At 41.4% G+C, this 112478-nt stretch overlaps 5 protein-coding genes across 8 annotated transcripts; 4 read left to right on the forward strand and 1 right to left on the reverse strand.

The window, feature by feature from the left end:
- Positions 1-6350: 6350 nt before the first annotated feature.
- Positions 6351-36709, forward strand: LOC111224681 (prickle-like protein 1). Of its 2 annotated transcripts, none has more exons than XM_022749262.1 (8): positions 6351-6598; positions 28918-29115; positions 30061-30174; positions 31814-31951; positions 34041-34244; positions 34334-34520; positions 34648-35634; positions 35734-36709. In XM_022749262.1, the coding sequence occupies exons 2-8, from the start codon at positions 28930-28932 to the stop codon at positions 36693-36695; spliced, it is 2778 nt and encodes a 925-aa protein (XP_022604983.1). In that variant the 5' UTR covers positions 6351-6598; positions 28918-28929; the 3' UTR covers positions 36696-36709. The 2 variants fall into 2 exon arrangements, with proteins under 2 accessions (XP_022604983.1, XP_022604982.1); XM_022749261.1 differs by lacking the exon at positions 6351-6598 and adding an exon at positions 24469-24815.
- A 1709-nt stretch (positions 36710-38418) lies between these two features.
- Positions 38419-56859, reverse strand: pphln1 (periphilin 1). Of its 3 annotated transcripts, none has more exons than XM_022749264.1 (12): positions 56824-56859; positions 56208-56255; positions 55786-55850; positions 55130-55345; positions 53064-53125; positions 51392-51508; positions 50606-50778; positions 50328-50414; positions 48091-48146; positions 44168-44305; positions 38607-38833; positions 38419-38508 (listed from the first exon to the last, which is right to left on the reverse strand). In XM_022749264.1, coding segments are annotated over exons 2-11 (1098 nt in total). In that variant the 5' UTR covers positions 56209-56255; positions 56824-56859; the 3' UTR covers positions 38419-38508; positions 38607-38650. The 3 variants fall into 3 exon arrangements, with proteins under 3 accessions (XP_022604985.1, XP_022604984.1, XP_022604986.1); XM_022749263.1 differs by having other exon boundaries at positions 50600-50778; XM_022749265.1 differs by lacking the exon at positions 50328-50414 and having other exon boundaries at positions 50600-50778.
- Positions 56860-56922: 63 nt separating this feature from the next.
- Positions 56923-59030, forward strand: zcrb1 (zinc finger CCHC-type and RNA binding motif containing 1). Its single transcript, XM_022749679.1, has 8 exons — positions 56923-57032; positions 57202-57302; positions 57393-57421; positions 57592-57703; positions 57800-57907; positions 58097-58206; positions 58288-58366; positions 58665-59030. Exons 2-8 carry the CDS (start codon positions 57219-57221, stop codon positions 58815-58817), a joined length of 675 nt encoding a protein of 224 aa, XP_022605400.1. The 5' UTR covers positions 56923-57032; positions 57202-57218; the 3' UTR covers positions 58818-59030.
- Positions 59031-60327: 1297 nt separating this feature from the next.
- Positions 60328-72932, forward strand: LOC111224919 (YY1-associated factor 2-like). Its single transcript, XM_022749617.1, has 4 exons — positions 60328-60461; positions 60865-60990; positions 71359-71514; positions 71706-72932. Exons 1-4 carry the CDS (start codon positions 60436-60438, stop codon positions 71959-71961), a joined length of 564 nt encoding a protein of 187 aa, XP_022605338.1. The 5' UTR covers positions 60328-60435; the 3' UTR covers positions 71962-72932.
- Positions 72933-76239: 3307 nt separating this feature from the next.
- On the forward strand, positions 76240-86374 carry LOC111224822 (glucoside xylosyltransferase 1-like). The gene is made up of 7 exons (XM_022749486.1): positions 76240-76533; positions 77905-78115; positions 78241-78372; positions 78564-78815; positions 79033-79156; positions 79342-79514; positions 84340-86374. Exons 1-7 carry the CDS (start codon positions 76331-76333, stop codon positions 84499-84501), a joined length of 1257 nt encoding a protein of 418 aa, XP_022605207.1. The 5' UTR covers positions 76240-76330; the 3' UTR covers positions 84502-86374.
- The last annotated feature ends 26104 nt before the right edge of the window (positions 86375-112478 follow it).

The following is a 112478-nucleotide window of genomic DNA, read 5'->3' on the forward strand; positions in this document are numbered from 1 at the left end:
AATTATTAGGCATTAATAGTCCTAACAGTGTCCAGACTATAATGACAAAATTGCCATTAATATATCAAAAGATGGCGGGATAGTGGTGTATGCATAATCTTATCTGAAACAGCTGACACAATTGAGATTGGATAGCCTAACATAGATTTCTTGTCATTATTTGCATCTGTAGTAAAATATAATATAAGTTGTTAACACTTAGGAAACCTACTCTGATAATACATTTACTTTCTTATATTTAAAGTTATGTACATTCATTGACTCTTAGTATTTGGACATTGTTTACAAATGATGACAATAATGACTGTGTATAATATTTCACGCACTGTGTATCTGATTGGCCTGTCACCATTAAAGTTTACTGACACCGTTGACAAAGGTAAACCTCATTAGCAACAACTGAGAATTCCATCACGCACTGTGAAGGCCCAAACCCTAAATCTTGAGTTACAGGACGACCAACACTGATGCTGCTGAGTTTGGGATTTCACTGTCTTACAGTATTCAGCCCTGAGGGGGAAACTCCACTCCAGAGACACAGTAAGGTGTTACATTGCAGTTGTGCATGCAGATGAGGTCGGTCCGTCTAAAAATGACCCTCTTTGGATTAATACAGATGTTTGAGTTAAGGGTCTGGATTGTGGATCTTCTGGTACCCAATCAGTGGAATGGGCAGAAATGTGCACTATAGTAGTAAAACCGACAGTTTTGATGGAAAGGTTTCATCCCCATTATCAAACTTTCATGTCAAGGCGGTCTTATTCGTATTTCCCAAAATCACAAATTTGCCTCACAGGGCAAAAGGAAGTAATACACTAAGAATAAAAGCATCATCCAGATGTCTAAAATATGAAAGCAATTATAGGCACAACAGAATGCTTCTTGCTCATCAGTAATAAATGTTAACAATCCAGGTCTTTTTCTGTTCTACCAAACGATTTATCCAATGAAATACCAATCCAAAACCAGATGTTTTAATACCAAACTCAAAGGTTTAATTTATTTGCATTAAAACATTGCAGACTTTGCAATTCAGACATATTTGACACGCCCTTTTCGCAGCCTTTCTTAAGGGCTGCCATTAAATCCTTTATGTAAGTCGAGTATGGGTCCTTTGGCCAGACGGAGATTGACATGTCCAGTAATTGTGTTCAGGAGTGGGGACGCAGCAGGAAGCCACAAGCAGCGACGTGGCGACTTCCATCTACTTGACTTGAGCCTAATGACCACCTGACCTAATATGGTCAAACACTCAAGAGTTAAACAGCTAGGCTCTCAGGGGTTCAAGTGCCTGACAAAGTGCTCAGGTATGCCAGCTATGGTAGCTTAACTGCTGGAGGTCTTGCGCAGGTTGGAGGTAGCACGCCGGAAGTGAAGTGTGTCTTTAGCCTAATTAGGGCATTTTGAGAGGTATCACCATAGATGTTGTTTTGTGTGGAGGGACTTGAGCAACGAACAGCACATCCACTTAGTGGGATTAACATTTAACTAGTGCTCACTCGCTGTCACACACCTGTCTAAAAAAACACCACACCAGTGAGTCAGGAAGCTGTGTGTATCTGCATGTGTGTGTGCGTGTGAGTGTCCCTGTAGGGGGGCACCGACTGTTGATTTACTTCATTCAACAATTACCACTCAGAGGTGGCAGGAATTCCAGAAATGAGGAAAGACTGTGTTCCAGTCCATTCACTCAGAGCCTTTCCTCTCATAAAAATACCTGAATTAGTTTAATTAGTTGGCTAAGCCTCTCTTGTGTCATACCTCATCTCACCCTGCAAGGTCCACTTGTCATTCTCAGTTACATATTCCTCTTTAAAATGACTTATGTTGTGCATGCTAATAGTGATTAGTTGCTGACCTTAGTTACACTTGGATAGGACACTCGGCTAAAGAGTGATGAAGATGTTTTGTTTGTTAAAATGTTAGTTTATTTTTAGTTTAGTTTAAAAGACATTTTGTGAAATATGTTTTTCTTTTTCATTTGGCCAAGAGTTAGATGAGAAAATTGATTTTACTCTTATGTCAGTAAATATGAAGCAGCAGACAAGAGCTGATTAGCTCAGATTAGCATAAAAACTGGAAGCAAGGAGAAACAGCTAGCCTAATTCTGTTAATCACAAAATCCAACTACCAGCACCTCTGATGAACACTTTACAGCATGTTTAATCCATACAAAATCCATTGACACCTTTTATTCAGCATGTATAACCCCAACAAATACACCAGTGTGCAAATCTAAGCTAACAGGCAGCTGGCTGCAGCTTCATATTCAGCCAGTCCCAACTGTTACAGTAAGCTAGCTAGAAACACTTTAGCTAGCTACAACCCATGGCCTTGGAGCTCACAATAACTTAATTTCTCTCAGCTCTCTCTGTTATTGCTCTGCCCTCTCTCCTTTCTCCTCGTGTATCAAGAAGATTCGTAATGCCTCGGGATTCAAGTTTTCAGCTCTCACGGATGCATCTTCACATCACTTCACATCAATTGGTTTTCTTTGTTTTTTCCTAGTCTGTCGACATTTGTTTAAGTGACAATTGAATCCATGATTTATTGTGACTGTTGAAAAAAAAGTCATTTCTCCATTCCAGAAACAAAAACAAGTTTATGCATGTGGTTGCAACAGAATTTGAAAAATGGATGACTGTGTAGCTACTGGAGAGCCTTCCAGTAAGTAACCAAACTTTCCCTGACTCAAGTGAGCTGATGCATCTGATGACGGTGCAGTGGTAATAATGAACCCCACCCCCACCTCCCCAACCGCCCATTCGGCCTGTGGTAACGAGATGACACAGCTAGATAGACAAATGACAGGGGGAGAAAGACAACATAGATTACAGGTAGATAAATGTGATGAGTGACAGTGACTAACCAAACATGATTGTAGCTATTGTGAACGGGTTTTCCAAAAAACTATGGCAACGCAAAAAAAAAAGAAAAAAAGAAAGATGTATTACAAGGGAAAAAGAAGCTCTGCCCTGAGTTTATTTTTAGTGAGACAGTTCGAAGGGAGAGGCTGATTCAGTTCACTGTCTCCTCCAGATGATGTTTTGTGGACAACTCGGGCCATTACGAAACACAGCCCAGGCTCCCACAGCTTGATTGACAGTTTTCCTTTAGGCCAAATCTGGAACCACTTACCTCATTCTTACAGAGGGGGTTGGAGGTTTTGGAGCTGGGTTATACAAGGTCAAAGAAAGAAGGGGCCCGGTGGGTCACAACCAGGAGAGGAAGCAGACTTTTTCTGCATATTGCTTAATGATATCAAACTATTTTACCAGCTAGCTAAATTTTAGCCAGCATCCCAGGTATCTAGTGCCAGATATCTGGATTCACAGCACTTGGCTTATGGCTATTTGGAGGTTTCCAGCTGGTTGAGGCCCAGACACAACTCATCTCCTCTGTCTGACATAGTTTCACAGGGTTAAATGTCACTTAAATGCAGAAATTCATTAGTCACGTTAACGACACGGTGTGAGGTTATCCAGTGTTTTTAATGAGCAGATATCACCTTTCAGACCAGTCCTGAAATCATATGCCACATTTTTTAGTTTCACTCTCACTGCTGTCAGATATACTACCCTGGACCAAGTTAACATTTCCACATTAAACTTAATGACCAATCATGAGCAGAGAAGCTAAATCATTATTTCATTTTCCCAAATCCAATAAATATGACAAATATCTGGGATAACTAACCAGGCCACTGCAGGACAGATGAGCCTGGTATAGATCAGATGAGATGCCTTTCAAACAACCAAATACGCTGATAGGAAGATAACCTCTGCATGCAGTGGTTTGCTATTCATTGCTCATGACATCCAAGCTGTCGTCACAAAGCGCGTGGTCCCACATCAATCTGGATTGCTTTCAAAGCAGTGTTCCATAAAGAAAAGAGAAGAGAAGGAGAAAAGACAGAGATAAAAGACAGGATCAGAGATGTACAACGTGCTGCGCCCGGCTCTGACACTTTCATCAGCCGCGCTGTGTTTCCACGCAGCAGAAGGTGACAGGGGCAGGATTTACTGACCCAGAGGCCCCTTTTGTGCTCTCCACGCTGCGCTGATCCTCGCTTCCTCTCTGGCTGCATGTGTAGGCCTATAGGCTTACCTTTTATACCCCTCTCCCTCTTTCTGTGTCTGCTGTAAATAGGCTTAATGTTACAGATGTCTGTGTGCGAGCACAAAGAGCCGAGGCGAAGCACAGAGACCGGCTCTATTCTGCGTCGAGGCGAAGGGAACAGGTGGAAAGAGAGCAATTGGGACATAGAAGATGATCAGATTTCCCATTAAAAAAGTTCAGCAGCTATGTGTGGTTTTTCAGGTGTGTAGTTGCGTATGTGTGTGTGTGTGTGATGTGGCGCACAGCAGGTGAACTGAGTGGAGAGAATCGCTGCTCAGTTACAGAGCTGAGTCTTAAGCTGTTTTGCACATTTTCTACGCACAAATGAAATATTTGTTTACATCTGTTGCCATGGCTCTAGCAGCCATACCGCTGCTCACTTTCACTGTTTGGAGATCTATGAATTGAGGCTTATTCTACTGCTGACTTCCAGAGTGAGTGCCGCTGGATAAGAGCGAAGCTAAAAGACTAAAATGTTAAATGTAAGTTGTAAATCAAGCTGTCAGATGCTGTCAGAGCAGCAGCCAGCAGGGTGAACAAGGGCGTCCATGGGTCCCCACGCTGTGTGGGCTGACTGACTCGCTGGCAGAGACAATAAGCCATACTGTTTGACCTGCTCTCTCTGTCACACTGCCAGGTTCACGGACATTCAAGCGGCTCTCTTCGCTCCCCTGACTCCACAGCTGAGACTGAAAAATTCAATCCAAACACTCTGCTCCACAAATCAGACATCTGCTGCATTTTGAAAACATATATTTCTTGATTTTCTTCATCCCTGTGTCCAAAAGAGTTACACTTTTGACAGCCATGAACGAAATAATGGCACTTTTGTGATGCTTTTTTCATTAAACGATGACACCGACACTGGCCTTGTAATAGGTTATGAGCCTGCTTCTGACCATCTAACCACTGAGTTCTAGGTCAGTTAGTTAATACTTCAACTGATGCTCTTAGTGAATATGATGGATTTGCTGAGGATATAAATCAGTGTTTCTCAGCCTCTTCCTGTCATGCTCTTCTTTTGGAAGCAAACACTCTGGCACCAGCCCCCATGTAAAAAAAACAATCAATTTTTCAAAAACAAAAATTGCACTAACAGTGTGGAAATCAGCAACAAAACAAGCCAAACTGAGTGAAATGTTGTCAGAGCCACCATAGATTTCAGACATAAAAGACACAAAGCTTTCCAGCCGCATAGACAGTGAAACCAAGAACAAGACGGACAAGTTTTAAACTTTCCAACTGCTGGGAGGTCAGTGTTTCAGTAAGTCTGCGCCACAGGGTAAAACATGAAATTTCTTCTTGGGTTCACTGGTGAAGAAGTGAATCCTTTTTCAACAGAGTGGGACAAACCTATTTTAAAACCTCCATCTGTCCATAATGCAGCTACACAGCCCCACCTGAGCTGCCCAGGCTGATGATGATGAAGCTGTCGATGAAGATACAACTCTTGTCATTCACTCTCCAGGAAAACAGCAGGTGAGCATCTGACACTTGCTCCCTTGTATATTGACTAATGGCCCATTGGTGTCTGCAAGTAAATGAAGCCACTTTGGGTAATTGAAATACTTGACATATAGGCTATATGGTTTCATATACCAGACAGGGCCTGGAATAACACAGTGTACAGTAAATAACACCACACCACACATCATGACCTTGGGTCAGTTTTGAGTTTCAGGAGGTTACCGTGTGGCGCACGCATGGAGTAAGAGAATATACGGTATGTCATACATGCCATAGATAGGGTAAACCGGTATGTTCACCCGCCACCTCCATAACCGTCATAAATCAGATGAAATGGTCCTCGGAAAACGTAAATTGAGAAAGAGGTGAACCCAAAAGGACGTTTTATTACATAATTGCTGGTGTATTTTCTCTATGGTGGTGGATGATGAGTTTACAGTGACCTCATCATACTTCATGGTATTTTTAACACAAAGATTCTGACGAGCTCCTCCTATCTTATGGGGAAAAAAATATGCTCCAAGAACATATCAGTAAACAAATGGCATGGATGCAGGCTGTAGAGTATAATGTCCCGGAAAGTGAGAAGGAGAGGGAGGCCTGTGTGTGTGTGTGTGTGTGTGTGTGTGTGTGTGTGTGTGTGTGTGTGGAGGAGGGTGTGTGTGGGGGGGGGGGGGGGGGGATTCATGTTTAAGCCAATAGGCGCAGAGCAGAGCTAATGTCATTTCTCAACGCTTTAACCTGGTGCCAGAGCTGCGCAGCGCTCAGCCCTGGTGAGCGTCCCTCGATCTCTCTCTCTCTCTCTCTCTCTCTCTCTCGCTCTCTCTCTCTCTCCCTCTGTCCATGATCATGCACTGAAAGACTACATCCACTCAGCTGATTCAGGACTGGAAACCGTCACAGAGTTGCGTTCGCTGTGTTGCAGCCAGCCCGGATGCCTCCACAGTCGTGATTATATCTTGATAAACGGAATATTCAACCCGACCCCGGACAAAGTTGTTGCATCTGAGAGGTGAGTGTGAAGGCTTCGGGCTCAGATTCATTCAGTCGTCTAAATGTTGCAACCCTCTTGCTATTTAATTTACTTACAGAGAGCTGTGTGTATGAATGAAAGCAGGAGTTTGCATTAAATGTGTGATTATGAAAAAAAACAAAAAAACAACAACTGTAGGTCAAGTGTAGAGAGGCTTGTTCGCCTTGATCTTCATGCTTCGGCAAATATGGAAATGATTTGTCCCTCCATTACTTCATGGCCAGACACACGGGACGAGAAGAAAAGAGTTGAGTTGAGTCTGTGACACATTTTCCCTGAAGAAGGACTGAGAAAAAAAAAGTGAATCTGTGGCTGTGGGGGGGGCTCTGTGTGTGTGTGTGTGTGTGTGTGTGTGTGTGTGTGTGTGTGTGTGTGTGTGTGTGTGTGGGAGGGGGAGACTGAGGGGCTTGGAAAGTGTATGTGTGTGCGTAAAAGACGCACTTTAATGGAGGGGTTTGCGTTTTGGTTTCCAGATGTGTGGACTCAGCTGTTGCTTGTCACTCAGGTGGTCTCTCTCTCTCTCGCTCTCACTGTCCCCCTCTCTTTTCTCCTCGCTTTAACGAGCTCGCTCAGCTTCTTTTCTTGAACCCCTCGGAGTCGCATCAGTGTTGACAGACCACAGCCCATATCCGCAGAAACAGTGCGAAGTGAAGCCACATCTCTTCAGCCACACACACACACACACACACACACACACACACACACACACACACACACACACACACACAGGTTGACCAAGGACGGCGTTTCCCCAATGATCAGTCATGCCTCAGACTTTAAATCTACTTTTAAAACAGGTGTAAGAAAAAAAGTTTAACTTTAACTTTAAGTTTTAGTCTTTTTCAATACAAATATATAGTTTCAAGATTTCTTTGAGTGTTTTTCTTCATGTAGGTTCAGTCATATGATTATGAGTCCTATAATGACGTGTTAAGATGGACTTTCACAGTGCAGCCTGATCTGTATTGAAGCCAGTGGTGGCACCTAGTGGTTGGGGAGCTTGGTGAAGATGCTGCAGTGAGAGCTGCAGGCCTTTGGATCTGGCTGTTTTTGCATTTGTGTGAATGCTACACTCTAGTTTTTTTCCTTCTCATCTCTAAGCTCCATTTCATGTTTTTTTTGTTGTTGCTGTGATTGAACAAGCCGCCCATATGAGTGTTAGTGGAGTAAACCCAGTCTTAAAATTTGAATGAAACTTGTTTGCGACATTTCTGTAGCTTAAATTCAAAATCTTAATATTAGGGATGTTTTAGGAAGTTTTGAACTACACTATGCCGTGTAGGTTCGGCCACTGCAAGTGACTGCTGTGTAGTTAGCTGATCCAGGATCAGAGCAGCCAGGGATCAGGTGACTGAGGTGTATTCCACCTCTGTGGGGGGCCAATCAGCCAGACTATGCTACACTTTGCTGGGGGTTATACATGCTGCAATGCTAAGCCTTTGTTAATGAGTATGTATCTGTGTGTGTGTGTGTGTGTGTGTGTGTGTGTGTGTGTGTGTGTGTGTGTGTGTGTGAGTGTGTGTGTCCTTGCCTGTGTGTGGTACTGGGTGCAACTGCTTATAGATATCTGCATGTCTGTTACTTTGCTTGTTACATGCTCACACATGTGTTTTTATGTGTATCTGCATTTCTGACGGTGGTCATGTGTTCATGGATGTGTGTGTGTGTGTGTGTGTGTGTGTGTGTGTGTGTGTGTGTGTGTGTGTGTGTGTGTGTGAGAGAGAGAGAGAGAGAGAGAGAGAGAGAGAGAGAGATAGGTGTTTGGTCTCAGGAGTTAAGCTGCTGTTAATTGGTCAGCCATTTGGACCACATGGGAGAGTCAAATCAGCCAGTAGCAGAAATGATCGGCATGTTTGACTTCTATGGAACATAACACTGACTCTGTGCTGTTAATGGATGCTGAACAGCGTCTCGAATCTGTATAATTTATATAAGTAATGCTATCATCCAGAGTAACCTATGTGCAACAGAGGGATTCATTTAAAGAAATGTATCAGTTTTTTTTTTTTTTTCAATTTTATTTTGTTGTTGAAAGATAGTGAGAAAATTGAAACCAATCTTGTGTCTGTGCATTCGCATTAACTCTAGAGTTAGCAGCCGGTTAGCCTAGCTCAGCATGAATACTGGCATCAGGGGGGAAAAAAAAACAATTAGAGGTGTTTGTGTTCTTATAACAGTAAGGCTTGATGGTTTCTGCGAATAACAAAGGCAAGCCAAGGTGAAAAGGTTGATTTGTGTTTAAACATGTCAGAGCGAGGAGAAAAATACTTGAGCAGAGGAGGATGTGAATCAGAGGGGAGGATGTGAAGCAGGTCTTGAAGAGATGACCTTTCACAGGTGTCAGAGATAGACAGAGGATGACTGGACATGTGACGGACTGGAGTAGACGGATTATGAATGCATACTTGACTTTTTTTTTTTTTTTCTTTCATCTCGTTTTCTAAATTCCCCACTGACATTTTGTTTAGGGGACGATTTCTAAACTGACAGACTTATTTTTCAGCATCTTTAGATTAGAAACATGGGGCTTCGTCCCACAGCTCTTCGTTTTTCTCATGTGCAACCCAGATTCTCATTCTCCAGCGGGGTATGAGTGCCAGAGAGGAAATCCAGCCTGGAGATTGTTTTGATATTGTTGGACACTCTCCTGGAAAACCTTTTTTTGCTCAGCGACCGATGGTGTTCTGGATTTAGAGCCACTGGCTCCTTGGCTTAAACACCTCATCTGATCACAGCAGTAAAACCATTTGAAGACCGCAAAAAATGAGTTGTGTTTTACCTCTTTTTGTTTGAGAATTCAATTCCATAAAGGAGATTAACAGTATTCAAAACAACACGAGGATAAATTCTGCAACGTTTTAATGGAGAGCTTAAATCTTCGGTTATTTTAATTTAACAGCTTTTGCCCCCCCCCCAATGACGAATATATGGTGTTTTACAGCAGTTTCTCATATTTACAGTGCATAATTTTATAAGCACAAACTAATAGTGTATAGCCTGCACTTTGGATGGTTTGCTGCTGGCTGACTCTGGTACAGGGGGGATCGTGGAGAAGTATTCACAGATTTCTTGTGTCCCAGTGTTTGAGTTGGAGCACAGATTGACATTAGATTAAATAAATGGAACCAATAAGAAACATAAACATGAATGTGAAGTTTCTGTGTGTGTGTGTGTGTGTGTGTGTGTGTGTGTGTGTGTGTGTGTGTATGTGTGTGTGAGAGGGAGAGAGAGAGCTTCATCTATTAGTAAGTCAACACTGTTCTTTCTGTGCGTTTCTGTCAGCCTAATACCTCAGACCAACATGTGTACACACAGGCGAGGTTTGTGCTGTCATACTGGAATTAATCGAGTGTGGGGTTGTGTAAATTATTCCAAACCTCAGAAAACACACCCTCATACACACACACACATATATATATATATATATGTACACACACACATTTGCTTGCCAAGCAGCTATCCCCTGTAGTTGTGTGTGAAGGGCCGAACACTGAACAGCAGAAACAGAACAGTGAACAATGAAAAACAGACATTTCAAGGTAAATGCTCTGAATGTTAGAGAGGAACCACGCAGTTCTACCAGCTGACAGATGCATCTTCACTTCTGCAGTGGGAGATTATATGCAAATAGTGCTGGAACCAACCTTTATTAATCATACTTGTCTCTATTCCATGTAATTCTATATTTATTTTTTGGACGCAGTTTAACAAAACAAGACGTCTAAACAAAACTAAAGATGTCAGCTAGGATTCTGAGCAGCCGTGATGGGCCTTTTTTTCACATTTTAAAGAGTTTATAATTAATCAAGAGATTAATTCATGAGGAAAATAACAATCAGTTGAAGCCCTAAGTGCAAATGGTTTTTGCTTTTTCTCTACATGGCATGGAAAACTATATTCCGTGTCATGCCCTTCATGTTAGAAGGAAATATTGTACTGTAAATGGTGAAAGAGAAGCGTATGTGTAGGTTTACAGTCGCCACAAACCATTGCTACAGCGAGGAGGTGAAGGATGCAGTGTGTGAAAGCGTGCGCGGGGGTTGGGACGGCACTCCTTGATCTAGACGCTAATCGTGATCCTTGTGCTCATTGAGTGGTTTCAGACCAAACCCTGCAGGCCGCACTGGCTCCACAACCTGGTATTATGGTCAGCTTGTGGGGAAGAGTAAGTAATCCAGGGCTTATGACACTGAGTAATGGACTCTGCGAGGGAGTTACACTCTTTTCTGTGTTAAAACTTGCAGCTGAAATAAAGTTGCCCGCAGCGCCTGCGAAGCGACGCAAAAGCTTGAGATGTTGTTGGGAGTTCCTGACTCGTGCCTGCGAGTGAGAGTCGATTTGGCACCAACTTAATTACCTATACACACAGCTCTATTTGATGATGATTAAAGCCATTCACACACACAGATGTACATATACACACACACACACACACACCTGCCCAGACACTGTCAGTCGCCAGTCGCGGTGGTTATGGAGACATTAAAGGTGATGATTATTAGATGATAATAATTAAAAGGCTTTAAAGCTCAAGTAAAGGTAAACAGTATAGATAGCAGCACAGTCTCATATAGGAAGGCAGGATCGCTGCGCTACAACCACGTAATTATTCCCAGTCAAATGACCACCCTGAGGCAGAACACAAATGATAGCTTTCAGTTTTGTTTTTGATTGGGAAAAACATTAAAGGTCTCCATAACAGATTCTGGTTTGCTGGGTGCTACATCCCTCACACAGTATTGCTGTTGTGATGTGGAAAACCTCCCGGTCCCAGTCCGGGTGATCGTTTTTTCACCGTTTGATGTTTGGTGGTTTCAGGTTTTTACTTGAGTTTAAGGACCACCCGTCACCATGGTACCGAAAATTGATCTTTCTGTTGTTTGTGAAAAGCTGACAATTTTGGGAGGTACACAGTTTACACGCAGTGGTGAAATTGTGGAGCCCAGAAAGTGTGATCAAAACATAGTCTTTCGCATCAAAGCATATAAACTTGCAGATGTTTGCATCATTTTTTGGGCATGAATATAAAGCAGTGGTTCTCCAACTTTATCACACAAAGGACCCCTCAAACTGACATATAGTAGACCACCAACCCCAATTTGGTAAGATTTTTTCCCAGGGTCCTCCATCTGATAAGATTTTAGCTTTTAGAAAGTGTTACTTATGGATGAAATTATAATGAAAATTATCACCCTTTTTGCTGGGAACCCCCTCAAGGATCCCTTGGGTTCCCTGGACCCACTGATATAAAGTATATTATGGATAATAATTGCAGGAAGCCGTTATTGGGCCACCATTAGATTACAAAATAGCTAAATTTAAAGTGCAGAGCCATGTCAAAAACATCATAATCAGAATTGTTCCTAAATATTCCAAAATGGATGTACAGGGAAACTTTCTATCTGTGAGTCTGGGATCAGTGTTAGGGTGCGTACATCAGGAAAACATGACTGAACTTCAGCCTTCCCTTCTTAAATTGGTCTCATGTGGTCTAACATGTTGGACGGGGTGTTCCTGAGGCTAACATGAGCTCCTGAGCAGAACGTCTCAACTCAGGCCCTAATCAGGGACAGTCTGCTCCTTTCCTTTCCTTTGCTCACGTCCCCTCTCTTTCACCACTTCACCTCTGTTCCAATATGCATGAAGCCTCAGATGGCACGGGATGTTCGCACGAATCCGTGTGTCTCCGGTTTCTCCGCGGGCTAATCACCGACAGTCTGCTTCGAAAATAAATAAATAAATAAATAAAAACAGAAGCAGATGAGGTAGAGAGGAATTTTTAAGCTTTGCGACAAATGTAGGTTGCACAATCGCAGGAAGAAATCTCTATAAATTTCCATAAACCTTTGGCTGTTGGGTGGTCGTCTATCTCTTCAGAGGGTCTCTGGGGATGCGTCCTATCTGTCACTGTATCTGTGGGTAGCCTCACACCATCCCAGAGGAATACCAGTCTCTTAAGCCATCCAGAGGGGAAATTGCTGCATCCAATCTGATGCCACCCGGAGTCAGGAAATGGCCTGTTGTGATAAATACTTTATAAGTGTGGGTGGGGAAAATTACAGGATTTTCACCAAATTTGCCAAAAGCTGCACATTTGCTTTTACTTGAGCACTTTCAGGAGTCCTGCTTAAAGTACAAAATGCTCATTAAAGCTGCAATAATCAATATTTGTTAGGGTAACAATGGATCAAAAGACTGTATAATGTGAAAGGGGTCAGGCAGGGGTCTCCGAAGTTCTTTTTTTTAAATTAATTTTAGCGTCTTTTAGCTGGTTGTTTCGGTTGACTGTCACTGCTCTCATATTGTTTATCGCCACGGCAGGCAGAGGTTTTCAGCTACCTGCTCAGCGCCATACAGGAGACAATGTGAGACCCAAAACACAGCGTAAAGAAGAATGAGTGTTGAACTTATATTTGCCAGGTGGCTGAAATACACAACTCAAAATGAACGCTGATGTTGCTACGTATCTATTGGATGAGTAAATAGGTTGTTAATGTTCCAGATATCAGCTTAAAAAGGTGATAATATGTCAGTTTTGAGTTCACAGCTACTTTCTGCTGCTCCCCCCCCCCAAAAAAAAAAATCTGTTATTGCTTGTTATTGTTATTTGTTCATGCACAAACCATACCAGACATTTCTGGATGTCAAGTGCTCCTTAAAGTGAAAACTGCACTTTCTTACAAGTAGGTATACTGTCTTCTTATATAACCTCTCCCTCCTTAAACAAGTCCCTGACTGCCTTTGTGCTCTATGGCAAGCAATCAAGCAGCAGTGTATCCTTCAGCTAGGACAATTTCAGACTGTAACAGATATGCACCCGTAGTGGTTAGATGATGAAAGCTTGGGGCTTCCCAAGTGCTCTTTGCAAAACTAATACAAACAGTGATTTGACTGATGTCTGGGTTTCGGCGCTGTGAGACCCATCCGTTCCTCTTTTTTTTTTTTTTTGCCTGTGAAAGGGAGCTTAAATTGCCACTTGCATTAATGAGGTGGTAAATAAATGTCTTTTGTGTTTATACTAATGACCTCAAAAACCAGACAGTAAACTGGGGGCTAAGGCGTTCATTATCTCAAACCAGCCACCCGTGAAATCCAACATGTGCGGGCTTGTTTATGTGTGTGCGCGCGTACTGCGTATGTATCCGTGCACATATGCATATGTTTTTATTTATTCAATACTTCACATATGTCTGTTGGAGTGTGTGAATGAGTGTGTGTGTGTGTGTGTGTGTGTGTGTGTGTGTGTGTGTGTGTGTGTGTGTGTGTGTGTGTGTGTGTGTGTGTGTTCCCTTCAGAGAGGACTCTCAGGAATCCCCCTCCGGGACATTCAGACATCTGGTTGCGGATGGACAGCTTATATCTCCAAGTAATATGTCCAGTTAAGCCCCCGGGAGCCGCCGCTGTGCACATCATTACAACCCTCCTCCGGCTTTTCTTGGGACATCACTGAAACCCTATCGTTTGGTTCTGAGGGGTACAAATATGCTGTATTTCCTTTTATACTACTTCCTCCCCGGTCCGTCTCCCATCTGTTGCAGATTAGTCTTCAGTGTATGTTTAGAGAGCTGAGCCCGTCGCCAAGCAGGACTGATAGTAAACCCAGAAGGTTTTAGTCAGAACTGTCAGGTAGGTCTGACTTAACACAGAGGCCAACTGAGGATATGGCTGGCTGAGAAGAGAGACAAGGAGGGAGACAGGCAGCGAGAGGGTGAGACAGGCTCCAAAATTACACAGCCAGGCCACCAAACGGTTCGTCTGTTTACCCATGAACCTCAGGCCCGCTACTCGAGGGTCAGTGTGGAATGCCAACAGCGGCTGCCTGGCCAAATTCAACCGCAGTCCCTGGGAGAAGAGGCAAGGGGGGTGGGGTGGGGGTAGGGGGGCAAACACTCCGCAAAATGGCCAGTCACGCCACTTTCCCTGTGATAGTGAGTTTATTTAAGCACAGAGCTCAAGGCGACTTTCATATAACACATAGCCTCAATATCTGTCGCCCCCGTGGCATCCAAACCCGCCACCAAAATGTTAGCGTCGCCGTGCCGAGCTGAGCTGATATCACTCAGCTGTTCTGTTATCTGTCTCTTTTTTGAAATCTCCTTCGCTCTCAATCACTGGCTCAGTAACCCATATAAAGCTAAACAAAAAAAAAAAAAAGCGCCTTGGGAATGTGATGTGGAACTAAAGGCTATATGGTTTCACACACACACACCCTTCTTCGACACTGTGCTGCCTTGAGAACTATGCCAGCCCATGTAGGCCAAACTGTATCCAGAGTGTGACAAAGTGCCTGAGGCTACGAACTTGGTCAGACCCGCCGTTCCCAGCTCTTGTTGTGTTTCCAGTGCTAAATTATGGGAAAGTGAGGGTACTGGTTGTGTAATACACAGCCAGTTCATGTGTGTGTGTGAGTGTATGTGTGTATAAGCGTGTGTTTGTCTGTTCCGCTTGACTGATGCGACATCCCTCCAGGGTCCTGTTATTAAGCTTCTGTGTATACAACCCCAATCCCTGGCCTACATTTATCTCCTATACAATATTCATGGGGGATTTACACACACACACACACACACACACACACACACACACACACACAAACATTACTACAATAACATAACAGCTTTCCCATATTCAATGTGATGCAACGCTCCCACTTGTCTTGCGTGATATGTCATCATATTTAGCTGTTTTTACATTTGTCTCTCTCTCTCTCTCTCTCTCTCTCTCTCTGTTTACAACAGGAGATGCTTACTTCTAGTTTGAGCTCATTAAAAGTCTTTAATTTATCTGTTTCTTTTGGCTGAAACATGGCACGCTGTAAATCAGCCTCATGGATGCCTATTGTAGATTGATAGAGGGTCTTCACGGAGTGGCAGTAACAGTGCTGCTTCAGGCCAGTAAAAAAAAAAAAAAAACAACAACAACAAAAGAAAACATGTTTATTTCTAATGGAAGCAGCTGGAGTACATTGCTTTTATTTTTCTCTTCACAAGAACAAGAGAAACAAGTTTCTTATCTTTTAACATAGTCTTTTGGAACTACATGTGTGGCCAAGTAAGAGTGTATTTGCGACCTTTTCTTAAAAGAGCAGCTGGAATATTTCACCGTATGTCTTTTATTTCAGTTATTACAGATTGTGGGCCTTACAATCAGTGGCCTGATCATGACCCCCGTGCTTAGATCACTATTCAAGTGAAGCAAAACTGCAGTGATTCGTACATTGTGCCCGTCAACAAGAACAAGACAATCTGGTTCTTGACATTTTTTCATTTTTTTTTTTCCATCACTCCCCTCTGTTCCAGCCCTCCAGTTATAAATATCTGCCTGTTCTTTATCTTCTCTCAAAGATCATTTTGAACCTCACTTTATATGTGAGTGAGTGTGATCGCAGCAGCCTGGGATTTTATTAAGACACTTCAAACACAAACACACACACACACACACACACACACACACACACACACTCCTTTCACAGTGGCGGTTGCAGTGACCTCTGGTTTTTATTAAAGAAGGAATGCATCACTTAACAATATCAAATTAGTGTTGGATGGGATGCACAAGACTCCCTTTTCTCTCCCTTCTCTCTCTCTCTCTCTCTCACGCACACACACACACACACACACACACACACACACACACACACACACACACACACAGTACTGACAATAGGATTCTATTGTTTCCAAGTATGTATTACAGTTTTGTGGTGGTGTTTCTCACTTATATTCCAGTTCCTTGCTGAAGTGTTAAGACGATGTGAAAGTACAGTCCTATCTCATGCAAATTCCTGGTATTATAAAGCTCCTTCACACTGTGGTGGGCTGGAGAGGGAGTCGGTTTACTGTAGCTGCCAGTTTAGCTCATCGGTGAGAGCAAGACTGTGTAGGCTCACTTGTGCCTGGCAAAACGTAACCAAAAACAAAAATCAAATCCTTGAATGTGCTGTGCAAAAATATAAACAGTGGGAAGAACACTATGCACACTGGATGTTGCTCACAGCGTCTGTTGTTTATTCTCAACACCACATTGCAGAGGAATTCTGGCCTGAAGAAGAGTGTGTGCCTTGAAATCTCACCTGTTGCAGTATTAATAATAAATAAATACAAAATCTACACCTGAGGAGCACTGCAGCTTCTAATCCTACCAAATTAATTTGTTTTGGTGACACTCAGACAGGGGATAATGATCGATTAATTAAAGAATTACAAGAGTTTGCCTTTTTGTTGGAGATACATGCCAACAAATATTGTAATAATGCAAGGATACATGTCTCCAGCATAACTGAAGTTGTTTTTCCACAGAGGCTAATAGTCTGATGAAAGAGTTTGTATCCACCCGGATACTTTGGCTTGGCAAGGCATTTTAGCCTTCAGGGACCTCTGAGACTTTTACGTCAGACTCAGGTAATGACAAGTATTAAGCAGTTTAAATGAGGTTGACTCTGCCAAATCATGCAAAATAATGATAATAATGAATAACGTACCTCTACACATGTGGGACGGAAGGTTCAGTACTGTTTTTGACAACTATTTAGCCCTGAAACAGCATAATTCCTCAACAGACTCTAATCAGCCTGTGAGTAGTGAATGGATTTACAGAAAATCCACTTGAATGTCAGAATAATTGGCTACATATGCAGGGATATAGGCTGGACAAAACGCATGATAAAGATTGACAGATACACATGCAAGGCTGAACAGTAGCTGCATTGAAGTAGCAATTATAGTCATTTTGCAATGATTTATCCAAAATGAGATACCTACTATTTTGGAAAAGAATGAATAGAGAATTTAATAGCAACTGTTGGATGTAAGCTGATGACTGGAGTCTAGCTCTAGTTTCCAAACTCAAACCCAGACAGCTTTCTTGATCTTGTGAGAACGAGGATACAGGCTCCATCTATCCACATTAAATCCCAGGTAAAGTTCATCAAGTTTGCGGTAACGTTTTACCTTGCGTTTCGATAAAGAAGATAAAACGACAAGACTAAGAGTCTACAGCCAGGCTAGCAGCTATGTGAGGTTTTATGTTGGCACAGCAGTGCTTTGAGCTAATAGCTAACATCAGCATGCTAGCATACTCACAATAAAAACGTTAACATGCTAATATGTTGCAGGCATTCCTATGTTCACCTTGTTACTCTAACATGTTAGCATGCTAACAGTTGCTAATTAGTGCTAAATGTACAGCTTGATGAATGTTAGTCATCTTGCAGGCACTGCACTTTCCAATTCATTTAGTAGATGATGAGATATTTCACCAGAAAAAAGAACATTTTCACCTGATGGTGGCGCTAGATGAAAAGGCAGAAGATCACAAAGACCACAAAGTCAGTAGGAATCATCTCCACCAATCCATCCAATAGTTGTCAAGATATTTTAGTCTGGACCAAAGTGATGGACAGACCGACCAACATTGCCATTCCCAAAACTCAACATCAAAAATGCCCTCTCCACATTTTCCTTCAAAATGGTAAAAGTAGAGTTCTGAGTTTCTCCACCCAGTCTCTACCAAAGCTCCCATCCCAGTTACTTGACAATTTCCTGCATTTTATAGCACTTTTATTGCTGCTCCTATTGTCCCAAAGGTGTGTAGGTAACACCCTGCAGTGGTTAACAGATCTCAGCTGAGGATTTTATGACTAGGAACTTAAATCACACTCTCGCCTGGGAGTGTCAGGGAATATTAACACTGAACTGGTGAGACCACAGAGCAACACTTCCACAGATCTGATAGAGCAGCAGCGAGTCGAGCTGGCCGGCCTTGTTGGTGATGGCTAAAGATCCATTTCCTGGTGTGAAAGGCTGCTGAGAGGCGTCTGTCAGTATGAATGGGGCTGAATGGTGGAATCATAATGGATGTGAATTGAGACGTGGAACTGGGGTCTTTTTGTGAAGCAAATATGTGTGTCAGCTGGTTTGTCACCCACTGTGCATATGGCCTATGTAAGTGGGACATTGCTTATTAAAAGCAGAGACAGATACAATCAGGCTACAGATATGCCCTTATTTGTGGATTGGATTTGTCTTGTGGGTGTTGGTGTTGTTATATTAACAACAAATTAGCTCACATGACACAGGGTCATACAGAAGACTAAAAATTCAAAATAATCTTAGATGTAGTCACGGAGGGCAATCTTCAGTAGAAAATCAAGTTTCACTTTCAGAGTTTAAAATGCCCCCATGGTGATTTATTTGTCTGGGCTTGTCAGCTTTGGCAACAGTGTAACTTGTTGTGTTAAGAACGTTTTCAGGATTTTTTCTTGTAGCTATCACTGTTTTCAATCAGTGAGTAGAATGTAGTTGAATTTCTTGCTTAAGGCATCAGTGTACTTCAAACGAAGCGCTCAACAGATAGTCATACAGTGTATGACCCCCAAAATTGGTTTATACATCTGATGATTTTTGCTTCTTTCAAAAAGCAACAGCCTGACGAGTGCAGCCACTTCATGCAGTGATTGGCCAGATGTTATTCATTATTTATTCAACTTATTCTGTCACATTTCTTGCGTACAAACGAGTACAAAACTGTGAATGCCCTTGGGGAAAGACTGTCCAAAAGTGTGCACCCTCATTACCCCTATTTGTAGGATTCATCATGTCTCCTCCTTCTCAGCAAATGCAGACTATGGGATTTGACACAGTGGTGGAAGAAGGAGGCAAAAATGTTCACCTGGTGCTTTGTTGTATTGTGGTTGCCAGTCAGATGCAATGCAGTGGTGCAACAGTGAACTTGTAGCAAAAAAACATCCAACACTAGGCCCCTGACTGTGGGGCTCTAGCTCCTGTTGCCCTGCAGGGCCCAAGCTGCACTCTCGAGAGGACTGCCTCTACCCTGGCTTTATACCAGAAGCCCCTCCTATGAGACAAACCACAGGTAATTGTAATCAATCAACCAATATACAGAACATTTACATCTAAATACATTTCTGTGCACATCTCTCAACCTATCCTAATACATTAATATCATGACTGCTTACTCATAGATTTACTTTGGCCCTAAAAGAGCATTTCTGAATTACTTAACAAAACAACCACTCAGCACTAGTTTAGAGATGGTACATTCCGGTTCCCCACCCTCTACTAAAGCCCTTGGATCCTGCCACTTCCTGTTTGACATTTGGACCAGGGAGCTCTGCATGCACCTGGTAACAGATGGGTGAACACAGACAAACCCCTTGGTGTAACCCAAGACTATTTCAATAAATGACTGTAGAGTTAAAGTATGTGTTTCTTGTTGGTACATCTTCAACTGGTTGTGACGCCTATCCATCTCTATAACCTGGCAAGATAAAATGACTTAACTGTTACCACTAGCTTACTATGTTAAAGCTAATGCTAATGCTAATGTACATGTACTTGTAGACTGGCAATGACATATTAAACACTGGTGAAAGTAGTGCAACATTGATGCTAGCCTAACACAACACACACAGCAACAGTCCTATGTGCCGGCCAGATGGAATTGCAGCTTTTTTTAACCCTCTTATTATGAAGCATGGGGTAACCCTGCAACACAGACATTTTGCTCTGCCTTCAAGTGTTGCCATTAGGAAACCTAAGCATTGCCATTAGACGTGGTCAGATGATTTTCCGTGCATACTTGTTTGTTTCGAGCATACCCCAGCCTTTAAAGGTGGTGAGACAGGGAACATGGCTGTTGATGGTGATATCACAGAATAACATCTTCACTGTGTCACTGTATGCCATCCCATTTGTAGTAATTTCAGTCTACACCCATGTTTCCTACAAATTATGTTTGAGTGCTGATCATTTTCACACACCCTTACCTTTCGCGGAATAACACGAACATGGATCAACACTGAAAGTCACCATTGAAGGATAGTAACTGTACTGAAAATATGTCAACTTCTTTAGGAGTAGGAGATTTATTTGCACAATTTTGCATATTTCATCATCAATTTGCACTTTATGCTACTTTAGCATCAGGAATTTGTCTCCATGCTCTGTTTGAGTTTGGCTTTTTATGACAAACTGTCCTGCAACAAGTCGAGACATGTCAGTGTCCTTGTTGATTTCTGTTTTGAACAACCAGAGGGATGTTTCCCCTGATATTTGCATTCTAAGGGATCAGTTAAACCCCTTCTTGCCCCCTGGGGATGAAACGCATGCAGGGCTGGTCGTCGAGTCCAGGTGTGAATGACTGTTAGAAATGAAAATGAAGCACAACGCTGCTGGAGAAGAGAGCATGTCAGCTCAGCACAATAGAGGTTAAGCAAAGGACAAATTACAAGTTGAGTTCTGTTCCAAAAGATAGGTGAAATGTGCAGCCAGAAATTAGTAAGTGTGCCGTGTGTGTGTGTGAGAGGGAGAGAGAGAAAGAGAGAGTGTGTGTGTGTGTTCAGGCAGCGTGTAGTCTAGACTTGGTCTTGGATTTCAAGTACAGAAAAGGCCACTAGATCTTGTCTGAACCCCAGTCCAAAGCTTCTGCCATGGAAAGAAAACTCTGCTGAAAAAGTCCTTTGAGAGACTTGATCCAAAGGTTTCAGTCCAATTTACTTCTGAAATCACTGAGTTTAGGGTTAGACCAATATTTCTGGGCTGTATATTGTCCTTTCATTTAATACTGGATCCATGAAATCAGATTCATGCTTCATTTCAAGGCAGGGTGTTTTCTTGTCCTGGATCAGTAGTGGGTGGATCAATCAGTCTCATACAGCTGCTGTGAAATGTGAAGCTGCCAGTGAAGTGACAGAAGTTTGGATAACACGGAGTACTTCCCATTTTTCCAACATTAAAAACGTCATATTTAAAGCAGCTCCAGCTGTTGGGGAAACTGTGCATTTGTTCACATGCGCTGTGTGTGTAGAGGACTAGGGTTAAAGGTCACTGCATAAACCCTCCATTACTTAGTTGGTGCTCATCAGCCTCAGACATGTGAATGAGACCAGAGCATCATCCATTCAGCACATGTCCAGTGGCTTGGCAGTGCTGATACATGATGTCTTTGCCTTATAATGGTGAAGATCCATTAATAACCCTTGCTTATATTGTGAAAGGAGGAAGCTGCAGGATAATCTCATCACATCCTGATGTTATCTTGAAGGCAATCTGGAGGTTCTTTCCCATGTTGTGACAGAAACTTCTGGTCTTCTTAGAAGTAAAAAAAAACCCTTTTCCATTATGTTCTTTTGCTCTGAAAGATAAACAAACGGACACCTTCAACACTAAAAAGACTTTCAGAAGTTTTTTGCTCCGTCACACCCTCTGTTTTTTACTGAGAGGAAGCCGAGGAGACAGCAAGGTCATCCGTCCTCTTGTGTTTTTTTTCAAAAGAACCATGGGTCCTTGGCGACAAGCCCAGGCCCAGTCTGAAGGGCCAATATCTGCCTATTGTCTGGGGTAAAGCCACTCATCCTCGGACGTGTCCTCCATTCCTCGCCCACTCATTGTCTGTTTTTGTTATTTGAATTAAGTACTTGTCTGTCACAGACATCCCTCTACCTGAAATAAGATTTCCAGAGCTTTCGAAATGTGTATCCAGATAAATATCAGGAAACTCAATGCACATCTTTTGGAGGGTTAAACACTTGCAGAGCGGTGCCAAGGCTGCTGGAAAACTTGAGAGCTTTTCTGAAAGGTTTACCCTCCGACTGGACTGCCAAGCTTCCCTCCCTCTCCTCTGTCTCAATTTCAAATATGTGTCAGCATGCCAGGAAAGAAGGAAAGCACATAGACTATCTCATCTCTATGCACAAGAGAGCATCTCTCCGTCTATCTCACTCTTCTGCGCTACTTAGCTCGCGGAGTCGTTTCTCATTTGTAACAGGTAATTTGGCATGTGACAAACAGCTCTGTTGCCCTCTGTGCAAGTCACTTTGTGGGGTTGTCAGGGGAGAGAGCGTCTTTGTCTGTGGGACAATTGAGCAAACTCATTTGTCATTTTTGACTCTTTAAATGAAGCCATTGCGGCTTTTCAGGCTTTCACAAAGACTGACGATGCACAACTTGTCCAAATAAATCACATCAGACTTCCACTAAAGTATCAAGTGGATTTTCACTATTTCGTCCACTGTTTTGTCTGCAGATTCTTTTTCTGCACAGGTTTCCTGCACTTTTTTTTTCATGAACAATAAATGCAACTTTTCACATTTTGTAATTAATAATACAGGCGTCAGCTTTTTCACAAGGTCCACGTCTCATTATGGAACAAAACTCTTCATTTTTAGCTCTACTGGATTGTCATGAGTTTCCTGAAGTGGAGTGCTCACAATACACGCATGACAATAACGTCTTTGTCACTGGCTAAAGTGAGAGATGAGGGCAGGGGACCCCTCTCCTCGCACTCATTCAGATCTCCAAAATAGGAAGGGGGGTGGGGGGGGTGGCGGCAGCATCAGTGACGGGGTGAGCAAACAGGTCCCCTGCGTGAGAATTTCCTGAGATGGATGAGGTTGACTCAGGAGGAAGCATAGTCAATATTTAACCAGAAGAACACCAACAAGACATGGGGAGTCGGATTTTGGAAAGAAAAATGATTTGCTGCTTTGAAATGATCCATTGCCTCCGGCATCGGGAATCCAGTTTGTTCAAGTTTTAATATGTTGGCAAACAAAGACTTAAACCTGCACAGTATTTTTATATTAACAATGGATCACATGACTACTTGTATGTGAAAACGATCGCTCACAGTAATGAACCCACAGAGAATTATCAACCTAGCTCAACTTTATAGAAGCTTTTTAGCATCTTTTAGCTCATTGTTTTGGTTTTCTGACCTGTAACTATTGTTTTGGGTCTCAGTAGCATAATTTTCAGCTGCAGCACGCAGCTGTTCTCAGAGAAAACCACCAGCAAACAGCAGACAGACAAAGTTAGTAACAAGCTGGTGAATATAGCCAAGCTTCCCCAGGAGGTGGTGGAGAGCAAAACAGAGCTAAAAGGAGAGTAAAGGTGAACACGAACATGACAAATAGCTCACAGTATCAGCTCAAAGTGATAATACTGTATGCCAGTGTTGTGTTTATAGCTGCTTTCTGCCCCAAAGTGCCTAAAAAAAGCTGTTGTCACAAGTTTGAGTAAGCTAATGTCCTTTATAAAAAAAAAAGGGAGAAGTCACTCTGGTTGCTCAGCAATGACTCATCAGTCGTTTTGTAAAATGAGGTTTCATTTTCATCAAATAGCACTTATGATTAAACCCCTTAAGTGCTCTGATTTTTTTCCCAAAATGTGTGCACAAATGATCAGTGTTGTTGAGATAATGAAGCAGCTGGGCAAGAACATTTGCGTTTAACCGCCACGGAACCTAATTAACAGCCGAGTACAAATTATTGTGACATTAGTAGAGCAAATGACACGAGATGCAGCAGACTGGATGACCTCAGGAACCATTTAATGACAGGGAGAGTGAGAATGTTTAGTTGCTTGTATTATAAATAGACATTTTGTCTTGGTGGGAGATAAAGAGGAGTGGAGTTGATCAGAATTAAACTGGGAATAAAAATAATGACAAATTAATGTATGCTTTTTAAAAAAAAAAAATTTTTTTTTTACACTGCTTCAGAAAAGAATGCTGACAAAAAATCTTGAGGAAGGAAGAATAAGACATAAAAAAGAGAGACAAAGAGAGTGTGAGAGTTGAGTGGACATGTCATCTGGCTCTCAGGAATCCTGCGGCCAGGTCGGGGGACGGAGTGGAGGGCTTGATGTCACTCTGGTGGAGGGAGGGGTAAGATAGGGATAGAGATGGGGGGTGTGTGTGTGTGTGTGTGAGATTGAAGTGCAGGGTGATTTGCTCTGGAGGGGAGGAATGAGGGAGGGGCCGACAAGGCTTGGCTGCCCCCAAGAGAACACTCACACACAGACACTCATCCACTCACTCCCACTCACTCAGAGGGATCACAGACACTCCAGATAGAGACGTCACCTCTCTTGCCCTCCCTCCTTGCTCTTTGGACCTTGGAAATTTTGGATGGCCAAGTGAGTTGCTCCCCAGCTGCGCAGTGAGTGAGAGTCGCGTCTCTCAGACTCCCCTCACCGCGAGTGACTTTCAAAAGGCTGACTTGTCAGGGGGTGGGGGGGAATACATCTCGACTGAGTGGGATCTGGATCTGATTTAGAACGTGGATCCGTTGAGCTCGACGCCGCAGACATGTAGCTGGAGCGCTGCGTGGCCGGGGCATTGTGGAAGTGAATGAGAGCTTTATGTGGAGGTGGAAAGAGAGATGCTTTTCCTGGAGGTAAGAGGAACATGGATGAGTAAACCTGTACATGCAGAAAGACTTTGTTGAATGAGGAGCACTTTTGCAGCTCCACTTTGGAAAATGCTTGCACCTAAGTTCCGCCATTACTTAGATGTGTTGATGAAGAGGTATTGCAGTGGAATTGTGGGAGATTTCCTTGGTTGAAAGCATTGGAAAAGAGTTGAAGAGAATGAATGGCTGAGCTGAGCAGACTGTCTGAGAGGTGATCCTGCATTTGTGTATTGCCCTATTCGTGATGTATATCCAGGTCTTGCATCTTGTGTTCGTGTGCGTAGACAGCAGTGAAGTGAGTGTGTGTGTGTTGTGTGTGTGTGTGTGCAGGTGGTCTCACGCCAGCTGTGTTAAGTCTCCTGTGCACCCCCTGAAACCCATTTGGCCTTAAAATAACACTCTTCAGCAGTCAAAGAGCAATGACCTCGGCCTTTGAACTCCACAATTTAATGGTTTTTCTAAAGTAAATCCCATCATGTTCAAGAAAAATAGACTTTTTAACTGTGTTGTTGGTTCCAATAAGTACTTAATATCTCTAAATCTGCCCCCCTAAATTTGCAGCAGGTAATTAAAGCTGCAACTAATGCACCAGTTTTTAATAAATATCTACTCACTGAGACATATTATACACTTTGGCTCAAACTGTAAAAATCATACTTCTCCATAAAACAGGAAGTATTCCTTCAGTTTACCCTGGGGTTGTATTCATTTGAATTTAACACGTGTTTGACTTGCTAAATCCTCAGTGAAGGAGAGCCTCTTTAAGAAGTGTCAGTTAAGCAGTGGAGGAGCACGCATTTAATCGTTAGCTGGCTGCATCTGGCCGTCTTAACACAGACCCTATGTCTTTGGAAAAAAAAAAAAGAAAAAAAGAAAAGTTTCTTTTTTAACTCCCTGAGCCTCAATCTGTCACATCTCCACTGTGGCTGAAGTTTGGAGGAGGGATAGGTGGACATTTTGTTTTTGACAAAGAAAGCCATTGTGTTATTGCCAAGAGGTGACATGGTGAAATGTGAGTTGCTGTGTATGTTGGCTCAGGAATCTGCAGTCACCTTTTCCCCATAAGCTGTGGGATGAGAGTCCAGAGAGCTGAAGGGCAGAGGAAGACAGCAGTCCTTAAAGGATACCAAACCGGAGCTGGATCGATTAGCCAATTAATCAATCAGTTGACTGAGTATTTGGACAATTGAATAATGATTTTTGTAATTTTTCAAGCAAAAAAGCCAAACATTTCAGCTTCTTTTAAGGGAGGATCTGCTGCTTCACTTTGTCACACAGTAAACTGAGTACCTTTGTGATTTCGAACTATTGGTTGGACAAAACAAGTCCATTAGAATTTGTATCGTCTGAGAAGTTATGAAGGTGACGTTTTTCACTTATTTCGTGGACAAATTGATCATTACAGCTGCAATAACTTGCCCAGATTTGATTTTATTTAGGCACATGCCTTTTTAAACATGTTAAATGGGACATAGTGATGAGGCCCGATGCTGTGGATGTCACACACTGAGCCCACATCTGTCTATTAACAGATGTCATGTATAAATTTAGCTGCAAACCAAACCTGTACCCACGTTATCAGACAAAAAGGAACATTACTACTCCTAAACCGTAAGCTGCACAAAAATGTCTTTGATATGGGTGAACAAAATAATCTCTGAGGAAAAAAAATAGAAACTGGGTTCATCTAATTGCACAGCTTACGGGTCTTAACAAGGTTAGGTGAGATAAAGCAGAACAGGTAAAGAGAAGCTAGTGAGTGATAACATTATCTGTCCTACCATAAAACCTGATAGATTAGTCACTGAAGAACAAAGCAACAGTCAAATACCCTTTTGTCCCGTGATAAGAGCTTTGGTTTGACTTTTAACAGCATTTCTAATCTGTATATTCAGTGTTTTGAGGCCCTGGGCTTCATTCAACTGTATGCTAATCAGAATGCTAATATTTCCCCTCGCTTGTTTCTGGGGGTTGACTACGTGGTGAGGTGTGGGAAGCCTGGAGGGTCAGCTGAGCAGACGGTTGACATTTCTACGAGCGTTTGGATTGTGGGTTTAGTTGCGGCTGACCTTTGACCTCTGGAGGGGGCACAAGCAAGAAAATCATTACTTTAGGGCATCAGTACATTATCGCATTTTCTTATGGCACTAATTTATGACTTAAAAGCGGTGTCAAAGTGCTACTATAAACTTCACCACAGACATAACAAGGATATCAGTTTTTCATTTACAGCTTATTTTATCTGATAAGTGACTGTACAACAATAATTAGGGGGACGGTGGGGTGGGAAAAGAGGGAAGATTATGTATATTTTGTGTCAGATGTTTGGAAGACATTTTATTTAAACCTTTTTCTTGCAAAATTTACTGTATAAAATAATCACATGAAAAACGTGTGTATCTGTTGCGTATTCATCGACAGTGCTAACGGTTTATTTAGTAGCTCTTGGTTCAAAAGTAGAGACTCTAGAGTGCTCGGTAAACAGGCAGCACCATTTGTTATGTTTACCATCATGCTGGAAATTGCTCCTTGCAGTTCTAGTGTGCAATTTGGGTCCCCCACTCCAGTCATGTTCATACAGACCCTCAGTAACTGGCTATCATCTGGAACAAGCATGATTTGAAATGAAAATGCTCTGGATTCAGGTAACAGGCATAATGATTGGTCAATAGAAGCCATTAATGCCTTAATGTCCCTGATAGTGCTGCTTTTCAGACCTGCTTACAGTTTTTTTTAAAAAAAAAAAGGGGGCCTGTGTGAAGTTTCTGACTGTTTTCACCCAAACAAGTTCTATTCTGGTCCAGATTTGCATGTCAAAGAGGCAGAGCTGAGCAGGGCAAATCACAAGTGGCTTTTTCAACACCTTGAGACTAAAGCACTGTTATCAGGCTGAGAAGGCTCTGAAGAACATGGCTGCTGAGATAAGAGGGCTACTGCTGAAGGCGGAAGGCACACAACCACGAGACTGATTAATCCCTATTCATGTAACAGTCCAACTGTTATCATCCTGTAAAGAGGAAGGGGGGAAATAAGCTTGTTTTTAAATGCTGATGAAAGTAGATTCACGCTGCAGACTGAGACAACGAATGCACTAAATCATTTGTAAGATTTTTGTAAGTATTGTCACCGCTTTTTTTTTTTTTTGCATTTTCAAGATCACAGTTGAACATTTATGCAATGGCGACTTCCTGGACGTAGCTGCAAATCTCTGTCCCGGTTACATGTGTTTCACAACGTTCAGTACTTTGCAGCGCAAGGGGATAAGAGCAACAGATGTTTGGTCGGGGAACAGCTGGAAATTCCTGTTGTATCATGTTATGTCAAAGCCTTACAGTCTCAGTTTAAAAGAACTGTCTAAATGTATTTGATGAGGCATTAAATACACAAATCTGTACACTACTCCAAATAATGGGGTCTAAGTAGAAATACATCTTTCAAGCTCCTGTACCCAACAATGTTCTATTCTGTTTCCTAAAATGTGAGATATACCCAATAAGGCAAGAGTCTGGTTGAATGAGTGCACCGTACTGGAAAAAGCCTTGTATAATTTTCCATTATGTATCATCCTAAATTTGTCTGACGTCCCCTTTGAAGGTGGACAAACACTGTTTCGGGCACCTTATCAAGAATGACTTTGTAATGGATAAACAAAGGAAGTATGACATAGAGCCTTAATGGGATGGAAAATAACATAAACATTCTTGAATGTGACTCAAGAGGTTTGAATTGTGAAAGGATGGCAGTGGTATGGAGAGGTTGTCTCTTTCTCCCCCTTTTCCTCTTTTTAAAAGGAACAGTCTGCTCCTCCTATTTTTTTTTTTTTTTCAAGCTGATTTGTAGAACTGCTAAGTCACTGCTGGGATAAAAACAATTATCTTGTTGAGAAATAGAGGATTTAAAAGTAAGTGCAGAGGTATTTACAAAAATCCTAGATCAGCAGTATCCCAGCCAATCAGTGACAAGAAGTGCAGAAGGTAAAAACCAGAGCTTTGGGTATAATTAAGAAAACATATTAAGCAAAAAGCAAAAAAAAAGAAAGGTAGACTTCTGTAAATGTGATTCCTAAATCCTCCCATTTTGTTTACAGCGCTCGTGTGTGATGAATCTGGAGCGCAGCGAGAGAGGGGAGCGTCCTTCACCTCGAGGTGCGGACATGGAAGCTCGTACTGGGGGAAAGATGGGGAAGATATCCGTGGGCTTTCAGAGGAGCTCCACCTCAGATGACGACTCTGGATGTGCACTGGAGGAGTATGCGTGGGTGCCACCGGGACTGAGGCCTGAGCAGGTAGGACCTCAACGCTTTTTCTTTTCTGTATGAGAAGGAAAGGAAAAATTTAAAGTTGTAGGCAGGGTAGAAATGTAAAAACCCAGCACAAAATAACACATTCATTGCACATTACAGTTTGGTGTATCCGGAGGTGGAATTTTCCTTCACAGGATGACACTATAAACCTGTATGCTAACAGCATTAGGGCTTTAGTTCAAATAAGGTTATGCGTGCAGACATTCTCTTGTCTATGCCATTCTAGCGGATTAGCAGTACCACATGCCGAAGCTCAACATCTGGCTATGGATTTGTTTTTCACATTCATTAGCGTTTATTTAAGATACACATGTTCAGATCATCTCAGTTGCAAATGAATGTTGTTTTTTTTTCCACACATTTTTTCATGGGCTGACAAACTGAATGTCTCCTTTCCGTTTCTCCTGTCTGGGGGAATTAGCCTAGGCAAACATTAACATTTCCAGTCCCAGGTCTGGTCCCAGACTCAGGCGCCTGTGACTGGATGGAGATTGACATGTTTCCCCCCACAGTGTCACAAAATAAGAACACACATGGCAGCAGTCCCTCTTGACTGATATCCGTGCTTTCTCTCCTCTCCTCTGGACTTTCCCCTTCCTCCCCTCCTCCCTTCCCCTCAAGCAGACTGATAACACTGTTGACCTCGTGGCTGCAAATGTCTCACTCATTTATGTGGTCTAAAGGAACATACAAGAAAAACTAAATCACAATAAAGAGTCATATTAAACTAAGTTGTAAAATGCTACATCATGAGAATCGGGCCATTTATCCAATACCTGTTTCTTCCTCCATCCACACTGTAAGAAATGTCTTCTTAAGCATTAAATTCAAATTGTGCTTGAAGCAAGTGAACGAAACTACTAGTAGGTTGACAAGATTTCACTGCTCTCTGTCTGCTGAAGTTCATTCATGCGTCTCCATCTGCAGGTCCAGATGTATTTCTCCTGTCTACCAGAGGACAGGGTGCCGTACGTCAACAGCCCCGGAGAAAAGCACAGGATTCGACAGCTCCTCTACCAGCTGCCGCCGCATGACAACGAGGTAGAGATAATGAGATGACAGGGTGTGTGAGAACGGGCGAAAGGGAAGGTCTGCAGCAAAGAGTGACGCAGGAGTTGCTGCTTTTGATCCACATGTGAAAAAAAAAAAAAAAAGACGTCAACACCAACGATATTAGCAACTTACAATCTTTACATAACCACAAAAAGAGCATTAAACAACAAACAAGTGACAATTACAGAATGATACTTAAATGTTAAAACTTTACGTAACAGTAGCACAAGTAAAGTCAAGCCATAAAGTCAGTGAACTGACTACTTATTATCCGTTGTATAGCAACGGCTAGCTAGAGTTAGCTAACATTAGCTAAGTAATGCTGCAGCAGCACAACCCCTGAGTGCTTTGCATTGAGCAATGAATACCACTTTTAATTGTAAGAACAATGTTTTACTTCTTTTTTCATAAGGGACATAGTCCTGCTTATAACAAAGTAAACTCGACTTAGAATCAAACTGAAATGTTTCCGTAGCACAAAGTATAAAACTATACTGAAAGTTGTGGCTCCTGTGGGGGGAAAAACAGGTAATTGGAGAAGTTCTTGTAGTGCTGCTTCTATTTAAAAACATATAACATTAAATTTAATGTATTTGTTAAATGAAAAGCAAGTTTTAAAAAAAGGGCCATATAGTTTTGGTATTTGATATTAGTGTTGGATTCTAATGGCAAGAATGACTTTTAAATGATACCCACCCCCAACAAAACTAAAGCCAGCAGCTGAGTAAAGCTGAGACAATCATGCCAGGTTTTATAGTAAAACTAAAACAATGGACACATTCTCTCAACCGTTTGACAAAAAAAAAAAAGAAAAACCTCCTGTGACAATAAAGCACATGCCAGCGTCTTCTGTATACTAGCTTTATGGTGTGTAAACCAGCACTCCTTTCACATCTGTGTTAATAGAGTTTACATTAGGAGATATGGTGGAGGGGTTATCACCCGAGAGGAGGGACAGGGGGGCTACTGTCTGACGGAGGTGGTCTCTGTATGCACACATGGAAGGTACAATAGGTACACTCGACACACATACAAACACACACACACACACACACACACACAGTGTTTGATAGAGCAGTTTTATGATGTTTGTCGGCAGACCTGGTGGTTGAAGAAACAAACTGCCGGCAGATTCCTTGCGTAACAGTGGTTAGGAGGGATAAGCATTCTCTCTCTCTCTCTCTGTGTGTGTATGTGTGTGTGAAAAGGAGAGACGGCAAGTGTGTGTGTGTGTGTGTAGAGAGTGCTCACACGCCGGCATCGTTTACTGTTGTTTAGAGAACAACTGAGCTGGTTGTTAGGATAGTCTTGGTCTTTTATCTGGGGCCTTCATCACCATCTCTAAACACAGAGGAAGGGTTTGTGTATCACTCACGCCATCCTTTCAACGCAGCCTTGAGGGGAATTGACTTTAATTAAACCCTTTTCCAGCCATATATGGACTTCATGTGATACACTTCCCCAGTGTTGCATGCAAAAGATGAAAGCAGTAATGACTGGATGTTTTTAAGTGCTATTTTGCTTTCTCCTCTTAACTGGCTTCCCCCTTTTAGCCTTACATTGACCCCCCTTGTTCTTTTATTCTGTCAACTCATCTGTCTTTTTTTTTTTTTTTTTTTTAAAACAGGTGCGTTACTGCCACACTCTGACTGAGGAGGAAAAGAGGGAGCTCCACATGTTCAGTGCCCAGAGGAAGAGGGAGGCACTGGGGAGAGGAACACCCAAGATCCTGCCCCGAGCTCTGCAACACACCCGCTGTGAAAACGTAGGTGTCACACATGGATACCCAGGAGCGAACACACACACACACACACACACACACACACATAGACTAAAACCACTTGCGTCATTTAGTGCTCATTCTGCCATAAGGTAAGCTAGGAAACCAACTGGTGGGTCTGAAGTTATTTATATCACAAACAGCTAACACCCACTGTCCAATCTCAACACATGGTACCCCGAGGCACACTCCTGATTGGCTAATGCAATGGTTTTAATCACGGACATAAACGTCCTCATTAAGGCGAGAGAGGAAGCGGGGAAATTGAGGAGGCTCATGCTCAAGCCGAGCAGAGAAGCCAGTTCCTCATGAGGAATCCGGCCAATTTCCTGCCACCAATCTATGGCTCAGCATGACAGACTTCAAAAACTTGCAGGGGTTAATAAGTAATTCTTGTGTAGAGTCTTAAAATTCTACTTTTTCCAAACAAGCCACAGTATGTTGCAGATCATTCCTCATCTATTGGTATAATTACATGCAGGTACATGCTGGTTTGAAGACTTTCTTGAAGGGAGTAAGCAAGTTTCTGTGGACAGGGCAACATGTTTTTGGAGATGTGTGCTATTTTTTCAAACTCATTTTGGGCTTCTTGGAAAAGAGAGACACCTGGACTCCATTTTGACATTCTGCTTTAAGTCATAGTGAGTAATGCACAAACGCAACATGGGAAAGAATCCTAAAATCTGACCTACTTTTGATTTGGTGATGGCGTTTTAAACAAAACGTGCAGTGCCATCCAAGCTGACCTTGATCATATTTCTGAAAAACTTCCTTTAGATGCAACAAAAATAAATATTAGTGTTATATGGCTTCTGGCAAATTCACCCCTGACCAGTGAGTAAACCACATCCTCTTCCAGGCATCCGGTGAAAGCGGGCCGGGCATGTTAATTCCCCCAGACAGGCAGATGAAGCCTGTCACCACTCAAACACAGATGCTAACACAGGGATACAAGGTCACACACCAATGGACACGCACACACATTCTGAAACCACACACTCGCTCATACATACACACGCACACACCTACAAACATGTGCACATTCATACACTCGCGCAAACATTCCACACATACTCATGTTGTCAAAAAGATATATTGTGAAGACATTTACACACGTTCACACACACTTTGTCAGACTCTGGTTTCCTGGTGCCGTAACTCCCAGGGACACACAACACCTTCATATCCAAGGCCCTTGTCTGTCCACCCTGGTAATAATGGTTAACAGCTGGGCATGCTATCCCCTAGCTGCCTGTGGGTGTCTCATAGCTGCGCTGGGTTATATAAAGACTCGTGATTGCACGTTGAGACACGCTTTGATCGCACAATCTCTGTAGAGTCATACGATATTTCGACTCAGGACCAAGGCCAGTGTATTCAGTTGAAGCGTCAAGGACAAAAATGCTGGCCATTTCCTTAGCCACACGAAATTAATAACTGATGACTGTTATACCAAAGTGAAACAGCCACCGATGGAATCAGAGAGAGAAAATTAAGTATTTTTAATTTAGATTGGCGTTTGGCCCATAATCTTTTTTGGTAACATAGTTATGCTGTGTTTTTGAATTTATCCATTCACTTTAAAATTGTTATTGTGCATCTATCCCCATGTTAATATAAAGAGTTCTACTCAGGAAAAGAGTGGGTGGGGTCATCACAAGTGAAATCAAACTGTTTTTGTTGCAGTGAAAAGATAAAATGGCATTGTGCCTGTGTCATCAACTGCGTTTCTGTGATTGTCATCACTGTAGGGTTCACTGATGTGTTTTGAAAGGATCATATTCCTTTTGGCGCATATTTTGAATAGTTATCTCCATAATATCTCTTTGGTTTATGTTGCATTCCTCATGTGTCACAGGCATCAACTGTGTGACATCTATTTTGAAATGTCACTCCCAAATGCGTTTGTCTCAAGGTAGCATACTTATCACCAGATTTAGATTACATACTCGATGATGAATGTGCTCTACCCATTTGAATCCCCACTCTTCATTGTAGCCCATTGCAATTGGTGCAACAAGATACCTGAAATATAAATCTCACAGATCATCTGTTGTTTGTGTCTGATTGTCAGTGTGGCGGAGGCATCAACGGAGGGGAGATGGCAATTTTTGCCTCCAGAGCAGGTCCGAGCCCCTGCTGGCACCCAGCATGCTTCGTGTGTGCCACGTGTCAAGAACTGCTGGTGGATCTGATATATTTCTACCAAAATGGCAAGATCCTCTGTGGAAGACACCACGCTGAGCTTCTCAAACCACGGTGCTCTTCTTGTGACGAGGTAAGTGGCAGTAAGTAGTAGTAGTAATGGCAATGGCAAAGTGTTCATAGCTCAACAGAACTAACAGCAGAATGTATGTTTTCCCTCAGATCATCTTTGCGGATGAGTGCACCGAGGCCGAGGGTCGTCACTGGCATATGAAGCACTTCGCTTGTTTCGAGTGCGAGATAATGCTAGGTGGGCAGCGCTACATCATGAAAGATGGCCGGCCCTACTGCTGTGGCTGCTTCGAGTCACTGTATGCAGAGTACTGCGAGGCCTGTGGTGAAAACATTGGTGAGTTATATTTGTGAGGTGCAAGAAGGACTAAACTTTTAATAGCCAAGATTGAGCACAGGATTCTGCTGATGTGTGAAAGTGCTATACCTAAGGCTATTCCCCTCTTCATCTCATGATCTTTTAGGTGTTGACCATGCCCAAATGACCTACGAAGGTGTACACTGGCATGCCACAGACCAGTGCTTCTGCTGTGCCCAGTGCAAGACCTCCTTGCTGGGCTGCCCCTTCCTTCCAAAGCAGGGTCGCATCTATTGCTCAAAGGCCTGTAGCCAGGGAGAGGATATCCATGCCTCCGACTCATCTGATTCTGCCTTCCAGTCTGCCCGCTCAAGGGAATCACGACGCAGTGTCCGCATGGGCAAAAGCAGCAAGCCTGCCGAACAGTGGAGACAGTCACAACTGTTTAATCCTCCTGCCACCGTCCCCTCATTTGAGTACAGCGAGGGTGATGGAGATGCTGATGGTGACATTGATATCGTAGGGCGGAAGCTGGCCCGTCTTGGCATGGAGGAGGAGAGGTTCTGGAGGGAGCGGGAGGAGCAGGATGCCTGTGCAGAGGAGGATCCAGAAGAGTGGGCCCAGCATGAAGACTATATGACTCAGCTCCTGCTCAAGTTTGGTGACCGCGGGATGTTACATCAACTTCAGCAGCCATCCCTAAAATCTCCCAGCCCCAGCAGTGATAGAAATGGGCTCATAAGTGTCTCTGATCCCTGGCTTAAGCCTGATACTATATCCATGGGGGTTACCGCCTCCTCTCCCACCCCTGCCAGCCCCACCCAAAGCCAGGCTTCCAATCAGTCCCGAACCAACAGCCTTAGCCCTGGACTGATGAGCAAGAAGCACCTGCCTGAAATGTATTGGGCCCAGTCCCAGGATGGGTTGGGAGACTCTGCTTATGGGAGTCATCCAGGTCCTGCCAGTGCCCGAAAGATCCAAGAGCTGGAATTGGATCAGGATCAGGACCAATCTGGCACAGGAAGACAGGCCTTTTGGCCAGACACAAGGCAGTGGTATGAAGACTCCCTTGAGTGTATCGCTGATGAGCTGAGGAAGGTCGAGCAGGGTGTTGGAGACTCCATGGACTCCCTGGCACTCTCAAACATCACTGGTAAGGAGACTACTCTTTAGATGGATTCGGTAAAACTTGTGCAGTCTTTTTATGTCGAACATCTTTTCAAAATGTTTCTTTCCTTCTCACTCTTTCTAGGCGCGTCAGTGGATGGAGATGGCAGGGATAGACCTATAGTCTACACCCTTGCTATGCAGGATCCCTCGGTGGCAGATGACTGTGAGAAGATGAGTAACATGGGGACCTTTAATTCATCTCATCATCACCAGAGTACCAACTCACTGAACCTTAATATGGAGAAGGGAGACGCGGAGGCGGAGGAGGTAGCATTGGCAATGAGGGGAGGCACACCAGGAGGACTTCTCTCATTGTCCCCGCATTCTGAAGGCCTCCCTCCCTCCTTTGTCCATGCCCCAGCTCTGAGGAGAAGCAAGTCCCAATCCAGGCCTCCTCAGATGGTCAAGTTCTCCGACGACACTGTGGACAATGGATATAATGATGGGTTTGATGTCAGTATAAGAAAGCACCCCATGAGTGAGAAGCCACAGCGGAGGGCGTACTGCCCAGATGAGATGGGCCGAGAAAGAAGCCGCCCAACAAGCCACCATGGGCGCAGCAGGCAGCATCACCACCGGCAAGGCCGACACCACAGGAGTCGTAAAACCCGCTCAGACAACGCCCTTCACATGGTGCCCTTGGAGAAAGCACAGAGGCCATATGAGCCACAGCAGCAGGGTCTGGTAAACCCTTCATGTGGTGGCATGCTCTTACAGCATCCCTCACGCAGGCTGCCCCTGGCCTACTCCCAAACTCGATCTGACTATATGCTTCAGGGCTCAACACAAGGAGACCCACGGGTTGAGAATTTCATGGGTCTCTACAGAGATGAGGATGACTGGTGCTCTACTTGCTCTTCCTCATCATCAGACTCCGAGGAGGAGGGCTATTTCCTGGGGCAGCCGATCCCTCAGCCTCGAGCTGCTGGGCGCTACTACGCTGAGGACTACCCAACAAGGGTTACCGCCCTGTCTTCCCAGATTCATGGTTCACAGACTGGTCGCAGAAAGAGCCACCGCTCCAAAAACTGCATCATCTCTTAACAGTTCAAAGTGTATTTACATTATAATCTGCACTACACTAAGCAATACAGTCAGATTTTCTGATGGTTTACACAGATCAAGGCAATTTAAAACAAACGCATGTGCACAAACTGTTTATTATGTGCTAATAGAAGGTGCATGGCCATATGTCAAGATGCATATCATTTTAGGTCAAAATCTACTGAAAGGAGAAATATTTAAGTATAACTGTTCAGCAAAGGAAAGACCAGATCTGTGCAACATAGTCAGAAAATCAATTTTGCAAATTTGGCCTACATACTGGGTCTATTTGAATTTTAGCACTAGTATGACACAGACTGGTAAATTTGGAAGCCTTTTTTTCGACAGAAATTAAGCAGTTTGGCAGAGTCGAGACATCAAACTTTTTCTTTCATTTCAGCATTTGCCATTAAGTTGTTGTTTTTAAATGTTCACTTAAAAGTTTGCAGCAATATCTTTGTGTGCATTAAAATGGCAACACTATTGTACACAGAGATTGAAAAAGTAGAAAACAGAAACTAACCAAATAATTATTTAATGCATAATAGTACAAATGATAATGTATATACTAAGTTAAGATTTTAATACCGGTATTTTTATATCCTCGGTTTAAAGAATTGTTTCTTTTGAAGTGTATGATATAAAAAATAGCAGTTGTAATGGTAAACAAACAGACCTCCTTAATATTTCATGACAAACAAAGAACGTGGCACTTCATAAAGTGCGTTCTTCACAGTAAAGTGCCATGTTACTCAGTAACAATGTCTATTTTAACATATATTTCACAATGCTCACTATTGGTGTACAAAATATAAAGAGAATGGCAGTTAACACCCGCATTTTCCATACTCAGCCCAACTGTTCACTACCCTTGCTCAGACATAACCAGCTAAATGCTTTGTGATGTAAAGGTGCTTGTAATAAATATTTTTTTTGCCAAAGTTTCAAGAGTGATTGTTTTGTTTGCTGGAATTTTGAAATTTCATTTACAAATTACATTTTGTTACCTTCAGATTGTACGTGTGTGTTTTTCTAAATAAATGTCTCATTGATATATGCAATGCCAGTAACTTAGGTCTGTGATGCCAATATTTTAAAATATGCAACTTGTGTTAATAGATCACAATGACTTTCACGTTAACAGAAATCATGTTTACTACAACCTTCAGAGACATTTCAGTTTGTGCAAAGCTTTGTCTCCATTTAATCAAAATAACCAAGCTTTGTGCAGCTTTTTATGAGCGTTATAAAGTTTGAAAAGCAAAATATGATAACACAATGAAAACTGAAATGGCATTTCTAGACAGTACAAATTTATACAATATTGAACTGTTATAAATTTAGCAGCACCAAGTCATCTGACTGCTACAAAATACAAATTTACATGAAAATACTACAAAACAAACCACCGTCTCACGCGGTATTTCTTTCATGCCGACTGTCAACTTTTTTTTTTTTTTTTTTATCAAAAAAGGTTAAACAAACAATGACAACCATTTTCCATGTGATGTGAGAGTAGTAGCTTTTTAAATAGACAAAATGTATTTTTTGCCAACATTTTACAGAAAAACAACTGTCAATAATATTTTACAATTAACAACTTTCAACACGTAACTCGAAAGTAAAAATTCTTTTTTTCAAAACTAACACTGTTCATCCCTACATACACATGTGCAACACGGCATCCCTCTCTTCATGCCAAGTTGTTCTTCAGGTTGATGTGCTGTAGAGTAGCTTCATTCCGGCAATCCACAATGTATCCAAGATATTCATCACGTTCAGCAGTCATTCCTCCCATGATCAGACTCACAATCTAATGAAGCAGATGAGGCCAATGTGTCAGTAAGATGAGCTGTGATTCACTGCCGTCTTTGAAAGTTTATGACCCTCCCCTGCCCCCCACCCACCCACCCATCAGGGATGTAGATGGAGCGGTTGAGTCACAGACGGAGGGGTTATGGCTGCCGGATCGCCTCATCCAGCTCGCTGATGAAGTGTTTCAGGTCCTCCAGGCAACGCTCGCGGATCTCCCCCAGGTTCTCCCTGAGAGGAACCTGCAGCTGCTTCTCCAGGTTGGGGTCTTTGGCCACCAGCATCTTCACAACCATGCCAAACGTCTCGCAGTCCTGACGGTACACCTGGGCATAGACAGGAAAATGAGTTTAAATAAAAAAAAAATTTCTGCTTTATGCACACAAACAGTGTGAAAACTTTCCCAGAGACACATTTACACCCAACTGTATGTAGATTTAGGTTTACAAAGTGTAGACAGGCAGAGGGTTATGAGCTATGAGAGAAAAGGTCTCAATTAGGAGATGAAAAGTTGCTTCCTTCCTGTTCTACCTGTCGCCTAGGTGTAAATACTCCAGTGTCACTGAGCCTGAGCTGATCACTCTAGTGTTAACCCACATCATGTAGTGTCAAAAGATAAACACTTATCCTCTCAAGTTTAATGAGCGCTCTTTATATAGGACAGGGTAGCCCAAGATGCAATAAAACCCCCACTTTAATAGAGGCTCAGAGGCATTTAATAGGTGTTAGAGGGACAATGAGGAAGAGGTGCTGGAGTCTTGTTAGGAAGCTGCTATTTCACACCGAGCCTCAAATGTCTCATAAAACAATGGAGGGAGCTCGCTGCTTCCTCACAAAGTGGTTCGATTTGCAAAATACCGAAAACAGGTTAGTTTTAAACTCATGATCCCACACGTGAGCTGACAATGACATTTCCGAGGGGAAAAGTCAAAATCATCTGGTAATGCTCCAGACATGCTGTGGATAGACGACCGTACACAAGAAACTGAAACAGATCCTGTGCCTAAATCCCCGTTAAATACTTGTTCCCCTCAGGGCTTTAAAAATGAAGTAACAGTAGTAGCAAAGTAATCGTAAAGCAGCACTTCATGGGGGATTATCAGGAATATAAAATACCCCTGAGCGATGACAAAGCAATTCAGAAAAGTAGGACTGCAGCTAATGATTGTTTTCATTATCAGTTAATCTGCCAATTATTTTCTTTATTAATCTTTTGGTCTTAAAAAATGCCAGGCATTAGTCCTGAATACAAAGATATGCAATTATTTAATAACAGAAAGCCATAAATTCCATGGTTCCAGCCTCTCAAATGTGAATAGCTTGTTTTCTATGAATTATCGATGAAAACTGTTGCCACTAAATATTTTGTCAACTGACCACGGAAAAAAAAATAGGTTTTCTGGGTAGACCCAGGACACACTGGAGAGATTATCTCTCATCTGGTCTCGGGATCTCCCAGGAGGAGCTGGAAAACGATGCTGAGGAGAGGGACATCTGGACTAACTTGCCTCGCCTGCTGCCGGAACCCAGATAAGTGGCAGAAAATGGTCGGATGGGGAAAAAAAAAAAAAAAATATGGAAATTGTATGATCCTAAAAAGATCCCAGAGGCTATGAAATTTACACAACTGTGAAAATAGACATCTTTACAGTGCACCTGTGGCTTATGGGTTAAGACTTCAACCATGAACTGCAACATCAGTTGTAACCCAGCCGGGAACTGTTGTTTCATCTCTCACCCTCATTTCCTGTTATTTTCCCACTATTGAATAAAAGGCATAAAATGCTCCACATATAAATAACTACAAATGCATGACAGCTGAGGACCTTTTCTAAATGGACAGCGTGAGGCTCCATTTCTCTATAGAAATGCCCGAGTCCACACTGATAAACTTCAGGGACAGTTACAACTGTTTTTCTAAAAAGGGATGCCACTCCATTTTTTCTCCGTCTGTCCCTCCACTATTTCTTGACACATTTTTTTTCTTTTTTTTTTTTTTATCTGTTGTCAGACTCTCTTTACCTCACACTGTCACACAACTTCCACCTTTTATTCAACTCTTCCCTGACTCAGTGGAAGTGGGTTGAGCGACCAACACCGCTGCTTATGACGCCAAGCATCACGTCTAGACGCCGCAGGCAGACACACAAGGGCACTTCCAATGACAAGGGCTGTGCGCGGATGGGTGTGTTTATGCATGAGCCCGTGCACTTGCATGTGTGTGTGTGTGTGTATATATAAAATTAGGCCAGGCAAGGGTGAGTTTCAGTCATTCACCGGATACCAACAGTGGCTCCAGCGCTGCAGGGCGTTCTAACTCGCTGGCTTATTTATAGCTCGTCACAATGTTCCTAGAGCGGAAAGCATGGTCAAAGCAGAGGAGAGATCTCAAATAAAGATCTGCTGTCAAACAGAGTTAATGTACTTGTAACAACAGATGGCAGCTTTCCAAAATCTGCATTAAACAAAAAAGAACATTTCCTCATGATATTGCTAAACATGAGAATTTACTGAAGAGGAGTCCCGGTGAAGGACTGAGACCAGCTTTTCTGACCGTAATAAGGCTTCTTAATTGTCTTCTTCTTGACTTACAGCAAACACCAACAGAATTCTGCGACAAGTGTTTTTGTTTAGGAACATAACAATTTCAGGAAACAATGCTGACGGCATCTCCTCTGGGTGCTCCTATACATTCCCCGTGTACAGTAAATGATCAAGTGGATGATGTTACACAACAGCGTCAGACCAGCCAATCAGTACGAACACATCATGTACTTATGGCTGCCAGTCTCTTCACTGTGCTGAATGGAGTAACGAAGCAGTGTCCTTTTTTTAAATCTTCTTTTCATGTATTATTATACATTAAACATTATCTTATTCAACAGCTGACAGTGAATTTAATTATCAGCTGAGGAAGTATCCAATCAAGTGCGCTGACAACAACTTCTATGAATACAGGGAAAGTTGTTCCTAGATAACAATGTGCTTAAAATGTACATCCTGTATTCAAACGCACTTCCTGAAATCCCTCCCTTGTTATCCAATGAGGAAGGAAAGGACCGGTTCTTGACTCTTGGGTGGTTGGGTGGTTGGGTGGGTGGGTGGGTGGGTGGTTCGCCCGTGAACTGTCCCGTTTCTAAAAATGTATTCTTCTTTAAACTAAAGGCTGTTAAAACTGCACGCTGATAGTGGCTGAGAAGTATTACTTTATACTGGAAGGTTAGGAGTGAGTGTGTGTGCCGGCCTGGCTTCAGAAATGAGGGAAACAGAAGAATGAAGGAGTCCAGGTTCTGTCATCGTTGTACATTAAGGAAACCTACAGTGAGGCTGGAACTGTCTCACTTGTCTGTCTTGCAGCCAAATATATTCATATTCCTCAACAAATGAAATAAAACTCCCTTTGTATCACAGCCTGGGCTACAAGGAGTAAAACATAATACCCTTTATTGCTTCTCATGCCCTGTCACTCACTATAAGCAGTTAGTCTGTACTGCAGCCAAAGTCAACTCTGACAATGAGAAGGGGTTCAGGTTGAATTTCAGCAGACCAACTTCGCTTAGCTACACAAACACAAACACACACACACACACACACACACCCCCCCAGGCGCCGGTATAACGTGGCCCAGCACGATGTCTGGTCGACGATGGAAACCTCAGCTCAGCTTGTGATCTGTGAAAATTTTTAGAGACAGTTGGTGGGATTTTTGAGGAGCTACTGGACTGGAGCACATTTGTGCCCATGTGTGCCCGTGTGTGCCTGTGTGTGTGTGTGTGTGTAGAGGAGATGGCTAGACCAGATTGGGTGCAGGGAGCCAAAACATCTGGCCGACACTTGACAAGTGGCTGAACACGAGTGCCCACTGCAACAGAAAGACACTGCTGTGACTCTGCAGAGCACGTGTGAAAGTGATGCTGCAGGCTGAAAAAAGAAAGTCGGACTTCGGAGTGATTAGCTGTGTGTTCTGGGCATGATGGGGGGGATTAATACCAGCCACCAGACAAGTGCTTGTAAAATTTCCAGGCTCTGTTTTGTGAGCCACTTTGGCAGGTGACCAACCATGATGAGAAGGCAAGTCTCTCAGCTTTTGATGGGTGTTCACAAAAGGTCTGTAGGGGTTTAATGTTTAACAACAAACAAGATATTTTTCCCCTCTAGAACTGTGAAGAGAATAAGCAGACGCCGGGCAAAATTAGATTTTTCTGATCTTCTTTTGGCTAAATTTCTCACTCAAAACACATGACTGAACAATCCAGCCTTTCATGACAGACAGAGTGAGGACTGCCAAGTCACAAGCAGTCTTGATGCGAGTTTCCTGAATCTCACAAAACCAAACCAAACCAAACCAAACCAGAGAAAGGGGAAGAGGAGGAGGAAAAAGCGCTTGTCAGGGGAAATGGATGGTTATCTAAGATTGAGAAATCCTGGAAAGAAAACACGAAACTTCATATCCATGTGAAAATGGAATATGCTGTTCCTGCTCGTTTATCATTTTAAACTGTGATACTCTTTCCAGACTTGAAGATTATAACAGGAGGATATGAGCTGGAAGACAACGTCGTTGGAAATGACAACATTTAAACTTTTCATAATACCTGAAAATGAAATAAAGCTCACACCACAGAGCTTAAATGTTGTATAGTTTGTATTATAAATAGAACAAGAGGAGACACAGATGGAGGAGAAATAGACAGGCCATAAAACAGGCCAGAAGCTGCAGCGTCAGCATCAGTGTTATAACAGCCTGTAGGCTCTGTGGCGCGGCTCAATGTGAGAGCGCAGTGTGTGCTCCGGGGCAGAGCTGGCTCAGGTTTAATGGTCCCAGTAAAGCAGCGGTAGCGCGCACTGGTGCAGGAATGGCCTTCATTAGATAACTGCGCAGAGCTGGAGCCTCAAGCCTCGGGTGGTTTTAGCTCTGTTAAATGGTCGACCTCCCAATTTAGTGTGCGCACAAACCTATATCCCGTCTAAGCTGCGCTTGTGTTTCTGCTTTCGTTTATATGTTCATATATGTATGTTTCCAAATCCCTGCGTGCGGGTCTAAGTGTGTGTGTGCGTTTGTTAAGTATAATGAGCGGTTGTTGCAGTCAGGGGAGTCAGGATGAGAGACTAACAAGAGCCACCAGGAAAATGCTGGTGATTTTGGCAAGCAACTACTAATTACCCATCACTGAAATACTGTGCTAAAGCTAATATCTGGCTGGTAATGGCAAATTTTAGGATGTACCCACCAGTGCGACTGGTGGACAGAAAAGTTAATTTCCTGCCTTGTTAGGGATATAATAGGTGACTGTTCCAGTAATGCCTATCCAGTAAAATAACCCATGTGTGAGTCAGAAAACCCAAGGCCACCATATGTACGGCAACATGTGCCAGAGGTACACTGTGTCCCACGCATACACTGTGATGTTGACATTTATAGAGAAGTCTTACAAATTACCAACTTGAAAAGAGAGGATTGTAAACGCAGTGACTTTTCCAAAAAGGGAAAACCGAGAGCGGCTTACACACAATATGGATTTAGACTTTTTTTTTTTTTTCTTTACGCTACGTGAATACCAATATAGAATCTTAGCTACTAGAGATACTTTTCAGCTTTTCCCCAGTTAGAGGGTGTCAGTAAAACATAAGTTTAACATGTCCAAGTGATGGAAAAGTACCTTCTCTATCTCCTGGGCTTTAGCTGCGATGGCCAGGGCTCGCCGCTCTTGAAAGTTCTCTGTAGGCTTTTGGCTCTCCTCCACGACAGGAGCTACAGGTGGTTCCTCTTTTTCTACTTCTGGCGGATGGTTGTCCTCCTGAAAAAGGAAGGAGGAAAGAGTGAGCTATCATTCTGAGGAGCACTATCAAAAGCGGGTGCTTTTTGGACAGCATCAAAAATATGCTGTGAAGTGGAAAAAAATTAATTAGGGCAAATGTTAAGAGAAAAAAATCTGTTTTCTAGATAAACCTACAAAATCTTTTGATAACATAATTCCCTCTGTAGGATGGCTTGACTGATTATTGACTCCTTCCGTTCATGTTGCTGATTGAAGCCAAATCGGAACCATTTACTAAACAAAATCAATACACCAAGATGACAGAAATGACACAGGGCAGAGAACGGGAAATTCCAAGGAATGAAGGTCAGCGACTTACGGTCCAATCACAGATAGTGAATGAAATGCTACAACCTGACATACTGATTCTTTATCTTTACAGGAAAGACGTGGTTGATGAGGCGTATCTAAGGATAAAGCCGAGCAACATAGCTGGAAAGCCAGAGTACGCTCTATGGACGTTGGCTGCTCTGGATTTGTAGTTGCATCTATAAACTACTCAAAGAATTAGGGATTTATAGAGATTACAGCTCTGAGATAGGAGATAGGACTAAGATATAAGCTGTACATCATATGACATGACCTTCATTATTGTGCACTGTTACTTAACATTATGACAAGAACCTGGTTTAACATCAAGCTCATTTTTCTACGTAAATCGTAGAAACTGACATTTCAGCTGTTTTTATATCTTAAGAGAATAGGAGGTCTGACCAGACAGGCCGTGATGAGCCATGACAGGCAATGATGAGCTATCTAATGGGTAGACTGGAAACTCTAGTGCCCATAAGTATCACTGTGAAAGCCAAAAGAAAGAGCGAAGGGGAGAAATGAGGCCAACTTGGATCACCGCTCAATTTCTTTTGCTCATTTCCTGATACTATTACTATTTGAAGGCCAGGGAGCAGAACTGCCCAGCCATGACTTCAGTCCACTCATACATTCAGGGAAACAGGCCACAGACTTAATCATATTACATCTCTAAGATGACTGAGGAGAGAAATTACAGGAGATGGTACATCGCGAAGCTGAGTGTGGTCTAAAATAAAGAAGCACGACTCATAAAGCATCAGCCAATTATTCTTACTTCCAACTCCCTCCCTGAAGCTATACTTGGGAGAAGTCCAGCGTGTACACTCGCGCATGTAAGTAAAAATCGCGTTTGTCAGTCTTCAGCCTCTTTGGCCTCTGTGGAAAAATACCCCTGTCTGTGTCTTTCACTTCAGCTGGCCAGGCACAGCGCAACCTGGAAGGGATGTTTTAGTTTGAATACAAAGCTTGGCAGACACACGGTATACTAGACAAAAACAATATATCATCAGTAGGAAGGTATGGGTCATTTATTCTCAATGTAAAACTGAACTGAATTAGTCTTGCAGACTGCTGCTGCCTGCTTGGGTTTGCTGAGCCATGAAGTAACCTTTACATTCATGAGTTTGGTGGGTTTTTTTTTTATGTTTTACATTTTCTTAACTCATACTGTTACTCATTGTAAAAACTTAACAATTGAAACAATATTCTTCTTATTCCCAATGATAATTTGCCAAACACGTTCAGGGAAAGATTCAAGTTTGAGGGTTATTCCCTGCACTGATGCTCAAAACCATAGCTACATGAAAAAAGTCGAGGGGATTATCTAATCCATTTGGATTTATTGTCTTGGAACTATAAATGTCTCTGCTAAATTTTAAGTCAGGTCATCTAATAGATACTGGTGGCACTAGAAGGAAAGTCCTGGTTGGTAAAATGTTATCACACGTTAACCGACAGGAATTTGTTGCTTTCTATTGGGATGAAACCTTCTGGTGACCTTTTCCAGTTCCAGGACATGCTCTCCACCCACCAGACCACCCTGACTCACAGCCAGAGTCGGAGCTGCTCTTTAGGTCCCCTCCTTTAGTCTCTTCTGTCTGGGGGTGGCTCCAGAAAGCCTGCCTGCGTATTTGTTGAATCCCCGCAGCAGGCAGTGGCCGGGGCCATTAGTGCGCCCTTTACTGGGGGCACAGCACAGGCCTTTCATCTTGGCCAAGGTTATGGGTTTGTGCCCCCAAGAACAGAGAACAACAATGCACCACCACAGGCTAGATCAAACACGGCGGCAGAAGCAGCAGTGTGTATGTATGTGTGTGGAAGGGTGGAGTGCTTGGTAAAAAAACTTTCATCACAGCGGTTGACGGGGTGGCGGTGGGTGGTTCTTACAAAAAATGCACATTAGGAGAGGAAAGGACCTTGTTTCTATGTTGCATCTTGTAATTTCTGATATATAAAGCATGTGCATGGGTTTACAAAGAGATCCAAGAGCCCAGTACGCCAATTAAAAGAATGATCCATTAAAAACAAAGAATGGCAACATTCAAATGACCTCCAGCATGTTCTTATAAAGATCTGAGGGCTGCTAATGAGATAAATAATGAGACTTCAGGGGCATTAAAGCAACAGTTAAAGATACAGTTTTATAGGCTTTTTCATCAAAGTGACTTCATCAGGAGAATGTTAGGTGGTTGTCCTGCGTCCTCTTTCATTTTAAGCATTTAGAGCCACAAGTACGAAAGCAGTGCAGTTAAGAAAAAAAGGTTTAAAAGTTCAGACTAGCTGTTAAACTGCACCTTCATTTTATGCTTTTTAAACTTTAGTTGATTAAAGTGCCTATTTGTAGTTTAGGACTAAAAGTAGCCATGGCCATCTCACCAGCTGGGGTTAGCTATCACTTGCTATAGCGCTCTAGTTTCACTGACCGTGAACGTCTCATGCCGGTCCATCGTTCAGTGTAATTAAGCCCAAATTTAATGGGTCTATTGCAAGTTTGTCAATGCCCAGTGCTGTAAACCCTGACACAATCAACTCTGTAATTATACAACCTTAAGTTGTCAGATGATGTGAACGCTCACATGTCATTGACAATGGAGTCTTTCCCCTCTCTGCCATCCATCCTGCATGATGTGAATGTGGCGTAAGGCATGCTGGCTGTTGATGCATACATCGAGACCTTTCCCAAGACAGTCACAGCTACCAAACCTATTCAGTCATACTCCACGGAAAAAGGAAACTTTTGTTCATTGTAAAATGGTCTAAACAAATCCCAGTGTGTTCTACAGGGACTTCTCCTGGATTTGAAGCTCAGATCCTGTGATAAAGTTATGACTCGGGCTACTGAGTTAGCCTCTTCACTTTCTGGGTGGCCACAGCCAGACGCACTGCGCCTAATCACATCTGATTCTATTTACACTCCCCTGAGTAGTTATCGGCAAAACAAGCTATTATTTTCAAAACAGGCAGGAGATATCTACATTCAGCTCTCACTCAAAACAGTAAAAGTATTTTCTTTTTAAAACAAGAGGAACGACCCATACTTTCGTCGACACTCGAGCCCCCTTTTCCCTACACCATTACAAGTTCTTGTGATTGAGGTCTGCTTACACCACAGGTAAACAAAGCGCGGGCCTGATGGCTTTCATGCTCCGCGTGAGTGCCACTTTAAAACCCATTAACACACTTCAATAGGACTAAACGCTTATTAGAAGGATGGAATTTAAGAAGTTCCAGATGCATCCTGCTGTACAGTGACAAAGGCGGTATACAATAAATAGGAGAGTGAATTGCTGCATTTATAATTTTCAGGCTCAAATGCATGAAAAAAAAAAAAAAGAAAGCAAGAGAAGACGTGTTCTTGCTTGTTCAAGTCAACTTGATATAAAATTTAAGCACAAAAACACCAAATCTGCAATCTGACTTAAAAGATAATGATCTCATTTGCTTGAGCTCACCTTGTTTGACGTTGCACTGTGTGGAGAGCCTTCTCTTGACAAGCCAGGAATTTTGTCTGGAGAAATGAGAAAAAAAAAAGTTTGACAAGGTGAAACTTAAGTGAGGGACACACTCACGTAGAGAAAAAGATACTAGAGAAGGATTGTAACAGCAGGAAGCAGGAATTCAATGGGAAAAAGTGGATGATTAGTGTGTCTGGAGAGTAAGTGGGTGAGTATGTCAGGACTTTTAGTAGTCAGGGTTCTGTAAAAAGGTGTCGAGGTTTGGTTTCAGGATCCAGGTACATGGGCTACAACATCTGAAACAATCAAGACACAGATGGTTTGCTATCGTGCTCCAAACTCCAGCGGGTGGATAACACTGTAACCCACTCACTGTGGACGCCACCTCCTCTCCGGTCACTCACTTTCCACCGACTGAAACCCGCCATTTTTATAGTCAAGTCCTACCAACAAATATGAATTCTAAAGCACATAGCAATGAAACAAAAAAACACCCCAGAGTGGAAACGTCGGCTTCAGGAATATCCATCAGACACCCTATACGCTTTCCCTCTTCATCCACACACGACCTGGTGGCATCTTTATGAGGCCTGACAAAGTGGTAGACAGAGCGGGGAGGAAGGCTGGCTGCTGGACGCATTAGAAACGCTCTCTGTCTCTCTCGGGTTACGCAGACTGGGGATAGGTTTAAGTTTAACGATTGTAACCTTTGTATATTTCAGAAACAAATCCTCTGCATGTCATATCATTTTGTTTTCATTTATTTCAATTGGAAAGCGTTCAATGACAGACACGGTGCAGAGACTATACCAGGTATGGTATGGTATGGTATGGTATGGTATAGGAGTAGTGTTTAAATTTCCTCAGGGTGATGTAAAATGTTTTAAACCACTGCCAGACTGCATGTGATGCAACTTCTCTAGCCTGGACGACAACAACTATACTGAACTATACTTACCAGCCATCTTGCTCTGAGAATAAGTCTCTTCATACCCTGCAGGAAGACCAAACCGTAAGGTCACTGGCTGTGTATATAATCACTGCACTACAGCAAACTAGCAAGCACACTAACTGCCCTGATGCTCCACTAAAAGTACGATAAATGGCGTTATGCTCTACTTTCAAGAATTTGCGGTCATGCATTTCAAACTTTTTAAAACCATTCAGCAACCATTTGTAATTTGGCCACACTAGCATGATGATGTCCCGTGGTCCACTAACCTCGGTTCACAAGTAAAATGCACCAAACAAATGGAAACTTAAAAAAGGAGAAAATGACAGAGCGCTAAAGATGGTAGCACATCTAAATGAAACTACTTGTAGAAACAGGGACGTTGGAAGGTTTACAGCTGCAGAGCCTGCAAACATGCAGTGAACAAAGAAATACTTTAGCACTTAGGTATTTTACTGTCCAATGTAGTGTTAGCTTGGTAGGAAAGTAGTTTTGTGGACCCATACAGTTGCTGTCCAGTGTCAGCAATATTAATAAAAATGTATATAATATAGATCTGACATGGATTAAAATTGCTAGTTAGCAATTTGCCTAAATGCTATTTGTCATATAGCTTTGACATGGACGGTAAAATCCACAGTTCCTACACATCATCCTTTATTTTCAGAGCAGACAAAGTGGATAAATAAAATTGTTTTAATTCAGTGTGATACACACTGAATCACATATCAACTGAGAATAATATGGGGCTAAATAAGTTTATGTTGCTCGTTTGGTCTGTACAAGAACATTTACTGTAAATCGTCACGTTGCTCCAGACCAAAAGAATTTAAATGTCATACATTAACAGATCAGTGTAGGAACCATGGAAAGTGCTAATGTACCTCCACAACAGGGAGCAGAAATGGTTTATGTAAAAAAATAAATAAATAAAAATAAAAAACCAGCAAAGTCAAACTTAAACAAAAGTCATGATGCAACTTGCTTCAGACCTGGGTGAAAGAATTTCAATGTCAAAAAGATATAAAATTGCATTTTATAGATGATGATAAAGCGTATATATTATATTCTATAGGGTTATCAAGAATTTAGTTAATCATTTTAAGTATCAACAGGCCTTTTATTTATTTATTCTCTGTCCTCTATCCTTGCATTCCTCTCAAGGCTCAGTGGCAGACATCTCTGAGGTGTAGGACATGACAAGGATGGAAAGACACGTGAGGAACAATAGATGAGCTTATCACCCAGGTCCAAGCTCGTTCACATGGCGCCATGTACAGACCCAGAGTGTCATGTCCGCTCTGTTGAGGAAAGAGTCCTCCCCAAACGTGCTCAGAAACACCCACGTGACCCTCCGGGGCGTCCACACCTGAAAAGCCAGTCAGCCAGATTATCAGTTATGGATGGACAGTGAAGTATTAAGACAGATGTGGAACAAACACAAAAGAGCTCTGTTCCTAAACAATGAATAGACGCTTTTGTGGGTGGTTGTCCTGAAACTGAAAAAGCTCTCCACACTCCATCAGGGGAGGGGAAACTATGGATTCTACATACTCTTGCCTTGCTGTGAGGGAAATGGCAGGCTCTTGGCTCTGTCTGGCGAGTAGCCTCTGCTGCTGACGCTGGAACCGGAGCGACTGTGGGGGGAGCGGGCCACCTCACGGCGCACAGGAGAACGTTCTCTGAGGGGAGGGAACGGGGCTGCCTTTCTCCTGTAGTGGTCTCTGTCCTCCCTGGAAAAGCACAGGGAATGTTTCTCAAGTGTTCAACTCGAAGCGTTGCAGCTAATGACAAATTACCTCTTTATAATCATTTGACAAAAAGAAATCTCCAGTTCTAAACCACCATCTGCCACAACTGGTATTGTTCCGTTTCAGAGAATGTCAACTGAAAATCAGTCTTTTTCCTTTTCCTGTGCTGACAAAGCACAATGCTGCCCTCTAGCTTCTTTTAAGGTCACTGCACAGAATGCATACTTCATACATCAATGACAGCTGCTTTAAAAACCTATAGTATGTCACAGCTACAGTGACAAACAGCCATAATCACTGTTAAAAGATGAGTGCAAGAGGACAGAAGAAAATAAGAGCAACAAACAAGAGAGAGCAGTCCATCTTATTTAACCAGACGCACTTGATTTGCATCATTGACACTGTTTATTCCAGTATATGGGCTTAAACAATGTAACTAATGAGTCCCAAACACAGGCAGATTTTCATTCTCTCCAAAGACTGTATTTATCATTTTCACTAATTACACACATTGGCTGCAATGAATAAGCTGCATGCACTTAGACGATGGCACATGGAAGCCCTAAGCAGTGATTAAGTGTGTATTCACTCGTACCCTCTGTCCAGGTTGAGGATGGCCTGCACTAGCGTGTCTTCCCCGCTCTCTGGCAGGGACCTGGGCGCCGGGTAGATGCCCTGGTTTCGTACGCTATGAGGAGGTGGTGCTCGGGCGCTAAGGGGATAAAAACACACATGTGGTTCAGCTATAAGTAAATACAGAAGCAAATACTGTACAACATGAAAACACACGCCATCGGGTCCTTGATTTTGTTCATAGACCTTTACACATCATCATTTGAGTGTACACACAGTCCTCTAGAAAACTGGTTGCATGCTTTTACAGTTTTGGCTTGTGCATCTTTCTCAATATGTAAAAAATGTCTCAGCTAAAAAAAAAAAAAACTATAGAGGCCAAATATGGTTACCACTTAATACAATATATTTCCACATAAAAGGTGGAACTCATCCTGTATCCAGATGATGTTTAAATATGCAGACAAAGGCGCTTCCATCTCTTTTATCTGTCAGGGTTTAGCTTGACGTGAAACATTTATCCAGGCTGAACAGACGCAACCAGTCTGACTAAGATAAAGAAGATCTTTTTTTACTAAATGTCATTCAAGATAATGAATGAGAGCAGATATAATAAAAAGGTTGCACTTCAACCATCCGAGGGTCAAAATATGCATGAGAAGCGTTAAATGATATATACTGTCATTTTCATTTTGTGTACCGATGGTTCAGTTTTATGTGATAATGCCAGTTGTGTGGTAACCAGGTTTACATTATGCTTGACAATGACAAAACATGCAAAATGTAAACATGGAACACACATATGTGCAAAATCATTTTTCCCTATATCACTTGAGACTCCCCATGCACTGCTCTCAATTTTGCCACTGTATAAAACTGCTTTTAAAATGGGCACCGACTAAAGGTAGGTGTTATAACACAAAGCTTATTGGTCTTTGTAGTTCAGCGTTAGCAAGGTGAACAGCCTTAATCCCTTTAAATCCCCCTTGACACTCAAAATTAGTCAGAGAGTGGTGAGAATTCAGTGTCATGATGAGTTGTGTCACCTTATCTCACCTCTTTGATTTTTCCAGCTAACTGCAAAGTCAAATGTCATCAATCAATCGGGTAATATGAACTCATATTTTATTTTGGCACCATCAAACAGCACAGTGCGACCTGAAAACCCTGCTCAATGTTGTAAATAGCAAAGAAGGAAGACTGTTGTTTTATAATACTCCAGCACACAGATGCTCACTAATATACAAACCATATATAATGACTTTTGGAAATTAGGGATTTATGCCGTTTTTTGCTGCCATTCGTAGTTCACCAACATTACAAGCATAATAATGATTGCCCTTGTTAATTTCATCTGTGGTCACTTCAGTTCACTGTTGCTTTGCCCATGAAGAAACTATAATACTTTTACTGTAAACCTGATGACTAAAATATGTAGCCTAAATTTCTACAGTGTTCAGCTAACACTGCTAGTCTGAACAGTTATCAAACAGTGTGGAGCCAGGCAAGACTTGAAGCTGCAAGAAATATGAATAAGGTGAGACAGGCCAATATGGGCCAGAGCAGACCATGATTTATGATTGCTGCTATGTAAATACATTTTTAAAATAGGGATACTGAAGACGGAGGCCTGCAGAGATCTTGAATTAAACACAGAGGGTTCTGTGGCGAGCCCTAGAGGAGGAGAAGTTTACCCAAACTCCAGTGGTCGTCCTGCGTGAGGGTCCTCTCTGGGTACTCTGTAAGGATAGTCCTCCTGTGACACACAGTTGAGAAAATGTAAAAACAAAAAGTGAGAGTGATCCTCAACACCGTTTTTTTTCTGCATTATTTGGTTGTGTCCTAAAGTTAAGATGTTCTGGAATTTAGCTGTAAATAGTCTGTTTGAAACAACAAATGTGTGTTTAACTTCCATCCATCTGAAATACCTCCCCTACAGTTTATGTAATTGTATCTCTTGGACTCATGAGGGCAAAACTGACTGAAAAATACAATAATTAAGGTACCACGCAACAACGGAAGCCAAATAGAGTTTAAAAAAAAAAAACAAGTCTAAATGACCTGACACTGTTAATAGCTACAATGTAGCTCACACTGTGTTAAAGAAAAAAGGTTTAACATATTTCAAGTTGATCCTTTAACTCTAGCACCCTCAGCTGGCCAGTAACGTGTGTGCATGTTTAACCAACAATATCACATTATCTGCAACTACAATTTATCTGCAATTAGAGAAAATGGCATGAATGTATAGTGATAGTTTCAGTACTGGTCAAAATAAAATAAAATAAAAAAATAAAAAAAAAAAAAGGGGAAATGCATAATAGTTATTGGCACCCTTCGCTAATATTAGTCCCTTTTGCAGTGGCAGATTTTAGTTCTCAAAAAGTTTTCAATGGCATTTCAGGTTTAAAAACAGTCCATCTTTTCTTACACTGGGTGACACACTCTGCTCTAAAATGCCTTGTCAATCTTCTGATTTCATCATTTGTTTGTTACATTCACTGCCTCCAGTACCAGAGGCAGAAAAGGTGTGTTAGTCTTTTCCTTACGGGCTTCATTTTGTTGCTTATAAACAGACTGATGCACTGCATTATCAAAGCCCTCTACTTTGGTTTCATCTGTCCATAGAACATTATCCCTGAAAGACTATGGCTTATCTATGAACGTTTTTGCAAACATTAGTCTTTTTTTTGCCTTTCAAAAGTGGTGTCCTCTTTGGTTTTCTCCTACTTTGTTTAGTGTGCAGCATATGATACAGGCTGAAACCAACACTCAACATTGCACCATGGCAGCTTGAAGCTTTTGCAAGGTGGGTTTTCCACAATGTGCACCTAGCTTTGTAGATCCTTTCATTGAGTTTCCTTTAAGCACCACATCCTGGAAGAATCTCAACAGCTTTATGACTGTGAAACTTCTTAATAAAAGAGCAAGGGGCGTCCCTCTCTCTTTGAGAATCTTTTGATGACTCATCTCTTCCGAGAGCACCTATTCTCCTAACACCTCAAACACTGTAACATGTCTAACTTTCACTTACCATGCCCTTCTTTACATGATCTATCACGTCATCTTACTGAACAGATTTAGTACTTAGTGCTTACTCCAAGGTGTCCTACTGTACTGAAGCTTTAGTGGCACCCCTCACTTGTAAGTTATTATGGATTAAACAAGTAATGAGTAAATGTTTTACAAACTATTGAAAGGGGATTTAAAGATCTTTGGCGATTGCCTTGAAGCCTTCGGAATTATGTTTTTTTGATAATAGCATTTCTGATGCTCTCTTATCTTGGCCACTGGATACAATCACCCCCCATTTATGCGGTAAAACCATAATTCATTTGTCAATCCAGGTCATGTGAACACTGAAAATTAAGCAAAGGTGCGGATATTCATCAAAAAGTGTGCCAATAATTGTGTATGGGGGACATTGTATGTTTGTATTAATTATGCAAGTTTCAAGTAACTTGAAATAATTTGCATTTGGACTAGAATGAAGATGGACAGAAATTTCTGATGTCTTTAAAAAGTCACTTTTTAGCTCCCATATGCAGTTATTGAGCATTTTATTCTGCAGCTGAACATGTGTTTTAATTTCTTTCTGATTTAGTTTGTTAAATAATGAAATTGTATCTGTAGAAGCAGCCTTAGCCACTTCTTGTTTTATCTCGTCTTTACATCTTTTTATCCTAATCCATTTATCTAATTAGTTTTTATGCATACAATAAAATAAGCTATGCAGTAATGTGTGACATATGGCTCTCACCCTCCTTGAAGGTGGTACTGCTCTGCGTTCAGCAGGGAAATGAAGACCGTCTCCGTGGTAGCCCCTCTGATCTTCATGGTAACTTCGGGGGGCACCGCCATTTGGGAAAAAGCGGGGACCTCCTTCGTAATCGTACACGCCCCGGCCATAGTCATCCTCTGGCCTGCCAAAGGGGCCCCTCCTTTCAACCGCTCCTCCTGCTCGTGGGTACGGACCCTACGAGGATGAGTACATTTCATGGATTTGACATATACCATTAACAATGGTTTTTAAAAATTGTTGTTGCATGAACTTTATTTTGTTAAACTTTGTTGCAGCTTATGGCAACCTGTTGGCTAAAAACTTCTTCAGCTGAGATAAAAAAAAATCTCTGAAGAGATTCTTCTCAGTTTAGACAAGCTGTGTTATTCTTTTTCTATACTGTTCACTAAATGACTGTGACAACAACAAACACCACTGAAATATATATATAATATAATATTTTGGTTTGGCATATTTTAGCCCTCCTTCCCTCAATGATCTATACTGGCTGCTTGGAAGACAAACAGTATTCTTACTTGTGCTTATATGTGCACAGTTTTGAATGTGATAGAAGAAGTTCAAAAGTGGTATAAAGAAAGGAAAATAGACCCTGAAGCTACTTGGTTCACACTCACCGGTCTCTCTGTTAAAAAGCGTTCATCATACACCTCTCGTATGCTCCTGTCTCTCCTGTATGTCACTGCAAAAGGCAAAAACATTTCACCAAGCAAGGGTGTTGATGTTCAGCCAACTTCTTTGAGCAGCAGTGTTCCAGTAAAACATAGCATTATTAAAAATGCACAAACATAGTATTGAAGTTAATATTTAATTTGATGAATTTGGTTTGGGCAACAGAAAAATCACCTATGCTTAAATATTCTTTACAATATAATGTTGTCTGAATCCATTTACGTGCCACTTGAAAGATTCTCTGATAAATGATCATGTTTTGTTTCAGATGTACCCTTGCAGAAGAAGCATTTTGTTTGTTTGTCTGACCCTAACCCAAAACCAATGTTAAACTGTTGCACTGTAAAGGAGTTGGTTAAGAACTTACTTTTTGACTTAAGGACTTCTGTGTAGTATATAAGATCTTCACCACAATCTGTAAAACGATTAAAAAAAAAAAAAAAGTGTTAACACTATACATTTGGAATACGTTATCATGCCTATATTTTAGGAGTCTTCATAAATGTACTTAGGTGGAAAACATAGCTATTTTGCCATAAGTACAATAAAGCGTGACATGAGATAAGATAGGGACCAGTGTTTGACTATGAGATGTGATCCTGCAACTGAGACGGATGAGGTTACTTTCTGCAGACTATAAATGTCTATTTGACCAACGACACCCTCATACAACAGGACAGCACCAAACCGACAGGTTACAAAAATCATCACAACATTCTCTGTGTTACTGAATTTACTGTTAACTACAGTTGTTCCATGTAGAATGGGAAGCTAGCATTGCTAATTAGCTAGCCTCCATATATGTTGCAAACATCCGCACGTTTTATTTCATCTGGGGGTGCAAGTTAGCTTTACGTTACTGCGACATAAAAATCACAAATAAATGATTAAGACGAATTATGGGTCCCAGTAGATAAATGCAAGTTAAATAACCTAAACTAAAAGGTAATTTATTGCACGCAAAATAGCAAAAACAATCTCACCTCTCTCTGATGGTTAGTTAGCCTAGCCTCTCCCGGTTGGTCAACGGCTTTTTTTATTGGACGAGGAATACTTGTACGTCATCAAATTGCGACGTACAGATATGACGTTTGTTTTTGTCTGTTAGGCACTAGCTAGCTACATACAAAAACAAAAAATACAGCTATTTTATACAAATTTAGACATTATTCTAATGGTGGAGGCTGCATTGGTGAGTCGTTTGATTAAGATAATTTGTATAAAATTGGTACTTAGCTGGTTGAAGTAAAGTTAAAACGTTTAACGCTACATTTAATTAATGGTGGACGTATAAAGGCTAGCTGAGTAGCTGGCTGTTTGAATGTTTTATGATCATTTGACTGTCTTTTTTTGTCTTGCAGTGTCGTATGCGTCCAGTATGAGCGGGGGTTTGGCACCAAGCAAAAGCACTGTGTATGTGTCTAACCTGCCTTTCTCTCTGACCAACAATGACCTGCACAAGGTAATTTTTTATTATGAAACAATGTTAACAATGCCTCTGTTGAACAAGACCACAAATAAGATTAAAACAGATCACTTTGCCTCATTTCAGCTATTCACCAAATATGGAAAAGTTGTAAAGTAAGTATGACTCTGTCGTAATTTATTTTTTATTAATCATATTTTTACAGCAATGTGTAAACACTGAACAGTAGCTGGAGCACATAACTCACAACAATCAGTTAAAGGCTCTGAATATTTCTCTCTGCCGTTTTAAAATAAGCATTGATAGTTATTCAAACCATTTTCAGGGTTACAATTGTAAAGGACAAAGAGACTCGCCAGAGTAAAGGGGTGGCATTTGTTCTCTTCCTGGATAGAGAATCAGCACATAACTGTGCAAGAGCAATAAACAACAAACAGGTGAGTTTATTTCACATCAACACCAGTAGTTTTCACATGTTGTGGTGCTTCGAAGGATATTCATTTGTCGGAGTAACAAATGCATTTGTCTCCCAGGTGTTTGGCAGAACGGTGAAAGCAAGCATTGCAGTAGACAATGGACGAGCAACTGAGTTTATTAGAAGGCGGAACTACACAGACAAGTCTAAATGTTATGAATGTGGGGTCAGTGACAATTTTGTTTGTCCCGTGAGATCAAATTTGATTGAATCACAGTTGCAAGTATAATTTGTTTTCTGTCCTCTCTGAATTGAAAAATAAGATGGGATGTGTAGAGAATTATTCCAGTTGTCTGAGTTGTTGTTGATGTCTGATTTTAATTTTATTTGTGTTATTTTTTAATGAAAATCACAGGATACAGGTCATCTGAGCTATGCGTGCCCCAAAAATGTGCTGGGAGAGAGGGAACCTCCGAAGAAGAAAGAAAAGAAAAAGAAGAAAAAGGCTCAACAACCTGAGCATGTGTAAGAGTTCAACAACCAATATGATGAGATATTGTATAATAGACTGTTGTTTTTGTAATTTCTACATCTTTTCCCTTGTAGTGAAGAGGAAGAAGAAGAAAGTGAAGAAGAGGGAGAGGACCCAGCCTTAGATAGTCTGAGCCAAGCTATAGCTTTTCAGGTAAGTGTACATATATACACTGTAGAAAACAGTTAAATCACTTGTCTACAGTGACTTCTTTAAGGTTTTGCATATAATTCATTGAATAATATTAGGGAACATATGTATCCTTTTGAGTTTCCTTGTGACCTAAACAACACTTGTAACATCTCTACTGAAATAAAACATACTACCTCAAAAAAACAAACATAGGAGAGCAAGGAGGTAATATAAATAACTGAGATTGAAGCTATTGGAGTTGGAAAAACCTGTCTACTAAAATTTACTGATTTGTTCTTCCTTTCTCATGTCCTTCCAGCAAGCCCGTATTGAGGAAGAGGAGGAGAAAAAGAGGAAGCAGGCAATTTTGTCTCAAGAGGCTGATGCACACGCTTCAACATCCTCGGATTCTAAAAAACCAAGGATCAAAAAGAGCACATACTTCAGTGACGAAGAGGAGCTCAGTGACTAATAATAATAATTATAATAATAATAATAATAATGGATTTAGCTTTGTAAGGTGTTTTGTGTTACAGTGGGGTGCTTCCATTTTTTCCCTCTTGTATATAGAGCTGAGACATCTTTATGTTTCTAAAAATACTGTGTAATTGTTCTTGGGTTGACTGATGATTGTGTGTGAAACTTTTTTATACCATTGAATAAAGCCTTCTTTCTTAATGATAAACTCAATTACTTGTTAGTTATTTCAGCGTTAATGCAAAATCAGATAGAGAATGCTGAGGACTAAAACGAGGTTATTGACTATTTCTAGTTCAATGAAATGAATGGCAATAGGGTAGTTAACAAAGGCCAGTCAATTTCAATATTCAATTTTTATATTTGAATCATTTTGTCTATAAAATGTCTATAAGAAATATGTCATGAGCATAAGGTTGTGTACTTGTCAACCACAAAATTGAAGTCAATTGAAATTTAATATAAAACAAAGTAGTTGTTTTTTCTTGATACATTCCTAACAATTAGAAAACGATTATCAAAACTGGAATGAGCACTTCTAAACCAATTGATGTCTAATCAGAATCCTAAATTTTGCATTAGCTAAATTGCTGCAATTGAGGTTTCTCTGCGGGAAAACTCCATCGGCAGAAGATAATGGAGACCCACTTAGTTATCCTTGATATGAAACGGTTTGGGAACCCCTGGCTCCCTCAGTCTGTTCGCTTGGGATTGTGGTCTTTGGAGCTCTCCTGCGTCAGCACGCAAACAAAGCGAGGGATTCCCCGATGTTTTACGCGTCTGTGGTCTAAACTGCTGCCGCATGTCTGCAGTCTGCGACGCTAACGCGAAGATGGAGGGATATTAAATCATAGTGAGCGGATATGAGTGGGACCGTGTTAACACATTGCCGTAGACGCAACATTAGCTACTGTGTCTTTTGTTGCATTCGAGTGCTGTCGGAAATGAAAATGCTGTAGGGCTCATGACAAGGAGAAAGAGGTAACTGCTGTATGCGACGTCTAGTAGTCACTGTGTAATCATTATATGTAAAACTACATATTAATGTAGGCTTTGTTTTGTGTGCTGTGCTTTCATATCCCTGAGATCTGTTTTACACTTCAATTTTTGAACGCTGCTCTGTAGTTGTAACCGAAGTGAATCAATTATGTGACAAGGATATTTAAACCAAGTACTGCACGAGAAGGTGGTTTTTGCTCAGTATTTCCTCCTGTTTTAATATGTGCAAGTATGTGAAATCGGCTACAGTGTTAGATTAGAACCGAAAGCAAACCGTACATACGGTTGTTTATTACATTTAGGTGAAGAACAGCGTGTTTCTGGGCCACGTTTGTCATAATAATCAAATAATATATTTATCACCCTTGGTATACAGAAGTCCGCGCTTTCAGTGGGTACGTGAAGGTATCATAGATTCATCAAGAGGAATGTCAGCCTCGGGAAGTAACCCAGCCTCTGATTGGCCGAGGCGAGTCACGTGACCATTTCCCAAGCGGAGTTTCCACGACAGCTGGAAGCCGAGCGGCACAGGCGCATCGCTTCTTTTGCTAAAATTGTTGGAAATAACAAGACTTCTGCTCGTCTCAGCACCTCCAGAGAAACCCTGGTCTGGCATGGGCGACAAGAGGAGTCCCACAAGGTAAACGGCCGAGTTGGTGCGTCCTAGATATTCAAGCTAGGAGAGGGGAGCGGACATCGGCGAGCGCACGGAAAAAATGGGTTTTCTCCACGGTCTCTCTCTCTCTCTCCCTCGCTCTCTCTCACTCTCTCGCGCCGCATGTGTGTGTGCGCGCGTGCGAGGTGTGCGCGCGCGGGTGTTAAAACCTCATCGCCAATTACAGTGTCGGATCACAGCGCGCTCGCAGATGATTTCCTAAATCCTATAGGCTTACCCAGATGTTTGCTATCGATAGCCTCCGTGGATGCGAGCTGAACTCACTCTTCTTGTCTCCTCTCACCCCCTTTCCTCTCCTCTCTTACCATCTCCTTTATTTATTATTGTTAATTTTTGATTTTTCTTTTTCACATTTATTGTTTTAAAGGCCGAAGCGTCAACCGAAGCCCTCCTCCGACGAGGGGTTTTGGGACTGCAGCGTGTGCACGTACAAGAACACGGCCGAGGCTTTCAAGTGCATGATGTGTGATGTGAGGAAGGGGACATCAACAAGGTAAGGCGATGGACATACATTACGTTTGTTGGCTTTTCCATTAGCGGGTCCCAATGTGTGTGTGTGTGTGTGTGTGTGTGTGTGTGTGTGTGTGTGTGTGTGTGTGAGAGAGAGAGAGAGAGAGAGCGAGAGAGAGAGAGAGAGAGAGAGAGAGTGTGTGTGTGTGTGTGTGTGTGTGTGGGGGGGGGGGTCTTTTGGGACTGAGGGGCTAGCCCCCCACAGGAAAATAAGGACCAGTTTAATCTCACTGCCATCCCCTCCCTCTAAGCAATTTTTGTACTTGTACCATGAGAAGATGGTTTAATATAATTGTACATTTATATATTAGGTATTTAACCCTTCCCACTGTTGCCATTCTCTATGCTGTTCAGACAGTAAACATAAACATGGTGGTTATTTTTCTGTAGTTTTCTAGGCATAATAGCATTTATTCTGTCTCTCTATACTCTTATCAATTTAATCCACAAACTCAACATGTAAATTTGTTAGTTCTGTCTTTTCACATCTCCTCTAAGCAGCACATTAATCTCATTAGTCTCCATTTTCTTGCCCGGGTGCTGACACTGACCTCAGTGAAATGAGGGACAGGCATGGCGCTCTCTTTAAGCACACACATCAATCTAGTTGCCCCGGTGATATTTGTAACAGACCCAGGGGCTAGACAGGTACTCAAGCATACAAATACACACGCACACACACACACACACACACACACACACACACACAGAGCCGGTGCCCTCTGCGCCTGTGGATGATATTTCTCCTGACATCAGTGATTTGAAGCAGGAAATGACTTATTCCTTAGTGAGCAGTCATTATCAGGATGAAAACACAACAAAAAGGGTGAAGGAGGAGGAAGTGTGGCTGTTATCCTCTTCCGCATTAGCACAACTTTCTCAGTGATTTCACTGAGAGCAACAGCACATCAGTGCAGTTGTCAGTTCTGATGCCTTTTCAGAATTGTGGCATTTCTTGTGTTGGTGCACGCAATTACACAATATATGCCTGTGTGTATCGTTTTTTTTTTTTTTTTTTAGTGTGCATCTCACTTGTGTATGTGTGTGTGGGAGGGCTAGTTGTGGAAAGAGGTTGTCAGAGCAGCTGCCAGACAGACAGCCATAGCTCATTACTATGCAACAGCTTAATCAGCCTGCTGTCATCAGAGACACACACACACACACTGATGTACAGATGCACTCAACATGCAAATTTTACACATGACTGCATACATATTCGTACACAAATGCACGTTCTTGATGCGCACACTCCTAAACACTCACTCAAGCGCAGTTGCTGCTCACACAAACAAAGAGATTGAGCAGCAGACATGCTGTTGTCGTAGAGTCCAGCTTATTGCAATTGAGCGTTGATTGTTGAGGACACTTCAGCGACTCTGGTGTGTTGCCGTAACAAACAAGCGGCCTGCAGCTGTGCAAAGAACCTGCCTGGATCTTTACCAAAAGCTTTGACACTCTTTGTCCTCCCCATCTGGGCTTTTTTTTTGTTTGTTTTTTTTTTGGAGAAGGTCTCAAGGACACGAGGGTCCAGAATTCTTTGCCACACCCATGACACTTATAGCGACAAATTTAATAAATGTCAATAAGAAGGTCTCATTTAATGTTAATAACCCCATGTCTTCCCAACTGCAGTGCTGCAGAAGTGTTGTAGTAGTAGTGTTGTCATGCTCTGACACAAGGCCACACATAAACACTCAAACGCGGGCTAACACTGCAGCAAAATGGCCACACAGGTGGTCGCAGCTGTTAATGACCGAACACAACAGACAAGTGGGTTTCTCAGCGAGCAAGCCGAAGGTGCTAAAAGGGCAAACGACATGCAGAATATAAATGTAGGACACGGCAAATTCCCTCGCTGGTTACTAAACAAGCATGACTGAGCTATTACTGTGAAGTAATGAATTCATGCTTGGCCCGGGCGAGCATGGAGTGTCCAGTGGCTGGAGGAAGTGTCCCATAGCCTGAAGGTCACCGGTTTGACAGCCAGGGTGGGCTCTGTGGAAGTGGCTTAAATCATCTTATCACTTATCAGAGGTCTAACTCAACACATTGAATTTCACTTTTGCTGACGGGATCTGTGTCTTTTCAGCCAGTGCTAAAGGTTACGGAAGCTTAAAAAAAAAAAAAAAAAAAAAAGGGAAAATTTTAGGACAAGGTAGAGCAATATTTTAGGAGAAAGAGTTTGCGTCTAGATAGCCGTCAGGAGATGAAGATGAATGTTTTATGAAGTCGAGGTTTAGCAGATCTTGCCGCCTTGATCCGACTGATGTGGAGAGATGATCTACTGCAGGGGCCCCAAGCCGGCGGGCTGATTGAGCACACGCTGTTGAGGCTGGGAGTTTGACTGGAGACAGGGATACATCAGCGAGATTGGACTCGCTTATCGTCAGAGGTGGAGGGAAATGGAAGAGAGAGATGGATTGACAATGAGGGAACTGGCCGACGTTCTGCTAATTCTGCGAGTGGCTTGGAAAAGTTCTGCAGCTAGGAAGTCAAATGTGAAGAAACACAAGTGGATCAAGGCATAAAACAGAAATGCGTGTTTAAATATTCTCTCTACACCTAGTCATTTGTGCAAATTAATGTGAAAAAATATGGTGCTCTTCTACGGCGAGCTGCAACCATAGAGTATTTAATTAAAGCTATCTTAGAGGAGCTTTTGGATCACAACACAGGCTCATTACCTTAAGACTTTTCTGAGAAAAAGTGGCCATTCTATCTTCCTGTGACTCTTTGGCCTCAGTCCCAGCCTTTGAAAACCAGCGTGATGGATGAAAGTCATGGTACAGTGGGGGGGGTACTTAGAAAAGAGGCTGTTTGATAAGTGCAAGGTCACAGGTTTGATTCCTTCATCAGCTGGAATACCCAGGCAGAGCGTCCTTGAGCAAGACACCAAAGGCCTCCCAGTGCACCCATCAAAATTTGTCCTGGATTAGAGTGTCACCCTAATGTTTAAAATATAAGATGAAGGATCAGACATGTTTCAGAGTTAATGCACCTGTCAGGTGTTTGGACTGAAAGCTGAAAATGTCATGCGAAGTGGTGCCGACAGACAGCTATTAAACCCAAACCTAAACACCATCCTTAGGCAAATACTGCTGGGTGTAATAGAGTGGTGTGTGTGTGTGTGTGTTTGTGTGTGTGTGTGTGTGTGTGTGTGTGTGTGTGTGTGTGTGTGTGTGTGACCTTCTCTGGTGTCTCGCCTCCACTATCTGCATCTGTTCACTGAGCTGAGCTCTGACAAGTCAGGCCCACCAGGGAAACACTCAGTGTGTGCATGCTCTGCTTTCAAGAGCATGTTTGGCAGCATTATATTTCTGCAGGTCAGGACAGTGAGCTTGATCATGTTCCTATTAGTTCTCTTTCTCTTGTTTGCGTTTGCTCCCTCTCCCTACCTTTATCTCTTCTTCCTCTCAGCGATCTTTTCTGTCTCTCCCTCCCTCTCTTTCTCTCTCTCCAGGAGTTGAACTTAACCTAGGGCGTCTCTCGGTGACAGGTTGACTGATGTGCAGGTTTCACCGGCTCCACCTAAACAAGCACAAGCTTTTCTGGCTGGCTGGGAACTTGTCAGCATTTGGCTGTTTAGATGTTGTTTTATCATCCTCCACACAAGCTCGCCCTCACAGTTCATGTGCAATGCTCACACTCAAAATTGGTCTAACTGCAGTTAGTTTAGTCACTGTAAAAAAAAAAAAAAAAAAAATTTAGCTTTCAGTATGATACAGTCTGAATTATCAGAAGCACAAATGCAGCATAACTGTTGAGTTTATTGATACATATGAATAAAAAAACCTGAGGAAGAACAGTGGGCAAGTATCTATAAAACCAGTACCTATGAGTAGGGCTCTAACTTAATCATTTATTAATCTGTAGATTATTTTCTGGATTTACGGTTTAGTCCAAAAATTGTCTACCAGTCTCCCAAAGTCCAAGCAGACATCATCAAACGTGTTGTTTAGTCTTACCAATCCTGAGTTTTGGCCTGGCCAGTCAATTGTGAGCATTTTTTTTGCTTGAGACATGGTGGAAAAGATCAATGGATTATCAAAATATTTGCACAATAATTCTCTGCCCATCATCTAATCCTTTCAGCGCTACCAAAAAAGGAGAGTGATCAGTCGCATGTAAACAAGATGAGTGAAACAAAAGCTCTCACAAATCCCAAAGTTCAGATGCAGATGTTGACAATATACAATTTTACATATATAGTTGCCATTTGTTGTTGCCATTTCAAAGCTTTTGCATGAAGCCAGCCAGTGATTGGTTTCAGTAGATATCCATTATAAATATGAGATAACGATCAGCCTGCTGGAGCTGTCTGTTTATGTGCAATTGAGCTGTGGCAGAGAGCTGGTTCTAAAATTTGGGGTGAGAATAACTTCAAATGCAAAAAAGGAACAGGATTAATTATCTCTTTTTTTCTATTCTCTCAAAATAGCTGCATTGGTAAAAAATAAGTGCAACTGCTGTAGAATAGTAATATACAATACAACGCTGTATATGCATACATTAAATGCTGCCTGGAGAAAAATGTATCATTGAAATTCATAGTGTAACATGTGAAATAGCTGTATTTGCGTACTGTTCCACTGCCTGTGTTCGCAGTTATACTTACAAGACATGAATGCATGACTGAAGATGTTCTTTTTGGCAATAAAACCAGTTGCTCTATGCTTACATGTCTATTAGGTGTATTATTAGCTTCTTAGTAAGGTTTTCCCTCCTCCATTCACTTTGCAGCGAAAAAAAACAGGTTATTTCTCTGATATGTAATCTGTAAAAAGCTGTAAAGGTGTGTGGGTGAAAGCTAATTTACTAGACACAACAAAAACGAACCCCTATTTGGCTGCTGTGTTAATGCCAGTGTTAATTTCCCACTCTGATTACACAAAACGCGCTACTAGCAGAGAGCAACACATTTGACTCTCACCTTAGAGTCGGTGTGTTTTCATTCACTTTAAGTGCCGATAATGAAAACGCAGGGTTTGTTTTTAATGTTCCACAACAGCTTTGGTGCTTAACGTTGAGTCAAGTCTCCTCGGGAAAAGTATTATGAAATACATCCAGGTATTTTCAGCCATTCTTGCTTGTGTGCGCTCTTTGATTTTGAAATAGTACTCAGATCACGAGTGATTATGTCAAATGAGATCATTAGAACAGGCAACAGCAGATACTGATAAACAAGTTTTATGAGCTGGGTCAAATCTGCAGTAGAGTAAAGCAGGGATTATTATTGCAACCAATTTAAAAAAGGAAGTAAAATGACTGATGTAAATTGCATCTATAAACATGATGCATGTAAAACAAACCAATCAGTGTTTTATAATCCCATCTAAAATATTACATCGTCTAATAAGTCACACAGTGGGCTCAGTCGTGTGGGTTACTGGTGTTAGTGTTCACACAGCCTACAACCACTGAGTGTACACCGGGGACAATGAAGCTGGCTGTTATCACGTCACTGTGGCTGAAGATTATGGCTACATGATAAGCCTGTAATTACTACAGTGACACTGATGCATGACATACTGCTCTGTGTGCGTGTGCGTGTGTGTGTGTGTGTGTGTGCGGGCGGGCCTTTGTGTGTGAGAGGAGAATGTGGTAGAGTATGGCTAGCAGGCTGTAGAAGGTGTCATAAACCACAGGACGTGGAGAGCCATCTGTCTCTCTCTCTCTCTCTCTCTCTCTTCCACACACACACACACACACACACACACACGGTGGTAGCATGTACAGGCAGGGAGAGACATTAATCATCGGGTTGGAGGAGCTCCCAGGAGCAGCCTACAACCTGCTGATAGAAAACCTGACACACACACAGACACACACCTACACCTGAACTGAGGGTTGTTCAATAGGGCATACAAAAAAAAAAAACACTATTTCACAATGATCTTACAATCATCACAGAACAGTGAGATGAGATTTGTTTATAGCTGCACACACAATACAGTGCTTATTTGCAGTCCATCAGCTGTCCTGTGGGCTGTTTGCTCATCACACAACGTCCTGGACAAATGTTAGCGAGCAGTCCAAACATCTGCAGAACCCTGTGCCGCCGCCGCTGCCTTTTGGATGCAACACATGACTTCTTCAACATTTTAAACTGCCTGGAATAATGGGCCAGAGCTGTCGTGTCAAGACTAGAGACACCTTTTTGACCTTTAAAAAAATGTTTTAAAATTTAAAAAAAAAAAAAAAAAAACAGTCGCAGAGCTATGACATCTTTCTCCAAAAGACTGCCTTGACTTTCAAAGCAAGACACTTGATTTTTACATCTGACATCAGTGCACCACATTTGTAGACCTTCATGTCCTTGTATAGACATTTCATCTCCTGAGTTACTGCCTGCAGTGAAGTTTATGGATTTATTATGGTACCAGTGTTGAGTTTTATTGGGATCTGTCCACCCAAAAATATAAGGAAACTCAATAAAACAGTTGCTAGTTGTACTTTGCGAAGTGGTTTATTATAAATTCTGTTGATACCATATTTGTCTATAACAGAAATTCTGGCTCAAACACACGACCACACCATCTGTTTTAACTGCTGAGTCACATCAAGCAGTAGTGTTGACCTGTTTGTCCACTGTGGCAGAAACATAACAGTCTCATAATTTTGACCGCCTACTGAATCTGCCACGTAGAAACACTTAATTCCAAACTGTGACCCGATCAGGACCAGAGGAGTTAATTTTCTAGTAGTGTGCCGGTTCATCGAGTGCTTTATTTACTTATTTTCCTCTGTTTTTTGAGCACAGGCCAGAGGTGGAAGAGTGTGAGGTCAGTGGGTGCACCAGAAGGAGGGAGAAGAGTGCAAAAGGGTAGAGGAGTGAGATAGCGATAGATGTGTGTGTGTGTGTGTGTGTGTGTGCGCATATGTGTGCGTGACATACTTGGGAAGGGGTCAGCCAGAGTTCCCCTGTCCGTGAAGCAGTGAGGGATCAGTGACAGCATTTGTACTTTCCGGCGTTTCTAGCTTGCAGGACTAGACGAGTTTGTCTTAAAGCTGTAAAAGATCGTGAGCTGGAACGGTTCAGAGAGAGAGAGAGAGAGAGAGAGAGAGAGAGAGAGAGAGTTATGCTTGTTTTGTGCTTTGCACTTGTGCTTTAGAAAATTAGGGATGTTCTTACTGAGAAGAAAACCGGTGGAACTGATAGCAAGGAACATGTCTGTATAGTCTCCCTATTGTCCTCTTAGATAGACTACATGTTTTCCCGATCACATTCTGTGAATTAAATGCCAGAAATCAAAGAGATTGTAACTAACATCCATTGTTGTCTTTACTCTCCCCCTTTTCAAGGAAATACAATTCGGTGTGTTTAAGCCCTCCTCGTAACATCCTAATTTCCCAGTGTGGGACTCCATTAGCTGCTGTAGAATAGATGGCATGAGTGGAGCAAATATCGATTGGAACAACAGTTCCAACACGCAGTATTAATGTCAGAAAGAATAGGCCGTTACATTAGGCACAGAAATTCCTGTTGGAATCAATAGACACACACACACACACACCCTCTCAGCTTCTGAGGCCAGCAGCGAAGGCCTAAGTGCTAAGATAATAACCATTTGATTGGGTTAACAGAGGCAGCTCTGTTTAGGCTTGCTGCTTTGCCTCACTGTAATATTAGGTTGTCTCCTCTTTCACCTCCAGGTTATTGAGCTGGCTCTATTAGAGAGAATCTACTTCATTGTAATGCATGAGGAAGATGGGATGTACAAAATATGTTTATAGTTGGCCCTCATTACTCTCAGGCACAGCGAGTCCTTTCGTTTTAAATAGAAAAGACCATTATTAGGCTCAGCTGACTTTTTTTTTTTTTTTGTCCTTGATCGCACATTAAGCAAAAACATACCGTGCTCATTTGCTGCTTTAATGAGACAGCAGTAATTCATCTGCTCATTACGTACAGTAAATCACAGCAAAACCACATCTTGAACTGAATTCATCACTCAAACACAAACCAAAAGGAGGGTATGAATGAGGCAGCCTGTAGTCTTGTTTTTATTTTTGGAAGCTGCTAACATTTGTCCTGAGGGCAGGACGGTCGATTCTGTTGTGACAGTCGCTGCTTTGTGTGTGAGCTCCAGTAAATTCAGAACACCAGACACTGCTTTGTTGCTGTAGGAGGAGTGCTGTGGTAAAGGATGTCAAGGAGAGCTGCAAATTGCTTGAGCTGGGGAACAGAGGACTTTGAGAGGCCTCTGCCTTTATTTAAAAGTGTCAGCAGTTCTGCAGCATCGTGCTGACAAGACAGACATATTAGAGGATCTCTACATCTCCTTCCTATCAGACAGTTATGTAGGCCAAGAGACCCATTTGCATTTCACTCTAGCCTCACTAGCATCACTGCATGTTCTGTGAAGGCAGTGATAACTCGGGGAAAAAAAAAAAAAAAAACTGACTCTCGGAGAGACTCTTTTGAAGCTGGGCCCCAATTTAGGTCATCCCAGAACTGTTAAACAACAACTTTGCCCTTAGAACAAGAAAGCAGACCAGCAGACTCGCCTCATACACAGTATTTCCTCCTAGAAAATGAGATTGAAACCTCTAAATTAAAAACTAAATAGGCCACCAAGGCTCCTTTTTGGCAAAAATGTGGCACACAGCACCGCAACTCTTGGCCAGGTGCTCAGACTAATTTTGTGGATGGATTCTGTTTAGTCCAGCAGATTTGTACGCGCTGTCCTTGTGCTGCATTACACCCTTATAATTACATTAGGCAAGTACAGAAGGACATTTTTCATGAAGCACCTGGAAGCCAATGTTTTGTAATTGCAAAACTTTTCAAAAAGGGTTCATACACAGGTTAGTGCACTCGAGTGAAGCTGTTGTATAGTGTTACCAACAGGGCTTTAGGAATTAGAAAAGAGCATTAATACTTGTAAATTCTATGGTAGATATTTTATGTTTTCTGAGCAGTAGGTTAAATGTCATACGTCAACAAGGCGAGGTGAGGGAAATATCTTTCAAAACCTGTAAAACTCGCTCATGAAAGATGAAATTGGTTTTAACAGCTCTGATTACAAGTACAAGTGCTCACAACAGGGCTCAGAAAACACACACACACTGTGCTCTTCTGCTGTCCTCACCATGCCCTCATGCTTCATCCGCTCACTGCTGTCTGTGTGTGTGTGTATGTGTGTGTGTGTGTGTGTGTGTGTGTGTGTGTACGTATTCATGTGTGCAGTCATGTGCCTTAGTGTACATGTCATCTGGATTGCAAACGTTTTCATGTGTGCCCATTTGGCTGTCGGTGCAGTGTCTGCATGCCGTGATGTGCATAGGTGCCTTCATACATGTAACTGACTATTTGTATGCGTGTGTATGCAGAATTAGGCCCAAGATGTGTGTGTCGACTCTCAACAGATGGCCTTTTCAACACTCTCGCCTTTCAGCTAGGGCTCTTGCCAGCCCCAAAACACACACACACACACACACACACACACACACACACACACACACACACACACAGAGAGAGAGAAATACGATCGCAGTCCTCATGCATGCAAACTGTTGCCAGACCAATTGCATAATGCATCATTTTTGAGACAGTAGACACTCATGGAGGGTGGAAATGTGACTGTGAGGAGGAACATTTAGTGAAGCATGTTCCACTGTGTTATTATTTGATATCAGATGTACGTTTAGCATTGTGTTGAACCCGTGTATGAAGGTACAAGCATTGCCATTATTAACAAACCTGGACTAAATGAATGTTGATGCAAGTCCTGAAACATCCAAGGCTCCAAACATATTAATGTGTGTTGTATATTATCTGTAACCAAAATCTTTAATAATAAATAAAAATCAGGAAAAGCATAATTATTCTCGGACAGAAGCCGCTTGCACAACACACGGTGATCACAGATAGGAAGCTGGTGAGGGATTGCTGCCTTGTTGCTGGAGTACGCTTGCATACATGTTATGCATTCTGAAATCTGTGTATTTTGCAGACTTACAATTCCTATCACACCTTTGTTTTCAGCAAAACAAATCTCATCTTGTCAATGTGTATCCCTGTGAGTGCTAAAAACAAGCCGGTGCAGGTATTCTACATATCTCACAGATGGCTGAATCCTAGGTTTTATTCTGAATGCACTCGGTGTGTGTTGCCACTTGCTGCCAGTGTTAAGAACACTTCAGCAGCGCCATCCTAACCAACACTGGCAGTGATTATTGGCTCTTGATTATGGTGGTACGCTAGCATGAAGCCATGTGTTCACTGTGATTTTCCCTCTCATTAATCTGCCACACTCTGTCTCTCCCCCCTTTCTCTCTCCCTCTTTATGTCTCTCTCTTTACCCACTGTTCCTCCCTCCCCTTCCCCCACTTCCTCCTCCTGGATCAGGAAGCCTCGTCCCGTCTCCCAGCTCGTCTCGCAGCAGCAGGTAACGCAGCAGTTTGTGTTGCCCTCGCAGCCCAAAAAGGAAAAGAAGGAGAGGGTAGAGAGGGAGAAGAGCGACAGAGAGCCTGCGCTCAAGAAAAACAGTCACAAGAAGATGAGGTAAACAAACTGACACCAGGTTGGGGGATCAACAGGAATCAGATATTACAGGGATGCATGAATAAACACCAGACTCTATAGATGCTGTTTATGTTGCTACCTGAAGCTAGGTCATGCAGGATTTCAAACAAATATTCTTAAATACAGTGTTTTTTTTTGTCACTTTCCCCAACGTTTCTCCCACCCATCAGGCCGAGATTAAAAAACATCGACCGTAGCAGCGCCCAGCACCTGGAGGTGACAGTTGGGGACCTGACGGTCATCATAACGGACTTTAAGGAGAAGGCCAAGCCCTCGTCCACCTCGGCCACGTCCTCCAGCGCAGCATCGTCGGTGGTCGACCACCACAGCCAGAATGGCTCCAGCTCAGAAAACACAGAGAAGGGGCTTTCCCGCTCCTCCTCACCGCGGGGAGAGGCGAGCTCAGTCAACGGAGAGTCTCACTGAGTCACGCCCCCATCCACCTCCAACCACATCTCATCTGCAAGTCCACAGGTCACTGGAGGGGAACCCTACTTCTACTTTAGAGCTGCACAAAAACAGTTTTTTGCTTACTTTCCTCTGGAATTGTGACCTATTTATCAAAGAACGAGATGCCGAGCCTTCAGATTTGGCATGTTTAATCATTTGAAATATTCTCCTCAGCACTGGAATTCTGCATTTAGAAAGCAATATGAATTAACTTTTACTCCATCTTGGAAGTTGCTGTCATCTACATTACAAATAAATGTTTGGACAGTGTGCTGAACGCTATCAGTTTTTTTTAAATCCTCTATGGTTTCCTTCAGATGCACCTACCTATCAAGATTTTTCTGTCTTCGATATTTTTATTAAGCGAAATGTGCAGCCCCACCCTTGGTATCATCTTGAGTGGCCGGCAGAGTGACCTCTTCTTCCTCCATGTGGAATTCTCAGCCACTATCTGGATTCTTTACCTACATGTTATAAACCTGAATAATCTAGTACACGGTTTCTCAGTGTCCTTACACTGAACCTTCAATCTGACAATGAACCTTTGCTCCTGATCTCCTGATACTCCAAGCTTTTACTTCTGGACTGCCTCTGCTGAAGAGTGACTTTTTTGACACAGCATAGTGGCTATACTTGTTCTGTCACCATTTGGTGATTTCCATAATGTTTGGAGCAGGTTGTCTAGTTCAGGTATGCTTAATTATGTCCGTACAATGGCACTTGGAAGAAAAGTACAGCATGTAATTTTAAAAGGTTGATACTGGTGTAATTGTTTTTTTTTTTTTTTTCAAGTTTGTGCCACAGTCAGCTAAGTTGGACTTAAGTTATTTATCTATCTTGGCTGCCATTCATTTTGTTCACCATATAACCACAATCATAAACCTGCATTAAGTGATATTTTTGATACAAAACATAAAATCTAATTACTTTGGGTAATGTAAAAAGCTGAACTTTTTCGTTTTCTGACCCTCACAGACCAGACCAACCATAGATCCTCCACGTTCAGCAAACCAGTTCAGACAAGTTACTGTTACACTGCCTGGCTAACATGCAACAGCAGAAGCTTGATATTGGCTAGTAGCTGGTAGACAAACTAACTAGCTACTGGAAAAGTTGTTCAATGACAATGTATTGTTATGCTACCTGGGTAGCATGAAATAGCAGGTTTTAAGTTACGTAGTAGCTTGATAATAACAGTCTTAACCAGTACTAACTAGCTACTAGCTTAGTGCAGACCAAACCAGAGCTACCACAGTCAGGTGAATATTGGACTGTTGAAAACACCAGAAACATCCATCAATAGTTACACTAATGTTGGTATGCGTCTGCTAGGTATGGAAAAAAAATTGTTAGTAAATTGCTAATTGCTAATATATTAGCTTTAACAGCTAAAATCGATATCTCAGGGCCGTGTTTCATAAAGTTGATATTGTCTTTTCTGCCCTCTAGTTGTCAAAAAAATAACTTAATGCAGTTTTAAAAATTTTCCAAGCTTTTTAACTCATCACAGTCGGCGTGAAACTTTCTGGACTCTTTCTGTCAATCATTGTAAATACATGATGTAGACAAAACTTGACATTCTTCGCGATAATGTTATACCATGGTTACTGTCAATCGAAAAGAGATATCTAGTCAAATTAGACAACAATTCTTGTAGCCTTGCAAATGCACATTATATTTTCACTTTTATTTTCTTAAAACAAGACCCAATTTCAAGGTTTATCTTAGTAAAGTTTGTTTTAGAGACGGAAAAAGGAACGTTGATTGCATGTTGATTGAGCGATCGTCAACCAACTGTAGAAGATGACAACGGTGCCGTAGCTGTAAATGACACCGGTATTCTCCTTTTAATCTCTGCTGCACAAACAGGGCAGTACCTACTCGGTGTCCAAGTGGAAAACCAGGGGATGTTCATACTGCTCTGCTGCCACAAGAGGACCCAGTTTGGATACAGCATGGTGCTTGTACAATGGAAAAAGAGTTCTGACTTTTGGACACATTTATGAGCTGTACAGGGGATATCCTGCAGTGTGATGGACTTCAGAGACTGTTTTAATTCCTCCATTTTGACAAAACAAAGTGGAGGCGCTTTAGAGTATACTAAACTCCCAGCAGAACAACTATAGATCAACCTAACTACACAATAACTTATAAAACCTGTAGAATAACTACACAGATAATTGATATTTCTAAAATATTGTACTACAATGTCTTGATGTGGCTGTATTATCCATCATACCAGTGTTATTGTCGAGATTTTTACTTTAACATTTTAGCACACATCCTGAGAACTGTCACGGCATGATAATATTGCGGTCTCGGTATATTGTGGGACAGGCTATGTCTCTTAGTTAGTATTGTTTAATGTGTCAGAGATGTACTCTCATAGGTTCACTACACTAGCTGGGACTAGGTGTGTGGACTCGTGAGAACTGTTCGGACAGACATTTGTTATTTGGTTGTGGCAAAAATGGAAGACACTTAAAATGTGTTAGTGTCACTTGTTGATACTTTATTGTTTGTTTTGCTTTGCCATGCTCAATTGTTTTAAAAATGTGTGAACTTGTTTATTACATGTCTGAATAAGAAAATAACAAATTTCAAAACAAAAATGTCCTTTTCTTATGCACACAAATTTTAATTTTTGTCAGTCTCTTTTACGCACAGATTCATACACGCACACATTTTTGTATTTTGATTTGTTTATAGCCTTCTATGCAGAGTATGTTTTATTGTGTCTTTTAAGTCCATCTGTTGAATGACTCGATAACTTATCTTCAACAATGCATGCAGTTTCATTGTTTACTTAACAGATCAGGCCCATCATGCAAAACTCTGCATACCCACCTTTTCATTTGAAAACTGTGTTTAGCCACACAATATTTAAGGCAAAAAAAAAGAAAAATCAAAATGGCATAAATATATTAGGCATGCAGCAGTTGAGCATAAGGTATGGTTTACATGCTAATTAATTAGCTACTACATCAGTGAATAACCTCATTTTCCCCCACACTAAATGAAAATGCAATTGACGTTCAGGTCTGTTTGTCTAATGCAGCCACCTCAATAAAGACGACTAGTCACTTAAAGCCAGGCTGAATGGGTCTTTTCAGAGGTGAAATCAATTCAAAGTTGCAGCAGACAGAGCCTGAGGGGGGAGGGAGAGGGAGGAATCAACTTTGCTTATCGCTCCCACCCTTCCCCCATGTAAGGGGGTCTCGACCTCCTGCTTCTGTTGCATGAAGCTCATCAAGTGAAACTAATAGAACAAAGAGAGCAGCCGGAAGCGTGTTCTTGCTTTCAAAATAAAAGAGTGAAGAATGGTGTAAAGGGAAAAAGTGGGTGCACAGAGATAGAAAAAGCAATTTCGATCAAAGTAAGCATAAAAAGACCACAGAAAATTAATCAGAAAACGATTATCATGGTAGAGTTAAGATGTTAGGTATGCAACTTAAAACTCGTCTTTCAGAAGCTGTTGCTAGTCTGTCTCATTATTATGGTAGGGCTAAACACTAAGGAAAACCAACATGGCTATACATGCAGAGATAAAGTAAAACTGTCATATCCCTTAGCCATGCTTCCCAGTCATTTTCATGAAATCAAATGAGACCTTGATCATTGACTGTTCCTCATCTGTTAAAAAACGACTGACCATCTACTCATAGCAAGGTGAAGAATTAACCTTTGGCTTTTAAGCTAATATGACAGGGTCCTCAGTAAACATATTACTGTTCTGTGAAATCTGAGCTAATCCATCTGCTAGGGAAGATGGTGCAATACAATCAAAAGGACAGGAATGGCTACTAAATGGACCATGTCAGTTTTGTTTATAAACTGTTAAGTATGAAGTTCCAATGTTGAGTTTAATCATATTTTAATATTGAGCAAAGGCTCCAATTAGGTTGTGCATCAATGAAAACTTGGGTCTCACAGCGACGAATAAATTGTAGAGTCTGATGTGAGTGCCATGGCCACAGAGTAGCCACAGTGCGTTGTTACATTTTCTTCTCTCAGACTGTTAAATTGATACATTCGACTTCTTACATTGTATTGTAACCTTGCAACATGCCATGCTACAGATAAAGGGAAGAAACACATACAGATAAATTAAGCTACTAGAGCATTTTCCCCAAAGCTCGATAAATAAATGTGGGTGGAAAGGCTTGCAGCGCCACGATACGGTCGCCAGAGGGCGTAGTTGCTACGCCTTCTAAACCCAAGTAAGAGTTTTATTTTCTAAACTTTGGCCGGAAGTGCGTTAACATTGCGTGTGGCGTCACATTATTATTGTATGCCAGTTTTTGTGTCATGACTTTAGCTCCGAGTTGCGTTTACACACTCCATAATGCGGCGTTACATACGTGCACTGATGCTGTGCATGGTGTTTGCCGTGTTCTCGGGACTGTATGTTTACAGTAAGCTGTTTTACTCGGACGCACCGGTCGGTGGGAACGGACCAAAGAGGAGTTTCATCCCACCCAGAGTGGCCGGAGCCAGCCGAGGGGCCGTGGACAAAACTGGGCCCCAAAACACACACTGGTACAATAGGTAGGACTGGATATTCACGTCTTTACTGCTGTAACCGGGCTCAACTGGAAATGGTTACATTTCACTTGTTAAACGTGGACAGTTGTAGATTTCTACTCTGTACTGTACTAGTGATGTATAGGAATGTGACTGAACGGCCCCGTGCTGACGAAGTACACTTCATTCAGTCGTAACTTTCTGTAGTTGAAGACAGTAATGACGTGAGACCTGTCCAAACAGGTGTGTGACTTAACTTGCAGCCCTCCTGTTGGTTTATTTATTCATTCATTCATTAATACGTCACTAAAGTATACAGGTATGAGAAAAATGGCCTACAACTGTATGTCTGACATAGGCCAAACTAGCCCTACATTTTGGCAAATTTTCATTGTAAATTTGATAGACTATCATAAGTACATTTCATCATGTATGATATCATTAAATGTTTAATGTATGTGTAATATATGTGTAATGTAGTTGCGAATCCACCTTTGTTTTTCACACCTGACTGTTTATGTCTCTGCCAAATGTAAGGATTTGAGGAGAAGGGTAAATGGGAGGAGTAGCAAATAAAGTTCAAAAGGAAGAGACACAGGTTACTGTTAGTGTGGATGTAGGCCAGGCTGGGTCCATTGAGGAAAGACAAAATCCATAGGGTAGACTACCTCTAAATAATATGTGTAGCGGCTCTGCATGAATTGTTCAGTTTATGGAAAGGCCAGGAAAAAAAATCCCTGAAGTAATATTTTCAAATTACTATTGTTTGACCGAAAGTCCAGATCATAAAACAGCGTTTACTATGACATCAGACAAAGGAAATCATCAATTTGTCACATGTGAGAAGCTGGAACCTGGAGTATGATGGTATTTTTTTGCATAAAAATCGACCAGTTTAAACCAGGTCAAAGACAGTCAGTCACACAGCCAATCTCTAATCTGAGGAAAAGTCATTTAAGACTGAAGAAAATGTACTTAAAAGTAAACACACGTAAAAAGTTCTAGGTGTTGGAAGGTTGAACAGTATGACCAGTTTCTGGGACAGATTCAAGGATATGTCACATATGTCACACACACTGAATGGCATGATGCTGATGTCAAAACATCCTCTGGTAGGCTGACATTTTGTTAATCTCTTTTACAAGTGTGTGTTTTTATGCAATAAAAGCTTCCTTTTTTTTTTACATTTTGAAATCATGTTTCCTTTGGTTTCAAGGGTCATAATAAAGAAGTGTATCATTATACTCAGAACTGAGAGGGCCATGGGATGCTTTAAATTTAAAAATATCTTTGTATGCTCCCTACGGGTGGAAAAAGCACCTCAGAGCATGACTCAGAAAATTTGATAACATCACTTATTATACGATCTATCCGGCTCTCCATCCTCTCACTCAGGTACATTATGCGTCAGCGGGGTCAGCTGGAGGCGGGTGGTGGCGGCATTCAGAGCAGACCCGAGCCTCCCATGCACCTGGCCGTAGTGGCCTGTGGGGAGAGACTGGAGGAGACTCTCACCATGATCAAGTCCGCTGTACTTTTCAGCATCAAACGCCTCTGCCTGCACATCTTCGCTGAAGATCAACTACACACTAGCTTCATGGAAGCTGTGAGTATTAAAGTCTCAAAACTGTTCTGCATTGCTTCCTGTTGACTGAAGGACTGAGAGAGTGTGTCTACCATATCCTGTGTTGTAAATCTCTGGTTGCAATTAATGTGTTGACTTTGCTGCAGCTGGAGTCGTGGCCTGGCTTTATTCGCTCCAGATTCAACTACACAGTCTACTCCATCAGCTTCCCCAGTGACAACGCAGCCGAGTGGAAGAAACTCTTCAAACCCTGCGCTTCTCAAAGGCTTTTTTTACCTGTGAGTTTCAAATAGACTAGAATACATATCTGACGTGATTTAGGTCTTTTCAATTATTTATTTTCCCTTAGTCACTTTGTAAAACCTTAGCAGAACATACCAATAGCATACTCTATTCAAAACACAGAGCATCCACATTATTTCCACATCCCAAGTGGCAAATGTCTGTGTGTCTCTTTGAATCTATGCAGCTGATCCTGAAGGACATTGACTCGATAGTGTACGTCGACTCAGACATCCTCTTCCTGCAGCCCGTGGACCAGCTGTGGGCATTCTTGTCTCGCTTCAATTCCTCTCAGCTGGCGGCCATGGCCCCAGAGCACGAGGAGCCCCGCATCGCCTGGTACAGCCGCTTCGCCCGCCACCCCTTCTACGGCACGGCGGGCATCAACTCAGGGGTCATGCTCATGAATATGACGAAGATGAGGAACACGTTCTTCAAGGTAGGCCTGAACAGTGAAGACACATTTCCAGCTGATATTTGGTTTAGTGTATTAGTGTACCACCTTTATTGGCCACAAGATGTCCTCCTCCTGCTGCAGTTGCTGTGCACCAAGGCTCCTGTTGCAAACTGAAGCTCCCAACACTTAAACACTAAAATTTGTGCACACTGTAAAGAAAGTCTTAGACTATGGTTAATACTTATTTGTGTATTGACAGAATGACATGACGTCTGTGGGACTGCGTTGGGAGGAACTGTTGATGCCACTACTCCAGAAATACAAACTCAACATAACCTGGGGGGACCAGGACCTTCTCAACATAATTTTCCATCACAACCCCGGTAAGGAGCACAAACACTTAGCCGCAGATTGGAAAATTAAAAGGGGAATTACCATCGATTGTTCAGACGGACGCTTTAACATGTCAGATGTCGGCATATCAGACCTGTAAAAAAAATCTACCGGACGCCTGCTGTGTTGCACTGATTTATTAACTTAAAGCATTTGTGTGCATTTCCACTCCCAGAGATGTTGCTGGAGTTTCCGTGCCAGTGGAACTATCGTCCGGATCATTGCATCTATGGCAGTAACTGTGCTTCGGCCGAGGAGGATGGCGTCTACATAATGCATGGAAACAGAGGGGTTTACCACGACCACAAGCAGCCCGCCTTCAGAGCTGTTTACGAGGCCATACGAAAGGTGGGCAACACCTTGGGGTGGTTAGTGAATCATCAGTACACTATTCCATATTTAGCCCCTGTGTTTTCAATATGCGTTATGCTCTTTTTATTTTCTTCTGCACATTCTTCCATGTTCAGCCAGGTTATGGATTGTACACAGCAGGATTTAAACACTGTTCAGACTGGAAAAGGTAGCGTTAAAATACAGAAGTCTCTACATGAAAGAGGGGAGCAAAAAAAAACATTAGATTTATTTGCTTTAATGTTATTTAATGTTGCCCTCAGTGAATAAAACTAACTGCACTTCCATTAATAACGTTTTATAGTTCATTATAGCCACCTTTTGAAAAGCGTGTGGGGAAAAAAAAAAAAAAAGAAGCTTTTGATGTTCTGGCATTTCTTGGCAGCTCAATGATCATTTTTTGTTATTATTGAGACCAAGTGAAAATAAGGCATGTGCAATGAAATTTAATAACCAAAAATGTCAATAATCTAAAATATTAAGTGGAAAAAAAGTCAGTTTTTAGTGTCTGCCCCTGTGAATTTAAGTCTTCAAAAGGCTCTCTTCTCAACTTTTATGTTTTAACAACCCACAGCAGTTTAACAGGTATAAATTGATGGTAGAAGTGGAGCAGCAAAGGAAGTTTAATATCACCGCTCATCATGAGAATGGAACTCTTTTTTTTTTTTTTTTTTTTTTTTTTGACTGGAAACACCCGCTTTGTTGTTACGACCCACTTTATTGCATCATCAATTTTCCTTTCCTTACAAGTGAGATTGGTAAGTTTCCTTCATGTTTTTCCTGTAACCGCCCTCTTTCTAAAACAGTGACTCAAAGAATCGATTGCACCCGGTTAATGTCTCTCGGGTACATGAAGGTTAAACAAAGTATGTTGAGCCTTTTCAAAGTGTTGAAGGTGTAATATAGTGCAACATCTGATGGGAGACAACCTTTTATAACCCCAGTCACACACCTGCTCTCCCTCCACTGCCCCATTTCTTTACCCTCCTAGATGAGATTTTGGATTGGTGCTGACCCCAAAGAACTTGAGCGTTGGTGACATTAGATTGTCTCCACTGAGAGACACTAATCTCCACCACGGACAGAATGTTGGAGTGAGCGCTAATTTCCCCCATGAGGATCTTTATGTGTTGTTTACCAGCAGTGTAATGGTATTGATGGCAGGAGTGGCATTTGCTTAATGAAGCCATGAATGCTCACTGTCTCATTGCTTTCCTATTAAACATAGATCAGGGCAATGGCTGATCCATACCTTTTTTCTATAGCCTGCAGTTAAGACTGTGGCTTTATACGACAGGATCAATGGTGGCGGTCGACACATGTACCTGCACTGAATATGCTGAGCCTGAAACCCCAACACAATGGCCACAGCATGCATGAAAACACACATTTCCCCCCCTCAATACCTTATGTAGGTATTGATACTTTAATAGATATGTGATTAAGTCTGGTTTGCCAAGAGGATGGGCGAGTATAGATTGATCCTGTGAGTGTTTAATCTTACTGGACAGACAGTTTCATCTGTTTCAGCTTGTTCATCTGCAGCAGAACCTCAGGCTATCTGTGCAGTGTTATGAAAGTGAATAACAAAGAGGACAGTACAACACTGGCCGCTCAGTAAAAAACGTGACGGTTCAGAAAACTGGCACAAGAAAGAGGCCTCAAATGCAGACTCACAAGGCAAAAGTAGAAGAGCAAAGAAGTCTATCTTTTATGCAGTTTTCTTAAACTGTTCCTCATCTAATATGAAAGTTTGCATAAGTGCAACGCTGCCACAGAAAGCAGACAAAATGAACAGAATGAAAGCTGAGGCAACAGTGACAATCTGGCAAAATGGTGACTACTGCTTAGAGATCCCATATATACTGGGGTGTGATTACTAATTTGGAGCAGGTGTGTAGTCAGGTGACCAGTCAGGTGAGGGGTTTGAGGCGGGAAACACACTGAGGATGTGGAGAGCACAGGTGAGGAGTGACGAGCTGAAAGCCTAAGCCCTGAACCCTGTCAGACTAAATTGACGGCACCTGGTGAGTGATTGAGCACGAGAGGCTGGGACGGGACTTTTGTGACGTATCATGTGACTCTGATGATATGTTCATGTTGGGACTTTTGATTTTACAACAGGGACATCAAAGCCCTGTTATCAGCCCTGTTAGCCCTGTATTAGTTCTGCTTGCTGCCATTTTATGTGGTCAGTCCAGCACTCATCCCTGATCCTGAAGCATTGTGACCAAAGCCCAACTACATTAAACAAATCACTGGAGATTCTTTTTGAACAAGTTGTCTTCCACATATTGATAGTTTAATTTTACATGATTGCTGAGCTTGCTGCTCACCAAATTCACGTACCCACCCACTGCAAATGGTAAAAATGTTAAGACAAAGGCGCATAAACATGTTACTGATGTTGGGCTGCAAGAAATGTTTTTATTTTGGTGATTCTTCAATTCTTTGATTAAATTACATAAAAGACATCTGAAAATAGGAGAATAGCTATTTGAGTGATGTTTTCAGATTGCTTGAAAGCAGCAATTCCGCACATGAGAAACTGGAACCAGCAAAAATCATTTATCAAGCAATTAATCAGATAATTTTCTTTTCCTAGCTTTCTCTGTGCCACACTTATATATTCTTAATGTTAAACAAATGATAACTGCAGCTTTAAAGTTAGTCTATTTTTCTTGCGCAGACTATCCTTAAAGTGGCGACCAATGTAGATTAGTGTCAGTGCCCTGTATCCTTATACAAAGAAAGTGGAATAGGAACAGCAGAGCTCCTCCCTGTCTGTCTGCCTGTCTCTGTCTCAAGCAGACCACAGCAGTCTGTCCATTATAAAGCATCTCCTCCCTCCCTCCACTGCAAAAAAGCTGAGCCCAGGAAGCAGCAGTAAAATTTTACAGCCGATGGTACATTTAGAGTTAGAGTGTGCACACCAACAGCGCCCCATCAGCCACACAAAATCAATACACCAACTGTAAATGCAACTTTATGACCAGTGTGTGTGTGTGTGTGTGTGTGTGTGCACGCACGCGTGTGCAAGTACGCGCTCATAAAAACACCATTCTCTTTGTGACCCAATATCAGGGACCCAACCACAAGCAAATGAGCTGGCATAAAAAAATGGTAATTCCCCTTTGATTTCCTCAGAGCATTGTAAAGGCTCCTTCATTATTGGGAAGACATGAAATTTCTTCTGTAATCCCCGGTTATCACTGGACGGTAAGCCTATAGCATAAAACTGGTTCCAACAACAACGTGGACTGCTTTTATGTTTTGCCCGACTGACCGATCAGATTAGATTTAGAGCCCCGTCTGAATTCAGCATGCCTCGCGGATTTAGTTTTTAATTTATCCAGGGAACGATATCTTCCAAGCCCAAATGCTGCCCAGAGCACCACTTTGCTTACTCACTGAGGGAATCTGATCAATTCCTCTGAAACAGTAGGGGGTTGAGAGCCGTCCTGAGGGGAGTTTTGACACTAGTTTGGGATTTGATCTGCTCATTTTAAGTTTTCAGGCATACGCCTACCACCTTTAGGCTACCACCACTCACATTTTCCAGCTTTCCTAACAAACAGGGAGCGATTGAAGAGTACAAATCATCTTACTTGGAGTCCAGATGGATACACAAAGTCTCCCTCATACTGTATGAATACCTATAGTCAGTACAACTCCTTGTTATAGGATATAAAAATGTGTAGTTTTTCGTCAAAAAAGATCTTTATTATCAGAATGCTTCATTATATCAGATCTTTACATTTAAATTTAGTATCTTTTTTATCGTTTTTTAAAATCTTTTTTTAGTTTACTCGATAACCCATAATGACAAAGTGAAAACAACTTTTGCAAATGTATTAAAACAACAACTGAAATCTCTTATTAACAAAAGAAATCAGTTCTTTTTTTGTGGCACTACAAATTCTGATCAGGTGCATCCTGTTTCCTTTAATTAAAGCAATTTCAACTTATTGGACATAGTCTGGGAAGGCACACACCTGTGTCTAAAAGTTCCCACAATTCACGCCGCATGTCAGGACAAAAATTATGTCATGAAGCCCAAGGAACTAGTATATAATTGTGGTGAGGCATAGATCACGGAAAGGGTATAAAACTGTTTTAAAAGCTGTGATTGTTCCCAGGAGCACAGTGACTTCAGTAAATGTGAAATGGAAGATTCTCTGGTCTGATAAGACAAAAGAGTAACCCTCTAGGCAAAGCTCCAAACACTCTGGCCCTGTTCTGACCTGGCATCATTTGGCTGAAGAGCAAATGCTTGCTGCTGAGCTCACCAAGGCTGAGCAGGCTGTGGAGGCTGTGGAAATTACTGAGACTCTTTTTTTTTTAAAGAAACTTGATGACATGCAGAGGGTCTCAGAGCAGCATTGAGCTGAACCCAAATCTGAGAAAAGAAAGCAGCTAAACTGAAGGCTGTTCAAACAAGTGAGGCAGTTTTGGAGGTCACAGAGAAGCTGAAAAAGGAGGAAAAGAAACAGAAAAGCTCTTGTTCGAGTCACCATGGAACTCAATGAAAGAAATGGTTTGAGAGTCCATACAGGGAGTTACCAACTGGAGGCCATTTAGATTGTGGAGGCTGTCCAAAGCAGTAGATATAATTGGAACTACAGTTAACACCTAGTAAAGCAGAGACAGACTGTTGTAGACAAAATGCAGCTGCTGTGTTTCATCCACAGTGTTTTTAATACTTTATAATATAAATGTATTTGTGCTTTCACCATCTTGATGCTTTAGACCAGCTGCATCCACATTTTGAAAACAAGTCATCACATTAAACCTAACCAACAAATTGTTTTTGTCGTTCCAGTACTCATTTGGCGCAGACCCAGTGACTTCTTTGTTGGATCCTCTAGAAGAGGAACTGTTGAAGACAACACATACTTATTGTGGTAAATCCCACGCACTCTTCACCAAGAAACTGGCACACAGCCTGGCAAATGCCAACAGGAAGGCTCCACGTGGACGGTGACAAAAATGTAAGCTGGGATAGAGGCCAATAGGATTTTTACAAGCTCGGCTACCAAGATAAGGAACAGTGCTTATTGGAGCTAACCATTCGTACTTGCTGGCCTTGAGCAAGACATTGAACTCCTAACTTCTGATCCTACAAGCTGACTGCAGCTTGTCTGCTTTGAACAGCAGGGTTTTTTGACTGAGATACAAAAAAATGACACTGTGGAATGAGTGCAGTTTTTTTTTTTTGACTACTTTGGTGAACAGTTGCTTAATGCTCACTGGTTAGATTTCCATCCGAACATTTCAATTATTTATTTTTATTTTTTTACTGGATTCTGAGAAAATCAGCAAAAGAAAATGAGAATTTCTGCATGTTTCCATCCATTACCATTATGCATCTATGAGGAGTTGGTTCGTCGATTTTTATAAATAGGTGGTGGCACTAATTCTCCAGTCATTTGTGTCATGCATTAATTTGAGGAACGTTACAGTCTCTCATCAGTCCACACAGATTTGATGTTCATGTCCACCGCCATCTTTTTGTCTCTTAAATGCAGCAGAAACTTTAGTGAATCTTAAAGCCACATGCTTCATGTATGTCATGATTCGTTTGTTTGCATTGCACTTTGTCACATTGTAACAACTTTTCTCCTTAAGTCCAGCATTCTTTTTTTTTTGCAACATTTTTCGAATTTTCTGTGTTTCCTCTCAGGGTTTTTCATGTGCTCCTTATAATTATAATTATAATTTATATGTGCATACAAACTGAAAGGGAACTCAGTTGGAGTTGTGCAAAACTGAGACCAGTAACTGTTTATCTCTTGTGAGTTGCTCTGATTATAAGTGTGAATATTTTTTTTTTTTTTTTTGGTGGTTTTTATTACAACATTTTTTGTATTTCACTGACAACCAAAAAGCATCTAGTGTCTTCCTCATAGTAATTTGCTTCTTTCAGAGCCTCTGGCTACTGACTGAAGGTGCTAGAGATCTGTAAAAGTTTGGAAGAGAAGCTCTTGTCTTTCCATATTGGAGAATTTATGAACTTGTGAAACACTCTTATTAAAAAGAGACAAACCATATCAGAACTGGACAAAAGGCTTTCTGCATGGCCTGTTTTTGAGAGATGTATGTGCGGGGCCGTTTTTTTCAGCCTTTAGAAACCACTCAGCAACATGGAAGAACAGTCATTTAAGAGAATGACAGTGAAGTGATATTTTATTATTTCAGTGCAAAGTGATTCTGCAAATTAATGCTGGGCTTTATTTCTACAGTGGCATGGGTGGAGCATATGAAACCTCCATCAGTACTGTTTCCCTGTGTAAACATTTGGTCTTTTCGTTGCTATGTTACAGGTTACCTTGACCTAAGCGGCAAAAAAAGAGAAGGTCATTTTTAATGTGGTACAATGTCGGTTTTGCAGTCTCTGTTTTTGTGATGACATGTTACATGTTTTGCTTCTTTGTTTTGTGAAATGAACCGATACATCTCCTTATGATGTTTCAGACATTGCTGAATAATACGATACTATCTACTCCTTTTTAAAAGGATGTGTTGCGTCAATCTAGACACAGATATGATAAAAATTCTCTTAATCTAAAATTCACAGCATAGCTGACATACATTAGCCTAGACAATGCAGAAAAATGCTACTATGCTATTGAACATGTGAATAAGCTACAAGTTCTCTCCCGATGCCAAAGTATTTGTTTTATTACTTTAATTATGGGTTTTGCACCAGTGAATGTATTTTGAACACTAAGGGTTGAAATGTTGTAAGTAAATGTCAGTGTTTACATTATGTTGGTATGGGAAAGGATGGTATAAGTAAGGATATCCTTTGTGACATTACTGTGTTTACTTGTTTATATGTCACTGTCAAGAAATGAAATTGCAGTGTTCTTTTTTTTACATTAAAGATCATATCAGTTTTGTAAAATTTGTACAGCATTGTGTTATATTTAACCACCAGAGGGTAGCATTTTTTCATATGTCCACTAGTGCTTTTTTGAATTAAATGTGAGTATTTGTTTTGAGGAAGGGAAAGTATAATTTATCATGGACAGAATCGAAGGGAAAAGTCATTCAGATAATCTTAAAACAATTTATGAATTTGGAATTAATATTATTTACTTTTGAGACTTGTAACAGGGGACTTACATGGGTTTGGAGCAGACAAATACAAATACAAATCTTGTTTTTTTTGTTGTTTTGTTTTGTTTTTTCTCTTTTTACCAATATAAGGCATCTTTGCCAGTTTATTCTAGAAGGATCTAAGTTGAAGAAGATTGATGCTGTGTTTCTAACACCTCTTCGGGCTGATCAATGGACTTGCCAATAATCTATGACCAGGCCACCTGAGATGCAGCACCATCTCTGCCTCAGCTTGGTGCTCATAAAGTGTAAGTGATGGACCAATAACGCGGCCACGTAGATGCCTGCCTGTGACGCTGTATGGCACTGACTATAGGGAATGAGTTTATGCTTATTCCCATTAGGTGGGGGATACAACCATCTGTTTATTGTTCTGGAGCTAGTTTGATTTACTGGACCAGAAACATCCTTCATTCATCACTATATATCGTTATGAGAGCTTATCAATTACCTTTATTGACCTGTGTGCTTAAATGCAACATGTAACAGACCAGGTCCCCAGGGAGAGAGAGACAATGGCTTGAATTGAGCACCATGGTGAAAAATTCAATATCGTCCATCCTCCATGGTTTCATTTTCCTGAAACTACATGTTTTATGTTGTAATAAATAACTCTGATTTTATTTTTTTTTTGTGCCATCCCGGCTGGAAAGGGAAACTATTTAAAATAAATATGTGACCTCCAGCGTTTAGAGTGGGTCAGAGTGGAAGACGAGGAGAAAATGGAGCCATCACAGATTAATTAAATGTACATCCGTGTGAGTGTCTGTTTTTTTTTTGATGGACAAAAGAGAAATAAATAAATAAAAATCCCAATAAGGTTGGCTATTTTCTCCCCATTGTAACAGGACAAAATGTTGAAGAGGAGAGGTGAGCACATAGTGGGAGGACAGAGAAAAGGCTGATGGAGTGTGTTGGTGATGAAAGAAAAGAACAAGGCTGCCACAGCCAATATAGCAATTAGAGCACTTTGCTGCTTCAGAGCTCTATCTTTTGGATATTGCTTGCCTGAAAACAGAGTTGGCCCTCAACATTGTGTCACCGAAAGAAAACAGAAACAGATTTCTAAAGAAAGAAACATATTCCAGGCATGTGCACAATTTGGTGGAAGTACAGTGTAGAAGTGAATGAATAGTGGGCTAATTAAGAACTGTGTTCATTAATCAAATAGAGTAAACAAGCACTAATATAAAGAAAAGTGTGACAGTCACTGCGCTATGGAAAAGCTTTAGAAGAACCTCAAGAGGTGAAGTGTAACATGAGAAATCACCACTCGTCAAGGGAGAACCTTACCTGCTACTCTAACGTTGGCTACACTGATGCTGTGAGTCTAAAAACACAGAGACACTTAGTTTGATGCCCTGTCTCACTCTGATGTTATATCTATTATACCTGCCAATACATGACCAACATACCCTAGATTCTGGCTGATTTTATGCCCGTGTCACTTTCACTTTCTAATAAGACATTGTAAACTAATGGATTTATTAAAAGTTCCATCTTTTGTCTTCCTTCCTGTCAAAACCTGATGTCTACATTACCAACAATGCACCGCCATGACAGATGACAGTTCATTCAAGGATTCTGGCGTGTTATGGATGTAATGTTGCCTTGAGCTGCTATCCTCAAGCAGGGATGAGGAGCGGGATAAATTCATCAGGTTTTGCGCAGCTCCGTCTGGAGCCATAATAAGCTTTATACTAGCCAAGGGTCCAATAGGGTCAGGGTGACGTGAATTTCATCATCAGAGGGTGTATGGTAGGCTGAGTGCAGACGTCCTTGTACCAGTCTACAATGGCACCGCTGACAGTCCAAGTGGACTAGAAACTAGTATAATAAGAACAACTATGCGTCCTTGGTGTCCATGTGCACATCCATAAGGGAGTATAATTGAGGCTGTACTCTCCAAGACCTGTAAGGAGACCATGATGTGTAAAATCAGTGGAGGAAGACAACCTACAGTAGAGTTGTGGGCCATAAAACCAAAACAATGAGCTTAAAGGTGCTAAAACTATCCATAGAGCTGAGTGAAAGGTGCAGAACAGGGTAATAATTCTGCATGGGTTCATCACATTATGCAATCTTTCATATAAATATAATGATTAGGGCAGCTTTAAAAAAAAAAAAAAATAGACTGTGCTCCAGATGCTCTGTGGCTCTCAAACCGTCGATTGGAGCCTTAATGAGATTGTTATTAATGACTTGCTGCTGGTCTATAAAGCATTAATAAACCGTTATATTAACCATTAATAAAGCATTAGTAAAATAAAAAAAACCCTTAAAAGTTTATAAGTAGGAAGTGGTGACTATTTCAACATGGGCTTTGTGAACTTTGGCTGTGCTTGTGTATATTTGTCATTAATACTGAGCACACTTTGATCTAAAGTTCCGCTTATTCATAAGGTTTGCCTTCCAGAGACAAGACAGCACCTAATGTTGACAGCTTGAATCTGACACACAAACACACACGCACAGAGTATATGGATGCATTATGCACACATGTTCAAACACATATATCCACTGCGAGCAAGAATTAGGTGGAGCAGCACCACACATATATATCTATATATGACTTCTGCTCCGCACATTTGAGCATGTATGTCATATCGTACTCCTAGATTGCACAGCAGGGGGTCATTTACATGTTGTAATAGGGTCTACATATCACTGCTGTAGGAGATGAGAAAGAGAGAGAGAGAGAGTCACACAGGCCTGAATGTTCCCCACAAACAGAATGTCATGTTCTGCGCTTCTTATTTACATGTGTGCGACTCCGGGGTACGTTTGATGCCCAGTGAGATGGAATATGACATCTTTGCTCACGCTGACACCGAATTTGCTTCAGTGATTCACTCGTACATCATATAAAGAGAGACAGAGTGATGATATTACATATATATTTTAACAGATTGGTTTGTTTATTTCACAGTTTATTTTCTGCGAGTGTGTTTGTCAGATTCGACACGGCGTAAAGCCACAAAGCCAAGCCAAAGGATGCCTGCCCAGCTCTCTGTGTAAATCTTGCTGCTTTCAAGGGAGCCAGCACTCAGGAATCTCCCACCCTTATCAGGCTGTCTGCCAAATGTGGTCCTCATCCTTGTTTTTGTCCTCATCACTTTGTAAGCATGTTTATTTTCTTACTTCCTATTCATTTTTGATTTTCTTCCTGTGTTTCTAAAATCCTACCTCTTCACATTATTTCTACAAGAATCCACCTTTTGAAATCCACCTCAGTGTCTGACCCAGTTTCTCATGCCTTATTTCTTTTTCTCCTGCACCCATCAGAGGGCATACAAACTTCCAAAGACAAACCACACAGTGAATACAAAAATACCCAATGTGCTCATCAAACATGCTCATTTTTTTTTTTTTTTGGCTGTTCGAGAAATGGTAACACAATGTTTTCAAAGACAGATTGTGTTGCAGAAGTTCTCACCTCCAAACATTTAAAGAACGTCAGAGTCTGTGTAATGCTAGCCTCGGGGATATGAGCTCCTTCCCTTTGTACTAGACCTCAGGCGCACATGAGAGCCAAAACAAGGCTGTTACAGTAAGACAAACGCTTCCAAGGACAATAAGTAGACGTTATTGTCTTTTCAATCCATGTCAGGTCGTTGAGCTGCTGCTTGCAACAAAAAGGGATGTTCAGTGGCGGTTAGAAGTGGTTTGAGTCTCTGGATTTGCTAAAAATATAAAAGCTAGCAAGAGCTCCACGATTCCCCAGGGTATTAGCTACTCACTTCTGTTTCAAAGGAAAAGTTTGACATTTTGGGACATGTTAATTCACCTCATTACTGGGAGTTTGATGAATACCACTGTCATGTGTATGGCAAGCTACTGCTAGCAGCTGGCTAACTTGGCTTAACTGTCATTTTTACACTTTTTGGGTTTTGTTCAAATAAAAATTGTATTAATTGGTGAGGTAATCACTGTTTTAGAGGTGGTGGTAGGTATTTTTTCTTACTTGTGGACTGTGCCTGTCAAGGTTAAGGTATACAGGTAACGTATCGACAGGCTGGAAACCAGGAGCAGGAGCCTGCTGGGCTGCCGACTGGAGATCAGGGCAGGTGTCGGAACAAACCGCCAACTGGGAATGAGGAGCAGGTGTTGGCCGGACCGCCGACTTGGGAACAGATGATGTCGAATGGGACCCCCGACACTGGAATAGGTGATGCAGCTGGGCAGCTGAGAGCATATAATCCTTTCAGGAGCAATCCATGGCAGTGCCAGGCTAACCGTTTCTAGCTAGCTGAGAAGATCTATTTGTTAAATACAAAGCTGTAGCCAGCAGCCTGTTAGTTTAAAAACACAACACAACTTTTTAGATAGAAATGTTTGATAGATGACATATAGTGTTCATTCATGAGCTTAAGAAGTGCTGCAAGGTAAATGTTGTCACCTTTGGTCAGAGCTGCAGCAAAGGCAGAATTATTCATAATAAAAATTTTTCTAGTACATTTTCTTCAGAGAATATTCGCCGGATTGAAACTCAAAGCTATGTGCATTCACATAGGAAATGCACGCACACACATCACACTCACACATGGACCCTATCTGCTCTCCCTTGTATACAGATCCCATGTAAAACTTATAGCTCAAGCATAGGGGACTGACATCTGAAATGAGAGTGACCCTGCCGCTTTTATATCCCAACGTACTCTGACCTTCCTCCTCTTTTCTGCGCCGCATCCTCAACGTGCCACAATAGATTTCCCATTACTGCTCCCTCATTCACTCCATCCCTCAATCACCGCTCGAGAATATTTACCGCCAGAATGATCTGATTCAGAAAATAAAAAAACCTTAGCGTGAGCTTCTCTCTGTGCCTGGTCCTACACGTGGTTATGTGAATATTTGTGTGTGGGTCCAAAAACTTCTATGGAAGCATATACGTGTGTGTGTGTGTATGAATGTGTGTGTATGTACAGTGTGTGTGTGTGGTGTTTAGTGTATAGCTTTATTATGTTCCAAAAGCCCAGAGCTTATCTTTTCCTTTCTCTGCATTCTACCCTACACTCCACACTCTCTCACTCACACACTCTTTCCCCTGTGAGCTTTTCAATTAGGTAATTACAATGGCAGTGAATAGAGCCTGCCTGGACACTGGCGCTCTATTGTAGAAGCACCTGTCCCCCCACAGACAGCAATTACCTGCCAGGCTGGAGGGGAGTTTCAGGCTATTGTCTGAATGCATATATTTGTGTGCGTGTATGAATCTGTGACTGTGTCTGTATGTGTCTTCACTGTATGTGCGTCTACACAGGTGTGTTTGTGTGCACACCCGTTTCGGCTCTAAAGAGTTCATTGTGTGTGTGTGTGTGTGTCAAAGCGGACATCATGCAAGAAGAGGTTGCACTTAATAATATTCAGTGGCAGTGATGGAGGGAGTTTTGTAAAAAAATCTATTTTTACTTGAATTCATGCTTACCATTATAATATCAACCAGTTTTTCTTTGTCAATACGTGGGTTGTATATATTTTATGCCAGTGAGACCATGGGTGGTGTGTGAGCAGCGTGAGTGGGAGCACATCATCATCATTTTGCCTGGAGGGCATAGAGGCTCAGATACTACTGCTGCCGCTGCCGCCACCGCCATCGCCGCCGCCTACGAGCAGCACGTTCTCCACGTTGTTAAGCACTTTGTTAACATTTTAGGTCCTGCTTTGGTTTTGTCTCAGCGTGAGCAAGAGGCGGAAGCAGAAAACAGCGACGAGAAAAACTTAGGAGTGATTTACAGAATGCTCTTGAGCAGGGCACAGAAATAGTTGCGACTGAAATTTGCTCTTGTATATCTGTGCTCTGCAAAAATGTGACGTTAAGATTGATAAAGGAGGTTTAATCAACTTGACGCATCATCACACACAATTTAGGAAATGGCTAGTAATGTGCAGTTTAAGGAACACTGTGGAGTTTTGTTTATTTTCATGATTCATAAAACATTTGCACAACCATTCTTATGATGTTCCCTGCTTTTTGCTGGTGCATTGCTTCATTTCAAATGTGTTTTCAAGTAAGACAAGCTGCTGGTAACATTCTACTGCTAATGGGAAACATGGCATCTGCCCTCAGATAATACCCTAAAACAACAAGTTTTATAAATCTCCTGTTCTTGAGAGAAAGACATACTGACAACATGTAGGCATCTCCATTGTAGCTGTAAAAGTATGTTGCCCCCCGTTGAGCAATTCTGAAAAAAAAATTGCACAACACAACAAAGATGGTAGCGTTGTTCTTGAATATGTGACAACCTGCTTTCCATTTCCTTTCCATTAATTGGAAGACATGACAGCTTGTGAAATGTGACCCTTCTGTTATTCCGTCGATGACGTCAGTGCATCGAAATACAAATGTGGAGTGAAATGTATCACTTTTACTGCGTTGGCCTTGTTTTGAACGCACCTCCTTTCATGAACACTCACAGAGGAGATTTCAGACATTTTATCTAAAGCAGTTAATAACAAGTGGAAGTGAAGCGTGGATGACAAGGCATTAGATTACCATAATTACATTTATCCAATAGCACGGAGAAGCAGCGTCGCAGTGCTCTGGAAAATATACTATGTATTAAATATTTTGACAACCAATGAATAGCTCTGTTTTTATGTATAATAGATCAATGCAAAGAAAGCTGTGCCAGGAAAAGAGGAGAAGTTTTTGCTCTTTTGCAGACACTCACTTGTGAGGTTGAATATAGTAAACAATAATTATGCAGCGTTCTGCACATCACATTAAAAAGGCTCACTTCCTGTCTTTAATATGAAAATAGAACAACACTACCAACAACTTGTTGGTACCAGGCGGGAGGAGTGTATTTGTCCAAATTACACCCTGGTGGATCTTGTGCTGGTGTCTTGTTCTGGCTGCTCCCTGGTGTGTTAATTTACGCCTGCGCCCATTTTATAGTGAGCACCTATTGATCTGCTTGGACACACATGTAAGGCTTTAAAGCTCTGTTAAGACGAGGCAAAATGTCTGCTGTGTGTGTGTGTGTGTGTGTTCGTGTGTGTGTTTGTGTGTGTGTTCGTGTGTGTGTTCGTGTTCATTTCACACCATATAATTCTCCAACCTCTCAAGGTGGCAAAACACGTCAGTAACACCCTATCACATCTGTTCCCATGACGATAAGGATCCACTCTGTTAATTAAAGCCCTTTTACTTCCCGGTTATGTTATGTGATGGACAGGTTAGAGTGTGAATGCTGCCATTAGGGCTTACACATGCACGGAAAACAAACACAAATGCCACGAGTCAGTAATGTGACTAAAGTGAAAGACTCTAAATGCTTCATTGTCTCTCAGTCTGTTTACAGCTATATTATTTCCCCAGGTAAAAGCTGTGACGCATGAAGATGATCCACCGTCGTACACGCTCCATCACTGACTGCCCTGTGGCTCCTTAATGATGTCAGTGAGTAAAATACATAGCGACTAATGGGTAGCCATCTTGGCAGCGTTCCATGTCTCCTTAATCAAATGCATTCAGAGTTTATCAGTGATGTTTATCAGACTTAGTTCTCTTGATGATCCGGGCGGAGGATGTGAGACAGGATATGAGGCTGATGGTTGTGATCAATCACTGATAGCATCACACGGGACTAACGAGGTGTCCTAACAGAGGAACACGGTGAAAGGATATAATTGGGGAAACTCATGATTATCTACCTCAGAGATGGATTCATACTGTCTGGGGAGACGTGGGAAGGGAGGGGGGGGGGGGGGGGGCGTGAAATGAAGGGTCAGTACCAAAACAGTACAAGGTAATGAAGTGTTTAGGAGTTACAGCTTCAGTTTGTCTATCAACAGTCATGTCTCCTGTCAATGACTGCTTGAGAGCCAAATTAAATCCCACCAGCTTTCTGTTATAGGATGGCATGACGCTGAATTAGAAGTAACTTTGTTGTGATTTACATAGGAAAATAGATATGAATATAGCTTAAATATATATATATATATATATATATATATATGCAGGGCCAAGATTTTAGAAAAACTGAGGTCATGTGTCCAAAGTCCTCTAACACAACCCCACCCCATCAAAAATTATTTGATTCTTATTTATATCTATCTTATTTTGTTTCTTATGCTTCCATGCCGGCAATGGCCAGAGGCATATTGTTTTTTGTGTCGTCCGTCCCGTTTTTTGTGAATGCCATATCTGAGTAACGCAATGAAAATTTCTTCAAATTACGTACACACATTCATTTATTTCATAGAACTGATTAGATTTTTGTGGTAAAAGTTCAAAGGTCAAGATCGCGTTGACCTCACAAGAATAGTTTTGGCTTTGTGAACGCCGTATCTCAGTAATGCCTTTTAGGGATTTATTTCAAATTTGGCACAAATATCCGTTTGGACTCACGGATGAACTGATTACATTTTGGTGGTCAATGGTCAAGGTCACTATAACCTCACAAAACACATTTTTGACCATAACTCAAATTCATACACAAATTATGACACAATTTAACTCAAATGTCTAGAAGGATAAAATGAAGTTATAAGATTTCATAATCAAATGGTCAAAGGTCAACCTTCAATGTGACATCATAACGTTCTGCAAAAACAATTCTGGCCATCATTTAACACTTTAACTCAGGAAGGGGATATTTTGACCATATCTCCTGCAACTTGGCAGCTAGTTTTCTTTGTATTTCATCATGTCATACATTCATGGTCAGTTTTGCAATGTAAATTCCTCCTCAGGTTCCCAGAGACAGAACGTGTCGTTGCTGTCCTCAGTGGTAGCAGTGGCTCTGATGGTAAAATAGAATAAGATACAATAATAATAATAATAAAAAAGAGGTGCAAGATACATGTGATTATGCAAGGCATATGGAGGAAAGTGCAGGATGCTGGTAACTTCATGCTTTCATTAGGTGGTTATTTTAGTTCTTCCTCATGGTCTTGAATCTGTCCCTTTTGAGACTTGTTTTTCCCCCCTAAGTCACGAATCGGCAGCAGTGAGACAGTCAGACAGAACCAGTCTATGGATCCTCCTGCTGAGACGAACATATTAAGGGCACTTCAGCTGCTCAGACAGGCCTCACTTTGATCTGGGAATACACAGGGTCCTCAGAACTGACAGCTTATGTAAGCAACAGAACCCAGCCTGTCGCTCAGATCACCGCCACTTTGGGGAAAGAAGCGGCTCGAGCTTTCGAGAGTGCAGATGTGGAGACACGCTGGGGGGAAAGGCAGGGGTAGCAAAGCAAAATAAAAAGACACTGACACATGCGGGTTTTGAAAGTGGAACATTTCAATTGAAGAGGCATGTTGGAGAGGTCTGGGGCATTTCAAATTTAACACAACAGTCACACCGCAGTCAAGGTCAAGCAACAGCACGATGACTTCCGAATATTGGCATGCCCGCTGATCGGATGGTGAAATAAAAGTGAAATCGATGCCATGAATACCCTAACTGTCCGGTGGAATGATTCCACTTTCTTCATTAAGAGGTTAATGACACGAAATGTGAAATTAATTTAATGTCCAAAGGAACATTCCCTGCGAGTGTGTGTGTTAAGAGGGATGGACTGCGCTCAGCCATCAGCCTAATGTTCTTCAAAGTCAAGATGAATGGACCCCTCCCTTCTTCAGTGAACTCCATTACCAATCATAGATATGAGCTGTTGCTTTTTTCACAGCCAGATTCAATTTATGGTTTAATTAACATTTTGGTGCCAAAAAGATAGTCATGTCTTCAATAGCACAGCTGGTCTGAGAAGTATTGATGGATATCGTGCATTGAAAATGAAAAAGCCCAGAGACTTTGACCTAGACATTATTATATTATTTGACTACGCCACATGTATATGAGCTCACATTTGACAGCTGGTGGAAGACTTACTTACTGTCACTGTACTGCGAACTAAAAAAAAAAAAAAAACACCCCTCCATTTCTTTGTTCACAGGGGAGTAATAAAAACAGATGGCAACTAAAATGATCCATGTATGCAGTGCGATGACAATTTCTAGTCATAATTTACCCCGAGCTCATCGCAGTAATGTTGTGTTTGCAAAGTGGTTAATTCCTTTTTGATTCAGTGCCATCATAAAAAGACACACTCTTTGTGGAAGTGAACAGTATTTCACTTGTCAGGCCAGCTACAGCCTTATTTTCAGCGTTATATTGGCCGGTGGTGATTAAAGCTTTAAATTTTGATCAGTGATGATTCAGGCTCTCATTACTGGTCAGCAGTGATTAAGCTGTCACAGCAGGGCAAGGTCATTTCCGCTTCCTGGTAATGATACAGACTGCTCTTCGTTCGCTGACGTCCTTTCAGTATGTAACAGCAATCACACTGGCAAATGAAAGAAACGAACTTGAGCCAATGTATTCATTAATATTTGGTACATTTGTTGTATTTTACAGATGTTGAGTCCCCTCATCTATGTGCATGTGCCATGTGAGGCACTTGAACCCTTTCCTGAATGTTGTCCCTGTGTAATTTGTCCATGATCCAAAGGAGGTGAAATGCCAAGAATATAATATCAAAATATGTGGAAAATCAATAAGAACTCTTTTTTATCTGGATTTTCCAGTGTTTCACACAATGAAGAGTATGTGGCTGTGTCCAAAATCACTCACTACTCCCTTTATAGTCACCTATATAGTGAGTTTGCCATTTTGTAGCGCTGTCAGAATATATAGTGAGAATTATTATACCCTATATAGTGGACAATGCATCATAAAAATTGGTCTACAATGAATCGTCACTAACCAAGCAATGTAGACCATCATGCATTGTGCTTTCCCTGAAAAAAAAAAAAAGAAAAACGGTGCATAGAAGATGACCCGAGCAGCGTCTGAAATTTTGCTCATGGGCTCACTGTATAGTCCTCTACATAAAACTCCCTAGATAGTGAGTGGGGAGTAGTGAATGAGTGAGTGATTTCAGATCATAGACTGCAAATAATGGATGTAGCCTCCGTGACATCTCCCATAGGTTTCTTAAGAGTGGTTTTGAATCTCGGAGAGGGCTGCTCCGCCGTTGCCATCTTGACAGTGCCTGACTCCGCCGGACCCCCAGCCAAAGAGGAGGGGCGCCTATGGAGCTGAGACTTCGCTACATACCGTTTTGAGGCAAGGATACACTCACCCACCTGTCACTCAAAGCGGCACGTCCTCAATTATGTATAACTTTAAGCCTAAAATTTAAACAGGTGAGTTTCACTTTTGGAGCCATTCGGAGAACTGCAGTTTTTGGTACTTCCGTGTTGGCTTCATTTTTCAGCCTCGGAGGTTGCTGCTTGTTTCGGACACAACCATGCTAGTGCCATGGCTCTAGGGATGACAGTGTCAATCTATCAGTCTGTCAATCTGTCTGTCCACCACTTTGGGGAAAGAATTGTCATTTAGTAGTTGAAACATTAGGGCATTTTGTTACAGTCATGTCCACATCAAAATTTAATTTGAACAGGAGCAGTCATTACTTTTTCATAGTCTTTAATCAGTCCCTCTTGAGACTTTAATCCCCCTGTTCTGGGGCTGTCACTCATATCCCATGGTCTTCATCAGCAGTTGAGTTTACTCAGTTGAATTAATGGATTTGTATGAGACAATAGTCAAACTAAAATCGAGGCAAAAATCGACCAGTTCACTGTCAGTATGCATGGTGGCATGTTTGTAATTGCGATCTACATGCCCAAAACACTGTACAGTATGGAACTGACACACATGCTTCAAGCTTATTGAAGACAGAGAACAGATATAGATTGTTTAGATTTATGGCTCTGCAGAGGAATAATTGCATCTTCTAATTGTGCCAAGTCTGAGCTCTCGAGGGAGCAACACTGCTCCAAAACAAAGAAAAATTAATAATGAAATGATGAGACATGGACTATATCAAAGGATGATGCACTGGGAGGGGAAGCTATGATTTAAAGATCTGGACAAGCCAAGACTTAATCACTTTATCTGATTGGTATTTGAAGCCATGAATCACAATTAGCAAGCATTAGGATCTTGGTAGTTATGTGGAGTCCATTTCCATGATTGGATGCTGCCTGCATGTCAGCCAGAGTTAATTTACCGAAGTGATGGGAATATTTTTGAAAATCACCAGAGAACTGTCTCAGCATTGCATTTAACATGGCATTTCAATTTCACTTCAGGAAGACGTTTAGCAGTGATTGCTAACAGCAAGGTTTACCCTCATAAAAAAAAAAATCTGTTGATCTACAGGCTTTGGATTGAATTTATACTAAACAAAGTGTTTTTTCTTAGCTGCTGCCTCTTTATCTTATAATTAATGATTTCCTATCTTTGCTGCATTGTCTATATCCATTTGTCTGTCCATGGTAGCCACTGTGTACTGTATCCTCTGCTCTTTGTCTGCCTTAATTATGGCTGAATAGGAGACAATGGGCCTTTTAATTGATAGGCCTTTCTCTCAGTTTACAGGTTCTCTATCATTCCCCGCCACAGGTTCTCAAAATGGCTGCCTTTGTACCTGCTTACTCCATGCCTCAAGTATTAACAAACCAAACGGTCGCCGTGGTTACCTGCAGATAAGCAGCTAGGCTAATTCAGTTAGCTTGTTATCTCATCAGTGGGACGGTAAAATGAAAGACGCTGGGAAATCACCTAATTACCCACATTGATGTATTGTCCCTTTGTAAGTATACGATCAGCAGAAAGATTAGCCTTCTGCTGGTTACTTTGCTGCTGAAATTCAGGATTAACAATATGCTTTTGATTTTTTTTTTCCCTGCATCTTTGTAATCTTTTTTTATTTTGAATTATTCACATTCTGATCTCCTATTTTTGCTCTCTAGGTGCACAAAAAATTCAAGCACCCTTTCCACGGAGCCTCTTTAGCATCACCTGGGGTAATTTTGAAGGAATGCTCATCGAAGATTCAGTTTGATAATATGTATATGAAATATTCACACTTCTCTCCCTCTCTCCCTCTTTCTCTCTCTCTCTCTGTCTCTGCGTTGATTTCTGCATCCTACAGTAAGCTGCAAGCTGCCTCTTTGTGGAAGCATGTGTCTGATATTGGCAGAGGCTCTCTGGGAGATGTATGTGTGTGTGCATGACATCCGGGAATCACTCAGACGAGTATCCTACTTGACAGTTGCTCGCTGCCATCCGATGCCTCTCACCTGAGGCAGAGGCAGCGACGTCCTTCAAAACCATCTGCCTGTCTTTCACTGCTAATTGATTTGTCCTTGGAATGGAGGTGTCTGGGAATGCTTCGGGGAGAATATGTATTTTGACAGATGCTCTGCATGAGAATGTGTACCATACACTAAAAAGGGCGGGGCCTTGAGCAGGAGACGCTTTCGGCGCCTCCAGGCAAATTAGTCGCCTTTGTGATGCGTCGAGTTGTTTAAACAAAGCGGCGGGGAGCTTAATGGTGAAGCGTCTCAGCAATTTTACGGCAGCAATCTGGTTTGTTTTTCTTATGCTTCAAAGTACATTAAACTCTCTCTCTCTCTCTCTCTCTCTCTCTCTGTTTCTATGTAGCGGTACTCTCTTGCCCTCTGGTAGCTCCTTAACTAAGCCAGCACTTTTCACAGTCTTTAGGGATTCATGCCAAAATGCAAGAAAACAGTATCGCAGGAGGAAGCTGCCTCCCTGCCTTTCTGATACGGCCTGAAACAGCTCTGAAAACACTTTCCTATCAACAGCAGTCCAATGCCCAAAGCATTGAAATCAATAAATTGTAGGATTTTTTTATGTTATTTTTTTTTTCTTGACACAATAGCATTATGATTTTTTTTTCCAGTAAGATCACGATGGAAATAATTAATGCAGGAAGTGGGGAATTATTCAAAAAGAAAAGGCTGCAAGCCACAGGGTGAATGCTGTAGCCTTTACTTTGAGTTTAGTGCTCTCAAGGGATCGCTCCAGAGTTGATTTTTTTTTTCCTGCATAATTGCACATTAAACCAATTGCCCCTCCTCCAAAAGAACACATCACCACCCTTAGACTAGCCGAAAATGATCTGTAAAAATGTAGGTTATCATCGGCATCATGTGCACTTAACAAACTTAACTTTATAGGCTAAGTCTGCTGAAGGATATGCAGAAGATATCTGAGATATTCACAATCCCTTCTCTCAAGGGATTTCAGTGAGAGGAAACAGAATTATTCAGTTATTCCCTCTTGTCACAGTCCAGGGTAAAGCACAATGTATGACCCATCATATAGACAAAACATCTAAAATGTTGGGGGTATAAAATATTAATCAGTGTTGGAATCTTCACGCTTCAGTCCAGTGTAATAGAAAGTACTTTTAACGAGCATCAAGTGGAGGGTGTTTGGGGTTACACATGAAGAAACATTTACTTTTAATATCAGATTGTGTCTTGATATGAAACCCACAAAAAGCAGCTTGTGCTGTAGCATTCTGCCCTCATAATTACCATGTAAGCTCCAGTATGCGGGACTCACTCTCCTCTCGCTTCTCTCCCCTCAGCGTGGAAGCGAGCGCAGACTTAAACTACCCACCTATAATTGCTCGGGCTCCGAGGATCTATTCCCTAGTGCTTATACTGAACAAGGAGACCGGCTAATGCATTGGTGTCAGGCGACGTTAAATACCCACACTGGCATTAAAATGTAATTAACCTTTTCTCCCAACATAAAAACAAATATTTATACCTTCTTAAATATACATTCTTGACTATTCTACACCCCACTTCCACCTTATATAATGCTGTAGTTATAGAGACATAAAACTGCAAAATGACAAACACAAAATATCTGTAGACAGCGGTATGTAATAGGCTTTTAAAATGGTACTTGCATCCCTTGTTGGAGTCATGGTTTACACAGAAATGCAGTAAAAATGTCCCTTGGCAATTTGGAGGCAAGGCGCAGCAATGGAGGCTTTTAAAAATGCAGGTTTAATTATTTGATCGTACCTGTGATCGCTTCCCTACTAACCTAATAATGGCATGAATGTCAGTTGGGGCTGTGCGTTGATTCCTGGGAGGCTGTGGGCTACAGAAGAGAGGATTAACCATTTGCATTTAGATTGTGTGTTGACACACAATATAGACATATGGCCCTGTGAATCAGACATAGGAAGGGGAAAAGCAGAGGCAGACAGAGAGGACCCGCGAGATAGAAGTTGTCTATGGAGGCCCTTAGTATGTTTGTGTGTGTGTGTGTGTGTATGCACATATGGATGTTTGTACGTGCTCATGGTTGACGTGGTCCAGTGTTAATAACCACGTCTATCTCTCTCCCCCACAGCTTTCCTCAGGTCTTTCCCCTATCAGCGATGAAGGATTGGAGGATTCATAGCATTAGCTCCACTGTAGCTTATTGCTCATTAGGAGGCCTCAACACCCCGAGGAGAACATGGAGGTAAATATAAGGAGAATTTAAGGAGGTTCCATCTAGTGAATGGGTGGATTACATGATTATGAAGAGCCCTGTAGGGGGGCTTCGGTGTTAGTAGAGGCAACCAGCAGGGGAAAGGAAAAACATGAAAATACAGAAAGCAGAGGAAGGAAGACGGAACACCTTCAGTGTGCACTGATGTGAAAGAAACTTTTAAGAGAGTAAGAGTCAGTGTTGCTGCACTGGTACTATGTTGGTGCAGCAACCTTTCACATGGTCAATTGATCCATTGTTAATATAAAACAAAAGATTACTGCAGCTTGAAGATTTTAAAACACCACATTTAAACGGCTTTATGCGAATCACATTGTAAATATCCAGTAGATATTGCAGAGCTTCTCTCCGGTTTAGCTCTGTGATCTTGCAGTACATCGCAGTGGACCTTCAGGCCATGAGTTAGCAAGCGGACATACAGTTGTAGGGTATGAGGCTTGGCTTTTCTTGCACCAGAAGACAGTAGAATCCCTGAACCGTCATAATTACGTCACTTACCCCAAAATCAAGTGTCGTCCTGAATATTGCAATAAACCATTTACTCAAGAGAGCCGTTTTGACTCAAGTGTATAAGTGTTATGACATTAAGAGTGCCTGATGTTTCCAAGCACAAGGAGAGCATCTTATTGCCTGGAAATACATAACATGCATTTCTAACCCGTGTTTGCTACAGTGTCTCGCCCACAGCCATTTCTGGAGCTCATGCGCATCTTTTTCCCCCCACTCAGTCGCACTTTGTCAAATGGCAATTACTTATGCGACATCTACTCCATCAGATCACGAGAGGGGCCTGTAACTGAAATGTGTCGATGCAGCCGAGTGGTGATGACTCGTGTGACAAATTTTCTCATAAAAACACTAAATCGATCAGCGCACGAAGCAAATGTAAGTTAGTTAAGTCAGCGGGGGAGACAAACGCAAGATGCAGAGTGTAGTGTTTGTCTTTATTAACTGTTTTTTTTTTTTTCCAGTTGATATTTACAGAGCTCTGCTGTGTGAAACAGTTAATTAGTGTAATCGATCCCAAGGCATCCACTTCTCTGTCATGCTGTCAAATAAGCCACTTTGGTGTTAAGCTGTTTTTATAGATATCCCTCGATGTTTCTTCTGTTTTCTTTTCTTTAGTTTTTTTTTTTTTTTTCCACACCAACTTACTTTCCTCGCTCAGATGAATCTTTTATTGATTTCAACCCTCAAAACACTATCTTCCCTTTGCTGTGGAAGTCTAGAGGTGTACTTTATATGTTTTGAAAAGTTAGAGCCTGTTTTCAACCTTTATAACTAAATAAGTCATATACACTCAGAAGACAGAAGCAGCAACATACAGCAACTTTGTCAGTATGTAACATCTTTTTTAGAGGATCTACGGTACATACCCTTTAAGTCTTTCATTTTTTTTTTTTCAGATTTGCTGAGGGCACTTTGATAGAGGAGAGATGGGAAACATTTCTGAAATCCTCTTGGATGACTTCATAAATGAATAATTAAATGGATGAATGATGGAAAGGAACAATGGAAAATGAAATTTTCCGCTCTCATCAAATGAGAGAGAGCTGTGTGCTGTGGAGCTCCATGGATTCTCTCTTTCAGTTTGACTTCAAAAAGTTTTTGCATCTGATTATATTTTTTAAAGTGACCGTGACCGTTTGCTAAACACGACTCTACAGATTGTCTAATCTGGTAGCTGTACTTACGTCAAGCTGTAAAGTTTTGGATTTTTCCACAGTGATGCTTGATATGAAAGAGTCTGGAGGGTGATGAATTTTTTAGCCCACAGAAAACCAAAAACTAAAGTAAAAGCATAAGAAATTGATTGAACTGTGAGTTTATGTGTTAGCTGCAAACACCCAACTAACTAGTTCAGTACTGACAGTAGTAAAACCATTATTTCCAAAGGCAACAAGCTTGAGAAAGAAAATCATTTCAGCCAACAAAGTTCATGGTTTTGGGAAATTGAAGACCAAATGTTTCAAAAATTACTTTAGATTTCAAATAGTAAATCTGCAGATTGCAAACAGCACATACAATGTCCGAACGGGTCCTGACAGAGGTAACAACAGTAACTACAGTTGGTGGGGCTGAGAAAATGGTCAGTTGTTTTTCAATTTTACTTTTATGTGTTCTTTATTTTGATGGTGTTTATTTTAATCTTTATGAAAATACATTTTTCTCATTTGAAAAAGTAATTTTATCACAAATAAACGGCCAGCTCATATTGAGCACCGTTTATTGCTCTAATTTTAATTTGCCATACTTAAGACAGATTTGTATAGTGCAGCTTTAAGTAGCCTAATTATTCTCAGCATGATTGGGCCACTGCCCCCACAGTGACTGAACTGACACATCACAGTGCAGCTTCTCATAAAGCCAGATCAATTGCTCCGAGTGGGACCTGATTTTTGTCTCATTTCCTGTGTTCATTTTTCACAGCTTCACAGGGACTGTATAAGCGGGGAGCACCATCTGCGCACCTTTGCCCAAACAATAAAAAGAAAACATGTCCTCTCCGTGTTTAAGATAATCTCATGGAGGCACTTGTTCTTTTGGAAATCCTCTTGCCACTGAAATCAATTTGCTTTCATCAGGCGTAATGACACTTGGTTAGGGCTTCCATTTCCAAGTAGGATATTCAGGGAGCTATTCATGGAGGATGGAGCAACTTGGTGAAAACACTTCAATATCCAGTGATCCGTATGGTCAACAGCCTTTGCTAAAAGGATTAAAAGAAGAGCACACACTAATTATATCTCTTAAAATGTGAAAATTATATACCTTTTATATAAAGTGCATATTTATTTATCCACTAATGCTTTTTTCTCATTTATTTGACTGTTTTGTGGTCATTTATGGTCCAAAAACCCATTTGTGTATTCTCTAAAATATAGCTGACAATTTTTCACCTAAAAAAACTAATCAGAGATTCAATCAACTGCATTGATAATATATTTGTAAGAATACAATAACAATACAAAGGACTGTGGGGCAATCAAGTGTTAGCGTTAGAGTCTGCAGTCAAGCTATAGCGTAGTCGTACAGTCAGTTAGCTAAATGTCGGCAGGCGAACACGCTGATGTTTATGCCGCATTCATGTCATATATCGGAATTACCTTAGCAACCAGTTTGCTACGGTGGCTGAGAGAGTTCAGCGCACTGTAACTTTAGAAAACACATGGAAATAGATGAAACACAAGAAAATAAAAAAATAAATAAAAACATTTTCATCAGGTTGACAACAGATTCCCCACAACACAACCAAACAACATGGTTTCCAGGACACACACACAAAAAAAAGATAAACCTGGCTTGGACACGCTTGTTGTTCAATGTTCCTTCATTAGAATATTTGAGAAAACTAGTTTGTGGAAAAGCTGTTTTCCTAAGTTTTCTACTCGAGGGAGCTTTGGACCCCCCCAAAGCAGGGGGGAGATGGTATTCCCAGCACAACACTCTAAACCACTGAGCCCACCAGGATGCCTGCAGTAAACCAGTAATAACTGAGCAAGATAAGGAGCAGTCAGCCAGATCAATAGTTGAGCACATCACTAGCTAATCAAAGCCTTCGCCCCACAGGAGACACTGAAACAGAATATGTTTGTCTCTCAGGATAAACCAGGTGTCAGATTGGCTGGATTATGAAACCAGCTGCAACCACCATCTCTATTGTCACTGCTGCTGAAGCATTATGCTGATATTACATGGCTTGTACATAAGGTGGCCACAAAAACAAACAAAACATATATATATACAGTATATACTGTATATATATATATATATATATATTTTATAAATCGTCATTTTGTTTTGTTTTGTTTTTTTTCTCACATCTTGGAACTTTTGAGGCAAAACTCTTAAAACATAAAGAACAACTGCACTACAATGCTTCAGAATGTGATTTAATTCATCATTTTGTCAGGTTTTCAAGATTTAAGAAAAAGCAGCTTGTTTTTTTTTTTTTTTCCATTTTTTCCCATTCAATCCTGTTGCGGGTTTTTAGAGGTTCATCAACCTGCCATTGAGGAACATGTAATAACTCAGGTGAAATTACAAGAACCAAAAGGGAACCATGAGTTGTGCAATATTCTCCAAAACACACACCTACTGTGCCACACTCAACAGAATCCTAGATGACTGTTGGCACCCCTCATTCATATAACATCATCTCCCTCCACCGTCCCACAGAGGAACAGTTACAGCCTTTTTCTTCCCCACTACCTCTTCTCTACGTATCCGCTTCCAATTATCTCAAGTGTTAAATCTGCATTGGGGCCGGGGCTTTGAATATTTCATCTCGCTCATTACGCACGAGTTGAGCCATCGTTAGTGTTGCTGTTACAGCTCAGCATGAGTTTTCAATCTAAAATATCATCTCTTTATGCTGCGTGGTCTTTGAAGGCAGATGTTTAACAGACACTTTGCTAAAGGTAGACTCAAACTAACTACTGATCTACACTGAAAGAAATATGAGGTTTAGTGAAGCAGAAAATTTGCATAAACGGAGGTTTTCTTGTCTTCAGTGAACATGTGGTTGCATACAATATAACTTATTTTGGTATTTCAGAATGGCATGCTTCATTTTTGGGTGTTTAATATCATCTGCATGTAGTGATAGTGAATTTCTGAGTTTGAAAGTGACTGACATTCCACAGCACTATAGTTAATTGTCCTTTAAGGGGAAAAGACATTGAAAAAAATATCCATTTTGCTAAATAGAAGTCTCAATGAGCCATTTGCATATAATTGAGGCCATAAATAGAAATTTAATGAATGGAAAATTATCAGTCATTACCAAAACCTTAATCAGTCATTTATTCCATAATAAGTCTCGATGGTGCTAAATATGTGACAGACTTAGCTGTTGTTGGCACGACAACTTCACTGATTGATCAAATCAACATCTGCAGGACACTCATACTACAATACACACAACACATGGAGTATGATGGAAAGAGAGTTTGTATTGGAGACTCTTATTTCCCACCTAATTTTGCGTCTTTTCGGTAGTCCCCCTCCTCAAATTAATTTAGTGAAACACATTCATACCTGGGAGCAACCCAGTATAACCACAGGCTTACGCTGTTTACCACTTACCAACTTCACTGGAGCAATTGGGGGTTAATTGCCATGCTCAAGGGCGCTTGAGTGGTAGCAGCTAGAGGTAGGAGGGGCTATTACTCATTTAGCATTGAGGTTTTCCCGCAAGGTGTGGAGATTCAAACCGGCAGATTTTTACACAGAGGCACCCTTTACCAACCTTTAGGCTAGATTCACTACTACAGAATGTATCAATTAAAAACATGCAATACCTCACTCATACCCTTATTTAAAGACAAATGAAGCAAGATTAGAAGATTATGTAGTACATAGAAGTTACTGATCATCAACTGACCATTTGCTAAAACCCTCCCACTAACACTGATTGTTCAATGACAGCTTATTTTGAGGTCTTTTTTTATTGTATCTTTTTTCTTATCACTTTCCAAAAATCAACACAACAACACCTTGTAAAACTATAAAGAATGCATTAAATGATGCATTTAATTTAGTTCTAACATAGGCTGCTCTGATTAGCATGCCCACCAAGCTAGCTAACCCCCCTCTAACTAAAGCCAAAGAGTGTCATTAGCTAATGAAATATGTTGGGTTAAAGGTTACGTTAAAAAGTCCCTACTCAGGACTGACACATCCACTGAGTGGGAGCCAGTACTTGATGCTATTATATTAGAGTTGAGTCTAACATTGGCAGCTGTGGCCAGCTCAGTACTGAATTTGGGCAAGTACACTTACAACCCCCGCCAAATTCATTACCTTACATTACAAAACAGCAAAAGAATGGAACCGCATTATAAACCGTAGTATTCCGTTGTATAAGTATCCACACAGGGCGCAACACTGAGAATCCATAAAAAAATAAAAAAAAATAAAAAATATAGGCCTACTATAGTATCATGAGTGACTCTTTTTTTTTTTGCTTTAATGCAATAGAAAAACATAGCTGCTCTTTTATTTGTTTCTATGTATTGTACATGATCATCAGCTGGTGAGGATAATGTCTTTTTGCCCTGGACATGTAGCTTCAGGCCCTGACCTGGGACGACATTAACATCATTTAGCTAGCTACCACAACTAAAACAAAATCTGCCAGCCGCAGTTCCAAGATGGCAAAATACATCCAGCCTATACTTGTGCCACGTGCTTGTGTGTTGTGTGGTTCAATATGCGCCCAGGTCCATGGCCCCAGTCTGGCCCATATACAGCATGACTGTCAGATGCTACATCCACATCTGGACCAATTCTGGCACACACAGAGAAAATCTTCCGGCTGTCAGCCAAAACCAGAGGATAACAGCCGGAGTCTGCCCAGATATGGAAGTATATGGGCCAGACTCAGACCGAGGACCAAGGCATTTGTTGGGCCAGAAGTTTCATTTTGCTATCTGCGATTGTCATTGCAACTGGCAAAATCAACCGACGCTGGCTAGAAATCAGAAGCCTGCTTTTGTAAACCCCTATGTAAAATCCCTGACCCAAATTGTTTCAGAGATTACAATACTGAGAGGTAAATCTGCCTCTGTTATCGTAAACTGCCTATGCACCATGCTAGAACAGAAAGCTTGATAGGTCAGGACAGGACAAGTCTTTATACATATTTAAAGAGATTGTTATTATCTATGAGCAAAGCACTATAAATAATGTGGTGTGACACTGACAAAGTAATAAATTCTATTTCTGAAATAAGCCAAGATAAAATCTTTTTAATCAATTAAGTATCAGCTGAGGATCTCCAAAGTGTTGTTTTTTTTCCCCGACACTATATATTCACACACAAGGACACACATAGTCAACATCCCCACACACAGACAGTGTCACGCACTTGCCATCACAGCATCTAAACCAGCGTCTCGGTAAAGAACACCTGACTTTGTTCTAGTCCCGCTCACTTTCTGCAGCTTCAAAAGGCATCATTAGATTAAAGAGAGCCAGGATACCTTTGCTTTTTCATCACTGCAGTGCCAGGCCTGCTCTGCTCACATCAGCTGTTGGAATTTGAATGAGACAGATCTAGATGAGAAGAATGGTTGAAGGGGGAGTCAGAATATATGGAATTCACATATTCATGTTTATGTTTTTGTTTGGGGCACATCCTGCTGTGTGGATAGATCCAGATTTGAGGGAATAAACATCTGTAAAGTTTTCCCCCCAGATGTCTTTGCACTATGTACTATTTTTTTGTCGTGCGTTTCCTGGATTGAACTTATTTTTTGTTCGTAATATTTTTTCATCCTTCCATCATATTAATACAGGAATATCCATCAGAGCAATAGTGAGTAATAGTAAACATTTTGGGAAATACACTTATTACTTTCTTCTCTATTAAGTACAAAGCTACAGCTGCAGGCAGTTAGCTTAGCACAAATACCAAAAACAATGTTTAGTCTTACAGTTTTCTATATTATACTAACAAGAATTAATCAGTGACACTTTCTTTTGTTTTTTTGTACAGAGCAAGTCTAGTGGTACCCCTGTTTCTAGTATTTATGCCAATCTAAGCTAACAGGCTGCTGACTTAAGCTTCGTATTTATCAGACGATAATGAGACTGGAATCAACCTTCTCACCTAACTCTCAAATAACTGCAGTGACTGTATCTATCCAGCATGTATTGGTAGGGAATTTAATTTATAATGCCATATCTCTTGATCTAAAGTAAAGTATTTTAAAACTTTGAAAATGTTTTCCCTCTTGCAAGAGAGAGGAGTGGATTTTTTGTGTTCACTGTACCACTATGAAACACAGAAGCCAAGGCAGTGCTCTTTTGAACAAGCTTATTTCATATTCTGTAGAGTTATGGTGCTATGCTCTTTTTATATCATGTCTTGCAAGCTTGTAGCTTGAAAACAACTTAAGCCTTAGCTTTAAGCTATATATTTTGGTCATGCCACTGTGGTTCATACATGTATGGAAATCCAAGCCTATTCCAGGTTAGTCTACCACACGATACCACTGGTGTGTAACAGATCAACATTTAAAATACATTCAATTATCTTTGCTATGCACATTGGGATTAATCATTTATAATACTGGGTTGACTGCAACAAATTATACCTCAGTTCCTGTGCCACTTCTGTCACACAGAAAAAACTGTTTGGATATCATACAGGGAGATGAGTTGCTTTGAGAAAAGTGGGTGCAGTGCTTACCTGATTTAATATTATGCATAAAAGCCCTGGCAATGGAGATGCCAGGCTGATGTCTCTCATTAATTCTTCAGTTCAGTGGGCTGTGGACAGACACAGAAGATTGACAGGGGATGAGGAGACTTCACCAGCATCTCCTCAATGCTTTGAAATGGGAGTATAGTTTAGCTTTGATGCAGCCTATCGCTAAATGGACATGCGCCCCCTTCCATACACACACACAGCACTGCACTGGTATCCCACCCCCCACACATACTGTCAGTCAATTGTCCCAGTGTGAATACATGAATACTGTAAACTGTAGCAACAGGGTAAATTACTATGTGTGCTTTCAAGCCACAAAACATCAAAATGCTTTATGACTTCCTGTGAGCATGGAGATCTGGAGGCATTGGTTTGGTGCAGCCTGGAGGCAGGTGTAGTAGTTTTCCAGGTGCAGCAATCATTGTAGTTTCCATTTAATTCTCCCATGTGTTCAATTAGCAATCATGTTCTGTAGTCATAGCTGATTGCACAGTATTGATCAGTAGCAGCACTTACCACAAAGATTTTCCCACATTATGTATCTTACAGCCTAGCTGCGCCTCATGTATTCCATGCCTGATACCACACAAACACACACAAGTACACAAGATCTTCTCGGCAGGAAACAATACTTTTTCCTCATGTGGAGTGCAATTTTATTTGATATCAGGGAGACGCAGGTGTTGCTCTTGTACTTCTTAAACTCACCATTTTAGTGTCAGCAGAATGATATTCGCCAATTGAACACAAAGTACAGCTGAAGCTGATGGGAATGCAATTAGTTTTGCAGGTATTTGGTAAGTGTGAGCTCATGATGGTCATTACCACCATTAACTTTTTGCAGTTCATCCTGAGAGGGGCATTGTTTTGTCATTCAATAGCTGTTGTGATATTTTAGTCCAGGACCAGAGGGGTGGAACAAACAATCAACTGTTACCAGGTGTCCATCCAAATTTTAACCAAATTTCAAGAAAATCAGCAAGTTGAGTTGGTTTGGAAAGATAAATAGTTGGTGGCGCTAATTCTCCAGTCGGGTGCAATTAAGCTATTGCCAAAGAAGAGGGCGCAAAGGGATGATGCAATTAAAACTGAAAAACTGAAAAACAATGTAGAAAACATAATGAAAATTTGGCATTTGTGTTTGTTTTATGTATTAGTACCAACTTTTCCATTTCAGCCAAGCCTAAACCCTTTTGCAATATTTTGAGATTTTTTTAGAATGTCTTTCCACTCTGATTTTTTTTATGCACAAATTGAAAATTCACACAATTCTCATGTGGCTGGAAACCCACTTAATGAGGCAGTTGGAGTTGTCTGAGACTGAGACTAACAGCTGTTTGATCCTTATAAGTCACTCTGGATGAATTGCTCTGAAATCTACTGCAAATGTAGTGTAGGTGTTGCTGCAAAATTGCACTTTGTTACAAATGGGTACAATACACTCAGAACTACACTGCTGCTAACGATGCTAAAAATCGTCAGTGCAAAGATTAATATGCTGACATGTGAAGGTAAACACATTCTAGTCACTAATGACAAAGGACAAAGGGTTTATCGGGTAATTACAGACTAAAAGAGAAATCTTACTTAATCTTTTTTATTTTTTTATTTTTTATTACAAATTTCACCATCAACAAATACTGAAGTCAAGGCCTCTTCAATGAGCTTTACAGTGAAAAGCAGCAGGTTTGGGTTGAAAGGCTGCAATATGATACATTTTCTTGACAGCGCCTTGAGAAGGGTGTTGGCCTTTCAAGGCTAGCCACTTAATGCGAAACATTTATCAGATGGAGCATAAAAATTAATTTACAATAAATAGAAATAACAGTAAACAATATAAATATGAATATATTTAACATTTTCAACATAATTCACATACATAGTAAGGGCTGAAGGTTGACTCAAGAGTTCCCTAAGTCATTGATTCAGTTACCCATGTATTCAAAAACACTTGATACATCAGACTTTTGACTGCAAGTTGAGGTAAATCCGTTTGATAAAGTCCTCCAAGCCCATGACTAATACAAGCCTTTGAGTGCTTTAAATTGAGTGCTATAATTTTTTTCAGACAACTCTAACCCATGTGACATTATCAACACAATGAAAGAAGTGTTTTAAGACGGGGAGTTCTTCACAGAGTTCACAAAGTTTCTCATTTCTGTCCGTGTTGGACTGGCGAACAATGTGAGCTACAGTACAATCAAATAGCGTCAACTCTGACCTTGATGGTTTGGAGATACAAACATAAATAACAATAAAATGTTTACAG

The sequence above is a fragment of the Seriola dumerili genome, unplaced genomic scaffold (assembly GCF_002260705.1).
Source record: "Seriola dumerili isolate Sdu_G_001 unplaced genomic scaffold, Sdu_1.0 BDQW01000138.1, whole genome shotgun sequence".
NCBI lineage: Eukaryota > Metazoa > Chordata > Actinopteri > Carangiformes > Carangidae > Seriola > Seriola dumerili.

Coding starts and splice junctions, on each gene's coding strand:
- LOC111224681 (XM_022749261.1), top strand. Junction 31,952..34,040: donor AACACACCCGCTGTGAAAAC/GTAGGTGTCACA, acceptor TCTGATTGTCAG/TGTGGCGGAGGCATCAACGG. Junction 34,521..34,647: donor GGCCTGTGGTGAAAACATTG/GTGAGTTATATT, acceptor ATGATCTTTTAG/GTGTTGACCATGCCCAAATG.
- pphln1 (XM_022749263.1), bottom strand. Junction 50,415..50,599: donor TCCCTCACAGCAAGGCAAGA/GTATGTAGAATC, acceptor CTGGCTTTTCAG/GTGTGGACGCCCCGGAGGGT. Junction 38,834..44,167: donor AAGCCCAGGAGATAGAGAAG/GTACTTTTCCAT, acceptor GTCTATGCCCAG/GTGTACCGTCAGGACTGCGA.
- zcrb1 (XM_022749679.1), top strand. CDS start 57,219: ATGAGCGGGGGTTTGGCACCAAGCAAAAGCACTGTGTATGTGTCTAAC. Junction 57,303..57,392: donor CCAACAATGACCTGCACAAG/GTAATTTTTTAT, acceptor GCCTCATTTCAG/CTATTCACCAAATATGGAAA. Junction 58,207..58,287: donor GCTCAACAACCTGAGCATGT/GTAAGAGTTCAA, acceptor TTTCCCTTGTAG/TGAAGAGGAAGAAGAAGAAA.
- LOC111224919 (XM_022749617.1), top strand. CDS start 60,436: ATGGGCGACAAGAGGAGTCCCACAAG. Junction 60,991..71,358: donor AGGAAGGGGACATCAACAAG/GTAAGGCGATGG, acceptor CTCCTGGATCAG/GAAGCCTCGTCCCGTCTCCC. Junction 71,515..71,705: donor AACAGTCACAAGAAGATGAG/GTAAACAAACTG, acceptor CCCACCCATCAG/GCCGAGATTAAAAAACATCG.
- LOC111224822 (XM_022749486.1), top strand. CDS start 76,331: ATGCGGCGTTACATACGTGCACTGATGCTGTGCATGGTGTTTGCCGTG. Junction 78,116..78,240: donor ACACTAGCTTCATGGAAGCT/GTGAGTATTAAA, acceptor ACTTTGCTGCAG/CTGGAGTCGTGGCCTGGCTT. Junction 78,373..78,563: donor CTCAAAGGCTTTTTTTACCT/GTGAGTTTCAAA, acceptor GAATCTATGCAG/CTGATCCTGAAGGACATTGA.